The following is a 114,746-nucleotide window of genomic DNA, read 5'->3' on the forward strand; positions in this document are numbered from 1 at the left end:
AGTCTGCAGTGATTTATCTGTAAGTAGAAATGTGGTTATCACTTTTTATAAACTTCGAAAGCACTGAAGTCCCATTAATTCACATATCAAAAAGGAAGTTATAAAGAGAAAGAAGACACTGACAAACCATATTACGAAGATATACAGTTCTTTATGTTTGACTAGTGACAAATTTCTTCAAAAATAAATGATTTGATTTTATGAGGATATAGTTACATTGTAGCTCAATCTGACTTGCTGTTGAAACAACACTAGTGGTCTGGAAGGAGAAACTCCGGGTGTAGTGAAGGAGAGAAACATTTGGTTGTTTGAGTTCACACATAGAGCTCCTCTGGCAAATATCAGGAGTTTTTCAGGTGTTTTCTTCAAGTGTGAAAGCTCTATTAGTGTCCAAATGCAGGCACTCATGTTAGCTAATATATACAAATAAATCACAAGTATAAAAAAAAAACCTGGGGTTCATTCAGTTAGCGTTCATTTATCATTCAGTGCTCGGACTAAAACATCATAAATACTTAAAAATAGACCAATAATGATTTTTACATCCTGTTTGCACACAGTGAAACTCGCATTTGAGCAGGAAGTGGTTATTCACTGGTCAAGGCAAATTATAAAAAGGGTTAAAGGAAGAATGTGCGACATTTTACACATAAATATATCAGAGATCCAGTCTATCCTGTGTAAATGTGTCTCTGAGTCATGACTGTCTACAATGAGTGAGAAGCTCGAGTCCCGCTGGCTGTGTTGTTGTCAGAGCCGTGTTTACATGGACGGGACGGCCGGCTCCTCCCCTTTTGTATAAAAGCTGTTTTAGTCAAGGACTAGATAGAAGAAGAAGAAAAACATACTCACTGATTATTTGAATAAGAGTTCTTAGATCACTGTCTTTCTGTGTCAATTTACATGCAATGTGAAGGTATGAGCTAACTAAAGAGCACTAACATTAGCATGCTAACACAACAATGCAGGCTGGCCCTTAATGGTGCTTTATTATGGTGAACACACACGAGGGGAGAGGGGTTGGAGTTGTGTCGCTGGAGGAGAGCGGAGGCTTCAGTATGGAGGAGGTTCAGCCAAACAGCAGTTTGTTTTGGTTTCATGCTGGAGCTCAAGGGCGACATCTACTGGATCAAAAAGTCGCACATTCTCCCTTTAAGTAATGCGTGATGTTTTAGAATTTGAGTTCATGTTCAAATAGAGCAAGGAGCAGAAGACAGGCCCAACCCATCAGCAGGCCGAGGTTCTGCAGGACAAACAAGAGGAACGGTCTGTCGGTCTTCACTCGACTCATCTCAGGAAGCTAAAAGAAAAGACAAAACAAAATGATGAACAGTATTGACTAGAATGTTGTACGTTAATGCTGGTGGTTTTTCTGTTTTTTTAATGTCGAGGTATCCCGTTGATGTGGTTGTCTATCTCTCAGTACTTTTGAACTCTCCTCCGCTGTCCATGACAATCTCTCGGTCCTTCTACAGAACTTTTGAAACAGGTCCGCTTTCTACCTTTTCTAAAAATGCTTCATTATTTTATATTACAGACAGATTAGTGCTTTGCAGTATAGACTCCCACAGCTCTATCAGACTTTTTTTCTTACACGATCCCAGGAACACTCGATTGCTCAGCCTGGTGGGAAACCTGAAACTAGTGGCACTTGCATAGTTGGAGGATTCTTATTAATAGTTGAGCTGTACCACAGTATTTCTATGTGCAACCACATCTACAGAGTGCTTGTGTCACTGCTATGTGGTACGAGAACGCTTTGCCTGTCAGACTTATACTAAGTAGATTGTAGGAATAAGTACAGTGGTGTAGCTCTGATTTATTTACTTTTTTCAGAATTATTTTTTTTCCACAAGCGATGAATTATATCCAGACAAATTGTTGGGTTCAGTATTTTCATGGGATTCATTGACAATAAGAGAATAAAGAATATCACCAGTGTAAACCTTAAGAAGCACCACCTTACCATTTCTACCAGCGACAAATATAGAAAAATTCCAGCAGTGACCGCGAAGATCCACTGCTGCACCTCCATCTCTGCGGACACAAACAGTCCGATGTACAGACCCATGAAGGCCGTCAGAGCGCTGAGGAAGTTCATAAGCACAGCAGTCCTCACTGAGAGTCCGGAGCTGAGCAACACTGCGAAGTCCCCTTTGAGACAGTAAGCAGAAAACATAAAGTCAACAGTCGTCAGCAAAGTTTTTCCTGGCCTCGGCCACAACAAACACCAACAGAAAAAAAAAAAAGCCTCCCCATAGTAAGTCCTGTGACCTCTCACCCATCTCATGGGGGATCTCGTGGCACAGGATGGCCACGGTGGTCGCCATGCCAGTCTCTGCTGAAGAGGAGAAGGCCGCTCCCACAACAAGGCCATCAGCAAAGTTATGAAGGCTGTCTCCCACAATTACCATCACAGCCAGCAGAGGAACCCCTTGTCCTGGGAACACAAAGAGAGCCTGTGTCTTTAAAGCCCGTCCTCCGACCGTGACAATTTCTCTGTCATGCCAAGTGACTAATTATTACAAAGACCATCACAATTCAACTGCACCATGAAGCTCATATACTGACCCTGCTTACTCTGATGCGAAGGCCTCCTTGTGTCTGTGCGTTGGGGAGACGTTTCTGCACACTCCAAGTCTTCCACTGATCCCTGCAGCAAACATAATCATTCGACAAATCTGACTTGAGAAAGTAAGAAAGTTTAACAAACGGGACTGGTTTGTAGTTTAAATTGTTCTGGTTTTTTAAATATGTTTTCACTTGTTTGTGCATGATTCCACACGACATGAAGTGCTTTCTGAATGATTCAGTACTTCTCATTCTCCAACATCCTACATGCCCTATTCCTTCACTCCCTCCCACACCTCTCTTCATCTCCTGTTATATAAGAACAGCACAGGTCGAATTTGATCCGAGTGCATTTTCAGTCTGCTTTTTTAAAAACATGGATCTAGTGAATTCATACAATCCTTTATCTACTGAGTATGTGTTCAGATTCCTTCTATAGTGTAGTCATGTTTTTTTTTTTACTGATGTATACATGTGCAAAAATGTGCTGCAATCGAAAGGTGGTTCTCCTGCTGACAGTGCCCCCTAGCAGAGAATGAGTACTGTTTACAACACGTGTGTTAGTGCTTTCTTGTTTCTTGAGCCAAGAGTTTGTGGTTGTGAATCGTCATAGGGTAAAATTTGCAGATTGGTGCCGATGCGGCTTTTTTCCAGACAGTTCTTCCCGCATTTGTCGCTGCAGCTGTGTTAAAAGTCTGAATTAGGTGTTTACCTCATTTGTTAATATCATAGCTTACCCTGAGTTTTGTTTAAACTTGATGATCTTCTGATTGGAAACTCTGCATGATCATGATGGTTATATGAAGCCCCCTCCCACCCTTTTAATTGAACACACTCATAGAAACTCTGGGTTGACTGTTGATATCCAGCTTCGTCTGAGTGTTTAGCGCAATCTCATTTTGTGAAGCCAGATAACCAAAAGACACCCTGGGTGTGTTTAAATGGATTTTTAATAAAGGCCTCTTCTCTTCTTGTTCATGTACAGCTAACAGGAATAATGTCAGGAATCAGGGTTTCCCATAAAAAATGACAAAAAAAAAAAAAAATTAAGTCTGGGTAGCGATGAGACTCACCAGCTGAATAGTGGAGATTGACTTGCCCCTCTGTGACTGACCATTGCATTTAAGCTGTAAGGGAAGGTCCCCAGAATGACCCTGCAAACAACAGAAAGTCACGAGACCAACAATAGGCCAAAGCACAGACGTGTTTATTCATGGTAAACTCTAAAAGTTCAACCTCTGACATGATAAAGACATTCAAACATCAGCCCCTTCCCCTTTACATCCTACAGTTCAAGTATTTACATCCGTATCTGTTGGATTTAAAAGATAATTGTCGAGAAAATGAAAAGTCTTACATGGCCATGAGAAGGAACCAAAAAGGAAAAAATCCTTTCAATTAGGAAAAAGCCGTAGATCCCTGCGATTATTCCAAGAATCCTCCACAGGTACTCTTTCTCTTCTGTAAAGAGTTCATCATCATGACTGTGAGAGTCATGATGGAGGCCAAGGATCTCCAAAGGAGACAAAGAGAGAAACAATTAGACATTAGCTCCAGTCAACAGGGAGTAGCATCTTGTAGTAGATGTAGTGCAATGTAAGTAGCTCTGTGTCCTATACCTGTGGTATGAGGTGTAGGAGTGCGTCTCCTGAGAGGGTACCCACTGCCAGGCCCACAAACAGCTGCAGGATGAGGGTGTAGGTTTCCTGACAGGAGTTGAAGAAGATCAGGCAGATACCGAGCATGGAGCCAACAGTTATGAGCAGGACGGCAGCCGTGCTATAGCCATACTCTGTAGGGAAGAGAAGGCTTTGAGGTTATAACATATAGACTGTATAAATAACAGAGACATCGACCATGGCGTCACCTGTTGGTTGTCAACTGAGTTTTTGAAGCAGAGAACTCAGCTGTCAACATATTGGTTTCCTTGAGCCATAAGTGACAGTATTTGGATTAAGGGTGGCACTAGAGCGGAGGGTTAGTAAAAGACAAAATATTGTCAAAACCATCTGTGCCCTTTGCTTGTTCATAAGATGGCAAAAGATGGTACTGCAGTCCAGATTCAAAACATTGAAGACACCACCCCCTCCTCTCTAGAGTCGATGCTCATGCAGGTTGCCATGTGGTGGACACTGAAGCTTCAGTGTTTAGCCAGCACTGAATCAGTCTGTAAACCTTTCTGTGTTCTAACCTCTCTCCATTTTTCAAAAGCATCTCCAATATTGATCCTAGTTTGAGCACGTTTCTGCTTGTTGAGCTTATTAGAAACATGCAGAGGCTTTTTAGGTCGGGTACAATCACTTCTATCTGAACCACTTCTCTTTCCCGCTTCCATCGCTGCAACACCTGTTGGTTTGACCTGATAACTGGTCTCATATCTGCTAAACCGAGGGGCGTCAAAACGGCCGTGTGTGTGTGGGTGATGCCTTAAAACCGCCTACCTTCTCTGGTCCAAACAAATCCAGAGCATTCAGGACCAGAATCTAAAGTTAGAAGGAGGACATACTGGCTGCTGCATTGTTGTCAGAGAAGCACTTCAACATAGCATGTTTCCTTAATGACTGATCATATAGTAAGCTCACTTTATCAGTTAATTCAGAAGATATCCTACAGATTGCTCCTTTTAAGAAATATGTTATCCATTTAGTTTTGAAACTGTATGCATTTTTGGCCTCAATGCCTAAATTGTGCAAACAGTTAAACCTATTAGACCAAAGAACATGATTATCCTCTAGAAGTCTATTTAGGCTGCTTAGTCACTCAGAATTACAAACAAATTTCTTGAACTTTTTACTGCACCGGTATGTTTGTGTTTTATTGTCTTCATATTTACAAGAACAGCTGATGACCTTAAACGATATTTAATCAAACATTTTTTCTTAATCCAATTAAAAAGGTCACAAAAAAAAGAACCCAGGTTAAATATCTTACTCTCAAAAGGCGTGGGTAGGGCTCCTCGTCTGCTTTGCTCTGCAGACTCACAGGCATTGCCAAGCAACTGCTGAATGATGGCGGGGCAAATCTGTCTGAAGTGCTCTTTGGAAACTGGCGAAGTATGATTCAATTCAAAGATATCCACCAGCTGATTGGCTGAAAAACACACCTGTTAAGATTCAAATATGGAAGACAGAGTTATTAAAAGGTATCGAGCATTAAAGCAGCTGCACGTCAGGCAAAACAATGATGTCATGACTATCAGGGCTGCAAAAACAAATAAGATAGTATTCACTATCAGATCAAATCAAATGCATGCATCATTCCTCACCTCTCCCCAGTCATGGCCTAATTTCGTTTCATGGTTGCAACCATCCAGGAAGTGTCCGGCCCCATTCTGTGAGCTTCCTGCGATGCTCCCCCTCTTCCTGTAATGAGAGTGTGTGCTGTCTCCTCGTCCTATTCCCAGCTGATGAAGCAACTCCTCTAAGTCTTAAGAAAGAAATCACTAGATCACGCTACTGTGCACAAGGTCTGATTCAGCTAAATCAGTCACTGTATGGCAGGGATTTATGACAAATTATGCAGATGAAATTGAAAATTGAACCTGAAAAAATTATACTGACGAGTTCTAAAGATACAAGGGTTGTTGGGGTTTTGCATTTTTATCATGTTTGAGCTATATATCAAACAGATGATTGAAATAAATTGGACTTTTAGTAGCTTTGGAAAGACAGGAGTTAACCTTTGGCAGAAGATGACCACTTGCATACTGACCTATTATCTGCAGGTTAGTGGTGCGATTTAGGGACTGGAAGATGTAGTCTGCAAAGAAGGCAGGAGACGGGAGGTCCTTCGGTCCGAAACAGTGGCCCTGCAGAATATGGCTGATGATTGCTGCCGCCACATTGGGCACAGACGACATACCAGCACCTTCATTTTCTTGCACATTCACGTCTTTAAAGAGGCGAATGGCATCAATACACTGTGGGATCAAAAGGCCAAATTATCACATCCTGTCATGCACCTTTCTTGACAGGAAGGATCTCAGAATAAAATTCCTTACTTGAAAATCATAAGGAGAATCTGCATTGGAGGGGTCATAGTGCTGGTTGATGAGCTGCAGGATGGTTTCTGTTTCACTGGTTGAGAGGAAGCTGTTGTCCTCAGCGGGATGTAGATTGGTGAGAGCCAAGACATAATGCTCGTAGTTTTCAGAAGAGGCGTCAGAGGAATGCAAGAAAGGAGATGCTGCATTTGCTACACAGAGATCTTGCAAGTTGATTATGTAGTACAGCAGTACAATAGAGATCTGCTGGTAGTCCTCCATATTGAGGTAAGCCTTCTGATTGTCCTCTAGCACAGCGAGAGCAATGTCTGGTGTCAAGCACTGTAACAGGAACAAGAACATGCAGGAGGGAGAGGACCATTTTTAGGCAGAAAGTTTCAAAATCCTAGGTCATTCGAGTATTGACATTAGATTAGCATGTGGTGGAAATAAGTCTGGCTACAAATGAGCTTTTTACATGCAGTGTTCTCTGCTCTTGAGAAAAGCAGAAGCTTTGTGTTGCTGTTTGTGGTGAGGACAATTTCAGACACATTAGACCCCCATTCAGAATATATAAGGGTAGGAGAATATTTGAACCACATTTCCTATTAAAGGCTCAGTATGTAAATTCTGCCACCAGGGGACTCTCACTCAAAACAATAACATAACATATTTAATTAATTTGGATATTTTGGTGTTACAATTTTAATAACATTTTACATATTGCACATTTAAAGGAATGTGGACATTTCAGCTAAAAAAGGAAAAACTAATTCTAAAGTTGCTCTCTATACTTATGCAAATCTTGCTTGAAGGTTTGAGAAATACCTAATCCTATCGCCAGTCCACTTGCACAAACATGTAAAGTACCCCTAGCTCTGCTTCGTGCAGTTTATCAGGTCAAACTAGGGGATGTCTAAAGCCACTCAGCATGAATGCCCAATACAGGTCAAGGACTTAAGCCTCCACATTCACTAACATTCCAGTCATAACAAGCTTGAAATAAGCAGGCAGGAATGAAAGGAGACATAATAAGGACTCGATATATTGATGTAAAAGTTATAGCTCAATTTATTATGATACTCCTCTGATCATATAAAGAAAGTTGTAGGCCTTACCTTGTCACAAAAGTCCTGAGAGGTAGCAGTCTGCTCTGCACAGTTCACTGCCCGGAGGAGCTCAGTTATCAGGATACTGGTGTGGTTCCTCAGGAGCTGTGGCTCGTCATCGGCACCCAGGGGCAGATTCAAGGCCCTGAGAGCCTCCTGCATGTACCCCCTCTCCTGCCCTGCCACCTCGTGCACGTTCCCCAGCAGCCAAAGAGGTAGCAGCAGCAACAACAAAGTGGGACCACTGCCCCTGAAGTGCATGGTCACCAAGGCAGTCCGACTCCCTTACGCTCCCAGCACTGGCCGCAGGGTTGAGAAAAACAAGGATATGATGAATAAAAAATATACTTACAATAGAAGTTAGAGAGAAGTTTGAATTAAGGAGGAGAGAGGGCAGAAAGCTTTTACAGAAGCAGAGTAGTGGGAGACGTCTATAAAAGCTACCCCTGATATGCTGGAGTACAGGATGGTTCTGTAGGCACCCCTCAGCTGAACCAGCTCTTACAGTGCCAAATAGTCAGCCAAGCTTGGGCCCCTCGGTCCACAACAAAAGGATTAGTGAGAGAGCACAGGGGCAGGGGGAAGGGGGCATGAAGGGGGAGACTGGAGAGAAAATAATTAGTATTGAGTGAACCAAGGACGAGTGAAAAGGCTATTACCAGCAACTCAGTGGCTGACATAGACAGAGATTCAAATGTAAAACAACACATTTTCTCCTAAAGTGCTGTTCAAAAGCCTCATATGTAACGAAACCTTTTGGGTTTGTAACCCAAATGTGGATAAACCTTTATTGTTCTTCAGCTGTCAGTGTTTAAGTTTGTCTAAATGATGTTGTGGTTTCTTTATTCAACTGTATTACTTGTTCAGGAAGGTGCCTAGTGCATGTGCAGTAGTTTGTTTTGAAAATGAGCCCCTCCCCATCCAATGTAGAAAAGCACCTGGGACATTCACATTAAAGATTTCTTATGCTGTATGATCTCTGAGTCATGAAAGATCAAAAAACACTGAGCAAAACATGCCAAAGTGTTCTGGCAACTTTCCACCATACGCCCACGCTGTGCACCGTGCAGGGCAAACAGACCGATCAATGAGAGGAGACAAGATGCAGCCAAGCCTGAGACAAACCAGATATGAAAAAAAAAGATGCTTACTGTTCTCCACTCTGCTTCTCTCAGCTGCTGCACCTAGGTTTGTTTCCCTCCTCCAGTTGGAACAACAGAAGGTCCAGGGCTTGTTTGGGGAGAATTATCAGGAATTGGTGCCGTTGTTAAAACCCTCTTACGAGAAGTAAGTGTTGAGTCAGCAGCTGAGGATTAGTTGCGACAGCCTTGAAGGTCTGCCTCATTTTCAACATTAGGTGACGGGGGTAGCCAGACGCTGGCAGGTGGTATTTAATAAGCTGTGGCCAGAAATTAAAATGTATTTGAAATTCAGAATTAATCATTTCTAAATTGTAAATAAATCACCAGACAATCCATTGATAGTTTGCATTCTGTCATTGGGTTAATTCCTACCAATTCTTTACTCAAAACATTTTAAAAAGTATTTTGTTCACCATTTCGATTTCATTCTAATATTCCAACTAAGATAGTATATGTGCCTCTATCAGCAATAAAGAACACTTTAAAAACATTCCCAGTTTCATGTAGCATCATCATCAAATGGAAATATGAATCTGAGTAAATATACTGAAGACATCCCAATCTGCCTCAGCTGTTTATTAGCATGTTAACACCAAGCTAGTAGTGTGCTAACCTTATAAGTTAAGATAGTCCATCCGTTATCTTTTCCACTTTTCCTGCTCTGGGTCACAGGGAACCCACGCATGCAGGAGAACATGCCACAGAGAGGCTCCTGTCCAACGGGGATTTGTACTAGAACAACAGCGCTAACCACTGTTAAGATAGTGAACAAATGAAACAGTATGCCTGCCAAATATCAAAACTAAGATAAAGAAGAGGCCAAGTCAGGTCAGTTTTTTCCCATTTATTTAATGAGTATCTATTCACAATTCTGTAAGCATGAAAAAAGTTAATGAACAGCCCTCGTAGAATGCTCACAAAACAATAACCCAGTTGAGAAATGTCTTGCTTACTTGCATTGATAAAACATCTCAAGCTTGATCTTAAACATTCTCCAAAGAAGAACCTGATTGGTTGCGATAATCAAAATCTGTACACATTTCACAAATGAAATAATAATCTTATTGAAACTGTTATAGATTACACTTTCATGTCCCTAATTAATTTCGTTCAATGCCAGTGCTTGTATGGAAAAGTATTTGAATTGAAAGACAGTAGAGGGTTTTATTGAAATTAAGTTCTCAGTGACGTGATCAAAAATAAAGTAGAAAACCAAGAAACAGTCACTAATCACTTGTGGATTTTAGAGTCACTGCCTTTGTTCCCACGTTGTCTATGCTTGCTCATTCTGCTCTATATTTGCCACGAGACCCTTAGTGTCTACAGGGGCTCGGATTGGATTGGTGAAGTATAATTTATTGTCGAAGGTGCTTTCTCCCAAGACAGGGGTGGGTATCCGTTTGCGGAAAAGAAGGAAGGCACCAAGCCCAACTACGGCTATTACAACTAGTATGACAGCCACAGTGATGCCTGCAGACCCGTGTGAGGCTTCTTTCACGACATGAGCTACGGAAGCAAAAGAGAAAAATATTGTTAGTTACATTACTCAGTTTTGTAGCATCATACTGATATATATCCCATGTTAAATAACTTACCAACAGATGGTGGCTTTTCTGTTGGGGGAATAACTGAAAGAAATTGATCAAAAGCTTAAAGTTAGAGGCTGATGAGTTAATTTAAAGGTGCATGACACAAATAGAAAAAAAAACATACCTTTGGCCCTTTTGCAGATGCAAGGTTTACTTCTGTAGCATCTGTTTGTATTCCACTGTCCACTGTCAGAGAGGATCTCCACACATGTGTCTGACTGCTGCTTTTCGTTCATCCAGTTTGTGTAGTCCACAACATTGTTATCGAACCACCTCCACTCACCTTGACCAAGGAAAAGGAAATGACAGTAGAGCTATAACGGGATGTTTATGGATCTTAAGTAAGCCTGAGACTTCTTTAATGCTGAGATTTAAAGGTCATATATAATACTTCTTTTCAACCAGTTTGAATAAGTATCAGAGCTGGACTTTTCTCATAACTGTGGTGTTTGTAGAAAGACTAGGGACACATATACAGTGTTGTGGTAAAGTGTATTTTGCATAATATGTGACCTTTAAAATTAAATGTTTGAATTGTAAGAACTCTCAACTTTTGTAAAGATGTTGTCAAGTACTGTATGTAGTTAAGTGAGGCTGCAACTCTAACTACAGTAAGCTGAGCTCACCTTCATGAGTCTTGTAGAGGCCGATCCAGAAGGACTTGACACTGTCCTGTAGAAGGTTTAGGTTCCGCTGTAGGAACAGAGCCTCCTGAGGGTCCTCAATACTTACCAGAGCAGCCTCTGATTAACAAAGCCACAATAAAGCACTGTGAGGATTTTATACAGACAGATTATATTTTAGTGGTGGAAATTCTTCATATATACCATTTTTCAGACATTCGACTGAGGCCGAGGGCCAACTGCCATCGAAATAGCTGAGGAAGGCGTAACAGTGGCCTCTGAAAGGTATCCAGGCTGTTCGTCCTTGTGGTTCTGGACATTTGCCGGGTAGTTGTGGGGGCTCAGTGGGTGCTATGTCTAAAAATGAGACAGGAGATGTCATTGATTATCAAGAGTTTTAATGTAGGTATGGTACTAGTAAAAGTCAAACAACTTTATGACAACCTAACTAATCACTGTATAGATGGCAGGAGAACTAATAGAAAGATTTTCTGACCTGGTGACCTCTTGCAAATCGAATAGTAAGTATTGGTACACGCTGAAGTCTTCCATTTTCCGTCCACATCAATATACACACAAGCATAGTTGTTTTTGGGCTCGTCTATGCCCCATCTGGTATATGACAGGAGCCAGTTATCAACCCACTTGAACCGCCCATTGGTCTGTGGAAAGAAAGTAAGCTGTCACGTTCATTCCTCAAAGTTCTTCATCCAAACTTTTAAAATCCTGTTTGAGTTGATGCTATGTATTAAGAGGTAAGCCCTTTACCACATTGTTGTTGAGGCCAATCCACACAGGCTCTTTGAGCTTGGAAATATGCAATGTGATGTATGCCTGAGTTACGGGGTTTAGGATACTGGCGAGATCTGCATCGTCTGCTTGGCACTGCCTCCTCGCCTCGTCCCATCTCATCTTCTGGGCCACCACTTTATATGAGTCATTGCCCAGTTTGTAGAAAGCCTTTGGTAACACAGTCGTGGCGTGGACTGCAATCTGAGAATCTTTTGTTGACAAAAAAACACCAGTTGTAACTGACATGGGTCACCAGGTAGAATTTACTCAATGCTTCAGGATGAGTTCTGTTAGTGTCACTCATGCTAATGTAGCCTTGCTGAAATTTAACTCACCAACATTTCGTTTACAGATGAAGCCAAGTTTTGAGTAACACTCCTCGACCTTCCAATGCCCAGTTTCTTTGGAGGCACTGCCCATCATTATCACACAGTCAAACACCTTAAAACCAGAGAAGGTCGGCTGCATTAGTTCCATCAGTCCAGAGGATCCTCGTAAATCAACATAGATTCACTGATTTCTGTCGTTTCAACTCTTGGAGAAATTAATAGTGGATGATTGAAAGTATTCTAATAGAGAAGTAAATTGCTCGGATGACAAAAATAGCCGTGCTGCAACAATGATATTTTATTTGCTTTTCTGTCAGTATTGGATAGTTTGGATCGCTCTTTTGATCATTAACAACTAATGTAACAAAGGGCTACAACGAGTCTCTCAAGCTTATGTGTAAAATGGGAGCTATAATAGTGCATCTGGTTGAGTTACATTTCCTTCTAAATCAGCCCCCTCCCGCCAAAATGCATGAATGCATATTAGAGGTGTCTCACTTGGCTTCCTGAAAAATGTTCCCCATGCAACGTCACAGCTTGAAAGCAGCTACACCTGAGACAGCTTTTTTAATCTTAACCACGCATTGTTTATTCTATTCCTTTAAGGGGAATAGAGGATATAGAAGTTAAAGCTGAAATAACCTCATCCATTGATTCATAACGTCCATGCGGCGTTCTCGTAGGATGCCCTTTTGCCCAGTTTGTGTATGAAATGCCTTTGCCGTCCGTCCACACAAAGTGCATCTCCCAGTTGACATCATTCATGCCGATCCACATATCTTCATTGTATCTCAGCATCTGTGTTGTTAGGAATGCTAGAGAGGACGAGAAAAATTAACTTCAACTTCACACAATCGTGGTTTGTAGACAGTGAAAGGTCAATGAATAGTACAAAAAATTTAAAATACCAACAAAGGTAAGTGTCTTTTAAATATTAGCAACACTTGTAAAAAGTTACCTTGCTCGTTCTCATTTAGAACTGAAGCCAGATTTCCACCCTGGTTTAAGCAGTACGCCCGAGCATCCTGCCAATTCTTCTTGTCATTTCCAACAACTATTTTGTAGCACTGTGTGAACCAAGATGAATTTGCAGCGTGTTTTAAATTAACTTTAAGGACAGTTTCAGCATTGTTATTTAGTATTCTGTGTTGTTCACATTTACTTTACCTTCCCTCGGAAAGATGTCCACTCTGGGGCACATCCTCCCTTTGGAGCCATGGTCGGGGCTACTGTTGTATTAATAAAACTACTGCTTCTTTTGCAAATGGAGGGCAGCTCCAAACCACAGTTAATATCATTCCAGTACCCTGCATTAGAGAGTCGTCAGAAAGATAAAACAGGTTATAAAAAGAAATTCATCACTAATTTGTTCCCCAATCATTTGAAGTGTGTCAGTGTTGGACTTACCCATTCCCTTGTAAATTGTCACACAGTTTTCATCATTATTAGCAAAGTTAGGCTCATTCTTTTCCCAGGCTGTGTATGTTACAGGTGTGCCATCCAGCCAGCTACAAATGGAAAAAAAAGCATATAGAATCAGAATTAGAAGAAAACATTTGACAACGTCTGTATTTGTGTACTCTGATGTGTTACCTTTATAGGTACACATATTATGTAAAATACACTTCTCCATGTTTCTCTGACACCAATATGTGTCCCTAGTCTGTCGTCAAACCCCACAGTTATTAGAAAGAACCACCCTCTCTGTCTTTTGCCTGCTTCACTTTTCAGAAAATGTGTGCTCAAACAGGCCGTTTGGAGATTTTCCCTTCATGACATCACAAAGGGCAGTAACCCCTCCCACAGCTAGGTGTTTGTTCTGCCCTCTGAGTCTGCCTTCTCACCGTAAACAATATGACATGGAGCGAGAAAGACCAAGCCACCCGAAGCCCTTCCAGAGAGGGGGCGTGGTCAGACACATCTTATTTACATTTAAAGGTACAGACACAGAAACAGCCTGTTCTGAGCAGGGCTGAAATAGAGGGGTTTATAGGCATGATCAAATACAGGATCAGAGTGGATTTAGAACCAGAAACTTCACAGACATGTTTTGGGGAGCTTTGAGACTTATTTAAACTTGCTGAAAAGAAGGATAATATGTGACCTCTAATAGACAGTAGACTATTATGGGAGGTCAATGAAAAGAAGGTAGTTTACAGAGAATTGTGCCAAAACGATATGCTTTGATTTACCTAAATGACTTATCCAGGTTTACTGTCATGCCAATGTAGTACTGACTCCATGAACCTTTGATAATCTGTTGGAACATAAGTACAATAGTGACATAACATTCAAATTAGGAATATGCCAACATCGATGCTTTGTTTTCGTTAAAAAGTACTCATAACATCTTGCCTTTTTCCAAAGGTACTTCCTCTCACTCTCCCCGGTGATAACTGCCAGTTCACCAAAGTTTTTTTTGCAGAAGGCTCTGGCAGTTTCCATGTTCAGTTCTTCGTTGTTGATGAAGTACTGTGTGTCATTGTTTATGAGCCAGCCATCTTCGGTGGTGTTCCAAACTGTAAAGGGAGGTAAACCTGTCATCAGATGTCCCACAGATACACAGAAGAGTTATGATGATAATAAATAAATCTGAGCGGTTGAAAATATTTGGGTCGCAAATTTTCATGAACAAGTTGGTGTTGGGTCCTTCAGCTAGTCCAGTTGAAAACTACTGATCTAATCCATATTTGATTGAAAGTAGCACAAAGAAAAGCAAATGACAGACCAGCATTGTCAACCTTAGAGATAAGTGCTTACCTGTTTCAACAACCGTCGGCTCAGGTTTGGGAGTCACACCTGAAAGTACAACAACCACAAAGAAAATGTGTCACACATTGGGCAAAGCTCTAATTTCACATCACAAAGCTACTTTGGACACTCGGCTTTATGGAACAGAAGCTCCATAATGAGACTGGTGGATGTTACCTTTTTTAATCTGGCATAGCCAATTATTGTAGCCCTCACAAATGCGATCATTCCAGTAGCGTCCATAGTACATAAAGACCTCTGCACAGTGTTCGTTGTCATTGTGGTTGTTTGGTTCCCCATAGGCCCAGTTCTCGTAGCTGGACTAGCTCACAGTTTTGGGAATATGAAACATAATTAGTCCAGGGTTGAAAATGAACGCGAGTTAAGCTTTTATAAAAAAAACAATGTAGTAGTACATACAGCTGATCCATCACTCCAGACAAAACCTTCATTGGTACCAAGGCTGAAGCCAATCCAGGCTGGGTCAGATAAACGAAACCTTCACAACAGTAGCAAGCACAAGCAGTAATTAAGGCATTAAGTAAAGTAATACTTAATGAGGTAAAAACAAACAAACAGTGAAGCCAACATACGGAGCGTTGTCCAGGTCTTCCTCGCTGTGTACGCTCATCAGGTTTCCTCCAATGGCCTTGCAGAAGTCTTCTGCCTCATGCCAAGTCTTCTTTAGGCTGTCTATCTTTTTGTAAAGCTTTTGATGGAAAAAAACAGTGTGAGTACCCATTTAATGCTCCTAGAACTACATTGCTTTCACAGAGTTTATAACCTACACCTACTTTATAACACACGCTCCTGTCAGGAACAGGGGTCCACCCGGGCTCACAGCTCAGGGCTGGGGTGGTGGGTGGAACTGTTGTCACCAGTACACCTTCTGCTGGTTTCTTGCAGATATACTTCTCCTTGTTGTTGCAGCTGACAACATCCCATAAGCCAGCAAAAAATCCAGTTGTCATAGCAACACATCCTTTATGTCTGTCTGTTTGTAAATAGACCAAAAGATGTGAGAAGAATATCCATGAACTGGTCAAACATGCTAAAGATTGGCAAGGAATTTGTTAAGGTCAATGAAGAGAAGAAAAGATCATCTAAAACAATAAATTACAAATACTCAACAGCCAATAATAGTAAATGCTTCAAGGGCATGGTGGTGCCTCCAACGAAATGCTACCTTACTCTGCAAAAAGCTTTGTCGTTTATGTAAACAAAATAAAGACTATGTAAACTATTACATTACAAACAGCTGCACTCATGAAAGATATATAACTTGTAACATCAGCCTGTTTTAAAATGGCTTAAAAGCACTGAACCTGTACCTGGCATGCCAACGTTGAAATGAGTGAAAGACACTTTTCTTCTGGTGGTCCACTTGAACGTGTGTATGTCCTCTGTGTTAGAAAGACCTGTCCAAAAGTACTTCTCTGGTCTCAAACCCACCAAACTAACCAAGAAGGCATTCTCATATCTGCATGAGAAAGTAAACAGCAGAGAGATGAGAAATTCTTTCACAAAATTGTTTTTTAAACAATGTTCTCGGCAACATGGCTTTTGATTTGATTTGGGTGAAATGGGGAAAAAAAGCTGCACATAAAATCCTACCTGTCAGGTACATCCACTAGGTAAGAGCCAGTCTCTGAGCATGCCTGCTTTGCCTCTTCAAAAGCTTTTGCCTCCAATCCAATGTTGTAACAAAAAGAGCCAAACCTGATCGAACCCTTAAAAAGAAAAACACACACTGTACATGAGACTCTGATAAAGGCGTTATTGTTTACATACACTCAGTATTTGAAGTAAGTTACACCACTTACACGTTTGCATCCTGGGTTTACTTCCTCATGGACACCCCCAGCTGGTTCAGTTGACGCCTTCATCTTACAGATGTAGCCATAAGTCTTCTCACACACTTGGTCAGCCCACCTGCCAGCCTTTATAAGCCACAAACGAGAAGTTGAGAACAGCACATTGTGTGCAGCAAACACATTGTACACATTGCTTTTGCATTTGGATAGTTATTAGTGTTACCTTTCCTTTCATGAGAACACAGTCTTCGTGGTGGTTGGTGGCATGAGACGGCTCACCAGCCAGCCACTGAGTGAAGGTGACATGTGAGCGATCGGACCATTCAAACAGCAGCTGGTTCATCTGATCATTCAGGCCAATCCAGAGCTCGTCTGTGGGCACTGAGAGTTTTAAATGCAAAGGATAAACTGTTAATTTGTGTCCAACAATAGGAAGCTATTGTTAGCATCACTTTAGCTTATTTTACCTTATTGACTGGAAACATTGGGAAGCAGCTAGCCTGGCTCTTTCCAAAGGTAATCAAATTCCCAACCCACTTCTAATAAGCTTAGTTATAAACACTGGATATCCCATAAGCTTCAGCCATACATAATGTTCTACAAGCTCAGCCCCTCATGGACTCACCCAGCTGGTTACAATACGTACATACAGATGTACATTTTGGCAGTAGTTACTTAGCACATTCCAAGATGTTGTACTATTACTTAAAAATGAGAAACAGTTAAATCAGAGTGTTTAACCTTAGTCATGACATATTGCTCACTTACAGTATCCTGATTGAGATATTATGAAGCTCTGCTCTTCTATATTGTGTATGCTGGCCAGATCTCCTCCCTCTTTGTGACATGCAGCCAACGCGTCTTTCCACATCTTTTTACTCCTCTCCAGGTGGTAACAGTTTCCCGCATAGGGAACCCAGCGACTGGGACAGAAGCTTGGCTGGTGCTTGGCTGTGGATAAAACCAAAAGTCGGGAGAAAAAGTATGTTCTTAACTCAGAATAATCCCCTTGCTAATGAAGTAGATGATTTGTAGAAACAAGTGTGTTTTACCTAGGACTGGAGGCAGACTTGTAGAGTTTCCTTTACTACAAATGTAACCAAGTTTCTTGGTGCACGCCATGCTCTCCCATTTTGAGGCTTTTCCAGCATTTAGTGTCGCACAGGAAAGCCCCGGCTCGGATGAGGGATGACCTATTTGACACATTGCTCTTCTTATTATTTATTTTTAATTTAAGAATGCTTAATCATGAGAACATGTATACAATTAAAATAAAGTTTCTCTGATTGTGTATGTAATTGGCGGTAAAATTCAGATCATTCAATAAGTCTTTATGTTTTTAATCATCCATCCAGTCACCTAAAGAATGAGCAAAATATACACTAATGCTTTGCTCCTGTCGTGGTATATATCTTGTCTTTACTGACCTGGGCCCCAGTTTAAATATCTGAATGGGTTTCCGTTGCTCCACTGCCATCCGTTTTCATAATCCAAGCTGTTCAATCCAATCCACAGAGCAGTTCCCAAAGAACTTGTCAACCCTGTTTCAACCAATGCAGTTAAAGTCAATGAAAGCTCGATGATGTATATTATTGTGGGTAAGTGAGACACACAGCTGACATTGTACCTGAAATATACGACTGTTCGTGTAGTTCTACAATGCTGAGGAGGTCGGCTCCCTGCTGCTGGCAGCTCTTCCTGGCCTGATGCCAGGTCAACACAGACATTGGGTTCCTCTGATACTGAACCCCGGTGACTGGGTCAGTGTCCCAGCCTGATGAGGCTGCATATAGAGCAACAAGGTACAAAACATTTTTAAAAAGAAGCCCATTGAATTAATCTCGTTTACAGATCAAAAAGTGAAGAACAACATTTTTTAGGATCAAATAAAAATCTGTATCTGGATAAAAGAGAGAGAGTGAGATCAGTGGTGTAGTTCAGGGTACACACAGGTTTACAGAGTATACCCACTTCTAAATCCCCTCTGATTCACACCATCGATTGATTGACAATATTCAGTAGTATGCTGCAACTTTTCTCCTGGGATGGTGAAGGGTTGACCCCTCCAACTCCGTCTCTAATTGGCACGTATACACTGACTAAATATGCAAGAGTAGTCTTGCATGTCACTGTTTATAACAGAGGCCGTTTATACTCTACTGGACGGGAAACATTTGGGGTGAAAATGAAGAGTAAACCCGATTCTTCAGGCACCACTACACCTCAGAGCGAGACACTTTATTAATCCTAAAAGGGCAAGACATCCAGTAGCAGCTTACAGGACACATGACATGAAACATCTGTCACATCTTACAACACTTGTGCAAAAATAAAAGGCTTCCTGTGTCATGCAGCTGCACATCTTTGACTGTGGATGTAGTTCAAATTTAACATGAGTCTGAGCAAACTTTAAGGTGTAATTGGTGTTTTGTGATATTATTAAGTAGAGTGTGTCCCTATATAGGACTGGGTTGGGAAACTTACTGAACTAGGGTAAAGATCATTTAGCTTCCTTTTTGTCCCTTTCCTGCTCTAGATTTAGAGCTCTAGTTTTAGAGCAGGGTCAGGGGAAAGACAGACCTTTAAGAGGAGGGACACTAGGACAGTGCTGTGTTTACAGCTCAGGAGAGGAAGTGGTGGTGTTGCTCTGTTAGTGAAGAGATAATTCTGCATGGTGTGTTGATGCTGATAGTTATAAAGTAGATATGAAATGGTCTGCACATTTCCCGCACTTACCTTTGGTGGGACAGAAGCCCCATTTCTTCTCTTTATCGTAATCTGTCTCTGTCGCACACCACAGCAGTCCGTCTGAGCGGCCGTCCTTTGTGCATTCAGCATACCACTTCTCCAAAAACTTAAATGGAAACTTGCACGGGCCTCCAAAGCCATTGCCCGCTATTGTGAAAACCTCTGAGGAGACACAGATAATGACATTTAAAAGCACACTGTTGCGTAAACTATTGTATACCTTTAGATATTAGCCCAGGTGGAAAGTACCCAAAATTAAGTAGTGAGGGTAGTCCACTCACATTTGGCTAAATACCAATATACAAATGGATAGAGTTAAAACCATCAGATTCATCATTTCACTAATTTGCTGCCCAGCTGTTCGTAGTGTAGCATTTCCTGAAGCCTGAATGATTGTGTATTTGTTTGATTGAGCTCATTTACTGACAGGACTACTTTTACATTGAAGCACTTATTCCTCAGTTTAGTGTTGTAGTCAAGACCACACAAACCAAGACCATGACATACCCGAGACCAGAAAGCTCCGAGACCAAGACATTTACGGATTGAGACCAAGCCAAAACCAAGGCAGGGCAAGACCAAGACAATACCAAAACCATAAATATCAGTGAAAAATCATCAGCTTGGGCGTAGCTGGTGCGTCACTCATTTAGACCGTAACACGTTGGTTGCAGTGGTGGATGGAAGTAGCTTGTCAGTGGTGGTCAGTGGAGACCAAGACAAAACCGACTAAAAATGCTTTCAAATCGGAGACGAGACTAAGACCTTCAAAAAGTGGTCTAAAGACCGGTCTTTAGACCAAGACTGATTTTGAGTACTACCACACTGACTCAGTGTAAACACTATCACACTTTGTGGTTCAAGGATATTCTCCAAATGCTGTAATATTTTAATGACTTCATTTCAACAGACCGTTATCTGATGGTTAACAAAAATAGCTCGGAAGAACTTGAATAGGAGGATTTAACTTAGCATCACTAAATGATCAGTTGTGGACCAACACCTTCTCAGTTGGTAACTGATGTGAATGTTAAAGAAGCCCTAAAAGGACATGCATCCATACTTTTTATTTTACTCCATTTATGTCGTTATCTCAAGATTTAAAAAAAAAAAAAACAGTTTTTCCCGAGATTACTAGTTAATGTCAGTAATTTTTTTGAGCTCTTGAGAAATGAACTCATGATCATGAGAAATTGTATCTCGAGACAACGTAAATATGTAGAGATCTTGAGAAAACAACCAGTATGACTCAGTATGTTATCACTGGGAAATTGAGTTGTGTGGTTGCATGACAAGATTTGCATTGAAAACTCTTATTGCAAGGCTCCCTGAAAAAAAACATCCAACCTTTCTGGTTAAGTTCAGCTCATTTCAGTAAAAGTGGTTTGGTCCGCACAACTCTTACCTTGAAATCCCTTTGAGCAAAGGTCACCTTGAGTGCCAAATATCCTCCAGCGGCTCCAGAGCCCCGAACCTTTGTAGATCATTACGCTCCTCTCGTTGCGGTTTCCCCAGTTCAGATGCAGGTCCTGGCCTTTAAGGCCAAAGAGGGTCTCATTCTTGCACTGCCAATGTTGAAGGATATTACTCTCATCACATTCATAGAGAGCCACCTTCACCCAGTCTTTAATCTCTGTAGCCCCCAGACAGAGCTTGAGAGACAAACTGAGGATGCGTGATTCAGAGGACCAACGAAACTGCTGCTCTTTGGCTCGAGGATCACACATGGCCACTGTTACTGAGCTGGCACTCTCCACCCGTATGCACTTGTTGTGATTCTCATTGAAGATCAGGAAGGAGCCACTGTCTAAAACAGAGGAGAAGAGAGAGTTTCAACAGACAATTTCTAGAGAATTAACAATCCAGTAACTCCAATAAGTTAATAAAAACAGAAAAAGAAGTGAGGGATACATACCTATGTCGGCAGTGATGCAGAGGACTTGCAGGAGACAGAGGAAAAAGGCAAAGTTTGAACAGGGTAACATTATCCTCAGTGTGTAGTTAGCACTCAACAGTGGATGAGGCTGTGGGAGAGTTTTTCAGAAGGGGTCTGGTGTGTGCTGAGGTGTGTTACATAGAGCAGTAGTGACATTGGTGCTCTTCCCCCCCCTTTGGTCACATTGATGGATATCCTGTCACATGGGTAACTTAGGTTTAGTCGAATGACAGCAATTTCCATGAGCTTCCATAGAATTCCTGGCAGAGTAGCACAGGAACTATAAAGAGAGCAATTTAATCTCACGTTAACACAAGAGTCACCGATAGAATCTGTAAACCTACCTGCCACTGTTTTTCAGGCTGCTTTTACTAAAGGCATGAAAGAAACTGAATGAGGATTTATTTTATTTGTTTATCCAAGTTGGGTTTGATATACTGCTTGTATCAAAGTAATTTTTTATTGTATTATAAATAGTACTTTAGTCTGAGCTGATTCTGTGCCAGGGTGATGAACCCAGAAAAAGCGGCTTCAGATTAAGCAAGACTGGCTTCGGATGAGTTTCAGGCATAAGACGATTCAGGAGAATCACATGTGATCAGGAATGTGTTCATTTTTACTGCGCCAGAATAAATACAGATTAAATGCAGTGTGCAGCACTTTGCTGATGTGAAGGGTTTTCCTGGGATAGAAGCCCCCAGGAGGTCTGAGAGGCTTAGGGTTATGAGTGCAGAGATGGTACAAGTCAGTAGAAAGAGAGGACAGGAGGAAATCCTGTTTCCTATTGGAGGAAGTGCATGGAGATCTGTCCAGTTTGGCCTCCTACTGCAAGGATAACCAACAACACTGCAAAGACAATGCTGAATTAAGAATAAGTACAAGTTCAATATATTCTAATTAAAATACTGTATTTTGCCTGCTGACTTTGATGCATCTGATTACTGGGTATGAGAGCCATCAAGCTGTTGCTACTGGATTGGGCTGCTTCTCTAAGTTGGTATATCTTCAACCAGGAATGGGTCCTTTCTGACCCCTGTGCCATAGAGGCTGATGTTGCAGAGACTTGCAGAGAAATCCTGGGACTAATCCAGTTATTACTGGGACCTGATTGACCCTGATTGGTTCAACTATTCAGCAGAGGCATCCAAACTGTAGGAGCAAGAGGTTCAGTTTCTGAAGAAGCAGAGACGATCTTTCGACGGTTTTGATGGACTGCCTGAAACGCTGCTCCTGCTGTATTTCATCAATCAATCATAAAGCACCAATTCATAACAGATGTTATCTGGAGATGCTTTACAAAAGAGCAGGCTACTCATTGTTATGTTACATTGTTATGCCGCTCGCGTTGTACCATCTGCTTAAACTCTCGGAGCTGCTTGGACACTGTTTGTATTTGGTCATCAGATGGGACTGAATAAAACATGGAAGTAGTTTTAGTTGCATCACCCAATGGTTTCTGAAGAGATTTTATGAAGCCTAAAGATGGCAGTCCTCGTAGTGGAAACGCTATCCTATCAACCTTTGATCAATTTAGTAACAGACAAAGAGATCTTTGTCTAACCCAATGGGTACCACTTGGTCTGTTATCTATCATCACATCCATCATCATCTGATTATGAATATTCAATTACATCACATACACATTTTGACATCAACAGTGCTGCAAAAGAAAAGTTACCACCTTGGGATTTTTCTTATTTTTGTAGCATTTTTGTCCCCTGAAAATGATCTTTGAAAGTAAGAGTACCTAATGTTTGAGAGGCTTTTGTATTGCATCAGATGTGCTGGTGTGATGATTTTGTGTCTTCTAGCTGTCATTGTGCTTGTTGTCAGGAACATGTATGACTGTGGGAAGAAATGTGATGACACTGTTTGTGCAGAAAATGGTCAGGAAACCTTTTCCCCTGAGAGAGATCAAAAAAAGGGAAGAATTCCAGAGAAAGGGATTTGAAAGGAGGTAAAAAAAACGTACACTCAGCATGCACTTTCAGTTCCTTTCACTTTATTCTCCATACAGAGTAATTTACATTTGTGAAACTTAAAACATGTAACTGAATGTTTTTTGGTTATATGTTAAAATGTACAAATCACACTTTGAGAATATAACTTAGCAAAATGAAAAAAAACCAATATCAACAACATGAAATTATGCTTTTAAACATTCACTGCACTTTTGGATGGCAGACGATAATCTGCCATGAAATTTCAGGTGATGGTACGTTTCTCAAACTGCCATATTTGGCCAAGATTAGGGGTTAAAAAAAGGTTTGTTCAAACATAAAGGCAAATAATGACAACATACAACAGCATTCGACACATAATGGTCTTCATGGGAAAACATTGCTTAAGAGCTCCCTTTTGGCCTATGAAAGTAAAATTCATATCTTGGTTTGGTTGCAAAAATGTATGGGGTGGCTTTGGCTCAGTTGTTAGAGTTGGTTGTCTCTCAACTGGAAGGTTGGAGGTTCAATCCCCAGCTCCTGCATGTCCGATGTGTCCTCGGGCAAGACACTTAACCCTGAATTATTCCTACTGCTTCATCGGTGAAGCATATTAGGGATAATTGGAATCCCCAATAATATTTGCGTCCTAGTTTAAAGTTAATCGAAAAAGGCTTTTTGGCATGGTAGATGTTTTTGAAGATATTCTCAAAAGGCTTCTTTGATTGGATGAACCATCTTTAAGAACTTCCGTCTAGTCCAGTTGCATTTACATTTGAACTAAGAACAACCCCTAGCCAGTTTCAAATCAGATATTCAATAATGCACCAACGAAATGTAAGGGTTTGGCTTAGCTTTAATTTACAACAAGCTTGTTCATAAACCTCACTAGAGTTTCTCTTGGTTCCACCGAATCGTACCTAATGCATGTTTTTGTTGTTGCACTGTCTTTACTGGAAGCTTTGGTCTCAGAAGAACATCCTCTCTGTGTTGAAGACCCTCAGCTTGGTCATGAAGTTGAAATAGACAAAAGCGAGGAAAACCAACAGGTTCTTCATAAGGTAAAGGAGCGGTGTGACAAAGCCGAAGAAGGCAATGAGGCCAACGCGCACGAAGAAGAAGGGTAAGTCCTGCACGGCCACTCCTAGTGAGGATAGCAGGGGGCTGTGGGGCATGACCACCACACGCAGACAAGACAGGTAGCTGAAGATATAGATTGGGAACACCCAGCCTGAGTAGTAGACCAGGGGATCTCCTGCCACCCTCACCATCTCCACTGTGTCCATCCAGAACATAAAGCTGTCCACAAAAACGTCTGCTCGAGCGTCACTGGCACATAGGAATCTCAGCGGACCTGTGTAGGTATATGGAGATACACGGCATGCAGTGGTGCTTGCTGATCGTGAGCTCAATCCAGCGATGCTAAAAGGTCTCCCAGGATTACCAGGTATCCCTGGGACAGTCCCGTTGGTCTCTGGACGAGCGCCTCCTCCATTTTGGTTCCGGTCGTTGTGCTGGCTTGCTCCCTGGGATAAAGGAGTTGGCACAACCTGCTCAGGCACAGCTGGCCCTGGCCCTGGATTGATGGGTGTCACTGCTGTAACCTGCTCTACATGTGTGAGGACAGTGGAGGGGATTTCAGCGTCTCTCTCCATGCCATTAGCTGAGAAGAGAAAAGACGATTTTCAAAACAGCAGTCTGATCAAACAACGGCAAATTTAGAATCTAATTTGTTCCTGTTTTCATATGGTTTAGTCAAGAACTACAACATCAAGTCAATAATTCATATCATTATTATAAGTAAAGTGTCCTGATTTGGAGATTTGAAAAAATGGTCGCCCTACTGTGCAGCCACTCTGGACCGTCTAAGAGAGGCCTGGCAATGAGATCTGGGAGTGGAAATCATAGAAAACGACATGAACTTTTCTACATATTACACAGACTATACCTACCAAACTGAATCTGTGAAATACTTTTCTCACTGCAACTTCATCCTGTGATAGGTGTGGATATGGACCGGCTTCATTAGCACACATGTTCAGGACCTGTACGAGCGTTGTTACTTACTAGATTTAGATATTAAAGATGTGAGTTTCTATCACCAGATCCAGTGTAGCTAAGCCAAAATGTCATTGGACAGCTAGTGTTAAAAAAACAGTTTTCCACCACATAAACAAGGATTCCCTCAAACCAAAGCAGCGCCTCCCCTTTAGAAGAAAACATTACTGAAGTTTTGCTCATTCAGCAGCGTGTTTCCAGAAGTGTCCAGGACATTTCCTGCTTATATCCTTAGTGGAACAAATATGTTGTACTTGCTAAGACAAAGCAAAAGGATCTGAAGTTCAAGTTTGGGTTTCTAAATTAGTTTGGTTTCGTCATTTGAAGAACTATTTACAGCATGCGTTGCCTCCAAGCTTCAATAATTCAAAGCTAGGGTTATTGTCCCTATAGAAGTTGGCAGAGGAATGATGTGCTCACCCTGGCCGGTCAGTCTACAGTAACGTATCCTCTCCACAACATCAATACAGATGAGAGAGAAGAGGACTAGTGATACAGGGAGCTCCTTGAATGTGTCATTTTTCATGTTGTTGTTTATCTGAACCTAGGAAAAGAACCAGAAAAAAACATAATTCAACAAAAGTATAATTTGTCCACTTCAAATCAGTAAAGAACCTGTCAGTTGACCGGTACAGAATTTGATGTCTTCACCAGGGATTTAAGTTTTATGACCTTCTCATGTACTGACGCTGCGGGCCGAATCACTTGCAGCTAAGATATTTGCCTGAGTCAGGACTTCAAACCAACAGGACACAGAACAAAGCAGACAAGCTGGTCATCTAAGCAGAATTTACAGCTCTTATGTAAAAGACACTAGATAAGCAAGGGCCTAAAGGTCAAAGACTTGGGCTCTAGAAAGGGCCACATAAAACAGCAAATGGGTCCTGGGCTGCAGCCAGCGAGGAAGTGAAAATGCGCCTCATGGACAGATGATTCGACAAGGGCAGCTTTGACAGGAAGAGGTTCCAAGCTGCTTATCAGTAGCTCCTTATCCAAAAGGCTCCCCTGAGAACCAAAAGGTTCCTCACAAATCATCACCTTTACTGCACTCACAGATGGCTCAAACTGAGATGCTACCAACTTCTATTGTTGTTTTGAATATTTAGTTTATGGATTTGCTTTTGAAATTTCCTTTGATTAAATACTCAAGCATTTAGAATACTACAATCCCAGTGAACTATCAGGACACGCTGTGAGACTGTGTCCTATTTGAGTTTTCTGACAGCTAGCGACCTAGCTTGACGCACCCCCTGACGCCTTGTGTCTATTTTCATTCCTGTCGCTTGTGTTGACATGGACGATGAAAGGAAGGAGGGAGCTCGACAAGGTAATGGCAGTGTCCAACATTAAAACTATTCTTTAAAATTAGCTTTTCTCACAGAGCTTGTTGTTAGTGGAGATAGTGGTGCATTAATGATATCCACATCCTTGATTGAAAAGAGCTTTGACTTGTTTGAACAGGAGAGAAAAACTTTATTCCCCTCATCGTGAGTCATTTATTGATTGATACAAAGCACCACACTTCCGTTTGTCCATTTTCAATATAAAAGCACTAGATGTCGTACGGTTTGCAATGGGGACCTGGAATTCACAAAGCAAAGAAGTAAATATTTAACAGATGCGATGTGGACATCGAGTGTCCGATGCTGCGCGGTGCAATGCGACATGATATAACATATTGTAAGGGGCTTTGGTACAAATATGTCACCATAGACGTCAAAGTTAATCATAGTAGACATTATTTGGTGTACTTCAACAAATTAAACAAGAAGTAAACAATCCACAACATGCTGTACCTCAGAGCTGGCGATGAGAAAGGCAAAGCAGGGTAATGTGGACAGGATCACATAAACGAGGGCCACAGGCCTCCTGATACAAAGACAAAGGAAGGGAAAGACAAAAAGTAAGGAAGGAAGACAACAGCAGTTGCAGGACTTGCTAACTCAGGACATTCACCAGCCAAGTGCAGTTCAAACCAGATAGAGGCCTGCTTAGACTCAACTAGCTGGTCAGGTGTCAGGTCAGTGCAGCACTGGGACCTCCAATGCTGACAACACAGTGGCAGACCTTCAGTCCTGGCTCCGGAGGCCCCTGACGTCAGGACAAAGGCAGAGGAAACTCACCACTTCTTCCTCCCAATGAGGAACTTTTTCTTCATGAAGACCATGTACTTCAAGGGCACCCAGACCAGCAGAGCAGTGGAGGTGACATACGCAATGGAGGAGGCCACGATTAACCAATAGGCCGTGCTTCCATCGCCAGGCGGCTGCACCGAGGTTTTGACCTTGGCTACGATGACGGCAAACCTCTGCATGACGACGAAGAGTGGTACACACAGGCCTGCAAACTGCAACACCTCGCACAGGGCGAACTTCAGCGTCCTCCCCGTTCCCATGCTGAGAGCAGCTGAAAAAAAGAAAAAGAAGGGAGGGAGACAGGGGCTGTTGTCGCAGTGAGGCGACCCCTGTCCCTCTGAGGGCTGGTCAGGCCTCAGACCAGTGCATTGTCTGCCTCCACTAGCATTTTCCACACACCACAGCCCTGCTCTCTGGTCACCCAACTGCTTACACTGCACTAGGCATTGTATACCTTGGTGTGACGGTGATGTGTTACTCTCTGCACAGGATACAAACACAGGCTGTCTTAGTCTGCATCTTGAAGGAAATATGTACTGCAGGCATCTCATTGGGCTGATTTAGCCTCAAACCATACTTGAATCAATGCATCTAAAGTATGTGTAGCTCTGCATTAGTTATACCCTGTACTTGAGCTTTTTTCAAAATCAGCAAACAAACGCGGACTTGATTACACCCAAAGGAAAAGCAACATCCAAGCTCCTGTAGCTGTTCACATGATGCCACAGAAAGCATTGTCATGTCACATTTATACTGCCATCTAGTGGCAAAATGTGATACCAATAAAATATCTTAAACTGCATGGTCATGTAACACAGGAATACTAGGATCATACTCTGACCCAGTTGTGCAACAACTCTCACCTGAATCAGAATGGAACAGATTTGTCAATTTAATCTTCTGCTATCAAGGACTTACCTCCCCATTTTTGATTTTATGTTGGTTATAAGCAACATTAGGTATAGGTACAAACTAATCCAGATATGAACCTTTCAATATATCCAATGACTCGGAATAATCATGGCATTAACAGGACTGCAGATTACAGTCTATGCTACTAGGTGTCTGATCAGACTTAAGATGTACTTCCCGACGTTGTTTCCTCCTCTCTAGATCCTTGCTTGTGTCATACTCTGATGTTAGTCCCTTTGGATAAAAGTGTCTGCTATTGTAATTTCCAAGATATAAACCAACTGATTGCCAAAATCCCATCAGTTCTCTCTTTACGGAACAGTACAGATTTGAATGTGTCATTTCCCTTTTTTTCCAGGAACCTTCAATGACTACGACTCTTTCTTTTGTCTTCCTAAACGAGAGCGACATCTACACTCCAGACATTAAGGACAGTATATTTCTGTCTAGACTCTTGGTGATATTGACTTTTAGGATATAAGACATAGGACTGTATTGTATAAGGACAGAGTTGAGTCCTGTCTTGTGACTTTTAGAAGACTTACACACAAAGTGGATGGTAAACCATGTTATAATGTAGCCACCCTAAACCTGGCTGCCTACATCATAACCGTCCTACTTTAGGTTACTTGGGTGACATATCAAGTCCACTGAAAGCGCTGCATTTAATTTATTTATTGACATTGCATTTTTGGACTAGAGCATCTTTCAGACGCATCAGAAACACAAATGAAAACAGGCCATGCTGTCAAAGAAATAGCCGTCTTAAGATTTATCATAAATAAACTTCTGATCCGTCCAGAAAAGGCAGATTTTAAAATTCAGTTAAACATAAAAAATACAATAAAAACAGCTATTCAGAAACTGTTTGAGTCTTCCCGTCACTACTCGACTTCAGATTGACAAATCCACTCTTAAGTTACTGTTTATAACTGAATATTAGCTTTAAAATGGATTTAAGCTTTAGTAGCTTACCACACTCGATCACAGTAGAGTGCTACTCCATGTCCCGGGACAAAGACTCGTTCCCTCTCCATCCCGCAGAATCAGAGCGACTGAAGGGCAGGGGGGGTCGTTTCGTTGAGTAGGAGTGTCTGCTCCACCTGACTCACTGACCCTTTACCTGTCATCTAATTCGATTTCTTTCGTCCTGAACATGTTTGGGTTTGCTTGAATTTCCCCTCGTCAGAAGACTAGAAAAGAACTATACAGGCTCAAGTCCTTTTACCTTTTACCATTTGAAAAATACTTTACAAAGATACTTCATTAGATACTGCACAAAAATAGCATATTAGCTTGTAAGCCAGTTACAGAACCACTCGCATCCATTATCTATACTGCTTTTTCCGATCGGGGTCACTGGAGCTGATCCCAGCAGTCATTGGGGAGAGGCAAGACGCAGGGTACACACTGGACTGGTTGCAAATCAATCACAGAGACAGACAACCAGTCACACCTACAGGAAATTTAGAGTCACCAGTTAACCTAACGAGCATGTTTTAGGACAGTGGGAGGAAGTCGGAGTACCCGGAGAGAACCCATGTATGCACGGGGAGAACATGCAAACTCCACACAGAGAGGCTCCTGTCCGACAGGGAATTGAACCATGAACCGTGAGGCCACAGTGATAACCACTGCACCACTGTAAAATCGGAATGAGTCCAAAGATTGGGCCTTGCGGATGTCTGATGGGAGGCTGTTCCAGAGGGTGCGGACTGTGACACTAAAGGCCTTGTTGTCTCCACAGGCGCGGATCCTGGTGTGTGGTATGGACAGCAGGCCACTTTAATAAATAAAAGCAAAACCATTCAAAGTGGAAACAAAGCAAAGGGTTTAGGGCAACATTTTTTTTATTATTATTTTTGAATCTTCACTGCTTATATGAAAGCTTTGTGTACAAAAGGGTTAATGCAAAGAGGTAGGGGGGTTCTGTTAGTCCTTGATGTGCTGTAGAACTGGGTTCAGTATCCTGGCTGCTATACTAAAGTAAAAACACAATGTATGGCACACTGCCTAAAGGCTTTAAAATGTAAAGCCTATGGCAAACACTCAAATCTAAGCTTGAAGGAACTATATCTGGTCATCTCTTGTAACAATCCTAATAAATAATCATTTGGGGAAAAAAGAAGACAAACTGTTAAATCTACGGAGTTCCTGAAGTCCCAAAACGTTGAAAAAAATAATCTTGTGCGGTAATAACCTAATTTGTGCTTGCAAGATCAATGTTGTTACTTTTTGTGACGTCATTGGCTCCTTATAAATCAATGCAGAAGAAGTAGAAAGTGTCACGCAACTGTGTAAAATGCTTAGATGGTGTGCAGTTCTTCAGTATGTGTTTAGTTTCACTCCACTGTTGCTGGTGTGGTGGGAGAACAAGTGGGAATCACAAGCTGCTTCATAACAGACTGGCTCAGATCACTCCCTGACCCACCGGCAGGCCACGCACTTGTCGCAGCCACTAGTCCCGCGAGAGAGGGGGAACCGGGGGCGGTTAGATGGATGGATGACCCTGCTGCTTCCCCTCCCTAACAGCCCCAGCTGTCAACTCCTTTCCTGACTTCCCCACCCTGCCCCCGGTACCATGGCGTCCAGCGAGGAGGACGGCACGGTTGAGGAGAAGGAAACCAACAACAAGAAGAGAACCAAGAGCGCCCTCGCCACCGCATGGCTCACTTTCTACAACATCGCCATGACCGCAGGGTACGTGCGTAATACCTATTAATACGAAAGCCTAGAAGTTTGCCGCTCCCTAAAAAACTGTAAGCGTGTGTTGCTGTTTATAGGACTGTGTGTCAAGTCGAAAGTGCCTGTTCAGCTCGCTCAATTCACTGCTTCCCCGGACACTGGTGGTGGAAACACACTTGTGTTTAATGAATTAGTAGAAACAAACCTAGAAATGCAAGCGGGCTTCATGTGAGCGATTGAAAATGAATGAATGGCGTTTGTTTAAAGTGACAGGCTGGCGCTGCAGCCGTGTCCAAATAGGGCTGACTGCACGGTGTCAGCGTCAAGGCCCACAGTGCCACCGACAGTTGCAGTGATAAGTATAGCCGGAGTGCGCTGACACTGGAGCTCAGGACACTGAAATGCTCAATGGGCAGATTTTTGAACAACAACAACATAACGTTTGTGAAGTGCCAAACGAGCGCGTCATTATCAGACGACTTTGTTTATTGGCTCAATTGGCAAAAAAATAAAGATGGAACTCAATAGTTTGTGTTTACTTTAGCCTTTTACTTCTGCAAGGGTGAGGGTTATAAAAGTTGCAGACACTATGTGTAGAAGAACTCTAACAGGAGTGAGAGTCATGTATTCCAAATAGGCTACTTTAAATATATAAGCTTCAAACTAGATATGCACTGATCCACTTTTTTCAGTTCCGATCTGATTGCCATACTGATTCTGATATCTTTATCATCATAATTAAGTGTTGTTGTTGTTGTTGTTGGTATTATGTGTACACAAAGCTGTAGCAAACCCAGCATTGCATTTCTTATTCAAAGATCAAAATAATATTAATAATAAATACAAATTAGTCTAAATAAATGTAGCCTAATCTGAGCTTTGTTCTGGCTTCACATACAAACAGGAAGAAGCAACAAACTGTCAGCTTTTCAAATTAAAAGTTTTAAAATGAAGTACAAATGAGTTGTACCTTGGATCATATAGAAGGAGCTGCTCCATCCCGTCAGAGCGTCGTCATGGAGACGATTTGTGGACACTTCTTACAGTTCAATCAGTGCATCTTCAAAGGGAGGCTGTGCGAGCTGAGAATGTTTAAAGCACCCAACCATCCTTCTTGATCGGTGACGAGGATTGGCGCCGTCAGTCCGATATCCATAAATCACGCCAATATCGCAGCCGATATACCGATTTAAGATCGGATCTGTCCCAGCTCTGCTTCAGACTATACTTAGAGTACAAAAGGTAAAAGTACTCATGATGCAAGGCTCAGTTGAGTTAGCAAAGGTATCTCGCCTCCTCTCCATTCTTCCAAATCAGCCTACGCTACATCATCATGAGTATGTAAACTGTATTTCAGTTGTTTCTCATTTTTAAATTTGTACTCTAGTGGCAATTATTTGAAGCAATTTCAATTTTTCATCAAGTTGAATGTTTTCAAATGTGGGAAATTTCTGCTTGTCTATGAGAATGTGAACTCAATATATTTGTGCTTCAGTCTATTTGTTGTTGAAAGAGGACATCTTTAATCCATCACAGAACATACTGGGCAATTGGTGTATTTTTTAAAGATAAACAATGGATGGGTAAAACAATTAGCAGATGAATGTTATGATCCTATTAGCCACAGGCTGATATCCAATCCAGTGTCGTACCCTTTAAGTTGTTAATACCATTGATCCTGTCAGCGGCTCTGTGAGATAATCTTTCATGGCTGGAGTCTGTTGTAAATGAGTCTCTTCCTGTTCAGTTTCACTTCTGTGTGTTGCTGATTCAGGATCAGAAAGGATGTTAGTCGGTGACATGCCAAGTTAATTTCAAGTTTCAGGTTCTCTGTTGGAGAGGGGGGGGGGGGGGGGTTGTATTAGAAATCATCCTCCTAGCAGTCTTTACCTTACATTTTTTGGATGCTAAGTAAAGTTAAATGCTAGATGTAAAATAACAGATTTAACAGCTTTCTGCACTTGTGGTTGAGAAGGAATGACTCCCGTTAAATATTCATTGTTGTCATAATATAATGTAAACACACTTTGATTAAGAAGCTCTTCAAGCAGTGATGGAGAAATGGGTTCTGTTTTGGTGTGAGGTGGGCTCCTCATCATGTTCCCACTGCAGAAATATTCTGGTTACTGACACATATTGTTAGATTCACGCACACAGACAGTCGTATGAGTCCACCTGTTCATCATGTTTTATCACCATCATTAAATATTGAATATCACGTCCACTTTAAAAATAACCTCCATTGTGGTTTATGCTACATCCTGGATGTTTAGTGTTCTGCACAAATATCTGGCTCTTAAGTCTCCTAACTGAGGCGATCATTTACACATATGTGGGTATCTGATACAGGGTTTTAAGACTAGTTGGTAGAGTCGGTCGTCTCTTAACTGGAAGGTCGGGGTTCGATCCCCAGCTCCTGTAGTTACAGTACATGTCTGATGTGTCCTTTGGCAAGACACTTAACCCCAAATTGCTCCCTCTGCTTCATCAGAGGTGTATGTGTGAAGACTAGAAAATAATCCATTTATCATTTATCAAAGATGTCTATTAGGGATTAATGTATTTGAGTTTTTCAATCATGATGTTTATACCAAGGACCAATCAAATATACCAATGTTTAATTGGTACAACTGGTTTGTAAATTCAGATTCAGAGACTTTATTAATCCCAGAGTGACACTTCGGTCTCACAGCCTGCTGAGTTATTAAAAGAAGTCAAGACAATAGAAAGAAAACAAAAGAAATCAAATGTTGATGTATAGTAGTTTTTTTTAAATGAACAAGCATTTTGCAGGTCAGAAAATTAACTGATGCATGTGCAGAGCTGAATATAAGTAAAGAGAAACACAAAAACTATAGACACACTCTTGGACCTTCCACCATAAATGACCTGTTATTTTTTTTTTACCATCATTATCTTGTTATTCTATAACTGTATAAGAACAAATCCCATTGCATGAAATGTTAATTCAGAGGTAATTTTACCATTATATTTATTTTTCTTAATTTTTATGTCACCTGTTTTTATTTTCTGCAGGTGGATGGTTTTGGCCATGGCGATGATGCGCTTCTACATCCAGAAAGGCACACACAAAGGTCTGTACAGAAGTATAGCAAGGACACTCAAGTTTTTCCAGACCGTTGCATTAGTTGAGGTAAGAGTTTTTTTTATACACTATCTTAAAGGTCAAATATTCTCCTCCACTTCAACCAGTTTAAATAAGTCTTAGAGCTCCTCAAAACATGTCTGTGAAGTTTCTTGTTCTAAATCCACTCTGATCCTGTATTTGATCATGACTATAAACCCCTCTATTTCAGCCCTGCTCAGAACAGGCTGTTTCTGTGTCTGTACCTTTAAATGTAAATGAGCTGTGTCTGACCACGCCCCCTCTCTGGAAGGGCTTTTGTCGGCTTGGGCTTTCTCGCTCCATGTCCTATTGTTTACGGTGAGAAGGCAGACTCAGGGCAGAACAAACACCTAGCTGTGGGAGGGTCACCCACCTGGGGGAGGGGCTACTGCCCTTTGTGATGTCATGAAGGGAAAATCTCCAAACGGCCTGTTTGAGCACACATTTTCTGAAAAGTGGAGCAGGTAAAATATGGAGAGGATGGACTTTTCTCATCATTGGGGGGTTTATAGACAGACTAGAGACACATATTAGTGTTAGAAAAACATGGAGAAGTTTATTTTTCATAATATGCAAGAGTTTTAGAGTTCAAAACTAAGGAAAAGGACTGCTTATAGTCTATGTATGTCTTAGTATAGATGTGAGAATTTGACCCTTCTCATCTTTTTCTCTAACAGGTGGGACATTGTGCCATCGGTATGTAATGTTTTTTGTTTATAGCCAATGGTTAATGTTAAAAATGCAAACACATGCCCACCTCTGCAGCCTTGAACTGATGTTCTTTTTCTCCCCTCCTGATGTGCTTCAGGAATCGTGAGGACTTCTGTGATTGTAACCGGGGTTCAAGTGTGTTCAAGGATTTTCATGGTTTGGTTCGTCACCAACAGCATCAGACCGGTGACTATCACAGCACACACACACACACACACACACACACACACACACACTCCGATGCTGCAAATGTCAGTGTCAATTTGTTGCTTTGGAACTGAAAGAACCCCTGTGCTTCTTCATGTTAATTTTGTGAACAAACACACCTGCTAGAGTTAGCACTTGTCGTTTGATACGTGTAAACACTTTCTCTGTGTGATCGCTGTATGTTCCAACCTAAATGAAGATCCAGAACGAAGAGAGCGTAATCCTATTCCTGGTCGTGTGGACGATGACAGAGATTACCAGATATTCCTACTACACATTCAACCTGCTCAACCACCTGCCGTACTTCATCAAATGGGCCAGGTGGAGATGCCGTCACACTTTGTCAGGGATGAGCTTGACTTGTCATTAACGTGTCAGACATTGTGTCTGTGCATGTTTGGTGTGACCTGGAGATTTCACCTCTGGCATGCTTTCCCGTCACAGACCTAGAGCGGCTTTACGTGAGGAAGTAGTGCAGCCGTGTGTGTGTGTGTGTGTGTGTGTGTGTGTGTGTGTGTGTGTGTGTGTGTGTGTGTGTGTGTGTGTGTGTGTGTGTGTGTGTGTGTGTGTGTGTGTGTGTGTGTGTGTGTGTGTGTGTGTGTGTGTGTGTGTGTGTGTGTGTGTGTGTGTGTGTGTGTGTGTGTGTGTGTGTATTTATTATCGCCTGGCTCACACAGAGAGGAGGAGCATGTGTGTGTTTATTGATTAGCACCTCATTAGCCATTCTCTGTCTGTGGTGGGCTAACTAACTGCTCATACTGTGCTCTGACTATACTGATGATGCAGAACAAAAGTCAAACATTTAGAGCGTTTCAACATGTTTTAGCTGTATTTTAATCTTCCAGAAACATTGCATTACTCTATTGTGTATGTTAAAATCTTTAAAAGCATCGCTCAAATTCAAAAATATCAGCCTGAATACAACATTTAAAATACTCTCAGTTTGAATCACCGAAATGTGATGATGCTCAACAAATGTATCTAGTGCAAAGTGACATAACGCCCGCCTTCTACTGTATGAAGACTACTTTATGACGTGGCGGTCTGCCTCTGGGTGTCTGTGCTGAAATAGGAGTCGTTTAGAGGAACGTCAGCTGTACACATTGGTAGCTGTCCTACACATAGGCTTGGCATCTCACAGCCCTGAGAGTGGCTGTCTCGCCTCAGAGTACCCAGGTTTACATGTTGCATCAGCCCATTTACAAGAGGAGACGCTCTATCTCAGGGTTCATGCAGGCGGAGGCCCACCAGCCAAATTTTAATTTTGCTACTACCTCGGTGTCACGTTTAGCCTTGTGCCAATGACTCTTTTGTTTGGGTGTTGATCCTCATGTACCGAACGCGTCTCTCCTCCCTGCCCCCCACCCTTCACATCTTCCTTCAAGCATGGAGGAGACGCCAGGCCCCCAGGAGAGGGGCTCATGTTCAGCTGCTCCCGTTTTTTAAGACCATCTGTTTTGGTCATGGAATGTTTTCCCTCACATCCGCTTGGAAGCTCCCCCCGAGCCTCTGCTGTGGTCTCGACTAAATGCAGGACCTCTGTAGCCCTGAGTCATGTCATGTATCAAACGTGAGACACTGTGTGGTGTCACAAAGGGAGGCAGGCCGTCTCACGCGTAGGTGAAGTGACGGGGAAGTTGGAGAAGGAAGCAGAGAGGATGACACAGAGCTGCCTTGGATTGCACTTAAGTGCTGAGTAATCTGTCACTGCAGGAATCAACGACTAAGCTCAGCGATAGTCAGAATTTCTCTCACTCTGCAGAATTCCTCGCTACGACAACGCCCAAATCAAATCATTATTTCCAAAATAAAGCATGCATTGTTTGTCAAACTCATCCTGTGTGATCCCCAACCACTTCCTGTTTCTGTAGTTAAGTAAGTGTCCTAACCTTCCATCTAGCAGAAGGTCCATACTGTATTTCAAAATAAAAGCATTGTTGAATTCAAACGGCAAGTAAAGTACTCTCAGCTTAAGACAGTACAAAAGTTAAAAATAAAAACAACTTTTATTTCCAAATATAGAAAGAATGGAATGTAATTAATCATGATTAAGTATTAGAATATAGTAACTGATTGCAATTGAAAATGTTAATCATTTGACAGCCTTAGTGTGCATGCAAGTGCTTTACCATCTCCAGGAGTGTTCTCTGCTGAAGGGGTGTGGTATGTGTATATCTCTGCGAGTGTTAAATCTCCTCCCTCTTTGTTCTTCCCAGGTACAACCTCTTCATCGTCTTGTACCCTGTGGGAGTCGTTGGAGAACTGCTGACCATTTATGCTGCTCTGCCGTTCGTACGCAGATCTGGAATGTACTCCACGAGGCTCCCCAACATATATAATGTCTCCTTCGACTACTACTACTGCCTCATCATTGTCATGTTGTCCTACATCCCACGTAAGGAGCCTTTTTTTTTTTTACACTGCTCTTACTTTATCAGGATACAATGCTTAAGAGTATGAAAGAAAGTTGGAGCCTACCTCTAGTGGTCATCTAAGGAACCGCAGTGAAATTTCAGCTCAGGAGGATGCTGCTTGGAAAAATCTGCCTACACATTTAATTTTTAGTGTGGGTTTATATATTTCTTTAATTGAATGTTTTTATTAGAATGATTTTTATTGACTCAGCATAGGTAAGAGCGTTAGGACATGACATTTTTATTTTTCTCTAAGGCCTTAAAATGTCTCAAGCAGGGTGGTTTTCAAATTTGGATTGTCTGTACGAGATTTTCATGTGATCTTTAAGTCATGAAGTTTGTACGAGTCTTTTGTAAAATAATGATTTGGTTGAAGTGTTGTTGTTTTTTTACTTTCTTCCTCAGTGTTTCCTCAGCTCTACTTCCACATGCTGCGGCAGAGGAGAAGGGTGCTTCATGGGGAGGTCATCGTGGAGAAGGATGACTAGAAAAAGCCGCCACATCATGCCTTCCTTTGAGCCAGCCTGCCTCAGAATCACCCCTCAACTCCCCCCCCCCCCCCTCCCCCTCCCCCTCCACATCATCTCCTCCTTGGTCCTTAGCACCATCAGCTTTTACATTCTTTACTGCACTGGACCGGAAAACGCCGTGCAGATGAAAACCTGTCTGACAAGAGCTGTATCACTTGTGATAACATGGAAGAAAGGCGTTCATCAGTACTGTGAGAAAAAAAAAATACATACATGTAGGATTGATTCCTATCTGGGCGGTAATATTGGAGACATGTTTACAGTCCCATTGTTGCTGTGGAGCTTGAAACAGAAGCTCGACATTGTGTCTCAGTTCAGAGACCCTGTGTCTTTATTTTTTTTCACCCAACAAGCTTAACGCACCTTGTTGCTGCTCACACCTGTCTGAGGGAGAATAAGGCAAATGAGAGGCTTCCTGGGAAATGTAACATGGGAAGGAAGATTGTAAGTTGTGTCTCTGTAAGTGTCCCCACTTTACCCCCCCCAAATTAACACAATTGGCATTATTATTATAATATGTGAAGAGTATTCCACCACAGTGATTTTACACAGTGCAATTGTAAAAAAAAAAAAAAAAACATGGTTTCATAAGATCAAATATTCATAGTCTAGTATCATAGCTCAACAATAAATCTACATTTAGACATTATGCTGCTTCTTTTGTGTATGTTTGTTTTACCTTCTGTGTAAATGATGCAATGTGAAATGAGCGGCTAAATCAATTACTTAAAGATAATTTATTCACATACTGTCGAGCAAGCACAGCTCAAACTTAACTCTGTTGTCTGCTCGGCTCATCTGCATTCTTCTATGTTGCTTTGATGTTTACTGTGTCAAATTAATTTACAAGAGTGCATCTTACACTAAATTGAGTTCAAAACTAGCAGGTTTTTCTCTGTAGAAAATTCAGATTTTCTTTTTTTAAGCGCTCATCCTTCAGCCTGTTTTGTCTGTTTTTTAACATAAAGACTGTCATGTCCATGTTGATTTAAAAACAAAAAAAAGTTGTTAGTCCCCCCCCACTAAAGGTGCTATTGTGAGATCTTTTCAATCTTCTGTGCAGCTGAAGCAGTGACTGACTTTCCTAAAGTCGGAAAACAGGATGTGAAATGATTGAGAGGAAAGGTTAAGGTTAACGGACTGCATATCCCATGGTTAGCAAAGAAAATCTACATTTCTTATAATCTGTGTTAGAGGAGAGAGAACTCAAGTTATTGTTAAATCAAGAACAAAACAATTGAAATGTGAAAATACCTGTTTGTGAAAAATCAATAAACTAAATTGTACAATCCTTGGAGATTTCTGTGATAACAATAAAGAGAATTAAAGGTCCAATATTAGGGCTTTCACACTTGCAGAAAACACCGGAAAAACTCCCCTTCCATATTTCTCCCAGCAAGTCAGAGTGAGCTGATGTCAGAGGGCAGCAGGATATAATCAGGAGAATTCAGCTCTGGCCAATGAGAGGCGGAGTGATGTTTATATACTGTGACTGCTGCACGGTGTCTGCATGCGACCACTATGACCTCCGTTCAGGTTATTAAACGGCTTCATAATGTTTTCTGTTTGTCAGTATGTTGTTCTCCGGTCTTCTGTTGATAGCGTGATTCCGTTGAACTACACAGCATTGATATGAAGGCAAATGTTAGAGAGGAGGCGGGCGGAGGGAGAGAGCTCTCTTCAATGTTTGGAATTTGGACTGCAGTACCAATTTTAGACGCTAGGGGGCAGAGTTACATTGATACTACATCTGTGTATCTGGCTCTGCTTACAATGCAAAAACAATCCAACAAATACAAACGCCGTGCAGGTTTTACAGATTTATTTGTGTTTCCTTCACCTCTTCACTGTTTTTTTAAACTAAAGTGTTTGTTCTTCACAGGAAACAGTACCTGAGAGCCGAAACTGGCACATTTAATATTTGTAGGTAGGATCCAAAGATTTATATAAAACATACCAGCATCTATAAGAGTGAGAAATTAATCTTATAATCCCTTAATACTGCATCATACAGGGAGTATTGAACTGTCATTGTGCAGTCTTGAACTAGAAGTCAAGATGGTTGTGACAGTCTTCTGCATGTAAGTGTAAATAATATGTTTCTAAAGGTATACATGGAAATGCCATATAGACATTCATGAGGTTACATAACGGGTTCCTCATCAAAGATAGCACATCAGTGACAGTATGCGTTTAGCGCATCGATTTACACCTCTCCGTTTTAAGACACATTTTTATTGAAGCACTAAGGCAAGTCCACTTGGCTTCATAGAATGAATAACTTGCATAATGAAATATACATTCAGATATTCAGTTGAACATGGAATACAGAAATATAAATGTTCTTCAAATAACCATAAAGATATTCAGATTTATATAAATCGATGATTTGGTACTTTAAGACGTCCTTCTCTGCTTGCCCTGTTGTATTGCACTTGCTGGTAAAGTCAAACTTGGTTCACTTTGGAGGAGAAAGGCATCTCTTTAGCATTGGAGAGATGTCTGCTGCAGCCCTGGGCTCGTTTCAGGATTGTCCCTTTCTCTCTCTCCGTATGGACTCTCCATGTGCTGTGTCAGTGGACCAGTGCCACATGGGGGAAGTCTAGCTGCTCACTGCAAGCTCCCTTTCGAGACGTCGCTACGATCCAGGCGATCTTGCTGCAGAAAAAAAACAAACATAATGACAATTTATTATCAGAGGAAAAGTGTGATGATGCTTGTTGGGCAGGGATGAAAAACAGATAGACAAAAAAATCAGACGTACAGGTCTCCATGTCCTTCTCACAGATGTAGCTTATGAGATCTTCACAGAAGAAATCGTTCCATAACCCTTCATGGATGAGCCCTGCACAGTCTTCTCCCATCTCATGACCGTGGCCCCAGTTGTCAGGCTGACCGGGTTTCCACTTTCTGCAAGCAAACAACAGGGGGCGTTCACACATCAGATTTACTAAACTTTTTAGAGCCTAGAAAAAATCCACAGCAGTGTGAATGAAAAAACTGCAACAGGAATTCTATGCATTTTTCACATTCATGTATACAGTAATCATGCATCTCTGGGATTAACTAGGTTTCTCCCAGTGTTTAGAAATGTAATAATTACCTCCTTAATGTTTATTATTTTTATTTTTGTAAGCTTTAATGTTTGTCTAATTGTGGTTTTCTTGTGTACCCTTACAGACAAATGGAAAGGTGTAATCCTCCTAAAACAAATGAAGGATTGTGGAATGTGAAGGTACTTGTTTTATTAGATTGTGGAGAAGGACCAGAGTTTTTCATGCAGGTCAAAGTAATGAAAAAATATTTTTTTGTCCCTGCGTGATGATTTGGTCTCATTGTCAGTAACTGAAAGCTTAAAGGAAAGCAGTATCTCGCTCGTCTCTGAAACTAAATACCAATCCTAGAAACAGCACCTACATAATGATAAAAGCTTTTTCTGATTTGATACTGACGTGAAAACAGGTTCAGTCCCGTCCAGCCAGCGCCAAGCGTTCTCCTCGTCCCTGTCGGTCAAACCCATCCAGAAATAACCTTTTCCAAACGTCTGCTTCTTCAGCCATTTCTGAGGTCACACGAGGACAAATTACAGAGCAGTCACAACCTTTCCTTCCACCTCATAATGGTTTTCATGTATGTCCTTGTTCAAGTGCAATGAAGTCATTATTTTCTAGTTACCTGTTCCTCTATATCGTTTATGATCAACAACGATGCAGCTGTTGATTCACAAGTTGCCTTTGCATCGTCAAAACTGTGCAGGTCTTTGGAGAAAAAGTAGCATTTGTCTCTGTAGTTTACCCAATCAGTGGGGCAGCCTGTGAAACATGAAGAGAATTAACAACCTTTGCAAAAACAACAACAGCGTATGTCACAAATGTTTTGAAATCTAAATCTACCCTCCTGTTAGTACCTCAGGATATTTCATGAAGGTTTAAGATATGTGACAGAAACTAAGACTTAGACTTCATGAGTGAAGTTGTACCTGGGGCCCATAACGTCGGAGCTACTGCCTCGTCCTGCAGAGACACAGGTCCCAATGGTACTAAAGGAACCTGAATTGGGATTCCTGGTTGTCCTGGTGGTCCTGCTGGCCCTGCTGGCCCAGGAGGCCCCACTGGTCCTGGCAGTCCCCTTGGTCCCTGCTCCCCAGCAGGTCCCATAGAGCCTCTGATACCTGGTGGGCCCTGTAACCCCTGAGGACCTGATTGTCCGTCTCTTCCAGGCAGACCGGCGGTACCTGGCTCTCCTTTAGTTCCTGGAGGTCCGGCCCTCCCTCCTGACCCCCGTGAGCCCTTTGAACCAGGGTTTCCAGGTACGCCCGGAAGGCCTTTCAGCCCTGGTAGACCTGGTGGTCCCGGGACACCCTGCTCTCCTCGGGGTCCTCGTATCCCAGGAGAACCCTTTTCTCCTTTTTCTCCTTTTTGCCCAGGCTGACCAGATGACCCCTGAGGACCTTTGTCCCCTCTTGGACCTCTGGGTCCAGGGGGACCTGAGAAAAGAAAAACTTACTGTGAGCGAGTGAAAAAAGATTATTGGTAGTTTTTAAACACATTTTGCAGCATTTTTGGAGAAGAGATTTCACTCTGTAGTTGAGATTTGGACGAGAAGATTGAGAAAACCTGCTGATGGCTGTGGCTTTATATTGACTGTACAGACATTGGGTTGTTGTAACAAACCTCTAATTAATAACTTTTTAAGTATTCGAGAGGTGTATTTCCCACAAATCTCTCACCCTGTAAGATGGTGAAGTTGGTTATAAGTTGTGAGTGTTTGCTGTCCACCAGCTTCATCTCCTCCATGACAATAGAGAGGTTGGTGACCTCCTTGTCCAAACGTGCTGCCAGCTCTTCCTGCTGGGTCCTCAGACCGGCTGCGTCTGTCCTGGCATCTGTCATGGTGTTGTTGAGGTTCAGCAGGATGTCTGAGTGACGGCCCACGGTCTCGGAACAAGTGCGTAGCCCGTTCAGGTTGAGGTTGATGGCACCCAGGAGCTGCGTGGTGAAACTGATGTTGCCAGTCACTTGATCCATACTCTGCTCAGTCTCGTCCAGCCGCACCTCCAGCCGGTCAAACTTGGTGGACGTGATGTTCCTGAAGTCCCTCTGCTGGTCTAAAATCTCCCTCAAGGTCTGGTCTTGAGCTTCAGCCAGGCTGCTGGTGTTCTGCAGCTGGTTGGCCATAACAGTGAGCTGTGAACCAACCTCATCCAGGCTGTCGTTATTGGCCTTTGCGAGTGCTGAGACATTGCTGGCCATAACCTGCAGGTTTTCCACTTTACTGCGCAGCCAGTCAGCATCAGCTCGAGCTTGTCTGGCCGTCTGCTCGATGCTCTGAAAGTCATTGCGCATTTTCTGGATAGCCTGACTGGTGCCGTCCACTGAGCGCTGCAGAACAGCGATGAGGACTCTCTGCTGGGCCTGCGTGAAGTTTAGACTGCTGATGCTTAGAAGGGTCTGGTCCTGAAGTTTCACCTGCTGCTGGAGTTCTCTCTGCATCCTGGCTGTGTCATCCTGCAGACCCTCAATGATGTTGCCGTAAGACTGCAGGGTGCCATTTACGGAGTGCAAGGTGGCTGTGTTGTTTTCCAGCAGTCCCTGAATGGAGCCCTGGCCGTTCTGGATGTCTGAGTCAATGTTCTGCAGCTGACTCAGCTTAACTTGATCGCTGTGGATGCGTTCCTCCACCGCAGACAGCTGCCTCTGGAGACTCCAGATGTTGTTCTTGAAAGCCTGGATCTCGGTGGTGGTATTCTCTGACTTCTCCCCGGCTTGATCATCTGAAAGGGAAAATTTGTTCAATGCATTGCCAAAATGTTTCAGCCTCTCGCTGTAGATTTGCTTTCATTTAAACCCAGATAAGTGGAACTTACCCAGCTTTTTCAAGTCAGTCTCAACAGCAATTATCTTTCCTCCATAGTTTGCAATACCTTCGGACACACTGTCGACTTTTTGTACAACTGAAGGAAAAACAGAACAGGTAGGACAAAGGTTAGCATCACTGTCTCCTCACAGGATCCTGTCTTTATTACCAGACCAGAATTGCCTGAAAGCACAGACATCATATATAAAAGGGATCAGAGAGGAAACCAATAAAAATTACGGACAGACACTAAACGAGATGTGTCTACATATCTTGTAGGCATGTAATAATGCTGGACTCCATTAGTGTAATCTCTCAGGATAGGACAGAATTAGAGTGTGACTGAGGTGGAGAGACAGGTGGAGATAAAAAATGACATTTGGATTTGGAGTGCAATTTAATTTAGGGTCAAAGACAAAAAAAGGAAGGGATTGCAAAAGACCAACTGAGGGAGGAAGAAACTTTGATTCAGCAGGGATGGAGTGGGTGGTCAACGGCACAGTCTGCGGTTGGAGGTGCACGGGGAGACACTGGTGAGGGCCCTAGGGGACAGGAAGTGACCTAGGGGGGTCTTCAGTAAACAGGCGGATCAAAGACAGCCCAGAGGAGACAGACACTGTGGCAGGGAGGCTCTTCACGCCCCCACAGGCGACACCAGCGTTCATTTCCTCTGGAATGTGTCTGGGATTCCGGGGGAATCAGCCCACTTCCACCACCAGCCTCGCCAGGGGGAAACGTCCTTTAACTAGGAACTCCATGGGCTCCTCTGCTGGGAATCTGCATCCCAGCTGTTTGCTGCAACAGTTAAAACAACAGGTCGATGACCTCCAGAGGTTAAATCACCAGAAAGAGGAACTGGTTTAAGTCCATCAATCTGTCCAAATGAGGACACCAGCCTTTGATTTAGCGCCAGATACAGCACAAACCAAGCCTGCATTTTGCAGCAATAGCAAAAAGGATTGTCACAATACAAGATTTCTAACATTCGTTTTGATTACAGTAAAAATCAAAGAGTCCTTGGCACCCAGTATTGAGTAATCTCTTACTTTTACTTTCCCAAAAATATGTGGAAACCCATGCTCCCTGTCTAAATTGCACAAAAACGATTTGGAAAGTATCAGTACCCAACATTGCCAACATATTGGTGCAATTTAGAATATGGATGATTTTGATTGTCTTTACCTTCTAATACTATCAATCATTAACAAAACGGACTTGTCATGGTTTTAAAACACTTGATATCAACAACCTTAAATGCTAGCCACAATTAACTCACCTATAAGGCAAACATTTTTGGATTTATGCTTATTTGATGTCGTGCAGAACATAGACTGACACCTCACTGCTGTCCGTCCATTCAGTACGACAATACCACCAGTCCCCAGTTTACACGGCTTAGCATAAGACTGGAAACATCTTGTCTCACACTGTCCAAGGGTTGAAACAATTCAACCTGCAGGGGCCCTTTCCAAAAAAACACAGTTCAGTATGGAGTGCGGACCCTTCAGTAGGGGGTTTCAGAAGACTGAACCCTCGAGGTCATTCAGCTGGCATCTTTTGGGTACACCTCAGTAATTCTAAAGCCCACAAACCCAACCCAATGGACTATATCTCTGCTGGGAGAAGCAGAGAGCAGCTTTATATCTCTATATGCTAAGATAAGCTAACTGTCTTGTAGCTTTCTATATACCTCAGATACAATAGAGGGGGACTACTCTTCATAACTTCAGATTAATCCTATTTCCCAAAATTCCAAACAATTCCTACAAAGCCAAAGACAATTTTCTCTAGTGTCTCAACTGCATATTGAAAAGATCTGTTGCTGTTACGGAAAGAACTGTCCCCGGGGTTATTGACAGTGAAATGTTTGGGAAACTTCAATTTGGAAAATGAATGTTATTCATATGGTAAAACCTTTTGTTCGTTCCTTTTCTTCACCCTGTTTGACATTCAAGAAACCCAACCCTAACCACAACACATACTCGTCTTCTGACTTGTCTTATGGAAGTGATAAAGACATTTAAAAACAGATGAACTGTGTTATTCACGGTTATTGGAGAAAATCCTCCGTTGGACAGGAAATGTTCCACAAATCGAAATAACTGGGACAATCTTTTAGACATGGAACATTTATTTTAGCACAACACAAAGTCCAAATCATCTGCACATTGTCTCTGTCACTGACACTTACACGGTCACTCGCCCTGAAACTGAAACTAACACTCACTAACATACACACATGCTCTTTCACTGTAGCGGCCTCCAGAGAGACTCTTTGCATCACACCGTGGCAACATGAACCATAAAACATGCAGGGCTGCAGAGGAAAGCGTTCCTTTGGCAGAAACCTTCTAGGTTTTCCAAATGTTGTTAAAGTGAGCTATTTTTTTGTACCCAGTTTGAACACTTTCCAGCTCTTGTGTGGGCGGTTCTTGAAACTTCCAGGATTGTGTTGTAAAATCCAACTTCCCATTCATATAAAATCAGAAAATAGTAGAAATGTTAGAAAATCAGCAGAGTGTAAAAACCCCTGTTGGAACAGATGAGATCTGATAAACCCGTGAGTGTTTAGGGGGAAATGTATCCAATCAGAATACCATAGACAAAAGTGGGACCACTGGTTGGTCAATGTGGGGGCTCAGAGGGGAAATGTTATACATACAAGAAGGGGGCAAGCCCTGATGAAGACCTCTATGGTGGAAACATGTTGGCTTGTTTAAGGATTTGATCATAATAATAAAGGCCTTTTAAGTTTCTCATTGTACATCTTTCATGCTTAGAGTCCCTGGTTTGGAGTCCAGCGCTTTAATGACAATGTTTACCTTTGTACAGAGGGCGATTCCAGAGTCTGTTGGGGCCATAGGCAAAAATAATTTGGGGGGCCTCCAACCAGCGTTCATCACCATCATGTTTTCCAGAGTACCGGCAATTACTCCTCTTCCTTCCTGTTTCTTTATTTCTTGTCTATGGACGGACATTTTAGGCCACCGCTTTGGTTTAAGTTTGTGAGCCCTCAGGAGCCTCCTACTGGTCTGGGGCCCCAAGCAGTTGCTAGCCTTGCCTGTCAACAAGCAGCGTCTCTGCCTCTATATCAACGCTACATGTTATTTGACGTAGCCACGTTATCAAGTAAGGAGCGGAGTAGAACACGCTGGCAAGCAGAAAACAATAAGAAGCAGCTTCATTATGTGCACAAGGATTGCACCAGTTGCTCACTCGCTGGTTATGTGATATAAAGTCATCACCCTTTCCAGCTAGCGGTGAATTTTCCCTGACATTTCCCTTTGATTTCACATATAACCTCAAGCCACTTCATGCAGACTTTTCACAAAGGGGCAGAAAGTATGAGTTAGAAATAGAGTTCAGAAAATTTGGGAGATTTGTTAATATAGCAAGAGAGTGTTTCTTACTTATGTGATGAAAATACTCAAATATTAAACTGCATCATCATTACAGAAGCACATGTAGAGGAGACACATAATGTCAACAAACTGAGTACCAATGTCAGATAGCATGTATCTTAAGATGGTTAATAACATCAGCCATGATGGTGATCGTACAGACAATGTGAGGCACTGTGTGAGTAAAAACAGAACAAGACTGTGTTGGATTGCATTAATTTACTGTTATTTGTCTAAAGCTGATCTCATCTGACTAAATTTACTTGATTTATCTGAAATGTTTCCGTTCAAAGCGCCTGCTGAGCTTTTTTGGTTCATTTCTCAAACCAGTTTTTCCGCAATAATAAAAATAAATTCATAAAGGGCGTGAGGAAAAAAACATAAGTCATATCCTTTTCCATTTGCTTTTCTTACTGTCTTTGAGGAAAATGAATGGGATTTAAATCCTCAAGAGAGTGACCTCATGATGCTTTTGGTCGCGTCTATCAAGTCAGCAGACTACAGGGGAGAAGACGGGGGGAGGTCACTGAATCCCTGCCAAACGTCTCTGGTTAAACTGCATCAAAACAAAGGAGCCACATGAAGGCTGTTTCTGTGGGTCAGCGATGGAGGACAGAGAGGAGCACACATGTTAAGTGCATAGAGCACTCCGGGTCTCACTACATAACCATCTGGAGCTGGGAGTGTGTTTAGGCTGAGCTGTGGTTCCCCTGACAGAGGAGCGCTCCGGTGCCAGTAAAAACCCAATTTCAGAGGGTTCTGCTGGAGCTGTGCTGAGTTCACTCGCTGCTCATCTGGCATCAATTAGGCCTGCATGAAAACATGAAGCATGGGCCGACTGAGCTCAGAGTGAGGGGGACATCTTTGTTCACGTATACTCGAGACACACAGATAACCTCTGAGCGACTCAAACAACTTAAAAAGCAAGAGGGGACGTCAAGGTCGCATGTTGGAGTGTTTAGCACAATTATCTCAGGAACATTCAGAGTTCAGTTCTGCGAAAGACGTCGAGTCCGTTTCCCGACCTGGAACATGTTGAAAAAAAGCAAACCAGGAAGTTCAGCTTCACAAAGCCTGAGGACCCTCTATGGGGGTGTGAGCACTTTAGGAGTGTTGGTAAAATAAACTGAGAGAAGGCTGTGGGGCGGAGGGACTATGTTGAAACTCAAAAAAAAACAAAAAAAAACTAATTTGCATGGAAAGTTTACAGAAGAAATAACTTGCCAAAATCATTCCATGCAAATCCAAAGTTCAAATCCACTCCAGGGTTGCTGAACTTGAACTACCATTGTGCATCTGCACACCTCCACATTGCATGTTTACACTCGATAGAAATGAACATTATTGATTAATTTAACATACTGGGTTAGCTAATCTGGTGCTGATGAGCTGAGGGATGATTTTTAAAACGTGCTCATCCTTATTGGGTTTATTTACCAGCCTTTTTCTTGGTAGTAATTTTGTGTTTTTTTCATGAGTCAACCAGTGGATATTACACAAACAAGATGCACGTTAATAAATGAGCTTTAGAAGTGCAGGTAGATGCACTTTGTAAGACAGAGTCTGTGTATCTGATCCCCCTGTGTTTGAACTTTGCACTAAGCTTAGCTAACTGGCTGCATCATTTCTACCTTAGCGATCAATCTCTAAAATTAAACTCTCTAAACTGACCTTTAATCTGCATTAAGGAGTTTCATTTTGGGTGAAAATCTTCTTCTTTAAGGTGAGGCGATTCTCAAACATTTTCCATTACTGATCTTATATAATCCATGTCAAGCCTGCTCCCTGTGTTGATGAAGCTCTCTCTCTAACAGACAGACTCTCATCAAACAGAAATGTTCTCATTTCCTTGCGTCCTTCCTTTTGGATATCCACTCTCTCAAATCAGTTTGAGCACAACTTTTGTACACAAAAACCTCCAAACTGCATCATTGAAGTCTTTTTTTTTCTTTTTTTTTCAGAAAAGCGTGTAATCTGGGCCCCAAAGACGGTTACCCATCATGCCACATTGACAGTAAAGTGCATGCTGTATTTACCTTTATATCCGAGCACGGCGACAGCGATGGTGAGGAGAGTACACAGCACGTAAAGCAGAGCTATGGAGGTCTTCAGCGCCCATTCATTCTTACACTTGGTGCACTGGGTGGCCTCCTGGATCCCTGTTTTAAAAAGAATACAATATCAGTCAGAACATGTCGCTGCATATTGTACATTTTTCTCCAGCTGAAAGGTCTTAAAAGGACATGTTGGTAGAATTTGGTGTTATCTAGGGACTCTCCACGTCCAGGAGTTCCACATCTGGACAAACAGGCCTGGAGTCAACATTAAAGAGTCGTGCAGTTCCCTCAGGGCCCGGGTAGTGAAGGGGCAGGGGACACAAAAACAATCCCCCCCACAGACTTGTTTACACTCAGTGACATGCTTATTTTCCTGAACTCAGCTTTCACTCAGCAAACTTCCTCCTCTTTATCCTTCATTCCTCTCTCGTGTGTACAAAGATTCCAAAAACACAAGACTCACTAAAAGTCAAGGAGGTATAATGTACTTTAGTGCAATAACTCATGCTGCCTCTTTTTATATCTGCACATTTTAGTTCTTCTTTTACCGAGTCAGTTGACTCTGGAGTCGGACTAAAAGGCCTCAGCAAGTGGGGACACTTATGTTATATGTTTTTTCCAAGGATATCTTGCATGACAGATGAGTGGCGAGATCCTCAGCGCTGACGGGAACACAGCTGCGTTTCATTTTCAATTCAGGAAGTGTGTGTGTGGAAAGGTTGGATTGGGAGGGGAGGGAAGGGGGGGGGGTTTGGTTTTTCATGCACCTGGAATGAGGCTTACTTCACATTCGCTATATGGAGAAACAACTCTTATTCAACAGGGCGACACAAAGAGTGCAATACACGACTATCCCAATCAGAAAGTCGGTAAATCACATGACTGTCGTTCATCAACCTGTAAAGAGTTTAGACCATTCCGTGCCAAAGACTTCACCACACATCCACTTCAAGTGCTTTTTAAACGATGAGGTAACACTTTGATAAATTAGAACGGCAGCTCTGATGGTCTTGTCGAGGTCTCAGTGGGAGATTTGATGCCAAAGTTAACAAACGACTCGCTCTTATTGGTGTGAAGGGATCGTTAATGACCACTGACTGTTAGAGCTCCGTTAAACACCACGTCCAGTTGGAAGGGAGGTCTCCTCGGCTAGTCGGTGGGAAAGATGGATTTAATATAAGAGCACAGGCAAGTGCTGCAAAAAAACATTTAATGTAACACTTAAAAGGTTTTAATAATATGGCCAATATGGCCGACCGATCATCGCTCCCATTTTTGTTCTGTTTTTGGTATCAACCAACTCAGGAGGGAAACATGAGGCTTTAAGCTGCTAAACGTCCCTATATTCTCACCAGCTGGTTGCTAACTTTCTCCACCTGGTGTCTGGTGCTGAACAGGTCATGTACAGAGGGATTTAAGGGCTTTTTCACAGAAGACACTTCTTTAAGATGACTTCTTTGGGAAAAATAATAATAATGTGATGCTCCAACTAAAGGCATAACCATCATTTCTCGGGCTAAACAAACTGTCCACTACTTAACTTTTAGACCTAAGAAATCTGTAAAAAAAAAAAATGCATGTGTTGAACATGTGTTCCCAGGAATGACAATGTAGAAGTCAATACGTTTCATCACAGCCTCACAGAAAGCAAGATATCTTTTTATAAGTCATCAGGTGGGAAAACATTATATTTAACAGAGATGGAAAGAAAGAGTCAATATGAGGATAAAAAAATATGTGGGATCAGAAGAACAAAATCCCTATGGATTGATGCACACCTGAAAATGACCTCAGCATTAAGAAGGTGGAGATGGTTATCCTCCAGTCCACATCATGCAAAGAGCCTCACCGGGCTCCTTAACGCACATGTCTGAAAGAGATTTGTCTTTAAAAGCTCGGCCCGAGCTCTGGCTGCGGAGAAGGTGACTTCACACAAAGTGGCTCACACAGCTGTGCATTAGACATCAGGACCGAAGCCTTCCCTGTAAGCGGACAGGTGCACTCTGGGAGTACAGCCACGATAATTGATTGCACGTCTGAATCATTCATAACTGCACACATGTTTGAAGTGCCACCTCACCGCATGCTTCCACAATAAAGCAAACACATCAGTTCATCAGCTCACAGTAATCAAAGCACTGCAGCTCAAATCGGCTGATGCAATCCAAACACGCCACCAGTGTTTACAAATCTACTGCGCTGTAGTTACACCAAAACACTCTGTAAGACATGAAATATGACACGGACTAACGGCTTTTCCATTTCAGTGCACACTTGACTGATGAGCTTCAGATGCACGGGGGAAGAAAGTGGAGAATTTTTGCGTTGGCTGTCAAACATGGAGGACACCTGGCATAACACGAAACACATGGCGGACGACTCGACAACAAAGGAGAGAGTTCAGTTTCACAGCTCCTCTTTGAGCACGCAGGGAGAACAGACATGAACTGGAGCAGCTGTGATCTCTTCAACAGCCCGAGTGTCGACACACCACTGGGCTGCTGAAGGCTCGATCGGGGGTCACGACCTGCTTGCTGTTCAATTCCCAGTGGGTCACTTCCTGGATGAAGAGGACAGATAAGGAGAAGAGACAGATGCTGGACTGCTGAGCAAGGCTTGAAGATATTATTGGGGTTTTTTTTACATAATGGTCCTGTCTCTTCAATATTATGCTTTTAGACGTCTAAATATATCGGTGCATCATCAGCGTAAGTGGTGATAAGAGTAAACTTCACTAAAAGTGAGTAACCACATACCTGAGACTTCTGGTTTTATCCAGGCTAAACTTGGTTCACAAGTAGGGTTAGTCAGCATTTCAATGACTACAATTTGATGTCCAGCAGGTCCTTATTATGCACCGAGACGTAAACATTGAAATTATGTTGAAGGCATGGTTGATTGGAGGTTGTAAAGATTTTGATCCGGCCAGCTCCTGCAATTATTTTGGGTAGGGAGTTTAAAAAAAACAGACGGACTTCTTTTTTTGGCTTTGGCTTTTTAAACCACACTGTTGCACATGTATGCTTTAACTCAGGCTGTTTTCTCGTCAGCAGGAACAGACGCTAAACTCTGGGCATCACATACCCATGTAAAATGGGTAATATATTAGAGAATCAAAAAGGTTTTTACTCCAAATTTGAGATGATTATAAAACCAAAAATCCTCTTGAAGTATCACAGAATCACCTAGAAGAAGACATTTCTGCAAATTCCTTTGCTGACATGCAAAAGGTTTAACACTGACATAGTTTCAATAAATATTCAAAATGATGAATAAGAGAACTGGACGCAGGCTGTGGAAACACTGACCTCCTTGTTCACAGTTTAACATCAGAGACTCAGTTTCCTTTAGTTTGGCTGAATCAGACACTGATTCGTCATCTTTCCCTGTCGCCTGCACAGTCAGACACAGTCGAATCCAATCAACCACAACCGCAGGAACAACCTTCGGCCAGGCTGCTCGGACCACAAAACTTTTACTGCTCGGCAAAACAAAAGGGATGCTCGAAAGACAAAGACCCCAAAGGAAAATCTACAGGGCACTGGGGTTTTTTAGAAATGTGAATGGGTTCTTTTGTCATTGTGTGTTTTGACAGGATAAAGTTACCCATTGTTCCTGCAAAACCTCAATGATGAGAATATATCCGGAGAGTGTCCACCTTAATGAAATTTGTCTCCAAGCTTGTGTCTCTCATCGGCCTTATTTCTTAGAACAAAGGACTACACCAACATCGTCTTTTTTAAATCTCACCATAACCATTCATTCTCCCCTGACAGGCAAAAACTATGTCCACAGTATTGCACATTGATACACGGGCCCAGCTCATTAAAAACAATGTTTATTTACTGTAAATAGCAGCGGGGACGCTATAGTAACGGATGAGAACACAAAGCTGTGAGCTGAGGTCACACAAACTGTGATCTGGATCCCTGCCTTGCCTAACACTCACTCAACCCCTTTCCAGGAACCGGAGAGCGGAGTCCTCCAGGAGGGCAATCAGAGAAGCATGCCGGGCACGAAAACACAAAGAGAGGAGAGAAAGAGGAATCAGAAGTAGACCACGAAAGCTGTGGTTTATGAAAAGGTATCAGAACAGGAAAACAATACGTCAACGGGTGTTCAAAATCAAACAGAGCGAAAAAAGAAAGAGATTTGGAAATAGGTTAGGTCTGGTGAAAGATCATGATTTACAGAGAATAGGTACATAAGTTGAGCTTATGGAAACACTTTGATCTGTGGTGATTCTAGAGTCTTTTGGGGCCCTGGGCAAAAATCTATTGGGGGCGCCTCCAACCCGCATTCATCACCATTTTGTCTGCCAGCCAACGCTTACTCCTCTTCCTCTGTTTTCTCTCCTATAGAAGGATACTTCCTCTTTTGTGACTTGTATTGACAAACTTTGGTTTCCACATCAAAACTGCATCAAAGAGAGAGAGAGAGAGAGAGAGAGAGAGCGAGAGAGAGAGAGAGAGGGAGAGAGAGAGCGAGAGAGACAGAGAGAGAGAGAGAGAGAGAGAGAGAGCGAGCGAGCGAGAGAGAGAGAGAGAGAGAGAGCGAGAGAGGGAGAGCGAGAGAGACAGAGAGAGAGAGAGAGAGAGCGAGAGAGAGAGAGAGAGAGAGAGAGAGGGAGAGAGACAGAGAGACAGAGAGAGAGAGAGAGAGAGAGAGAGAGCGAGCGAGCGAGAGAGAGAGAGAGAGAGAGAGAGCGAGAGAGCGAGCGAGCGAGAGAGAGAGAGAGAGAGAGAGAGAGAGAGAGAGCGAGAGAGAGAGAGAGAGAGAGAGAGAGAGCGAGAGAGAGAGAGAGAGAGAGGGAGAGAGAGAGAGAGCGAGAGAGACAGAGAGAGAGAGAGAGAGAGAGCGAGCGAGCGAGAGAGAGAGAGAGAGAGAGAGAGTCCATGTAGGGGTTAAGGTGGAGGTCAATGGGTCAAACAGACACATTTCAACAAGCACTGGAGTTTGTGTTTCGTAGCTGAGCCTGGACTTGAATCTATTCTTTACTTGGATATCATGACTAGTTTACATAACATCAATTGCATAAAGCACAAAGATATTTTACCCACTAAGATCTTTCACTTAACCAAACCAATAAGTGTTGTGCCTAAAGCAGATGAAATCGGAACATTTCACATAATTAACCTCATTTGACGTGTATGCCTTTTGCTGTTTTCCCCTGAGCTCTTTAATGGTCTTGTTTTTCATTTTTGGAGTCATTTCGTCCAAGCTATTCTCTCATTGATGGATGAGGATTTGAGGCTTTGTTGCAGCAAAGAGAACAATAAGGGGAATTAAGGGCACAGTGTGATGATGATGTACTTGAGCCAAAGAGTTAAATAAAGGTCACATTTCTTCATCCAAAAGACGGTTATCCCAACATCTTTTCTGGTTGTGAAAATGTCCAGAAAAAGCCCAGGGGGCTCTCAATAAATACTACAATAACAAAAGATGACCTCGAGGCTATAGCGGGGAATCATGGGAGTTCTCTCTGCTCCTCCCCCCCACCATAATTTACATGACGTTTTTTTTATCAAAGCAGCACATACAGCAACAGTTACGGCAGCTTTCAGAAGCTTCCTCATGTAGCGGTCTTTGACGTAACATCCGGTGTTTCCACGGCGACGACGTACATTCTGTCTGTCATGGCGGCCGCCTCGACAAGACGCGTCCGTTACAACTTTAAAATGACGGATTTCTCTGGCTTTGATAACTGTTGAAAATAGCAAAGATCTCTTCTGTTTGCGTTCACATAAACAGCTCCTCCTGGAACTATCAGGAACTTTTCAGGAGTTTTTCTACAAGCGTGAGAGCCTCAGTAGATTCAGTCTGTGTCATAACCAGTCAAAACTTCTCACAGTATGTTTAAAGGGAGAACATGCTGAGCACGATCCAAAGCTCAGAGCTGCTCTATCGCTGTGGAGGTCCTGGCTGCATTCATTGTTGCTCCACCTAATAACTGAGTTTTTAACAGCTCGGAGAATTGACTCCATCTCATGGCGTGCCCACTGCGCTCACTTCCAGGCTTTACCTGCCAATGACGCAAGCAGAGGAAGTGCAGAAGAAGGGCCAAGGGGTTCTGAGTTCATGGGATGGCTCAGGGGGCCCTGCTGGAAACCGACACCATCTCGGCTCCGTGTGTGGCCTTATTTAGGCTCCATCTTTTTTATTACATGTGATGGAAACCATACGCCTCCATCGCATGACACAGGCGGGCGCACGGTGCTCGTGGTTTTAAGTGAATGAAGGAGGTGTGAGAGGAGGAGTGAAGACAGGCAGGACAAGCGCCAAATACTCAGTCGCAACGAGGGTGAATCTAGCGGAAAGAAATGAAAGGTGAGAAAAACGAGCGCGGGAGGGGAAGAAAAATGATATGAAGTTCAGGGAGGTGGAGCGGAAGCAGTGACGGACGAGCTCTTCAGAGCCGCCAGCAAGCCGTGTCACGACGAACGCAGCGGGCCAAGAACCTCCGAGGGTCTGTGACACGGGCCAAGGTCGTCCACGTCAAAATGGGAATGAGAGAAGAAAAGCGGGGGCCATTTTTGACAGGAAATCTTTGGCTGAGCTGTTGCACGTCCAACTAAAAAGGCATTGTCAAATTATGAGGCAACCAAGATTGCAGCGTCCAGCAGCTCTCCCAGGCTCCGACTGTCTGCCGCCTCGCCGTGGGGGAGGCGAGGGCGGAACTTTTCTTTCCACATAAACAACTGATTGGTGTGTCACATCTCCTCTGATGCAGTGACAGGTTTATGAGCTGCATTAGAATGCGAATTAGAGAAACAATACTTTTTTAAAATTTATTAGTTGTGTTTGGGCAGCCAGTCTTGTTGTAATGTCAAATTTGACAGGATTCTGAGCATCGCTTTTTATTGGAAGACAATCATTTTCCTGCTGGAAAAAACACACTGACAAAAAAAAAAAAACCATCTCAAATGAACAAGTCGGGGCCGCCTGTAGCCTAGTGGTTAGTGCGCGCATGTAAAGAGCTGTAGTCCTCCAGGCGGGCAGCCCGGGTTTGGGTAGTAAATGTGTTTCAGTTGCTCGTTAACACATTGGATTTACAGTGAGAAGCATGCACGAGCAGCCACCTTGTTTTAGCTGTTTTGGGTCTCCACCACTATTGGAAGTAGCTGGCTTTTTAGTAAATCCTCCACAATGCTCATAAATAAGGAACCTGGACATAAGGCCCCCCGAGACTGGATCAGTCGGCCATGACCAAAACAATAAGCTGAAAGACGCTAGAAGTCCATGCAGAGCTAAAAGATCTTCATTCACACACACACAGAGCAGACGAACTGCCCACTTCTCATCCTACCATAATGACATCTCACCAACTCGTATTAAAGGTCGACAAATAAACATTTCAAAATGGTTTTCAGATGAGCTGCGGCAGGACAGGCACGCAGGCGGCGGCATCCGCAGCTTCACCCGACATGCAGCCCGGCCCCCCCCCCCATCATCCCAGAGGCCCTGCTTGACTCTGCACAGGCTCAGGGCTCGTTGTAGTTACACAAACAGGTCGTCTTTCCAGAAAACTACATCAACAATGGAGTGGGGAGCGGGAATGGACTTACTCAGCTGAGGGATTTGGGGCCCACGGAGCAACTTGGGTTTTAGTTACAAAGCAAAACATTGGAGCTGAAGCACCCCAAAGACGTGTAGCGCTATAGGTTTGTGCGCTTCTTTTCTGTGTGTGTGTGTGTGTGTGTGTGTGTGTGTGTGTGTGTGTATGTGTGTGTTTGTGGCCCACTGGTTAATGACCATCACATTAGCATCCAGAATTTGATAGCTGCCTACCCTCAACTTTGAAGGAAATAGAAAACCATCAGCAAAAGAGAAAAAGTGAGTTCAAAGTGAGAATGAGCGACGGCAGGACAAGAAAAACAAAAAGTAAAAACTGAATCCATTGAAAACAAGTTCAAAGGCTGTTTGTCTGCCGTCAGCTGCTGTCAACTACAAGAAATGATCAGATAGATGGTGCTGCACTTCACAATAAATCTAATTTAGTTGTATTTAATCGTATTATTTCAAAATGAACATAAAAAAAACCAGAAAAGCTCAAATTCTCTAATTCTCTTTCCAGAGCTTCCCCACAGTTTTGGTTCTTGGCTCCACGATCTTGGTCTCGGTCTCCAAAGCCTCATCTGATCGATGTCAACACTCCGAGGTCAGGACTCCCACACTGACGGTTTCAGATGCCACTCAAAATGTGAACACCAGTGCAAAGACCCCCAGGGCTGGCAGAGCCCGGGTAAGTACGTCAAAGGAAAACAAACAGATAGAGGTCGACAGTCGGAGAAAACCAGAAATCAAATAAATAGGATGACGTTTCTCTCTGATGAGCAGCTGGGATAATAAAACAGAAAATGTTAGTCAAGGCATTGAAATCTGCCTCTCTCTGTGTTGTTACAGGATCGCCTTTTGATTCTACCTCCTACAGCCATGAACCGCACTCTGGTTGTGGTAAAAAGAGACGGTGTACTTCTGCACGCAAGTATACGCGACTTAATGTTGAGTTTAATCGCACAGCTGAAGAGAGACAGGAAATGTTGGGAGGAGAGAGACGGGGATGGCATGCAGCAAAGGGACGAGGTCGGATTCAAACCCAGGGCTAGTGTTGTAGTCAAGACCACAGTAACCAAGACTGAGACATACCCGAGACCAGGGTGCTCAGAGACCGAGGCAAGACCAAGACCAAGGCAGGGTGAGATAAAGACCAAGACCGTAAATATTTAAAAAATCATCATCTTGTGTGCAGCGCATTTAGACCGTTACACCAGGAAGGTTGCAGCTGCAGCCAGGGGAACATTTTTGCATTATCAATGAATTGAAGTTATTCGTTCTTATAGAAAGGTGCGTTTTCCTTCTTAACACAGTAAAGACGATGAAAAATAGCCAATCAGTGTTGGTCTTGATTTAAAATCCGAGACCGAGACAAGACTGGGTAAAGACGCTTTAGAGACCAAGACCTTCAAATTGTGCCGATCTCAAGTACTACAACACAACCCAGGACCTCTACGATGAGGACTAATAGCCCGTTTACATGGGGCATGCAGCATAACCGACAGGCCATCCAGCGCCCCGGTATGTTGACATTTTTAGTTTTATCGATCTAGATTGTATTTCAAGCCCAGGCTACCGTTAGAGTTCATGTCCTGCTGAAACAAGTGTCTGTAATGTACTGAACTACATATCCTGCTCTGCTGAGATGGTGCAGGATAACAACCAGAAGCACATTAAAGAGCTGTGCGGAGGCCGTTCCAACATCAGCCGAACTCATCAATACGTTTAGCCACATCCGACGCTGACTCGGCTGTGTGGACATGCAGAGGACAGAGCTACACTGAAGGATTTCTTTCTGACTTGTTGGTTTCTGCTGTGGTGTCACGTGTGGGTAATGGCGGTATACCATTATGGTCATTGTGGAGAGAGGCACGTTGTGATTAAAGGGTTACTTGTAATAAGACGCTCTATCATTTACCAGCAGCTCAGAGAGAACATGGAGTGCTGTAAAATGTAAAAACCCACTGTGGTCTGATTGCTTTCAGGTTTGTAAAAGGACTTGAAGATTTCTGCATGTAGGCCATATATGTTTCTATGACGGTGAGGACGGCCTGCTGCTACATTTTGAAAGAGTATGCAGCGCTGAGAAAGTCGGAGCCTCAGAATGGAAACTAAGAAATGACGATCCCTCGGGTGATTTGCTTGGCATTATAATTCATATTGAAGAATGAAAGCCAACCACATGCTGAGAAAAAATCAGCGAGACCAACAAAAAAAAAAATGCAAAAGGGAACAGGTTTAAAGGCGAATGAGCCGCTCTCTGAGGTGGGTAACAATGGAAATGTCTTCTGTTATGCAGCGTCACGGGTATTCGAGTTCCTTCTGGGTGGCCCGCCACGTCTGCGGTCGGATGCGGAGGTGTGGTCTGACAGTTTGAAAGACAACAAGCGTCTTCCCTTCACCGCTGGTCGAGAAGAAGAAGAAGAAGAGGAAGAAGAGGACGTTTTTCTGGCAAAATCTGCTCACACAGACTTTCTCCAGACGCCAGTGAAACGCTCGTCTGTACGTCAGAGCAGCCGAGATGAAGCATCGACAGGCAGGAGGATCTGTCTGAGAATTAAACAGAGGCAATACCACTCACTGAAGGCTGTAATCAACACCAATTGCATTAAAAGACTCTACTGTTTGTGTTGGCTTATTTAGACTGAGGTTCGGGAGGGGATACTCCTCTCTGCTGAAACGGTGTCATCAGGGACCAGAGTGATTATTTCATTTCTCCAAACTGTAAGTTCTGATGACAAAGAAAACTTCTGATCAAACTGCTACTTTGCAGCTTTTCCTGCAATCTGTGCTTCATGCTGAATCAGACTGCTGAATGTGGCTGAAGCATTTTCTCATCCCGTGTTTCATTCTGTCAATAAGCAAAACTATTTATTCTACGCCCAGATACAAAACAAAACCTTCAGAAGATACATTTGAATGCAAGGAAACATAAAGTTTGGTATGATTATGCTTGCATTTCATTCATATTTACATCCCACATCTATTTCTGTAAAGACTCAGAAGTAACTACAGGAATCTCAAAAATGGCATAAAATGTGTTCAACATAAGATTTTGTACTCTGAGTACGCTCTACACAAACTATTGTTGATTTGATCAGTGTGAACACAAATGTACTGTGCTCATAGCGGACTCAGGTACTGTGCCAGAGTCCGCTTTAAGAGGTGGTCTCGGTCCGCGAGAGATGTAAACGCAAGTGTGCTCAAACGAGGAAGTGGACCGCCATGTGATGTAATTCGCATACTGCCACCTGCTGTATGGGACTGTGTACAAATACAAAGTGTACTCTGTTGGGGAACGTTGTTGCTAATGTGAACGCAGACCAGCGGGGGCAGACGGGACTCTTCTTCCATACATGGCAAGCTGGAAGCACTCGATACATGGAGCCTCTGAATAAAGACACAAACTCTACAGGTTCTGCGATGTTTTTACTCAAAGTGGAACAACCTAATCCAATCGGGAGTGTGATTTATGGAAGAACAACGGAAATATTCTGTAGCTTATCCATTCAGTAATGTGTTAATTAAACATATGCATGCATGAAAAGCTTTGTGCAGAGCCGGGAAAGGTGCCACAAAATGAATTCTGCACGCAGTCTTAGCCTCACGTGGAAAATGTGATAGTCATTATGAATCTGACAGAGTTTTGGAGCTGAGCTCTGTTCCTCTACGCTTCAACTCCCCTCTGCAAACCAGGAAGCAGTAGGTTGATCTTGGCAACCGTCAGTCTTATTTTTTCCCTCTTTCATTAGCATGTTGGACTGTAAAAAAAAAAAATGGATTTAAGAGTTTTATGACTTACCCTAAAAGAGGAAAAGTTAGAATTCCCAAATTCATTGTTAAAGAATGCCCCTGTGTTCTGAAAGCTTTCAGTGACTTACAAACATGAAGGTCTTCAGTTTGTATTACTATAGTGTGATGTTGTGTGTTAATGTATGGCACACACACACACACACACACACACACACACACACACACACACACACACACACACACACATGTCGGAATATAAATGTCAAATCTAATGTTCCCTGCAGAACAAAGAGCTGCAGCATGCCAAATCTAACACAAGCGTTTTCTCTGGAGGAGTAAAATGACCACAGGTGAATCAGAGCACCTTCTGCTTTTCTTTAATTTAATTTCCAATCAATGACTCAGACCCCCCCTGTTTAAACAATCCCTTAAAGGCACTTACAATGGGGCCACATATACTGAACTCCAGTAACACTCCCCTGACATCTGCATGTGGGTCACATCAAGGACACCACGACTGTTACAGTGTGTGAGAGCAGCATGGGGACGGCGACGGGCTCTGCTGCTTTCCCTCACTCTTTCAGGCTAGTCAGGAAAGTCACTGACACTTGGATGATCTCAAGCCAGATTGAAAATAGCAGCTAACGACCAGCACATGTGTTTCTCTGGCACAAAGCATCGCCGTAAGACGCCTGCTCTTTGCATCTATTGCCCGGAGTCATGTTACTTCTGTTTTATTCGGTCTAATGTAGACGTAACAGCGAGAGAAAGAGGAAGGTGGGGGTGGAAAAACGTGGACAGAAGTTTACAGAATCTCTCAAACAGTGATGTTTAAACCAAAGAAAACAGAGCTGGGGTTTCCACTACCTGTATTTCAGTCATCTACCTAAGTGGGTTATCTACTTATTTTACATGTCTCAGTTGTTGTTTTGATAAAGTTTGATAAATCTATATAAAACAGAAAGACATGAAAAACCTGTTTGATTCATAGATTTGGGAAAGTGAATGTGCAAGTTCTGCAGAGCTCTTGCATGCATAGGACAAAAACTAAGTTTTTTACAGTTTGTCAAATATGTCAAAATATATACACGAATAATGTAAATTATTATGAGAATTGGCTTTTCACTTAAATCTAAAATCATGTATTTTTAGGCCCCTAAACCCCTCCTGACATTGACACTGTAAAAAGTCTGTATAGCCATTTTCACATATGCACTCCGGATAATATCTAGGTATTTACAGGAGGACTTCTCCGGAGATTCTCCCGACCTAGCCGTTCACATATGCTCCTCACAGCGGGGGACTATTCCTGTCAGAGGGGAGGGGCCGCGGGGGATTTCCCGACGTAAGACGTAAATAAACAACACGGAAGTAGCGGCCGGAGCAACAGAGTCCGCTACACGACGCTATAATGAGAATATTTGCCTTTATATCAACGCTATGTGTAATCCAATGGAATGACAACATCCACGAAAGAGAGGAGAGCAACATACTGACGAACAGAAAACTTAATGCAGCCGTTTAATTACGTGAACATGGTCGCGGGCAGACACTTTAGCCGGTCACTGTATATAAACGTCATTCTCTTTCCATTGGCTCAAATTTAAAATCTCCGGAGTATATTCAGCCGCGTTCAGACATCAGCTCACTCGGATATTCTGCGGACAAAATACGAGGGGTCTGGCCAGATAAACTCCGGGTAAAGTTTGCGCGAAAAATGCGGCTGTTTGCGTTCACACATAGCCTAAAGAACCTCCGGGTAGCCAAATCTCCAGAGTTTTTCAGGAGATTTTCCGTATGTGTGAAAAGGGTTTATGGTGAAGGCGTTAGCAAAATGTAGCTCAAGTGCACATCAACCAGGCATGGATCAAATTTAGTAACCATTTAGAGTTGCATTTCTCTTCATCTTGAACAAACAGGCCTAATATTCAGTCTCATTTTAGTTCTGTTTTGATCTTTTTCACACATTTAAAATAAAATCTGAGCAGCTAAAGGCTTCGCTATGGCTGCATATTTTTGCTTTAAAGGTAGCAAAATGTTTAAAACCTCTGAAGCAACTGCAGAATAAAGTGCTGCAAGTTATTTATTTTACATTACACCGAGTAATTTGACTCTGTGTGACCTTGATCATTGAAGTTTAAGCATAAAGAGACTGCCTATTTACAGACTGACCCATGCCTGTGTTGTGGTATACAAAAAATGCACTCACAGAAAATGATGTAAAATCTTAATTTACAAGTTATTGCTGTAAAGTTGAAACAACATTTCTGGGTTAAATTTATCCTCAAGCATCAGAGAGCATGCGTGTTAATGCCCTTTACTTCTTTCCTTCTACTGCGTCCTTCTTCCAAGATAAGTTGAAATGCAAAGAAAAAGAATAATGGGTTCATAAAGTTCCCGTGTGATCTGCTGCCATTTCTCCGTTCGGCTGCTTTCCTTCACTTTCAGACGTCTCTGTGGGATTCCACGCTGACAGGGTTGAATTATAGCGGAGATAAGAAGTTTGTCTAAATATCTGAGAGCAGAGTCTGAAACACTGCAGCTCAAAACAGATCATTTAAAAAAAAAAAAAACTAAATATGTGAGTGTAGAGAAAAGGTGTGCAGCTTGTGGTTGAGTTGAACAGTTCCAGCTGGATCTTATCATAAAACCTCCTTTTCTTTATCGCCCACCATCAAACACATCTCCTCACAAAGAGCTCCTCTCATGCTCCTACATACCCATCCATACACGTCCTGTTCGTCTCCAACAGCCGGCTGCGTCTCCTCCACCTTCTCCCACTTCCTTTTCACTCCCTTCCCCGTCTCCTGGAATAAAATACCCTCCTGCCCAGCGCCCCCCTGCTCTTTAAGCTCATCCTGCATATTGGTGTTATCTCTCCTCCTCTGTGTCTGGGAGTGTGAGGTTCTCCTTAAAACCAGATACGAGTAAATCCCTCATCCCTGGTCTGTACATCATCTGTGTTTATATCGTCCAGGCTTTGGTTTTTACAGCCTGCTCTAAGATATTTACGTGAACTTTCCTCTCCCTGTACAGAGATAATGAGACGTGAGCCTGACATGAGAAACTGAGACGTGGAGCCGGTTTTCTGTGAGAAACTGGCTAATGTCTGACTTCAAATTTTGAATCACATTTCTGGGTACCTCGTCGAAATTATATTTCTAGTGTTGGCCATTTTGTTTTCTTTTTGCAGAAAAACTCCCCTGGGATGGTAAACGGTAATAGTTATTTTCTAATCTTCTGACTACTCAAGGTGCTTTTTACACCGCAAGTCACACCTTATAAATTCACACACTGATGGTAGAAGCTGCTGTGTAAAGTGATCATCAGAAGTAACTAATCCATTCACACACATTCACACACTGTGTGGAGCAACTTGGGGTTAAGTGTCTTTGCCCAAGGAAACATCGGACATGTGGCTGCAGGAGCTGGGGATCGAACCCCTGACCTTCCAGTTGAGAGAAAACGCTACAAACTGAGCCACGGCCGCCCCAGACTTTGGGATGAATTTGATTGGATCATTAGCTTCAACAAAGCTTTTGAATTGAGAGTGCAGGATGAGTTATCAGACATTTGAAACCATTTACAGGAAGAGGAAATACGTTTTCTTTTATGTACAAATACTCAGATATAACCTAAAAAAATGTAAACACTAAATGGAAGTAATTAGTCAACAAGCACCAGGTTCTTGCAAAAACATCTACCAACAGGTGTTAAGAGTAGAAAATAATGTAGTTCATCCATGGAACACAGCTAAGTTAACTTTACTTTTTATATCTTGGGATTGTATGTTATTACAGCGTAGCTTTGGAAGTTAATGATTTCCCCAGAGATTATGAATAAAACACAAGACAACAGTGATGTCTACTCCAGAAGCCAACTTTTACTTCCTTATATTTACCAGACGAGCTTAGAAGTCAAAGACAAAGCTGTTTTACTGCAGGTCTGCTCCCTCTTAGCAGGTGACTTCAGTAAGTGTTTTTCCATCTCTGTCTGCTGTCTACAGGTGTTTCACCTGCTGTGTCTGTCTGTTTCTACTGAAGCTCATTTTAACAGAGGTCACTTAACTCAACCCGACTCTAACTGCTTTAAGTCCTTGGGAGCAGCCGAATCAAGCTAGGCCTTTTAAAGAAGCAATCAGTAAGATATCTACTGAATGAAATGATAAAGTGACCTCACTATATGATCAGATATTAAGGAAACATGTTGAAGTGCTTCTCTGACAACAATGCAGCAGCCAGTATGTCCTCCTTCTAAGTTCAGATTCTGGTCCTGAATGCTCTGGATTTGTTTGGACCAGAGAAGGTAGGCTGTTTTAAGGCTCCCCTACACGGCCGTTTTGGACGCCCCCTCGGTTTGCCAGATATGAGACCAGTTATCAGGTCAGGAGAGAGGTTAGAATGCAGAAAGGTTTACAGACTGATGCAGAGCTGGCTAAACACTGAAGCTTCAGTGTCCACCACATGGCAACCTGCGTGAGCATCGACTAGAGAAGAGGGGACGGCGGGGGGAGACAGCTCTCCACAATGTTTTGAATTTGGACTGCAGTACCCGTTTTAGACACTAGGTGTCAGAGTTACATATTGCTCCTTTAAGTCTATATGGTAACATTTAAAGCTAAAATGTGCATCCAACTTATATAGCCTATAGAAATCTGAGTTGTGTATTAAAGTCCAATAATCATACCATTTGTCGGTCATTAAAGTTGTTATGACAGGATGCAATGTGATTAAATGGAAATAAGAGTAATGATCTTTGAGAACCACATGAAAGAAAATGTCGACATTAGAAAGAAAGAGAGCAGGAAAGTCAATACAGAGTAGAAAAATATCTCCCACGCTGAAAAAGTATCTCCATGAATGATCCATTCTGGCTGTCAAGTCTCAAGGCTAAAGGAAATTCTTTGACAGCGGTTTTGCAGACGGAGAAGAACCCCTTTCTACACTCAGCTAAAGGATTAAGTGATCAAAACCTACAAAGCAATTGTAGGAAAGAACTTTGAGGCAATATTTGAGAAACCACAACACAAAACTGTCGAAAAGGCCAAGAACCCACAGCAAAGTGCAAAAAAATCCCCATCAGACATTGGGAATAACACGCTGTAAAGTATCACATGACAGCGAGTATTAAATGTGTCAGGGTCTGGATAGTCATGTCAGTGTAACCATGTTTGATTCCATGTTAACCAGGATGGATGAGGTGGTGGTTGAGGTGTCATTGTGTCCACAGCTGAAGGTGGTTGAGAAGCCCGGGGAATGCTCTCTGCCCAGAGAAACCCAACCGACCGAACCGAGGCCCGTCTGTGCTGACACAGCTGGTCCCAGGCACAGACAGCCCAACACCATGCTCGGCTCCAGGAATGTTCTGGGGCTCGTTGGAGAAACCATAACAAGTGCAGGAAATAGATTAGTGCACTCTGGGTTCCACACCCGCCGCAAAGCTCCTGAGTCCTGCCACACTGAACCCACATGTGTGGGAACAGAAGACTCAGCAGCAGAGGGAGTAAGACCCCGATCCAGACATGGGTGTAGATCCCAAGAGGACCGGTTCTACGGAGCAATCAAGGCTCTGTTATTTCATGGACTGGACCTGACTCCAACATGCAGACCAAAATGCAAATCCAGTAAAAAAACTTGCAAAGCCTAACGGAGAGTATTAAATCCAAAAAACATTTTCATGGACTACAATGCCTCTTACATTCAAACTCCCGGTTTCATATTCTTTTATGTTCATTTAGAAAATCAAAGTCAATCCAGACCCCATTGACATGTGTTTGTAACCACTACATCATAAATTAAGATAGAAGAAAGGCCACCGTCTATCTTCATTTCATGTTTGACTTGCTAGCTAACATACTATCATGCCTAAAACAAATTATTCCTTTGAGCAAGCGGAATAATGTCCCTTCTTGTTCTTTTGAACTGAGAAGCAATTGACATAATGACACTAATCAATCAAAAGCATACCTGTCAAAGTCAGAAAACTCCATCACTGTGTCAGACTTTAAAGATCCCATATTCTGCCCTTTTTGGGGTTCGTATATTTCATCTATGTACCTACTTTTGTACGTTCACAATAGCTAAAGTCAGAAAAAAGTGTCTGTTTTCATGTACTGCTCCTCCTTGCTCCCTCTCCGCTCTGAGTCCGTCAGCTACGCTCTGCTGAGCCCCCACTGTTAGACACCACGTGGGCCAAGTCTGCTCTGATTGGTCTGCCGATCCGCTCTGTCGTTATTGGTCAGTTGCTCAGCACGCTTCTCGGAAATGTCCCGCCTCTTTTACCATATTGGGAACGCAGCCACTGGCTCCGTCCGAGGGTAGCATAAACAAAAACGGGCGTGCAACATGAGCTGAGGGCTTGCCACAACAAGCCAATGGACTTAGATCAGTGATCTCACACTGACAATGACGTCGGACTGACACATTTTTATCGAGGGGGGCTAGAACCGAGCGTTACATGCGGCTAATGCTACAGCTAACAGGAGGATGTAGGAGAAGCCGCGTTTCCGCGGACTTTGAATTTTTTCACATAGATGTGCCTAAACATGCACAGGACACTTGGAAAACACACTAAAGAGCATATAAAACCAGAAAAAGCAGAATATGGGATCTTTAATGCTAACACTGATGTGGTGCCACCGGCTTTTTGCGAACATTAGCCGACATTTTCTGCTGGAAGTGAGCTCTTGATTTTCATAGCTCATCGTGTCCCTGAACCTGTGTGCTTTAGCTGTGAGCTGTCTACATGTACAGAGAAGGGGATCCAAACTTATAAAAGCATGCAGGATCAAATGGACAGAGTAGCTTAAGTCGCTTTTGATTCAGGTCGACTGAAGCTATGCGGTTGAGAAACACTTTACTGAATAAATGACACCAAGTTAAGTACGTTAATCAATTTTTTCCAGTTAATCTCATTTGTAATTGCACAAACTTTCCAGCTAATGACCCCCAAAATAACGGTGCCAGGGACTGGGGACCCCCACTTTCCCTGGAGGTGCAAAGCATGCAAAGTATTTCAGGCAAGAAGTAGGCATAAAGAGGAAGTGGCATCTACAGCAAGAGTCATACAGTACATGATGATTTGACTTTTTGGACTCTTGTTTGTTGAAGTTCACCAGATATGAATCTAACGCTACACCTGATATGATCACCTGATCATGGAGAACATTTCATTTTTCTAACTGAGGTTTTGTAGATGTGTGCAGGACTTCATTTCCACCTGTATTTCTCTTCTTTAATAAAGACCTGCCTCAAGGTTTATATAACGTTTTTTTATGACAGGAGGATTTTTGGTTTGAATCCGGCAAATCATGACTGCCAATTCTCCGATTATAATACCTGCTCTAAAGAGGTTGTACGAGTCCAGTGAAAGTTGGGGTAGATTTCTGTTTTTATTCTAACAGCCTTCTTATGTCAACCCCCCACTGAAGAAAAAATACGATTGAACCTTGAGCACTGTGGAAGCTATTTCAGCCTGGCTTCAACCTGGCAGGAAGAGGGATGGGATTACCATATGAACTCACTCGGTGATGTGTGTGTGTGTGTGTGTGTGTGTGTGCTCTGCATTTCCAGGTATATACAAACCAGTGGAAAAATGTGTAAGTGTATCTTTGTAAATAAACATGATGTATGCCGTCCTGAAGTGTTTCTGTAAAATGAAGAATCACAAACAATCCTTATAAAATTAAGTTAGCTTGTGCGTTCGTGTTTCCCCATTGTGCTGTTTTTTTATGTGTCTTTTTTGCAAGTCAGCAAAAAAAGGAAACAAACGCCCCAAAGGTGCTTTTAAAGGTATTTCAACAACATGCTCCCTACAGTATGTGTTTCAGACACACATATTGATTTCACACAGTTGTTCCTGATGTCAGTCTGTTCTCGTGGATGAATTAAAGCCGAAGCAGTGAAGGCACAGAACGAAAAGCGTTGCCAGATTGGGATGAGTGCATCAACTCTTGGAAGTGAAGCAGTCGGAGATGAGTCCCGTAAACATTCTTCCCGGAACATGAAGGCAGCTATCAGACCATATGGTTTTTCATTGCTCCTTATCTTTCCTTACTCGTTTTTTAAAGAGAAAACTTAGAAGCACAAGAAAAAAACCTCAAACCTCTTCATTGTCTCTGAGAACTTCAGTTAATGCTCTAAAGCACGCTGAAAAAGACCAAAGTATTTCTGCAGGCTTAAGCAAATTAACTACAACCCGTGTAATCTTTACAATGCTGGGGTCCATTTTCCAGTGAGGTATGGAAAACAACTTTCAGCTGCTTCAAACTACTTTAGACTTTTCTGTCAGCACTTACCTCCTCTCTTTGTCATGAGTGCACAATCAAAATGTTTTTTTTTGACCAGAGAAGATAGTCGGTTTTAACGGCCGTTTTGGACGCCCCTCGGTTTGCCAGATATGAGACCAGTTATCAGGTCAAACCAACAGGTGTTGCAGCGATGGAAGCAGGCGAGAGAACTGGTTCAGATAGAAGTGATTGTACCCGACCTAAAAAGCCTCTGCATGTTTCTAACAAGCTCCACGGGCAGAAACGTGCTCAAACTAGGATCAATATTGGAGATGCTTTTGAAAAATAGCATCTCCAATAAACGCAGAAAGGTTTACAGACCGATGCAGAGCTGGCTAAACACTGAAGCGCCATAGTTGGGCTTCAAAACCGCTAGCCCTCTACAGGAAATGAAATGAGTTCCATTCTCTCTCAGAGTCAACATCTTCCTAGGAAATACAGACATTTTAGAAAATGGTCAGCAGCGTGCAAAATACTGTAGGTGAAATATGTACGTGAATAAAAAAGCAAAGCAACTGGAATTCGTCTTCTTTTTTTAAATTCCAGATGTTCACTTCTTCTAACCAGCAGGATTGTGAAGTACGTGTTCCCTGTTCCTGTTTAAAATCATCCTCTTCTGAGCTCAGCTTTGACTTATGTCAACAGTTTAAAAAGTCTCCTCACTCTCCTAGGAGACTGCAATGAATTACAGCAAAACATGCAGAGAGGAAATAACTGCTTGGGTCCCCCTGAGTACTGACATTACAGCGCTAATAGTGGAAGAATGAGCATTTGTGATAGTTTGCATGAATACTGCTCTATTTCAAAACAAAGCCTCTGGAGCACAGAGAGACGGCCCCTCGGAGCCGGCCCCTCCAAACAGCTGCCGTGTCCCTGAGAGGGTCGACAGCACTCAGCTCGGAGTTCAGCAGCGCTCGCTTCCCCGATGTCAAGAGTTCATTTGAATTAAGTGTGCTGGATTTGGCTCCTCTCCCTCTCTAATCAAATCCATGAGCGGGACTCACATGCGCTCACAGAGAAAGACAAACAGGATGCCTCTACTCGGATGACTCGAATCAAAGAGATTGTGTTTTAACCCAGTTGGACGTCGTCTCTTCTTGTTCTTTGTAGCCTTGCATCTCGCACACTCGTGGGACTCATGCCGAACTTTATTTGAATGAGTAATCCTGCAGCGATACCAAGAGAAACAGAGAAACAACAAGAGAAACAACAAGAGAAACAGAGTCTCCTGATCCCAAATCAAAGATAAATCAAGTGGAGCACGCGCTCCGTCTCTAAGGAGATAAGTAATGATGTGTTTCAGTGTGTGTCACACTGTTTGCTCTTTGTGTTTCCTTCTTCATCCAAACATACACTTGATGGAAATCTTACTGTTGAGAAGAAAAACCCGACAGCAGCACTTGGGAGGGGTACTCAGAGAAACTGATCTCCATTAGTGATGGTGCATCATTACGCTCATCCACTGTCCCGTGTTTTTTACGGTATCTTCCTGGAGCCCACCCAATTGTGTCTTTGAAAAGCAAAACCCCTCCCAGAAGTTGCACTAAAAGGTGACTGTCCTACACTTTGGAAAACTTTTTTTTAACATTTAAAAAAAAAAAAAAGGATTTATTTTACATATTTAAAATACATTTAAAATCATCGTTGTTAGACTAGCAGTTCAATGCTGCTCGCTGCCTTCAATGCGACATATTGCTCATTCACCAGGTAATCATTCATCTCATTATGCGGGACGCAAGGCAAGTGATGCACAGAGCGGGACACCTGGCCGCCCTGTTGGAGGTCAAAATTTTAAATGTGGGTGACGACGCTTTTGAGCATTTTAATTCCCATCACTCTTGTCTTCTTCTTCTTGTTCACTATCAATGCAAAACTCTGGGAAACTTTCTGAAAATGTTGAAGAAAAAACGTTTTCTTGTTTTAAGCTACACAACAATAGCGCATGAGTACAGTATCTCAGCAAACCAAATACACATGAAGCCCCTTCTGCTTGTGTTAACCCACAACAGACAGAAATATGTAGAGGACAGTTTTAGTTAGAGTGACTCCTCATTTTTGAGGTTCGATGGCATGTTTGTGTGAGTCAGGGTGTTTAAGTGACTTAAATGAAGCGGATAAAAGGGAGAAGAAGCATCTTTAAACGTTTTGATCTGGTGAGTTATGTCAGCCATCATCGGGCTTGTGGTGAGCTGGACCTCACAGACTGACAGCCACATTTATGTAAACCCAAACTGTGCAGAACCGTCAGTGACAGAGCCAAACATCAAGTCAGATGGGGCTCTGCTACGGCGTGCTGTTTGTCCTGACATGAAAAACACATCTCTGGTGTTAACTGGGACTCCCAATTAGACGAACATGCTCTTAGAGAGCGGCTCATTCAAAGGAGGTACCACCAGAGGAGAGACAGAGAGTCAAGCCCACACACTTAGGAGCTTTTATTCAGAACAGTTCACTCCTAAAAACAGTAAAAGTTTTACGATCCAAGCCCCAAGTGTGCCTGCTTTTCCCCTGTGAAGAAAAAGTAAACTCTTTCCACTCACCGAACCTCTTGTATCCAAAAGACTGTACTTCCTCCTCGTCTGCAAAGTCGTCTGTGTGACATAAAAGAAACATGATATAAGTAAGCTATACAATGTAACTGTGTGTGTGTGTGTGTGTGTGTGTGTGTGTGCGTCTTAAGAAGTTGGTCAGAATCCACATACAAAATAAAACAGAAAGCAACTAAACAGGGCCGAGATTTCTTTCTTAATATTCCCCTTGTATACTGATGTCTGTTTTATCAGAGTGGAGGTTGGAGATGGTGGAGTGTGTGTGTGTGTGTGTGTGTGTGTGTGTGTGTGTGTGTGTGTGTAGATATGAGGTCCAGAGAACTGTAAAAGCCACAGGCTGCGGTTTCTCTGGGTTGTTGACAGTAAACTCTAATTACACTCTGCTGCACCACACTGAAGACTGGAGCTGAGCTCACAGAGGAGCATCACTGCTAATGGTAAACAGATGGGACTGACGGGGCAGGCAGGGAGGGATGAGCAGTGTGTTTTGGAAGGGTGGGGGGGTCAGAAGGGGGTTAGACTAGATGAGGAGACACAGATACTGGATGAATACGTTATTTTATCGCAGTTTCTCCAGCTAATGGTCAAATATCACAGTTTCACATCATGGTAGTAGTGGCCATACTTTGATTGAAGATGCTGCTAGTTGAGTTGAAACACAAAGCATTTGAAGAAAAGTCTGAAAACTACTTGCAACACAAGCTATCTTCATTGGTAATAATCGATCTTGCAGGTTGTATTTAATTTCTTGTTTAAAACAGATAGTTCTGGTTTCTTAAATATCACAAACCCAACACGTTAAAAGCTGTCTCTTCTTTGTGAACACATCAACCACTCTTTTGTGTCCTTTAATGGGATGCTTACTAAGTGGTTGAAGTACAGTAAAGAATCAACTCCCGAAGTATTTCAAAACTTCTGCACCGCAGTACCGTAACGTCATCCAGATGTGGAACGCGCACAACAAAGAAACGCGCACAGAGTGAGTGAAATGTGTAAACAGAGTCCCTTGAGTTTGGACTAAATAAATAAAACACATAGATATCAGTGTCACGTTGAGACGGCATACCTTTCATGGCGTTTTATAACTCGTTGAGGACAGTACTAGAAGAGATGAGGGCTGCTGTCACTTGCTGCGCATCTCAACATCCAGCGCGAAGGAGTAAAGTTGCTCCACCGTGAACGACACTTTCAGATGAAATGATAACATTTAAAAGTGTGTCTTCATGTTGAATCTGAAGTTTAAAATCCCATCGTCTCTGTCCTGTCTTCTCGCTTCTCCTCAGATAAGTTTTATTTGCAGGAGTTGGTGTGATGTTCAGCCTCGTCCTGATGAGCTGCGCTGCAGGAGGAAGGAGTTCAGCCTCTTACTACCAGCGTCAAGTTGCACAGAGGAGAGCGACACTTCCGGTTTCGCCTTCAGAGTAAAATGCATTTGAGGCGCAACAATGTCGAGTAATCACAGGCAGTTTTCACTACTTTAACTGTTACCTGCAGGAATAATTTAACCTTTTTGAATTCGCCTTTTGCCTGGTGTTAAATGGGACGGCTGATGGCTGATGTTTAGCTCAATATGGGAATGCAACAAGAAGCCTAACTTAGCAGAAAAACCACAGCATGTCTTGTCTTGTCTTGTCTTTTTTTTTGCTAAGTCCATAAATAGTTCTCTTTCGCTAATTTTTTGGGCCTAAAATCAACAAAATATGAAAGGTTCACTAGTGTGTGTCAACTATAGACATCAATGTGTTCAAATTACTTTTTAAAACTCAAAGAAAATGGGCACATGAATGTGTGTGAAATGGCATGTTGGCTGGCTGTTTCCCTGTTTCAATTACTTATAGGCTACTAATCTGAACTGAATACTGTGTAATTTGCTCCTGTTTACCAAACATAACAATGTCAGCTCGTTTAAAGATAGTGAATAAAATCAGTGACCAAATGTTAAAATAATAATAATAATAATAATAAATAATAATAATAAAAAAGTAAAAATCAAAAATCAAATCAAATCAAATCAAATCAAATCAAATCAAATCAAATCAAATCAAATCAAATAATAAAAAATAAAAAAAAAAATCGGTTTTTGCTCTTACTTTGAAGGCTGTTTTCCCTGTTTCCGGTTTTCCTTACATGCCTTTCTAGCTTTTTTTTTTGTTAAACTTCCTCTGCACACAACCACTGTCCCCACTCAGGGTTTTGAGGTATCTCCAGGGAGGGAGAGGAGGTGCGGGACGTCGTGCGGAGCTGCAGTAATCCAGCCGGAGATGAGATTAAGTTACAGGGGGGTTGATGGCAATCTCGTCCCCGGGTGGAAATCTGGTACCCATTACAGATCATTTCAAAGGTTTTTGGGGAGGTGGAGCGACACACTGAAACGGCGACACACACTTTCATTGTAGTTCCTGTGTTTTTCTTTTCTTTTCTGCAGCCTCACATTCCATTTCATTCAAGGATGAAAACATTGCTTTCATAAAAATTCCTTTTCGGACCATTTGGCCTTAGTGGGTTAATCATTTGGCTTGGGTTATTTTATCAGCTGTTTTATCACAACATTCCTAAGGTGCTATTTACAATTGTGCATATTTAAAGAATAATTAAAATAACATTCTGTCAGCACATCAAAATTATTACATACATGTGATAAAATAAAAGTTAACATAAAAAAATGACATATCCAGACACAGACATTCCTGCTCACGCTTTGTGAGCCTTTAAATAAATCCACATTTCATAAACTTCATGAATATCTTTTTTTTTTGGCATTTTTAGTTCATTTTCTTTCACAAAGAGCTCCTTCCGTACTTGTTCACAAGATGTCATACATTTGCAATATTATTTTTGTTTCACAAATAGGCCTTAATGGCGGCCAAGAATGGGCACAATCTATCAAAATAAAACTGTAGGGTCACCAGCAGCCCCGTCTCTTGAACTCTTCCAGGTGCCGTGATAATTCCAACGTTTCCTGTGTCGATTATCTCCGCGGCCTGCAGATGCACACCACTGATCAAAGGACTAAAAGAGCCGCATCCAACTTCAAAAAGATGGCGGCACAGCCCCTCGTGTCCTCGCAGTACGAGTTAGTGTCACTGCCTGGGTTACATTGCACTGACGTGTTTACACTTCTCAAGAATTGATTTACAGCAAGAAGACGCAGATAACACAAACTGTCTCCGCTCTACAGTCCTCTGCGCTTCAAGAAACACGACACACACATCAAACTGAGCTCTGTTTTTCTTCTGTCTTTGGATAACTGAGCTGTCAAGCCGGGGCTCAGTGTTAATAGCTGGAGTTTGACCCACTCCAGCCCAGCACATATTAGACCAGCCTGAGATGATAAAGCGACTAATTACCTGTTTTCCTAAAGGCTTGAAAACTGTTATTTTACTGTCGGCTATAATTGGAGCAGCAGGCTGGTATTATGGCTCAGATAGGGATCGTGGCGAGCTGATAAAAAGCAGCTGAGGGTCAGGTATCTTGCAGGCCTGCTCCTGCTGGTGCTGATTCAGAGGTTGGGACCTCATTTGCCGGGTCAAGGCTTTCAGCGCTGGGCTCAGATTAACTGAGAGCACACAGGAATTCCACATTTACCACGCTGCTGCCATGTTTAGATATCAGGATAAGAACAAGGCAGATTGTTTTATGCAGCAGGAGAGAGTCGCTGGAGGAAGGAAAGACAGGAAGCAGGACGGCTGTTTCTTGTAGTGCGCTGACACAGTGTGATAGATGTTTTGGATAATGCTAAGAACTCACTGGATACTCTGAAGTAAATATTGGTAAAATGAGTTCAAGATGATCTTCAAGTTTTCTGCTGGCATCTGAACATTTGATCTAGATTTAAGGAGGATAATTTGTTGTATTGCAGGGTCCTTAAATCTATAAACAACTCGACAGAAGGGTTGCAAAAGCTTACTTTTTAACCACTTGGTGACAGGAGATACAAGTACAAAATTGTCATTTTTCCCAAAATGAAATCAAAGATCCAATTTCTACAATTCAACAATTCATTAATCAGACGCTTTTATCCAAAGCGACGTACATCGAGGGGTTACAAGCAAGCATCTAGAGTGGAAACAATGTCAGTAAGTGGATGAAAGAGCTGGGTCTTTAGCTTTTTCTTAAAGGTGCACAGGGACTCTGCAGGTCAAATGGAGTTTGGTAGTTCGTTCCACCACTGGGGGGCGACAGAGGAGAAGAGTCTAGCCAGAGACTTGGGCCCTAATGTGAAGGTTGGATCAGATGGCTTCCATTGGCCTCGTCCACAGAGGTTTTCCTCCTCTCCTAATTGATTTCACAACTAAAACAAGTTTCAAAAACCTGCTGATGGACTTTTTACGCCTAATGAAGATGAAATGAAACCAATAGCTGAGTAGAATGTAAAGCAAACACAACATGATTTGACACACTCTTTTCCTATTGAATGTTTTTACGCAGCCGATATACATGCGTACTCTTACATGCATTCCTTCTGCTCTAATTCTGGCCCGCGGCGCAGAGCTTAAGTCTGAAACCATGCCAGTGTGTGCCAGCTCTCTGCAGGGGGTCAGGCTTACCGTCAGTCTGATGCAGATTAAAGCAGAAAGTCTGACCTGAGGAGGCCGCTGGAGTATGTTGATGCTGTTATCCATTTAAATGAATGAGGTTTCATTTTTATAGATATAGGATAATTATTCTTTTAATAAGCATTTCACCTTCTGTGTTTATTGCATCTGCCATGTGAGGGCCACGTGAGGAGAGGACATTGAACGCACCAAAACATACCACTTGATTCATTTCAGTTCAGATATTAAAATATTTGTGCAATGCAGGGTTACATTTCAAGTGATGACATTGTTTTGATTAAACTTCATAATGGGGATATTCTTTAAACAGTGCATCAAAAGCTGCAAGAAACAGCCTAACAGGTATTTAGTCTATTTAGTCCCACTTTTGTTTATTAATAGAAACGTTTCATAAATAGCACCCTGGTTGTTTGTGTAAGGCTCGATGCCAACACACTAATAGGATCTGTGCTCGTATAGATCATTTGAAATAGGACAATCCTTTGAGGAAGCAGACGGCCTCATCTCTCAAACAGCAACCAGGTGCTCGTGTCTGCAGTCGGATGTTTTCATCGCTTTCAAGGTAAATATTTGGAACTCCATTAAACTATTCTAGAAATCCTTCTCAGGGTCAGACTCCGAGGTTAGCACCAGATATAAAGTTGTTATTTTTCTGAAATATTTGTAGTATTTAGTTCAAGTTTTTTTCAGACACATTGAACGGACATTCTTACTTTGTATTTTCAGTTCAACTTTTAAGCATGCAGAGGAAATTAAAGTATAACATCTATTCAGGTTAATTTACAGTTAATGCTGACTTTGATTTGTGAAATAATTTGGTGCATAACTTTATATATATATTATTGATTGATGTGTAATGGGTTTTATACCCGTTTCCTAATGTGCAGATGTTCACCATCCTAAAGTTCACTCCAATTTTCATCCTGAGGAAACATTAAACTTTTTTTTTGTTTTTGCTTTACTTACAAAAAATATACAATTGAACTGTCTTAAAGTTATTTTTTCCTGGTATGAAATATTGATAACAGTCAGAGAGATTAGTTCACTGCAGAAGCTTTGGTGGATTTAGATCTATTTTCATAACCATGTTCATTTAGTGTCTGATTGTTATGGGTTTACATGCTTATATTTAATTTTAACTGTATTTAAGTTGAATATGTTTGAGAAATGGCTCCACCTTGTGGCAGCTGATTTGTCTGGTTGATAAATCAGAGCGTTTTTTTTGCTGGGGTAAGTTGTTGTATCATGTTCATGTGCAGGATCTGTCCTTTATAATCGACCTAAGACAGGATGAGGCGGCTGCTTGTACAGATTCTCTGCGTCTCTCAGGTCCTGCTCTGTGCTGCTGACTCTCCTCCACTGAACGAGGACACGCTGAGAGGTGAGGCCTTTGAAATGATTGTTGTGCTTGCATGCTTCTTTTTTTTTACATACTTTACTAATCTCTGAGGGTTACACTCTGTTACTGAGAGGCATACTTCTCACAGCAGGAGTGTGGCGGGGCGGGGCGGCTGTGGCTCAGGTGGTAGAGTCGGTTGTCTCCAAACCGGGGGGGGTGTTTGATTCCGAGCTCCTGCAGCAACATGTCCGATTTGTCCTAAAGGCAAGACACTCAAACCCAATTTGCTCCCGCTGCCTCGTCAGCTTTGAATAGTCAGAAGACTAGAAAATAACTGTGCAAGCTCATGTCCAGTTCCCAGTCTCTTTACACACAGGGCCCTGAAATACACACATGCACAAACAGGACACGTGGACATGAGCATGCCAGAGCTGGGGTTGGGGTTCAGTGCTTTGCTCAAGGGCGGGCCAGCAGTACTCAGGAAGTGCCCTGCCACCCCTCCAGCTACCAGACAAACTTCAACAAGGCTCCAGGACTTGAACAGGCGGTGACGTCTGGTCCCTCTGGTTCCCACCCAAGTCCCGACAGAGCTGAGCTCCTGCCACCCCCATAAAACATTTATATGAACTCGTTATATTTTTTTTTTCTATATATGTTGCAGGTTTAATGACTGTGTGTGTTTGGTCGGTGTTTGTAGAGCTGTCTGCAGCAGGAGAGCGTTTCGTCGATGAGGAAATAAAGCGAGCCGTCCTCGGGGTGAAGCAGGTGAAGGAGCTGATGGAGGAAAAAGAGGAGAAGTACACACATTTTATGGACGCCCTGAGACAGAGCAGTGACAAGAAGAGGGTACGAATCTGTGATTTACCACATGAATAACACCTCCAAAGGCAGGCTGGTGTAAACAGAAAGACTCGTCACAGAAATCAACCATCTGCAAAGAAGTTACATGCCAAACTTTGGGCAAAATTACGATTTATTTTTGGCCTCATAAATGCAAAAATTGGAAACGAGAGACCTCAAAGCAGACAGCGATGAATGCATGTGTGGGAGTAAAGCTAGTTTAGGGAGTCTGGGTGTATTTTTAAAGCAGTTGGGATAAATTAACTGTCTGTAGATTAATGCTGTGTGCCATGCTCATTAAGGTTATGTATCTGAGACAGGCCTTTCTGTGTCGGGGGTTCTTTCAGGGGGCGACGCAGCTAGCCCGAGAAACCGAGCAGAAACTTGAGGAGGCTGAGAGGCAATGTCAAGATTTAACCAAATCGTCCTTCGAGGAATGCCGGCCGTGTCTTGAAGTTGCTTGTAAGGACTTTTATACCTCTACATGTCGCCGCGGCTTCACCTCCTTCTCGTTTAAGGTTAGAAAATCTCATGAGCTTCAGAAAAAGGACTGATTTGTGAATCTGAAGATCCAGGAAGGCTATAGTTTGTTTGTTTAATTCTTTCTGCAGTTGGAGGAGTTTTTCAAGACGCTCGCCGCCCAGCTGGAAAATACAGATCGTTATTATTATCAAAATGAGGAGAATGTGGGTCACGCAAACTTGGCCGAGAACTACCAGGTCACAGGAGATGAAGCCGATCTTCAGCAGATGGATGCGTCCTTCGGCCAACTTCTTTCAAGAACCAACTTCCTGTTCAACCAGAGCGTCACTGTGGTGGAAAAGATGCAACAGGTGTTCAGCGAATCCTTCCTGCTGGCATTCACCGCAGAGCTCCACCCCGCTCCTCTGTCATCCACGCAGGGTGGCTCGAGTCTTGGCTTCTTCAGGACTCTGGGTCTGGATCACCTCGTTGATTCGGTGTATGACTTTGGGAGGAATGTGATGGGGGAAATCAGCTCCTCGGTGGCTGATGTTTTTGAAGATGTTCAAGGAGAGGAGGAGAACTCTCAGCAACCGAACAGAGGTATCTAATGTCGTCTTGTTTTCGTTTCCCTTCCAACGTAAGACAGAACACATCTTACTGTGTGTTTATTTACACAGAACCAGGATTCCTTCCTGCTTTGGAACAGTTACAGAGCCGACACCTGTGCAGACGTCTCCGCAGACAAACATCAGAGTGCCTGCAGCTCCGAAGTTGGTGTGTGACGTGTAAGGAATATCTGTTCAAAGGTAAATGATTGCCATGAAATGTGTTTTTATTATAGGAATTACAAGTTCAATGTCTATTTAGCAGCTTGTCCCACAGAATCACTGAACTACAAACTGTACAGATATGCAAACATGTTCCTATCTGGACCTTTAAGGGACTTTCTGACTCAGATAAGCTCCACGAGCAGAAACGTGCTCAAACTAGGATCAATATTGGAGATGCTTTTGAAAAATGGAGAGAGGTTAGAACGCAGAAAGGTTTACAGACCGATGCAGAGCTGGATAAACACTGAAGCTTCAGCGTCCACAGCATGGCGACCTGCATGAGCATCGACTCTAGAGAGGAGGGGGCGGGGGGAGACAGCTCTCTACAATGTTTTGAGTTTAGACTGCAGTACCAATTTTAAACACTAGGTGTCAGCGTTACATATTGCTCCTTTAAATGTTAAGATTTTGAGATATTTCTACACTCATACAAAACAGGGAACATCAAATTCATAACATTTAAGAAAATGAAGCCAGAATACGTTTTGCTTTTTTGCTCCTTTACCGACTCAAACTGTTATTTAATATATGACCCACTGATATCCTGATGTGAACTTCTCCCATGCACATGGTCATATCTGTCCACAGAGTGTCCCATCGTCCAGCAGCTGCACTCTGAGGTGGAGGAGATGCACTTACTTCTGAACGCCTCCCGTGAGCAGTTCGACGACCGGCTGCAGCTGGTGCGCAGGCACACGGTGGACACGCAGACATGGCTCAGCAACATGGAGGACAAGTACCGCTGGGTCAGCCGCCTGTCAGACAGCACAGAGGGCCCACACAACATCTTCAGTGTCATCACAGTAAGCTTGGAGTAATGTTGGATTTGTCGCACTTTATCTAGTACGACTCGTGGTGTTTCATTTGGGATGTTCTGAACAGTAATGTTACAAATTGTTCATTCAATGACGTCAAATTAACAAATTTAACTCAATGCATGTTCAGACTACATTTGTGACATTTTTTTTGTCAATCCTTGCTCTTTGTAATCTTCTCTGCAGTGGGATAAATAAAGGTTTATCTTCTCTTCTCTGAATCTGAATGTACAGGTGAATCAACAGCAGCAGATGAAGACCATCAGACCTAAAGCTGACAGCAGTGTGACTGTAACTATCCTGGACTCGGCCCCGTTAACTGTCTCAGTCCCAGCAGACCTGGAGGTGGATGATCCTGCTTTTATCCAGTACGCAGCTCAGGAGGCTTTGACGCTCCATAAACGACAGATACGAGGTATTGATCACGGCGGGATGACGGCTTCGTTAATTATTGTGTCCCTCAGCATCATCTTGCAGAGCTCCAAACTGAAATGAAGATGGATGAGCTATTATGAATTTAAGATCACGTGTAACCCCTGGGGGCGCAGTCGTTAGTGCTCTGAGGTTCCTGGTTTGAATCCCCGTCTGACAGGAGCCTCTCTGTGTGGAGTCTGCATGCTCCCCCCGTGCATGCGTGGGTTCTCTCCGGGTGCTCCGGCTTCCTCCCACAGTCCAAAGACATGCTCGTTAGCTTAATTAGTAACTCTAAATTGTCTGTAGATGTGAATGTGAGTGTGGCTGGTTGTCTGTCTCTATATGTCAGCCCTGTGATTGGCTGGTGACCAGTCCAGGTTGTACCCCACCTCTCGCCCAATGACAGCTGGGATCAGCTCAAGACCCCCGCGACCCCCAAACCAAAACAGCTGTAAAGAAAATGGATGTGTGTAATCCCTATTATCATTAACTGGATACAAATGCTTCTATTGTTGTTATTTGAAGCCATGATCATTTTTAGGTTTTCTCTTCAAATAGCATAACTTTCATTTTATTTATTTTAAACTTTTTGTGTGTTTCCTTTTCACACAGGGACAGAGTGAAGTGGACATCCCAGCATCAAATGCAGTGTGATCTACAGATGATCATCCAAAAATAAGCCAAAGTACCATTTGTTTTTAGCTTACCTCTGCAAAACTTGAAAATGCGTCATATACACATGTTCACCTTTACATGCAACACCTAGATCTTTTTTATTCATGTATATGTATATTCTAGTTGTTTTTAAACCTCTGTGCAATAAAGCTGCAGTATGTGTTCTCTGCCTCGGGCCAGTCTTTGGATTTTAACCCTTTGAAGGTGGGCGTTTACATTGAATGGGTCTCTGTTGTTTTTAAAGTGATTGGTCAAACACTTTGAATATCTGAAAAGCTGCACTATTAATCACTCTTAACACCTTATCTGAAGCTCTGTATTTATAAAGACTTTGAAACTGAGAAGTTTTTTTTAACAGTTTGTTCAGGACAAGTTATTAATGCAAAACTCGTGAAACTTTCCACAATCAGTTTAAGTATTAAATTGCATTTTACTGCAGCACTAACCTCGTTTAAATCACATGTGTAATAAAATTTTAGTTTAAAATATATATATAAATATATAACAAGTTTCTGGTTAATTATAAAATACATATAATTCATTATTAGATTTATTATTTATTTATTTAAGTTGATATGATACACATCCTGGTGCTCACTACACACCAGTAGGTGGCGGTAATGCACCAATTCGTTGTTTGTCAACCGCCAATAAAACAACCGAAGAAGAAGAAAATAGCGCGCGTGACATCATCACCACGAATATTACCCGGGAAATAAGCCACTAGTGACAACAACCTGCAACACGACAGCACGTTTGTTCCGTCCTTCGTGAAAACTTTCTTTACTTTCTAAATCGTGAAAATGCCGGTGACTTCGGACGTGCTCACCGAGGAGCTGCACAGAGAGGCTGCAGGTGAAGTGGAGGACCAGAGCAAGGCGGCTGCAGCGGAGCAGACGACGACGAAGAAGAAGAAGAACTTCGGTGTTTTGTGTGATGAACGCGGGTACCTGGATCAGATCGAGTACATCCTGCAGCACGGCCGCAGAAAGGGGGACCGGACCGGGACAGGAGTCCTGTCTGTGTTCGGTGCACAGGCCAGATACAGTCTGCGAGGTTTGCATTCAATTACTGCTGATTTTTATAAAGATGATTTAGCAAACAAGTGGTGCAAGAGGCATTCAGGTACTTACACTATAGTACGAAATAATACTACTGAAGTGTCTGCTTTAAAATGTGAAAATAATCCAAAGTAAACTCTTTATAAATGTAATCTACTGACCAAATGCACCATCTGCTGTTTATACATAGAACATGTATAAATGCATCAATGCAAAAGAGTTGATGGTACACCCAGTGCTGATCAGGCCAAACACACTTTGAAAGAATGTCATATAACCTGTTTGTTTTTAGACCAGTTTCCTTTGCTGACGACCAAGAGAGTGTTTTGGAGAGGAATCCTAGAAGAGCTGCTGTGGTTCATCAAGGTAAAGACGAAAAGAAAGTTTTATTGTCCCATCTATGACGACATAAGGGACGTAACCTCTTAGAGAAATTGTCATACAAATCTCAGAAGTTTGTTTATTTTGTGTGCACGTTTTGATGGACTGGCATTTCCTTTCCAAGTTGGCACATCCCCTGAAGTTTCGTGCCGATGTCTGATCCTTTCCCGTTTTGTGTTTGTGGTGTGACAAGGGGTCGACAAACGCCAAGGAGCTCTCAGAGAAAGGGGTGAAGATTTGGGATGCCAACGGCTCCCGGGACTTCCTCGACAACCTCGGGTTCACAGAGAGGGAGGCGGGCGACCTGGGTCCTGTGTATGGATTCCAGTGGAGGCACTTCGGTGCAGAGTACACGAACATGCACGCAGGTACAGCATGTCAAGTGTTAATATTTACAATCTCACTTTCCATTTTTTAATAAAACATCTTATCTAAATTTGCACAAACTGTACGGGTTTTATTTTGTTGATAACTCACCTGTTTGGATTTTATGAAGGTTAAAGAGCCCATATTCTGCCCTTTTTGGGGTTTGTATATTTAATCTATGTACCTACTTTTGTATGTTTACGTTCAATAGCTAAAGTCTGAAAAAAGTCTGTTTTCATGTACTGCTCCTCCTTGCTCCCTCTACGCTCTGAGTCCGTCAGCTACGCTCTGTTGAGCCCACACTGTTAGACCCCACGTGGGCCAAGTCTGCTCTGATTGGTCTGCCGATCCGCTCTGTCGTTATTGGTCAGTTGCTCAGCACGCTTCTCGGAAATTTCAACATGAGCTGCTGGGCTTGCCACAACGAGCCAACGGGCTTAGATCAGTGATCTCACACTGACAATGACGTCGCACTCACAAATTTTATTGAGGGGGGCTAGAACTGAGCGTTACATGCGGCTAATGCTACAGCTAACAGGAGGAGGTAGGAGAAGCCACGTTTCCGCAGACTTTGAATTTTTGCACATAGATGTGCCTAAACATGCACAGGACACTTGGAGAACACACTAAAGAGCATATAAAACCAGAAAAAGCAGAATATGGGACCTTTAAGAGCATGTAGACCGCCATCGACGGGACTCTGTGTTCTACTCTTGTTAAAACATTTGGTAAGAGAAGCTACACCGACCCAGCAGAGTAACGTTCCCCTTCACTTCCTTCAACAGATTACACGGGACAAGGTGTCGACCAGCTGCAGAACGTGATCGACACGATCAAAAAGAACCCCGAGGACAGACGCATCATCATGTGCGCCTGGAACCCCAAAGGTGAAGCGTGAAACCCACTTCAGCTAAACTCCTCTAGAGCTCTTGTTTTAATCCACGTCCTCTCGCTGCAGACCTCCCCTCCATGGCGCTGCCCCCCTGCCACGCCCTCTGCCAGTTCTACGTGTGTGACGGCGAGCTGTCCTGTCAGCTGTACCAGCGCTCGGGTGACATGGGCCTCGGCGTGCCGTTCAACGTCGCCAGCTACGCACTTCTCACCTACATGATCGCACACATCACCGGGCTGAAGGTGAGAGCTCTTAATCAGTGCTTCATTTCAAACGTGTTGATGCGCTCCTAATCCACTCACACGTGATGGAATTATTTTATTTTTTCTCGTCCCTGCAGCCGGGCGACTTCGTTCACACTCTAGGAGACGCTCACGTCTACGTCAATCACATTGAACCTCTGAAGATACAGGTGAGTTTGCTCAAGGTCGTTTTTTTTTCTTTATTTGAAAAACATTCAGTGCACACGTGCTCATCCGTCTGACATTCCAGCTTCAGCGGGAGATCCGGCCGTTCCCCGCGCTGAAGATCCTGAGGCAAGTGGAGCGCATCGACGACTTCCGTGCAGAGGACTTTGAGATCTGCGACTACAACCCCCACCCCTCCATTAAGATGCAGATGGCTGTGTGAGAATGTAATTGTGATGAGGTATGAAAAGGCCGTGTGTAGGCGATGAGGGCGCTTTAGAAAAATACATTTTCACATCTTTAAATAAGACTTTATAGTGTTTGTCCTCCAGTCCCATTTACACCATCCATGTGTTTTTAAAAGTTCATTCAAACCACAGAAGAATGCTGTCTGTTACTTCTAGTACTCACACTCTAAAGGAGAAATATGTAACTCTGACACCTAATGTTTGAAATGGGTACTGCAGTCTAAACTCAAACCCCCGCCCCCTCCTCTCTAGAGTTGATGCTCACGCAGGTTGCCATGTGGTGGACACTGAAGCTTCAGTGTTTATCCAGCTCTGCATCAGTCTGTAAACCTTTCTGTGTTCTAACCTCTCTCCATTTTTCAAAAGCATCTCCAATATTGATCCTAGTTTGAGCACGTTTCTGCTCGTGGAGCTTTTTAGAAACATGCAGAGGCTTTTTAGGTCGGGTACAATCACTTCTATCTGAACCACTTCTCTTGCCCGCTTCCATCGCTGCAACACCTGTTGACCTGATAACTGCTCTCATATCTGGCAAACTGAGGGGCGTCCAAAACAGCTGTGTTGGGGTGCCTTAAAACCGCCTACCTTCTCTGGTCCAAACAAATCCAGAGCGTTCAGGACCAGAATCTAAAGTTAGAAGGAGGACATACTGGCTGCTGCATTGTTGTCAGAGAAGCACTTCAACACAGCATGTTTCTTTAATATCTGATCATATAGTAAGCTCACTTTATCATTTCATTCAGTAGATATCTTACAGATTACGTTCTTATTTATAATACAAAAATGATCTTGACTTCTTTAAGGATTTCTGTCGTAAATCTTCTGATGTATTATTGGCTCTATTCACCTGAGGACGAACTTTTGGGATGGTCGACAAACCGCTGGTTAGATGTGTTTCCATTTTTCGATTTTGAAGATCTAATTTGTAAATAAAGAATTTACCTTTGTCTTCTTGATTCTTGGAGCAGAATCCTTCCAGTACAAAAGTTAACGTAAAGAGTTTCAGGAATGAGCGTTTACTGGTTCAGTGTTCACATATGTTTTCAGTCTGTAGATCTTACCACCCATTTTAAGAGGTTTCCAAGTTTTGTTTTCCAACGTCCTGCAGTATGTTAAGCTTCACAACTTCAGGGTCAAATCAGTACGCTTTGCACCCCGACAGAAGGGTACCAAAACAGTAGGACGGTACGGATCTGCCCTTTTTGGTACTACTCTCAACTTTTGACACCTTTTGGAAACGCCAAAAAAAGTGAACCATACCAAACTGAACTGGACCGCTTAGGGCTCTTGAGAGCTGCCTCTGTTTGTCAAAAGGTGCAGCAGGCTAGTTAAAGGGACTGGGCCTTAAAATGTGCTTTTATTTGAAGTTTTACAGTAAGATGTTTAAAGATAAATTCCTCATTTGTTCAGAAGCTGCTTCCAAACATCTCCTTCGGGGTACTCGTGTCTCTGCACTGAAGACTCCAACATCTCACAAGAATATCCCGGATCCTGAGGACATGAAGAATCAAAGTGACTCAAACCGGTGAAATAACATGTGGAAATGTCACTTTTTTTTTTTAGAGTTATGCTGAGATGTACTTCGTCTTACCTTGGGGGGCACATAGTGGGCGTCATGTATCACCACAGGGCTGGTGAAGTGCTCGTGCAAGTGGTCAACATATTCACACATTCTGAAGGAGGGAAAAAAAAAAAGTAAGAATAATAAATGGTTTTAATTTTAAAAAAGTCAATCACAGAGAGTCAGGAGCCCCTGCTCTTACCGGCCGCTGAGACTAGCCGACACACCGATGAAGTCGAACAGAATGAGATGCTGGACGAGCTCGCAGAGGCCGACTCCTCCGCTGTGAGGACAAACGGGCACTAAGGGAGAAGACAGAGAAAGTTTATTTCAAGCCCTAGTTTTATAGAAAAGGTTAAAACGCACTTATTCTCCTCATTTTTAATATTTACCCTGGAACTTGTGGGCCATGAGCAGCACAGCCAGGTTCTCGTTGACACTCCCCACCCGGCAGCTGTCTATTTGGACAAACTGCAGAGCCGAGGCCTGGAGGAACTGCTTAAACATCACCCTGTTGTGACACTGCAGAGGAAACAGTTACCCGACTGAAAGCCAGAATATTATCAGACCGATCTTTTGTGCGACAGTTAAAATAAACTAGAGTCCAGACCTGCTCTCCTGTTGCCACCCCGATCCCGAGAGGAGCCAAAGCCTGCAACAAATCAAACATGTTTTAGCAGTCACAAAGTGTGGATGGAGTTCTGAACGACAGTCAGTATGGACAAAGAGACACACGTCTATGAGAGAGAAAACAAACACAAAGTGACTCAAACAAACTACAAAGATGTTTAAATAGACGACGGAGACGGAGAGATGCAGCAAGAGTTACACAACACAACCATGGAGACGCTCAAATCGGCAACAAAGACAAAAATAATGAGAAACAAATTAGACACAGAAACATGCAACTCAAGTCCAAAGAGACACAAACCAACCCAAAAGAAACCACGCAGGACAATTTCAGAGACTTTAATACAGACTCTAAAATGACATACAATAGGGGCAATGGTAGCCTAGTCACATGGGGCGCGCGCACTAGCCTAGTGGTTAGTGTGCGCGCCCCATGTACGGAGGCTGTAGTCCTCTAAGCAGGCTGCCCGAGCTTCAAATCTGACCTATGGCTACTTTCTGGCATGTCATTCCTTACTCTCTCTCTCTCTCTCTCTCTTTAATTTCTGACTATCTGCTTACCAATCTCTAACAAAAGGCATAAAAAGTAAAAAAAAAAAATAAAGCTTAAAATAGCCACAAGGTGGAACAAATAACAGTAAGGTTTTACAAACTACTACAAAGCACGAGTATAGGGACCAGGCTAAATAAACTCATTTATCTCTCCTACCTGTGAGATGGCTGCGTGACCCAGGATGTCATCAGGCGACGTGGGCTCCTCGATCCAAAGAGGTTTGAACTGGGCCAGGCTGGACACCCAGCTGATGGCCTCGGCCACGTCCCACCTCTGGTTGGCGTCGATCATCTGTCGCAGGAAAAAAAAAAATCATTCTTTAGTATTCGGTTGTTTAAATAATTGGGAGTAAAAATGGCGGAGGCCTCACCAAGGTGTTGTCGGGTCCAATCATTTCCCGTATGAGGCGGCACCTGCGGATGTCGTCCTCCAGATCTGCTCCGACTTTCACTTTGAATTTGGTCCAGCCGCTTCTGAGAGCATCCGTGCAGAGCTGCAGGAAAAAAAACGAAATGTGTCTGATTGATGTTTTCTATTTCAGAAGGGGTCAAGACTGGTTTAAAAGTGAAGCCAACGAGGAATCAATTTCAACCTGTAATCTTTCTAATGGCCAGCAGGGGGAGACTCCACTTTTCTGATACCAGCGAGGAAAGTGTCTGGAGTCTACCTCGAAACAACATGATGTTAAATTTATAATAAATGGTCCCTCGGCTACTTTAAATTGGCAGGTTGCTTCCATCAGAATCAGAGATACTTCTTTGACTTCTTCAATACAATCTATGAGCTCAAACATAGGATTGATATTTCACAGCGGCACAGACCTGTCTGAGCTGCTGGTCTGAATATCCGAGCCAGGCACAGGAAGTGGTGTAGGCAGGGTAACCCTCCCGCAGCATTTGATCCTCTGGCAGGCAAAAGAAGGAGTCCAATTTAATCAGCACTCGAGGAGGAGGAGGAGGAGGACGGTTTAATGGAGCAGACATGGAGCGTAGGGAGCCATTATGGAGGCTAAAAGCACTCCTGTTGATTTCTAAAGAGGCTATTTCTTTCTGGATAATCCCATTCAGACATGTAATTAATGGCTCTTTGGAGTGTTCTCACCTCTCAGCTGCTTGCCCTCCTGCGCTTTCATGAGTATGTCTGAAAAAGAGGAATACACTTAGAAAAAAAAAATGGGGATTCATGTCTTCAAATTGGACTCTATCGGTTTTCACACATGCACTAAACCTGCACGTTTCCTGCATGTGACGGATAAATCAGAGGAAGAACAGAGGAAGCTTCCCACTGTGAGGGACACCCCGGTATGTTGTTAAGTAGTAAGTAGTACTTTCCTGACATTTACTCGACATGTTCAGGAGTGCACGTGTGAAAACGTCTCGTTATCCGTCATCAGCAGGTCTCACCGAGAGCCTCCTTCTCCGTGAGCACGTCTGTGATGTATCTGAAGTCGATGCAGGAGACCATCTGCTTGGGATCCTGAATCGACAGACGCAAGGTGTTTTGTTTCACCTTCGCGATCACACACTGGACATAAATCAAAAGATCTGCATCTTCGGTGACTCACCATGTCGACAAGCAGCTTCCACAGCGGCTACAGGGGAACGACAGGAAAACAGCTTGTGAGTCATGAAGAGGGAAACTAGTGAAAGAAATTGTGTTGTGTTTTTTTTTTTTTTTTTTTTAAATCAAAAAGCAGCAACAAATAGTCCCACCTTGGACTCCGCTCGCGCCCACAGGTCCCACACAGCGTTGAGGACGGCAGCGGTGGCCAGCTGGATCACTCCTTTCTCCGGGCCCAACTTCAGGTTCAGAAAAAAAAGTCACTCTCCATTTTTGAGTTTACTAAAAAAAAAAAAAAAAAAAATCGTATCACTCCAGAAAAAAAAAAAAAAAAAGTCCATTCTGTTTTTATTTGATTCCAAAGCGCTTCATCTGCATTCACTTCACAAAAATAAAACATGCAAGAGTCTTTCATGATCTTCTCACCCATCTCATCTGACTGTCACTGGTCAGGAGGCGGTAAAATCCACGGAAATCACTCACAATCTCCTGCAGGGATTTCCCAACAACCAGTCCGGACAGAGCCTTCACAGCACAAACCACTGCAGGAAACAACAACACAAACCCCTTAAAAAGGTCAACAAAGCTCCAAACATTTTTATTTTTACAAACTAAACAGCTCTCCCTTACTGTTACAGTCTAAATGGACCTAAATGAAAATATTATTGTTGTAATAATTAAACACAACCACAGGATGGCGGTGTGCGGTTCAACTTTGCACATAGAGAGCAGATGAGAGGAAGAAGCGTTGCCTTCACGTACAGTCAGAATCATGGGAACTTTCCAACACAGATGTTAATGAAGCATTCTATGAAGTTGTAAATTTATCATTGTGTATTTTTTTAGAATGTATTATCTTTGTTATTTCCCCCACTTGTCTCCAAGAACTATTAGCAACCGGCTCTATCCTTAAACTGTTTATTTACGAAATTATGAATACAACAATCAATGTGAAAACGTGGGGTCTAACTGTATTCATCTCACCTATCTCGGTGCCTTTTCCACAGGTGAAGGTGAGGCCGAAACCTTTCAGTCCGCTGTCCGTGTCGATGACCACATATGCAGCTGAATAATCCGGGTCTGTGTGCTGTAGTGTCGGGGGAAACTGCAGTGTGAGGACGGGTCTCCAACTTTTGTTAGGCTAATGTTACACTTTCAAACTCAGTGCACGATTTCAGATGACTGCTGAAATCTTCCTTACCATTGCGTCGGAGCCGTGTTGCTCCAAAGAAGTGGGGAATCTCACATCCCGGACCGTCACATTCACGATCCCGTGTTGCATTTTGGCACAATTTGTCATGTGAGTGGAGCTTGTTTCTTACTGTAGGCCTAAGTCAAGTTTCTGTGCAGTTTGACCCCGCCCACTTCATTTTGTCACTGGTCAAAGAATCCACTGGGGCATGCAACACTAACACATCTAATGTATCCAGCAGATGAGCCTCATGTAAAGCCCTTTATGTTGGATTTCCTAAAAATAAAAATAAAAAGCGAATTCAAAGTAGATATCTTCTGGTCTACAAAGCATTAAATGGTATGACCTGCTCACTGTCTACAGCCCAATCAGATCCCTCAGATCAGCAGGTGTGGGTCTTCTGGATTTACCTGAGGTCAAAGCTGAATCAGGTGAAGGTGCAAGGTCATGTGGAACAAACTGCCTGCTGACCTGACGTCTGTAGAAACGTAATATTGCTTTTCTCTAGTGCTAGTTTGTCTTTTTATGTGTGTGTGTGTGTGTGTGTGTGTGTGTGTGTGTGTGTGTGTGTGTGTGTGTGTGTGTGTGTGTGTGTGTGTGTGTGTGTGTGTGTGTGTGTGTGTGTGTGTGTGTGTGTGTGTGTACAGTGCATGGTCCTGGGTGTGAGCTGTCATAGGAACAGATGTTTGTGTTTTAAGGGAGGGTGCAGGGTCCTTTAATAAATGTATGTTGGATTTAAAATGTGTGTTTGAATCTATTTGTTCATTTTTTAATGATAGCATGTTTTGTGTTTGTTTACTTCTGTCTGCTGTAAAGGTAAAGCACATTGAGTTTACATCTGTATAAAATGTGCTGCATAGATAAAAAAAAAAAACGAGTTTATGTAGCCCCACAAAACGATACGTGTAAAATCACGTCTTTTATTGTACAAACTCCCCGATCAGGACTCAACCCACTTCTTCCCACCCAAATATAATTTGCAGTTTTGCTCATTTTTGTTCATAATCTTTTCAAAATGAGGATTTCTATATTACACAAAGCCCTTCTTTACAAGTTCGGGCATGAATTTGCATCGTAACACTGTCCCAAATTAGTCCACACACAATGCAAAGGTAAAAATCACTGTAAAAAACGGGCGATCATTGCAGTACAAATAGTCTTCGCAGAGATGCATGAACACAAAAGAGTGCTTTTAAAGTCTGTTGTTTTTTTCCTTCGGTGGATTTGTTCATGATTTCCACTCAGAGAAAGAACTCTGACAGCCAGTCAAGTCGTCCTGCATCCTCGGCTGGCAGACGTTTCCTTAGGTGTCGTTGTGGTTTGGCAAAGAGCCACACGTCCACGAGTTTCATCACTCTTTAACTCACTGACACATCAACCACAGCGTCTTTATGTAAGCATGTGTCAGAACGGGTGATCACAGTGAGATTACACAACCCGGGCCAGTGTGGTACAGAAAGAATTATGGCTTTGTTATAAGAAGACTTAAAAAGAGATTTCTGGAGGATGATGGAGAGTCGTAACAATCGTCAACTGGAGCTATAAATCCATGTCTGAGTGATATGAATCAAATGTTAGAGCAAAGGAACATAGAAAAAAAAATATACAGTCAAAGATGAGGAAGGCATTAAAAACCATGTCACAGTCCTTTCATCCATTTGCAAAAACACAAGAACTGCACTGTAGCGGGATGTGAGTAAAGTCAAGCTGTGTGGGATTTTCTGTTAAATAATCACCGTTAAATGGACCGTTAGTCCCCTGAGAGCTTCTCCCCATTAGTCTAATATATTATCTCTCTTCATAATTAATTGCATTAATGCATAATTTACCAATCCACCACAAAAGAAAGCAATTTGGAAGGCAAATGTAGTGTGAGATCACCACATGAAACCCCAACAAAAGCCCAACATTTGGGACTCGATGATGGGTTTTTTTTCTAATGCGAGGGATTATCACAGCTTATTTCACAGCGACATACTGTGTTCACCACAAAGAGTCCCACATGTGGGGTGTTTACAATGGATTTAAAAATGAAGAAACAGTCGTTATCGTGCATGGTGGTAAAACCCATTGGTCAGACGTGTGGTACCATGAATGAAAAACAAAAAGATGAAATGATGGCGGACGATGAGAGCCAAAAATATGTGGTTGAGCAAGTAGTGGTTTAGTCTAGTTTCTGATCAAGTGAATAATTAAGAGCTCTTGTTTTTCCTTCTTTCAATAACCGCGTCCACTTCCAGGCGTCCAGGCAGGCTATAGGTTCTCTCCGGGTTGGTACTGTGGCTCTGTGGCGGTGAAGTAATCCTCCAGGAAGGACTGGAGGTACTCGAACGTCGGCCTCTCGTCGGCCTCCTTCTTCCAGCACAGCTTCATCATCTCGTGCAGGGACTCGGGGCAGCCCTGGGGGCAGGGCATGCGATAGCCTCGCTCAACCTGCTCCAGTACCTCTCGGTTCACCATCCCTGAAGAGGAGACAGGAAGGCACAGAGGTGAGTCAGAGATTTAAAATCATTTAAAAATGTTATTTAAAGGAAGAATGAGCGACTTTTTGATCCAGTAGATGTCGCCCTTGTAATATTTATGTGTGAAATGTCAAACATTCTTCCTCTTAAGGAGTTTGATTGGATCAAAAAAAGGTAAAAAAAAATAAATCCAAGGGGCTCATGTGTTTGTTTTTCTTCAACTTAACTTTTCAAAACATGACTGTCTCAACAGACTCTGACCAAGTGTCTGATCCTATAGTCAGAGATTATTTTTTTCAGCAGGCCTCAGATAAGATTATTTATCTAACTGAGAGGCTAAAACGAGGAATGTATTTTTTTTTTGTTGCTTTATACACGCTGAGAAAAGTTTAAAAGAGAAGATTGATGATTGTGATCACGCTGTGATTTGAAGTTACAGGAGAAGATTGATGCTAACGTCAAACCTGAACACTAAATTTGAAGCTACAGCAAGAAAATGTTTAGTTTAGATTAGGATTTGATACGATTAGGTTAGGTCGATCTGCAGAGTCCCTCTGCACCTTTAAGTAAAAGCTAAAGACCCAGCTCTTTCATGAATACCTACTAACTTAATGATGATGGTCTCCATATTATTGATGATGATGATGGTAATGACGATGGTTTTTGTTTGATAACGATGACTTATAAGATGGTTTCTATACTGATTAGAGCTCTCAAGAACTGCCGTCAATGTTGTGCTTTGCCTCTGGTCACTTCCTGTCAGCACCTGTGTGTCCAATCAGACTCAAAGCTGATCGTTTGCTCTTACTGACATTGTTCCCTTTTTTCTAGATTCTTGCTTGTGTTGTTCTTACTCTCTGATGTATGTCGCTTTGGATAAAAGCGTCTGCTAAGTGAATTGTAGAATTGTAGGGTGACCATCCGTCTCGATTTGACCGGCACCGTCCAATTTTCAAGCTCCTCGCCCAAAGTCCCCACAAATATCTATGAAACACTTAGTATGTCCCGGTTTTGAACAGTCCCTGTCCTGGCTCTAACCGCTATGCTACGTACGATACGATAAGATGGGATATGATACAATACATTTCATTGTTCCATTGGGGAAACCGGTCTTAGAATCAGGTGCTGAACCCAAACAGCGTGAAGCACAAAGACAGGGAACAGGTGAAAATCTGGCCCTTTTGAACTTAAGCTTTTCGACCTTCAGGTAGCTCTAGAGCTCTCCAACAGCTCATTTATATCTTGTGTTCATCTGTACAGAAATGGATGTTCAAGTAGTCCCTACATGTTGCCTGGCAACCTTGTGACTCTGGACAGTCGCTGCATCTGGCCAAAGATGATAGTGTTGAAAATGATCAACTGCAGAACAACAACAACTTCGAAGAAAATGTTGTAGAAGCTGTCCTACTGTTTTTAGTGCTCATGCGATGCTAAGCTAATGAGCTTCAAACTTTAGCTTGCCCCCCCCACCCACTTTGTAAAGCGTCCTTGGGTTTCATGAAAGGCGCTATATAAATCTAAGTTATTATTATTATTACTATTATTATTAGCTAGGGTATGAAGGTAAATGTTTAAACTCTTCAGTGAGGATAAGTGTTAAACTATTCATGAAACCTGTTGCCAAAAGTAGTATTTGAAATGTTTCTTCTTGCAAAGTTGATTTCCCTCTTAGGCTTTATAAATCTGATGAAAAGTGGAGCTGTGTGAAGGTGTTTCTGAGCCCTGCAGGCGCCGCTCCCCAGGGCAGTGTCAGTCTGGCAGATGGTTATAAACAAGAGTGGTGTTCAATCTCCTGCTCGCCCTCCACCAGATGGTCTCATCTAATCTCAAATGTGTGTATGTGTTAAGGTTATGAGTGTGTGTGTGTGTGGGGCTGTCACTGTTCCCCCTGCAGAGGCATAAACAAACCAGCACAGACAATATCAGACAGCGTCACGTCATCCTCTGTCATTAATGAGCATGCCAGCTTGACGCCTTTCCGACAGACTGAAAGCTGATAACTCCTGCTGTGATTTACCACTCCTCTGACCCCTCTAATATCTGTTGTTCTGTGCGTCCGTTGTTAGGATCACTTACCCGGGTAGGGCACTCTGCCTTTGGTGACAAGCTCGGTGAGTAAGATCCCAAAGGACCAGACGTCTGACTTGATGGTGAAGCGGCCGTAGAGAGCGGCCTCGGGGGCCGTCCATTTAATGGGGAATTTGGCTCCTGGAAGTCATGCAGAGCAGAGAGGGGGGTTAGGTGAGGTAAGGCCACTAGAGGGCGCAGCAGCGTTACTAAAATAGCCATTGTAACGAGGATTAAGACATTTTTAGGCTGTAGCATTTCGCATGCTAACATTTGCGCCATGAATGTGAATAGTGAAAATGAACACATCTTTTCTCTGAAGTGATTTGTACAATGTTGTCAAGAGCTATTTCATGAGTAGATTTTCGAAGGCTTGCTCCTTCATTCAACAATTTTAAGGGCTTTTGGCTCAACGTATGGGTTCACGTTTGCACAAATAGCGGTGCCTTCCATTGTGTTCTGAAAAACACGAGTTAAATGAAGCTAAAATGACCCATCTTGTTTTTACTTGTTTCGGGAGAAGGCGGTGAGATGAACTCTCCCAGCGTGTTAAAAATGCAACTAATCAGAGTGAACAGGAGCATCTGCTTTCCACCATTATCTTAATTCACCATGAAAGAAGACAGCAGGGAGTCAACCTTGCTGCGAGGTCACTGCTCCATCTTTCACCAGTGACTCAGCTGTGTGAAGTGTGTGTGTGTGTGTGTGTGTGTGTGTGTGTGTGCCCACCTTGTCTGGCTGTGTACTCATTGTCCTCTATCAACCTGGCCAAACCAAAGTCAGCGATCTTGCACACCAGGTTGTCGGCCACAAGAATATTGGCAGCACGCAGGTCCCTGTGGATGTAGTTCATCCTCTCGATAAAAGCCATGCCGTCTGCAATCTAAGAAATAAAAATACAAATAAATACATTGACAGCGTCTCATGAGGGCGGCTTCCGCAAATAATTTTTAGCCTCTCAGAACATCAAGCCCCTCTGACAGACATAGAAGAGAAGACAAATAACAAAAAGAACAGAAGTATGCCAAATCTGGGAGAGGACGTTATGTTAACCTGAGGCTAAAAATACAAATTCAAAATCTGAGGCTTAAAATAACACCGCGAGCTTAACAGCATGACTCACTGACACAAATTCTGCACTCGCAAAACAAACAAAAAAAACCACTTCTTGAGGTCGTATGTTTTTGTGAATTGCACTTTGTGTCTCCGTCTGTAACTTTGGGTTTTTGCAGCGGAGGTCTCCCTTAGATTTTAGCAGTGCGGCTTGCCTGAACAACTATTCGAGCGAAGGCTTGGTTCAGACATCGTTTTCCAATATGGTGACCGACGTCGATGGGCTTCACAACACATTTTCAGAAATCAGCGGGTAGCTACTTACATTTTTTTTTCATGCAAATCTGTGGAGGAGACATAAAACAAACCCCTGGTATATTCTTATTTCCTCACCTGTGCAGCCATGTCCACCAACAATGGGAGCTTCAGAAACTTTCCATCACCCTCTTTGAGGAAGTCGAGCAGGCTTCCTGTAAAAGCAGTGAGATATCATAAATGCAGAGCGGCCATGATATAATGTGGGAGCAATAAATGATACCGCCTGCATACTAATGTCCTCCTATATGAGATGTTAAATATTTCAATTAAGCCCTCCACCTTTTCCGTATCTTGTTGGGAATAATAAATTAAGCTCAGTATTGAATTGGTTATGCCTTCCATATTGATTTTTTTCTCATTTGGTGCCTATTAGAGGATGTATACTTCTGCAATAGGAGCAGAGTAATGGTCGAAATTACTCAATCAAATCACAATGCACAGCGGATCAACAAACTGTAGGCATTTAGACACAGGGGCATACGTCTTAGAGTTAGCGTTTACACACACAAATATCTAACTACTCATAAAAACCTGGAAAACAACGCATTGCAGATGAAGCTATGAAACCTTCCCTGCTAAACTACTGCAGTTTTCAATTAAACATCTCGGTTTCAGACCTCCGGGAAACCACAAGGGATTCTCAAGGACCTTCAATCTGTGCAGCACATTAATTAAAACATCCATAACATTTGCATTTTTTTCCTTTAAGGGAATCATCGTGCGTATAGCTGACATCAGTGCGGTGCTGAAAAACCGAAGCCGCTTGATCAATCCTGTCTGCAGTGTGAGACTTTGTGAGGCCTCATGAGAGTAACAGGGAACAGCTTCAGTCTTGATATTCTCCAGGGCTGGAAGCTCTCTGAAAATGTGTTTACCTGCTAATCCAATATGCCTGTTTGGAAAAGTATGTTTCCCTGTATCCGCGTGTACCTTTAGCCATGTACTCTGTGACGATATAAATGGGCTCCTCGGACACCACAGCATAAAGAGGCACCAGTTTGTCGTGCCTCAGCTTCTTCATGATCTGAGCCTCTTGCAGGAAGGCCTCTGGGGACATGGTGCCCGGCTTCAGCGTCTTTATGGCCACCTTTGTGGTGCCGTTCCACGTGCCTGCAAAAGAAAGAACACAGGGGGGTGGTTGAGAGAAAAAGCCCACAGGCCGAAAGGGTAATCAGTGTTGTTAATGGGGTGTGAGCGGGACAATATCATTAATTAGGGCTTGTAATTGCTCAGACGTGTGCTGTCATGCATGCACTCCTTGCAGAAAGGATGAGCGGATATGAGTTTGGCGTCGAGAAAGGAGCAAATTATTTTGACCATCTCTGGGGATGTGCAACAAACAGAGGAAGCAACTGCAGGATGTGGATAATTCCCAAGTTTGGGCCGAAAATAGACACAATAACTGTAAGCTTTAGAGTGTTTGTGTGTTTTTGATTTAAGCAAATTATGTTGTATTTCTTAAAAAAACTAAAATCTGTACTGATCCTGCGTTTGTGTTCACATCAGGATAATTACAACTGAATAACAAACAAATGCATGACGCCAGGAAGAAACTGTTTCCAGACATTTTCATTCGTCTTTCTCTTACCCATCCAGACCTCTCCAAAGCAGCCTTGGCCCAGTTTGAGCTCCAGTCGCAGGGACTCTCGAGGAATCTCCCAGGCGTCTTTAGCCAGCCCTTGGGTCTGAGGCTTGACCGTGGGACAAACGGTGGTCAGCCGGTGGCAGAGCCCGTCAGCGTGTTCTGTGATGAAGCGAGCAAAGAGATCAAAAAGGTAACATTACACCCAGCGGTGTCACACACACACACACACACACACACACACACACACACACACACACACACCAGCAGCATGAGCCTTTGAACTGGCAGGATACGGCGTTTTAAAGCCGGTCGGTTTCATGCATCGCTTCATTTCATTTGATGTGGATGAAATCAAACTCTTACACCAACTGTGATGAAATATAAATGAGATGAAGTGGCTTTTAACGCACTAAAACCCTCTGCAGTCAGACTGAAGGCAAGTGTGATGACAGAGATTCGACCTGGAGCATAACCACTCCATCAATTGTTAACTAAATGAAATGCTTCTCATCTCCCTTGGTAACACTTTAACATTCACTCAGAGGCAAATGTTCCTCTGCTGTCACACTGCATACCTGTGTAGTGTTTGACAAGCTTCTGCAATGTATCGAACTGTGCTCGCGTGGTGATGTAGTATCCCCCGCTGTCCAGCTTGCGGATCTTGTAGTGCTTCACGTTGTCTCCTTTGGCATCATCCCAGTCCCGTATGGAGAGAGAGTAAGCACCTGGAGGAAGCAAGAGAAAGGTGTCATCATCCTCCTGCAGAGAGGGAGACCCCCCCCGTTGATGCAAAACTTGCACATTTTGGGCCACTGCTTTGGTTTAAGTTTGTGAGCCCTCAGGGTTCCCCTTCTGGTCTGGGGCACCAAGCAGTAACCTGCCTTGACTTTTGCCAAGCAGCAGAACTATGCTCATTCATACAAGACAACAAGGTTTGTTATCAAATAGAGGTCTTGAGATAAAGAGGATTTAATAAGTAGAGTTCTGCCTCCATTCAAGTCTTAAGGCTCTCCGGATGCTTGTAGACCAGCTCGTCCAAGCAGACTATGATCAGGACCTTTAGTTAAGGAGACTCCTCAAACTTCACTTTGTACAGTATGTGTAAGAAATCTTCACCTTTAGTAGTTTCACTTTCTCGCACCAGGAACGTTCCTCGATTGTTCCCTGGATTCAGCAGCAGCCTCTCAGCGTCTTTGCGTCCCATCTTACCAAAGTACCACCTATTGAGAGAAACATCATCAGAAACCAGACAAACTTAAGATTTAAGTGCTGTCAGAAGATCTTAGTGAACACTATTAAAAGCTTAACAAGATGTCGTTGCTTAGATTAGAACATCAAAATGACATTAAGAAGCTTCCTCTGCATTGTTGCAAGCCACCTGAGGTGAGATCATGGAAGCATTAATAGTCTCCTGGAGGAGTCGCTGTAGATGGAACGGTGATACTACAACAAGCAGCGGACACTAAGCCTTACTCTTCAGCCTGGATGGAGTCTGCAGGGGCCACATAATTGCTCGGGATGTAACCTTTCCTCCCCGTGTTGATGGAGCGAGCCTCCCACCAGTCTCCCTCTCTGCAGGAGGATGATGACACCAGAGAGGTTACAAAACGGACTTCATTAATTAACAGTTCAACGTTTCCTTCATTAACATCATAGACTAAATATTAATGGATGAAGCCTGAGTGACGGCAAACATCTGTTCCTGCAGGGGGCGCTGGAGTCCCATCGATGGCGGTCTCCGTGCTGGAAATGCTGTCTCAGCCTAACTTTCAGTCGACCTAACGACAGGCTGAGAGCTGGAGCTGAGGCGGGTTTTAAGCCTCTTTATAAACTGTAACATCGCGCCCGCCTGTCAATCAGGTCAGCGACACCTCTTATTGTGAATAATTCTTATCCTTCATCAAATCAAAACAGACGAGTTATCAAAAAATTCAACCCCCGTACAGTGTGTGCAGATAGAAACATGAGCTAACGAGGCCTTTTTAATTGTTTGAACCAGGCTGTAAACATGTTAATGTCTGCTGTAAAAACAGGCTTTTTTGAATGGGTGTGTATGTGACTTTCTGTGCTTCTGCAGCCAGCCTCTAGTGGACACAAATGGAGCTGCAGGATTTTGCACTTCAGCATCAGCTTCATTTTTCAACACCGGAGTTTGCTGCTTGATTAATACCTAAAAAATGTTGCTTGTAGTGCCGATGGTAGAATCAGTATTCCCATAAAACATAAACCAAAGGACACTGAAAAAAAAACCTTCCAGTCACTACTAACATGTCCTGCTATGACTGATACTCGGGTTAAAACAGGTGAATGATGGTTAACAGTGAATCATTCAGGGGCTGGAGTTGTAAAAATTGTCCTCACACTATCTGCATGTTGCCTTGCATGTTGTTTTTTTAATCATCTTTGTGTACGTTTTTTCATCTGCTTTCATTCAAACCTGCAGATTTGATACAAAAATGATTCAACTGTCTTTGAAATGCGAGGCGTGACGGATAACCAGCATCACAATGGGGACTGAATGAGACAAATCTACTTAGCATTACAATGCTGTAACCTCAGGCGACATTTCTATGCCACGGCTGGAATTAAATAAAAGAGAACTCACACATCCAGCAGCAGGAATAAAAAAAGCACTCAAATTCCATTCATAGATACAAAAACGAGGCACAGGTGCAGTTTGGAATTGAAACATGAAATGAAACGTATCCTAAAGAAGTGGGCCTAAAGACAGAAGGAGAAACTAGGACCATGCTTACGTGTTGTTGATGATTTGGAAGCGATCTCCTTTTTTAAATGAAAGATCATCTGATGTTCTAGCTTCATAGTCGTACAAGGCCACGAAGAAAGTGACGCCACCTACAAACACAAAAACAGATTCACAGGTTGTGAATAAATACCTGATTAGCTTATGAACATCAACAAGGTTTTTGTAATTAAAGTAGATAAATGTGTCTCGCCAAGGTCCATGACCTCATACTGGATGGATCTTCTCTAGCTTATAGATCTGCAGTATGAGTGCTTCCCCTGCATGGGAATGTGATAATGACTAGACTTTCTAATGGGACACATTGAGACACAAAACAAACGAAAGTCAACATATGTATTAAGCAGTTTTGAAAACAATCCTCATCCCAACTGTCGTCTCATCACCGTATCACTCAAATATGATGCAAAATCCACTTCATGTGTGTCTCTAGTTTGTCTACAAACCCAACAATGATGAGTAATGTCCACCCTCTCCATCTTTTCCCTGCTCAAACAGGCCGTTTGGAGATTTTCCCTTCATGACATCACAAAGGGCAGTAACCCCTCCCCCAGGTGGGTGACACTCCCACAGCTCGGTGTTTGTTCTGCCCTCTGAGTCTGCCTTCTCACCGTAAACAATAGGACATGGAGCGAGAAAGCACGAGACACTCAAGCCCTTCCAGAGAGGGGGCGTGGTCAGGCACAGCTCATTTACATTTAAAGGTACAGACACAGAAACAGCCTGTTCTGAGCAGGACTGAAATAGAGGGGTTTACAGTCATGATCAAATACAGGATCAGAGTGGATTTAGAACAAGACTCTTCACAGACATGATTTTGGGAGCTCTGAGAGTTATTTAAAATGGTTGAAAAGAAGTACAAGATGTGACCTTTAAATGTGTTCATAAAGAGCTCAGGTTAAGAAGACATCGTTTATTAAACTATCCCCTAATTTAAACCATCTTTCCATCTCAGCACCTAGTAAGATAAAGTGACTGCAGCCACACTGCAGACAACATTCATATACCAACCACTGACACCTAACACCTCCAACAGTAATCCCATTACCTCCTGCAGGAATGAAGCAAACACCATGGCATCGCCACCTTCACCTCCTCCTGAGAGCAGATAATCTAACATGAAGGAGGATTACAACACAGATCCCACCTAAACAATCCCCTGCCTGGTGTGCTCTCTCAGGATATCTGTAAACTGCTCGGGCACATTTAGGATGATCGCAGCTGATAGTAAGGCCGGTGTTAAGTCTAACAATAAAGTTACATTGTACTTTATGTTTTCACTTTTCAGGGATTTCAAATACTCAGACACTCTCGATAGTTGGCTCACACACCAGGAATGGGAAGAAATCTCAATCGACCCTCCAAACAAACTCCTTGGTTGAAATCAAAACATTTCCTTAATCACAAAAATAACTGATCTATTGCTCTCATCGCCCTGTGATTGACCGACCCCACCTCTCGCCCAATGACAGCTGGAATCAGATACAGCCTCTTTCTAAAAGAACCAATAACTTCAATTCATTCAAAATTAGACTTTTACCCCGTCACATGGGGTACACGCCCGCTGCACACAAGATGTTGGTTTCTCAAGAGATATTTCTGGTCTTGGTCTTGATCTCTAAATGTCCTGGTCTTGTCTGGATCTCGGAGCACTCTGGTCTCGGGTATGTCTTGGGTCTCGGTTAGTGTGGTCTTGACTACAACACCATCTGCTACAAGTCAAGTCTTTACATCTTGATTTAAATATCTTTAAAATAATGGTCCAAATTGTTTAAATTGAATACAGCGTTATGTAAATACTCGGGCAGAAGCACGCAGATTAAATAATTCAAAGATTTTGAGTCATAAGAAGTGTAACGTAGGGAGAAATAATCCAGCAGTGAAAAACCCCCAAAGGCATGAATTAATCATCGGGTTCAGCTGTGAAGCAAATTGGCTTAAACATGTATTCAAAACACAACACTCTGCACGCCGGCCATTATCAGCACTGTGATGTCATTCTAGGATGGGAACGCCACTCACTGGAGACGGCACCAGAGAAAGAGTTGGACACGGGGCCGGAGAAAGAGGACGACGCCCCTCCAAAGGGAGTAATGGCAGACGAGGAGCCTCCAAACGGCGTGAGGGTGTGGTTGAAGCTTGCACCCCCGGAGCCCGATGAAGAGGAGGTAGGCGGATTCTGCTGGAGCTGGGTGGGATCAGGTCCGTAGTGGCCGACGTGAGGCGTGGTGGCGATGGCGTTCGGGTCCGATCCCGTGGAGTTTTCCTGCCGATACTTCATTGTCGTGCCTTTGTCCTCTTTGCTCTTTATGCAGCCCATCGTCTCACCCTGCTGGACGGACACACAACACACAGCGTCAGTTCACTGCAGGCATATTGGAAACGACAGCACCACATTCTCGAGTCGCCTTGATGATACATAAATTAAGTGGAGAGCAGGGAGGAGCGGGATTAACAGTTGCAACATGAGGCCTGTAGCAACATGAGTTATGAAATGAAAATTTAATGACCTCCTGATATTAACATGTGAATCATTTTGTTGTTGTTGTTGTTGCAAACGCTAACACCATAAGCCATGTAAGTGGGACATATGGGCAAGTATTTAATCCGCTTTGAATCCCTCGCTACACAAGTTGGACGTTTAGATTATTCTATGCATGCGTGTTGTAATTTAGACAAGCACGAGACAGAGGGATAAAATGGTGATTATGACTTTTTATTGTTGCGATCCATTACATACCATTGTTTTCCCCAAAAGAGATTAAAATGAATTAAAGAGAGGATAACGAGAGCTCTAAGCAGCATTAGTGCTGTGTTGTATTTTCATGCCTTGTTTGATACGATTCAAACCTCTCTCTCATAGGCCCTCAGCCCGTGGAGGAATTACCCAGAAACCCCATGGGGTCGTTGGGTTCAGGGGTCAGAGCCTCCCTATGACGTAGCTTTGAATCTTTCTTGTTTGACACTTAATCAAGGGTTAAAGAAAATGAACACAAAGAGACTAAAAAGCCAGACGGCTGTGGCTAAGTGGTAGAATCGGTCATCTCTTAACCGGAAGGTCGGGGGTTCGATCCCCAGCTTCTGCAGCCACATGTCCAATGTGTCAATGGGCAAAACACTCAATCCCAAATTGCTCCCGCTGCTTCGATGGTGTATGAATGTGTATGAATGGGATTAGATACTTCTGATGGACCCTTCACATAGCAGCCTCTACCATCAGTGTGTGAATGTGTAGGTGTGACCAGCAGTGTAAAAGCGCTTTTAGTGGTCAGAAGACAAGAAAAGAAATATACAAGCTCAAGTCCATTTAAAAATGGAAAAATTACACAAAACGAGTTGACATACGAAACTAGAAAAATGCAAAATGACCAAAAACAGATTAAAAACATTCACAAAAACGGCAAAAAAAGACAATCAGCGTGACCACAAAGAGTCTAAAATATAACAAAAAAGATACACAAGGGAACTACAGAGCACAAAACAAGTAAAAAGGGATGCAATATGACCACAAATGAATGCAAAATGACCACACAGCGACGCCAAATGAATGTGAAAATCACATGAAATCATATGAAATCACGCAGAATTACAACACAACACTCAAAACACATACAAAGAGACAACCATTGTGACATTCAAAACAACAATAAAGAGATAAAAATGAATTTTAAGGGACACAATGATCAAGAAAAAAGATCGTAAAGATACCAAATGCTGTAGCAAAGAGCCTAAATACCCAATATGACTCAAAACAACCATAAAGAGAATCCTTAAAGACACCAAAGAACTGCAATGAAACACAAAATGACCACACAAACTCTTGAGTCTTTTTCTGTTGTCTGAGTCAAACAGTTCAAACTGCAAAATATGAAGACAGCAGTTGCGCTGTAGCTGTCTTGGTAGGAGGGGTGGTGGGTAGGGGGGGCTTCATGTGTGTGTACCCAGGTTCCTGTTGTGTCATAATCTGTCCATGACTCGGCCTGACCACACTGCAGAATCCAAAACATCAATGTGTAGTCATACCTCCTCTAACACAATTTGGATGGAGTCACTCTGAGGCATTCTTCAGTGAGGCGAAGGTCTGGAAAATGTGGAGACAATCAGACATGCTCGTAAAGACGTCTGAGCTCGGGGAGATCAGAACCCTTTCACTTGCCAAGAACAACAGCCGCTCCAGGACTTGAACTTGCTTAATTGGTGCTGACACATTACAAGACGGTAAAACAATGGAGGATTGAAGTGAAACCGGAGCGTTTGCAGACCCTACCAACACGTTACTTAGCGGCACTGTGGCTCGGTTGGTGACGGGAGGAGAGACGAGGGCAGCGGTTCACTGAACAACAGGGTCGCAATCATGCATCCATGAAGCTGAAGAGAATCTGCCGAGGCTGTAATGCACCTTTTCACTGGATCTCAAACAGTGGCCTTGATTTTTTTCAGAGGTGGGAGGGATTTTTTTTTTTCGCCCTCATTGAAGAAGGAGGAGCGTGATCGAGGGTTCATCGAGTTCTTCAGCTGAACTGCCAAGGAAATCAACTAAATGGGGACGACCACAGAAGCCTTCCAAAGATTCAGAACACTTTGTTCAAATCAAAAAACGTGAAACTCTTTAAACTACAAGCTTGTGCCGAGCACTGGTCGCCCTCTACGCATCCGTTTAATGAGTGCTCAAGTCAAATGAAACAGATTTCTTAAAAATGTCTTCAAAGGATTATCCCAATAAATCTATTCTCAGATGTTAGATCTAGAGCCAATATGTTGGGAATGTTTGGCAAGAAAAACAGGCTTTTTCCAACCTTTTCCCCATCCCCAAGAATCCAACCCGTATCATGGAAAGCAAAAGGCTTCACTCAGCAGCTCGCTCCACTCTGGTGGGCTTGTGTTTCCTCATCAGGCAGACAAGAGTCTGGCCCGTTGGCTCAGCAGTGAACTCACCACGCTGTAAAACACTGGACAGGGTCCCAGAAATATTTGCACTTTCGAGAGAGGATGTATTTTCTTTTTCAAAAATGAGACATCAGCTGTTTCCTAGAAAGTGACATCACCTTCCCAAACGTATAACTGCTGAAAATATGGAAATTTTGAAACAGAATACAAGTCCTTAAGCATCAGAATGAAACTCTACATTAGTGTTTTCATTTACATTCATACCTTACAACAGGTGTTGAAATCAGTACTATATTTCAGACGTTAAAGTGCCAACTATGAGCTGCAGCTTCACGGCTTATGAACAACTTTTGCTGAATACAGTTCTTCATTTCATTTCCTTTGTTTCCTTCTCAGACTCTGTTGACTGTCTAATAAACATACCAATAAAAAAAAACTACTGGTAAAGAACTTTTCTCTGCTTTTAGCCGTGTTGGTGCCTTTTGTCTCCCTCGGTCTTGTGTTCCCCTAAAATATCAGAAATATCTCCAAAATGATCGGATGGATACAAGTTAAATTTGAAATCAATATTTATGGTTCCTACATAAAAATGTCAAATTAGCTATCCTTGTTTCCTTGACAACCTTTGGATGAGTTGAAGATCAATCAGAAATGCTAACATGCTAAACTTACTGGCTGATTAGTACTTGAAAAGAGGCGGAGTGCTCATAAAAAATGGGCTGGGTGCTTTCTGCTAACTCTCTCTCCTCATTGAAAACAAAAAGACGGGCCCTTACTAATGTTAGCCTTTAGCTCAAATCACTGCTGAGCCCTAATACTACAAACGTGGAACAAGGCTACTTTAACCATCATTAGAAGAAGAATACCTTTAGAGTTCTTTGGTTTCTTTTTAAAGTCAGTAAGCTGTGCTGTAGGGAAGACTACATTATCAATCAACTGAAGGATTGCAAAAAGAGATTGAAGCTGTAATATATATACACACACTCCAAGTGGAGAGAGAAGGATGTACCACCTGTTTCTGGAACATGTAAGCAGAGAGCCACGTGAAATATATGGTCGACTATCTTTATCAGGAGATGACCTAAATCTGCAAAACACACAAAAAGCATCTTTATATCAACCACATTCAATCCCATCAAGGCTAAGTAGAGCACTGCCAACAAAAAACAGTGTGTCAGATAAAAGTGCCATTAGTGGTTGTGTGGGTTTAGAGAAAGTGATTGAGATGGAGTTCAAAGGAGAAACAGCAGGTTGGTAGAATGAGGGAGGGGGCAACCAGGCAGACAGTGCCAGCTCCCACAGCTTGAACTAGGAGGATTACACGGTTAGAGGATTTACCATAGGAGGATATTAAGAGAAAACTAAAAAAAAGGAGTGACCAAAAGCACACATATAGTCCGACTGCACAGGGTCGTCTTGGCCTTTATAGACAGTCAATATTGTGTGTGAAAAGCAGCAACCAAGAGTTGTTTCATTACTGAGAGGGATTTCTGGAGGCGGACTCATATCAATCAAACAGCTCTAGACTGTACTTTGTTATATCACATTGGGAGGCAAAACATCCATCGACTTATAAACAAGCACTTGGGTACATTGGCAAATAAAAATGTCCTTTTAACGGGCAGAAACCTCCTGTAGGACCAAACTCAAAGCCATATGCCGATACTGGATAGGCCAAGAAAATGGAATAGAGGGAGAAAGAGTCGGAGGGAAGGACGGAGACAAACATACTGAGGGTCATTTGATCTTAAAGACTTACTAGAGCACCCTGACATTAGGGAACAGCAATATTAACTGTAAAAGTAATGAATGCACATGCTTCACAGGTCTGAGACAGAATGGGCCTGATTTGTGTTAAGTTACTGTTCTTAGCATTTTGTTTTGAGTTGGAGTTGAAAACCAATGATCATGATCAAATATTTATTTTCTCTGGTGCTGGTCAGATATTCAGGTCTTTTTGTCCTTAAGGCATGCTTTGAGTTTAGTTAACTGGTTGGTTTCCTCTGGCTTCATTGATAAGAATAGTTAAGTATCATCTGCATAACAATGAATATTCAGCGAGTGTTTTGATATTTTGTTAGCATATTTGCGCCAAACCGTAGGGCTCATCAGAAAACCTTAGCATGCTAGCAAAATATAAAGATGGTGAGAAATGGTTGTACTTCAAATTTGAGTTATTTGAAAGATGAAGTTAAGTAAAGTGATTGGTTTCCTCCGCTTCATTGATAATAATATTTCAGTATCAGCCGCATAACAATGAACACTCAGAAAGTGTTTTAAAACTTTGTTCATACATTTGAGCCAACCCGTAGGGCTCATCATGCTAGCAAATTACGAAGATGGTGAGAAATGGTTGTACTTCAAATATGACTTATTTGGAAGATGAAGGACACATCAACCCATATTTAACTCCCAGATTTCTTCGAGGTGCTGGACGCCTGGATGGTGCCATTGTTAGAGAACATGGACTCTTGATTGTATGATGCTGACCATCTTTGCCTATGACACGACCCGTTAGCCAGCCATTCTATGATGAACCTATACTCCCCAAAGTGAGGCCCGTCTTAGGTTAAGTCAGAAATAATGCACTAAAATGACGCGTCTTGGAGCAGGAAGTTTGCACTGAGATTTGGGGGGATCTTAAATGTCAAACCCTAACTGAACTTCGAATCAAAGTCTGTTCAGTTCAACACAAGATAAAGCATGAGCATGAGCAGCAGAGCCATGAGACCACAAGGAAAATCTGCTGCACTGTTAATAATAGAAACTAATTCTTATTGCTGACAACATCCCACTGCCCTCAGGATGATAACATGACCTACAACAGCACATTGCATGCAAACACACACCAGTGAGAGCCAGCTGGAAACAATGAGGGAGGAAGGTGAAGAGTTTAAAGGAGGAGCGTTATCATACACACACTAAATACAAACACATGTGTGTGTTTACTGAAGATGTTTCCTCTATCTGATTGGAAAGGCGTGGTCCTATTGTCCTAGCTCTTCTTCATTTGACAGATTGAGACAGAAAATGAGGGCAAAGTAAGCTTGATTGTTCTCTCGGCGTTAATCAAAGCCGTGTGATTAAAAGCAGACGGCAAAACAATTCTTCTTTCAGCCGACATGACCGTGAAATCTTCAAAACAAAGACGTGTACTCATGTATTTGTAAGACGTAATCAGTACAAGCAACAGCTCTGTCTTTTTCAAGAAATACGAATGAAGACATAACCCCCGCCCCCCCCCCCCGCCCTGAATGTGGGTATCTGAAACCAGTTATATACTTTTAATCTGGTGTTCATGTGCAGCTGAACCAAAAGTCAACAACAGGTTTTTCACTTCAAGTATGTTTAGGTATCGGTTCATAACTTTTGTTACAAAACAGACAAGACAACCTCGACCTAAACAACGATCTTTTCCACATCTGTTACCGCTTCTCTCCAGCAGTCAAATAAATTCACATTTTGGGAGTCTTTGACATATTCTGACTTTTTTTTTTTTTTAGAACATCTTGGCCAAAACTCTTTCCCCGCAGGAGGATATTCAAAACACAAAGTCGAACAGGACGTATACTAAACCAAAACTACATGTGCTAGTCGATGTCTGAGGAGGCTCCAGATGTTAACCCCGATGGGACTGAGTCAAACACGGACATCAGAGGATCCTTTCAGTGACCTTTGACCCTGCTTGTTTCCACCAGCATCCCACATAGTTTCCATACTGAGAGGCTTTGAAAGAGCTCTGCACACTACACCTAAATCAGACAGCTGCCAGGAATCGGCTTCCATCACCAGCTGTGGTAGAAAAACATTAATTCCAGCTTTTCAAACTTGAAGCTATGAAATCAAAACTTTACATATTCTTCTGTTACAGTGATAACACCAACCTGAACTGCTCTTATCAATGACCTTCCTACGCTTTTCTTCCCCCCGCCGCTCGGCGCCAGAGTGTGAGAATTCCACACAGGCTTCACAAAAATGCTGATAAGACTGAGAAAAAGCACAACGCGCACTCACTGGTATCTGGACGTTTGGGCACATGAAGAAGACACGGATCACAATTTTTGAAGACTGAGATGACATGCAGGGGAGAAATCCCGGGTTTACAGTCCTCATGGTCAGAAACAAAAAAAGCTGGCATGAGCTTAAGTATGCTTTCCTACAATTTTTTTTTACAACTCATCCATTTTGATTTTATAAAGGATAAGCGTTATCCACAATAAGGCGCGTAGCTGACCTGACTGACAGGCGGGCGTGATGTAACGGTTTGTCAAGAGGCTTAAAACCCGCCTCAGCTCCAGCTCCTGTTGTTAGGTTGACTGAAGGTTAGGGTATAAGACAGCATTTCCAGCACGACGATAGCCATCGATGGGCTTCCAAAGCCAGCTGCAGGAACTGGTGGTTGACGTCCATCAGGCTTCGTCCATTAACATTTACAGTCTATGATATAACACACAACGATGAAGAGAACTAGTCCATGCATTTGATACTTCTAGCAAGGATTACTACATCACATGCTGCCTTAACAAGCATGCAAAATTATGTATCAGGACATTTACAAGAACTAGGAAAAGGTCTACCATATTTGCTTCTCTTCACTGGCTCCTTGTAAGAAGTTAAATATTTAAAATCCAACCTACAAAGCTCTAAATGGCCAAAAAAACATCTTAAAAAGCTTACTCTCTAGATAGAACATCAAGCAAACTGAATGCAGGCCCGCTTGTGGTGCCCAAAGTCTTCACATTTTTTATACATTATAGAAGAAACAACAACATATTTTGCTTCTGAGTGAAACCCTTCCCTGCGTCTCATTGGACAGCTGTTAGCGGCTGACGCTGCAGCCACAGGCGCAGACGAGGAGGATCTCTGGAGCATTACTCGGCTTCAGATCAGCAACAGATGCTGCCTGCCCAACATCCACCACATTCCTCTGATGCCAAAGAGTTAAAAGCGGGTCTGGGGAAATGTCATGTGATGCTATACGGGTGTGAAGCCTCACAGCTTCGAGAGAAACATCAATAAATGGTTCATAATGAGATTTACTCTGCGCCGGGTGTAGAGCGCTGTTGCAGGCGCGCTCAGAGTAAACTGATCCTGCAGCTTGCAACAGTCTGAGGGCAAGAGACGACTTGTAAAGAGTTTGATTTGAGAAATATTAAACGCAGTCGGCCTGCAAATGAGTAATCAGTATGTCTGAGTGGAGAGACCGGAGAGCGCTCGACTTTTCCTGCTCGGGAAAAATATCAGCCTCATTCTTTTCAAGACCTCTTTGTAGTGTTCATGTGAGATTTTAAGCTGCCAGAGAACAGACATCACACATTTCTCTCAGATAACAGGTCTCTTGAGAATACCTGAATCCTGGCACCTGAGTCGAGGATAACTGCGAGCTATTTTGGGAATCCGAGTGTCTACAATCAGCCGTATGTCAGCACACAACAGGGCCGCTTGCTTGAACTGTCAACATCTAATGCAGAGTCTATGAAAGCCAGTCTGGATCGGGCTGCGTTCCCTGGAAGAGTATACTCACTACAGTGTGATTATTAAAGAAGATATTGATTCAGCTGTACTGAAACACACCGCATAGATAGACACTTAAGTTTCTCATTTAGGCACAGACACCTTATCATTTATTACATGATGTAGAAAAAAGTCATCTTATTTGCTCATGAAACCTGTTTTATTTCTTCAGGTTTCAGGTCAATAAGTGGGAGGAGCCTTCCTCACTTTCTAGAGAAAGTAGCGCCTGTAACATCTCTTTGTATAAGTGACCAGCTAATCAGTAACATCTGTAGTGAGTGAAATGATAAAGTGACCTTACTATATGATCAGACATTAAGGAAACATGTTATGTTGAAGTGCTTCTCTGACAACAATGCAGCAGCCAGTATGTCCTCCTTCTAACTTTAGATTCTGCTCCTGAATGCTCTGGATTTGTTTGGACCAGAGAAGGTAGGCGGTTTTAAGGCGACCCTCCACACGGCCGTTTTGGACACCCCTCGGTTTGCCAGATATGAGACCAGTTATCAGGTCACGACAGCTCTTCACAATGTTTTTGAATTAGGACTGCAGTACCCATTTTATACACTAAGTGCAAAAAAAACCAAACATGAGGCCAATAACCATATCCAAAGAAGTAGTGCTTCTCTTCTCAGCCTATTTTTAAGACTTATCAAATGTAAATTATTTGCATCAAATCAGCGCAACAATCTTCCTGAAGGCTAAAAAAGCAGAAAATCTGATTCTGTGATCTGGCTTTGATGAAACATCGTCTGCTCGTCACAGATTAAATGTCATAGAACCTTCAACATAATCCCAGGCACCAGATTGGTGTCCGCTTGATACTGACCTCATTAAACTGTTAAGGGATCTGCAATTACATCAAAATAATTTTGTCAACATCATTTTATAAAACATTGTGACCGACGGAAAAACCTTTTCCAGATGTTACATCAAATTAAAAGAAGCAGATCGAGTTGTGAGTTACAGCAGTTTATATGTCTGTGATTAAAATTGCCTTCTGGCAGCAGATAACCTGAGTCAGGTTGAAAACTAAATGTGTCCTGAAAAAAGACCATTAAGTAAATTAACAGGAACTTTAATGTTCCTTTGGGTGCAAAAACTTCATATAAGAACTCGTTAGGCACAGTGACTTCCTCAGGTTCCCTCAGGTAAGAGAGCTTGGGTTTACTTCAGAGTAGTCCAGCACACACCAGAATCTGAACAATCCTGGTGTGGATTGTGGTGGGGAAGTGGTCTGTTCCTGGTCTAGCTGCACCCAGTATTAGCTGTAGCTGTATCCTTTGAATGAATGTTGTGCCTGACGATGTGTTTACCTCGACTGTCAAACTTAATGAGGACAATTCATCAGAAACAGCCCAACCTGAGGAAGTCACAGAAAACTGTCACTCAGCTGTTAATTAGTGAGTTTGTAATCAGTGTATAAAGTGACAGCATCACTATGAACCTGAACCAACTCCTCCTCCTCCTCCTCTTCATTCCCCCCCCCTGACAGTGATCTGACAATAATCTGAATCAGCATGAATCAAACACTGCTGGGTTAGTTATTAGAAAATGATGAGGTGGCACTTTTTTCTCTCATGTGTGGCGTTATATTCAAACAAGAAGTAGCACACATCTTCTTCTACGATAGAGAGGTTAAAACAGATCAGCAGCAGGATGACTTTATCAAAATGCATTAGAATTTCTTCATAGTAGTTTTAACTTCCAACCTCTAGCTTTACTGCTATAATTACTGCATTACAAATAAAACACCTTTCCAGATGTTAAACCATCTCAAGTCAACCAATAGGCTAAGAGCAGGATATCTAAATGGTTGTTATAATGTTAAATATCAGGGATGTAGTGACCTTGCCCTACTTTAAATCTGCAATCTGATATGCCTGCTCTAATATTCCTGTGGGATTTCAAGCACATGATGTGTGTTAACTGATTGTTCACCTATTAACAATGAGCTGGTGGTTAATACACAGCTGCGGCTTTAAGGAGGGTAATAACCCACAGGCAGGTAAATGCATGGTAATAAGACAGGTTTATTCCTTTGTTGGTGACAGGTCAGACTGGCGAGCAGCTGCTTTTCGGCCCATCCTTATCTAATCCTGCACAGCTCTGACAAAAGACCCGTTTCATTTTTTTTTTTATTATTTTTTTTTTTTTTTACCTTCTCAAATCCGCGTTCTTCTGCGATTTCTCCCGTTTTCTTCACCTCCCCTCGTGAAATCCGGAAATAGAAAAATCCCGAGTTATTCCAACCGGGACCGAGCCTCCTTCATTCTCACTTCATCCATCAAACTGTGTTTTTTTTGTTTTTTGTTTTCTTTTTTAGTGCTGAAGTTAAATCAAAGCAGCACAAGTGTTGCAGGCTGTGCGGATGGCGGAGGCGGCGGAGCAGACATAGAAACCAGCAGCAGCATGACAGCGGAGAGGAGAGGAGGAAAAGTGAGATCCTGAAGTGTCCCAGCCCTTTGTCGCTTCTTCACTTCCTACTACTAAACTTACATCAACCCCCACACAACAACATGGCCGACCCTGCCTCTCTGCCTGCCTGCCTGCCTGCCTGCCTGCCTGTCTGTCTGTCTGCCTGCGGGACTGGATCCACACAGCTGGAGACACAGATCCGTCCGGCGTGCAGCTGATCCCGGAGCAGCTGGGAGGGAGGAGACGACCACAGAAGAAAAAGAAGAAGAAGAGCCGGCTGGATAAAGAAGATTATAAAGGGGATACATAAGCTGGAGAGGAGGAAGAAGAGCGGAGTGGAGGAGGGTTTCATGTGTAGGGGAGAAAAAGAGGTCTCAAAGAATACTCAATTTGTACCATTTTCAATCACAAGATGTACAGATCTCTGACTCCCCCTGCTGGTTGTGCGGCGATACTGCAGTTTCACATTTGCAACTCGGAGAAAAAAATTATGCTGGAGTGTAAACAGAGAAGTACCAAAACTCCTGTGAGGAATATTCAACTGGTTATGAAATATTCTTGAGTTTGATATTAATTCCTATTTATGAAGCAAAAAGGGAAGGAAACCATCAGAGACAACATTATCAACATTATCAAAACTCACCTCTTTAAACAAGCTTTTAATGTATGATTGTGATGTATTTTCTATTTTCTGTAGTTTACCTTTATTGTTGTTATCTTTATGATTTGTGTGTAATGTTAGTCTGTCCTTACTGTGCTGTTCTTTATGTTTTAACTATTGTAAAGTGTCTTTGAGTTTTTAAAAGCGCTTATAAATAAAATGAATTAGTATTATTATTATTATTATTAATAATAATAACATTGACTAATTTGTAGATTTTATTAGTTGTAACTCCTGCCAAAGATTAGGTGTCAGACGAGCATCACATTTTTTTCCGCAGCAAATATTCGAGGTGAGTTAAACAGTTGACTGTCTCAAGAAAACATGATGGGATTTGTGGCCTGCACATGTATAGGACAAATCAGTAAAGGGAGAAGTTCAAGCTGCAACCTCAACCTTAAAAATAACAGCCAAAAACTGCAGTTCCTCTAGTGTCCACTTGAGGCTGGTTCCGAATGCCACACAAGTCACATACACAGGTTTTAAAAGCCGATTTTTACAGCAGAAATAAAAATGTTTACAGCCTCGTACACAAAACAACTTCAGTCGTAACCTCTCATTTCTTTTTGGGCACAGACCATCTGGGAGTTATTTAAAAAAAAAAAAAAATGTGCCTTTTGATTAGATGAAGGATAAGAGATCTGCATAATTAGGGTTAATATGATTTTGA

At 42.6% G+C, this 114,746-nt stretch overlaps 9 protein-coding genes across 14 annotated transcripts; 3 read left to right on the forward strand and 6 right to left on the reverse strand.

The window, feature by feature from the left end:
- Nucleotides 1-979: 979 nt before the first annotated feature.
- On the reverse strand, nucleotides 980-8,889 carry LOC132994391 (zinc transporter ZIP12-like). Of its 4 annotated transcripts, none has more exons than XM_061064713.1 (13): nucleotides 8,814-8,889; nucleotides 7,672-7,961; nucleotides 6,572-6,895; nucleotides 6,283-6,490; nucleotides 5,837-5,997; nucleotides 5,503-5,674; nucleotides 4,191-4,363; nucleotides 3,929-4,084; nucleotides 3,645-3,725; nucleotides 2,572-2,653; nucleotides 2,282-2,440; nucleotides 1,967-2,154; nucleotides 980-1,300 (listed from the first exon to the last, which is right to left on the reverse strand). In XM_061064713.1, exons 2-13 carry the CDS (start codon nucleotides 7,921-7,923, stop codon nucleotides 1,172-1,174), a joined length of 2,085 nt encoding a protein of 694 aa, XP_060920696.1. In that variant the 5' UTR covers nucleotides 7,924-7,961; nucleotides 8,814-8,889; the 3' UTR covers nucleotides 980-1,171. The 4 variants fall into 4 exon arrangements, with proteins under 4 accessions (XP_060920696.1, XP_060920697.1, XP_060920698.1 ...); XM_061064714.1 differs by lacking the exon at nucleotides 8,814-8,889 and adding an exon at nucleotides 8,107-8,153; XM_061064715.1 differs by lacking the exon at nucleotides 8,814-8,889 and having other exon boundaries at nucleotides 2,581-2,653; nucleotides 7,672-8,171.
- Nucleotides 8,890-9,633: 744 nt separating this feature from the next.
- Nucleotides 9,634-21,525, reverse strand: mrc1a (mannose receptor, C type 1a). Its single transcript, XM_061064422.1, has 30 exons — nucleotides 21,366-21,525; nucleotides 20,856-21,257; nucleotides 19,439-19,612; nucleotides 18,330-18,485; nucleotides 18,130-18,243; nucleotides 17,755-17,895; nucleotides 17,471-17,653; nucleotides 16,926-17,083; nucleotides 16,712-16,828; nucleotides 16,503-16,618; nucleotides 16,220-16,368; nucleotides 15,683-15,882; nucleotides 15,482-15,597; nucleotides 15,309-15,387; nucleotides 15,066-15,210; nucleotides 14,898-14,936; nucleotides 14,493-14,656; nucleotides 14,330-14,394; nucleotides 13,545-13,645; nucleotides 13,305-13,444; nucleotides 13,096-13,204; nucleotides 12,780-12,952; nucleotides 12,144-12,249; nucleotides 11,785-12,017; nucleotides 11,513-11,678; nucleotides 11,221-11,373; nucleotides 11,020-11,136; nucleotides 10,518-10,676; nucleotides 10,400-10,432; nucleotides 9,634-10,310 (listed from the first exon to the last, which is right to left on the reverse strand). Exons 1-30 carry the CDS (start codon nucleotides 21,433-21,435, stop codon nucleotides 10,078-10,080), a joined length of 4,311 nt encoding a protein of 1,436 aa, XP_060920405.1. The 5' UTR covers nucleotides 21,436-21,525; the 3' UTR covers nucleotides 9,634-10,077.
- A 1,852-nt stretch (nucleotides 21,526-23,377) lies between these two features.
- On the reverse strand, nucleotides 23,378-29,459 carry LOC132994461 (transmembrane protein 236-like). Of its 2 annotated transcripts, XM_061064825.1 has the most exons (5): nucleotides 29,407-29,459; nucleotides 27,508-27,790; nucleotides 27,181-27,253; nucleotides 25,805-25,928; nucleotides 23,378-24,989 (listed from the first exon to the last, which is right to left on the reverse strand). In XM_061064825.1, the coding sequence occupies exons 2-5, from the start codon at nucleotides 27,777-27,779 to the stop codon at nucleotides 24,295-24,297; spliced, it is 1,164 nt and encodes a 387-aa protein (XP_060920808.1). In that variant the 5' UTR covers nucleotides 27,780-27,790; nucleotides 29,407-29,459; the 3' UTR covers nucleotides 23,378-24,294. The 2 variants fall into 2 exon arrangements, with proteins under 2 accessions (XP_060920808.1, XP_060920807.1); XM_061064824.1 differs by lacking the exon at nucleotides 29,407-29,459 and having other exon boundaries at nucleotides 27,508-28,890.
- Nucleotides 29,460-30,866: 1,407 nt separating this feature from the next.
- Nucleotides 30,867-39,396, forward strand: hacd1 (3-hydroxyacyl-CoA dehydratase 1). Its single transcript, XM_061064661.1, has 7 exons — nucleotides 30,867-31,131; nucleotides 34,153-34,270; nucleotides 34,921-34,939; nucleotides 35,052-35,140; nucleotides 35,361-35,482; nucleotides 37,378-37,556; nucleotides 37,981-39,396. The coding sequence occupies exons 1-7, from the start codon at nucleotides 31,013-31,015 to the stop codon at nucleotides 38,061-38,063; spliced, it is 729 nt and encodes a 242-aa protein (XP_060920644.1). The 5' UTR covers nucleotides 30,867-31,012; the 3' UTR covers nucleotides 38,064-39,396.
- Nucleotides 39,397-39,912: 516 nt separating this feature from the next.
- Nucleotides 39,913-72,917, reverse strand: LOC132993975 (collectin-12-like). The gene is made up of 10 exons (XM_061064010.1): nucleotides 72,629-72,917; nucleotides 71,554-71,604; nucleotides 49,399-49,521; nucleotides 43,972-44,058; nucleotides 42,835-43,878; nucleotides 42,085-42,591; nucleotides 41,781-41,917; nucleotides 41,558-41,667; nucleotides 40,870-41,015; nucleotides 39,913-40,763 (listed from the first exon to the last, which is right to left on the reverse strand). Exons 1-10 carry the CDS (start codon nucleotides 72,633-72,635, stop codon nucleotides 40,744-40,746), a joined length of 2,232 nt encoding a protein of 743 aa, XP_060919993.1. The 5' UTR covers nucleotides 72,636-72,917; the 3' UTR covers nucleotides 39,913-40,743.
- A 3,681-nt stretch (nucleotides 72,918-76,598) lies between these two features.
- Nucleotides 76,599-81,730, forward strand: LOC132994188 (clusterin-like protein 1). The gene is made up of 9 exons (XM_061064383.1): nucleotides 76,599-76,680; nucleotides 77,378-77,499; nucleotides 78,155-78,303; nucleotides 78,645-78,815; nucleotides 78,909-79,362; nucleotides 79,440-79,568; nucleotides 80,181-80,395; nucleotides 80,642-80,822; nucleotides 81,434-81,730. Exons 2-9 carry the CDS (start codon nucleotides 77,409-77,411, stop codon nucleotides 81,442-81,444), a joined length of 1,401 nt encoding a protein of 466 aa, XP_060920366.1. The 5' UTR covers nucleotides 76,599-76,680; nucleotides 77,378-77,408; the 3' UTR covers nucleotides 81,445-81,730.
- Nucleotides 81,731-82,274: 544 nt separating this feature from the next.
- tyms (thymidylate synthetase) lies at nucleotides 82,275-85,797 on the forward strand. The gene is made up of 7 exons (XM_061064012.1): nucleotides 82,275-82,552; nucleotides 82,850-82,923; nucleotides 83,132-83,306; nucleotides 84,090-84,191; nucleotides 84,263-84,438; nucleotides 84,537-84,608; nucleotides 84,689-85,797. Exons 1-7 carry the CDS (start codon nucleotides 82,300-82,302, stop codon nucleotides 84,824-84,826), a joined length of 990 nt encoding a protein of 329 aa, XP_060919995.1. The 5' UTR covers nucleotides 82,275-82,299; the 3' UTR covers nucleotides 84,827-85,797.
- Nucleotides 85,798-86,189: 392 nt separating this feature from the next.
- On the reverse strand, nucleotides 86,190-90,731 carry enosf1 (enolase superfamily member 1). Its single transcript, XM_061064011.1, has 15 exons — nucleotides 90,357-90,731; nucleotides 90,140-90,242; nucleotides 89,582-89,697; nucleotides 89,308-89,394; nucleotides 89,160-89,186; nucleotides 88,999-89,071; nucleotides 88,697-88,735; nucleotides 88,417-88,499; nucleotides 87,966-88,088; nucleotides 87,752-87,886; nucleotides 87,023-87,064; nucleotides 86,805-86,934; nucleotides 86,615-86,714; nucleotides 86,443-86,524; nucleotides 86,190-86,342 (listed from the first exon to the last, which is right to left on the reverse strand). The coding sequence occupies exons 1-15, from the start codon at nucleotides 90,453-90,455 to the stop codon at nucleotides 86,250-86,252; spliced, it is 1,332 nt and encodes a 443-aa protein (XP_060919994.1). The 5' UTR covers nucleotides 90,456-90,731; the 3' UTR covers nucleotides 86,190-86,249.
- A 522-nt stretch (nucleotides 90,732-91,253) lies between these two features.
- Nucleotides 91,254-113,797, reverse strand: LOC132994101 (tyrosine-protein kinase yes-like). Of its 2 annotated transcripts, none has more exons than XM_061064259.1 (12): nucleotides 113,159-113,797; nucleotides 102,619-102,925; nucleotides 100,589-100,688; nucleotides 99,306-99,404; nucleotides 98,949-99,052; nucleotides 98,408-98,557; nucleotides 97,836-97,991; nucleotides 97,178-97,357; nucleotides 96,323-96,399; nucleotides 95,606-95,759; nucleotides 94,886-95,017; nucleotides 91,254-92,809 (listed from the first exon to the last, which is right to left on the reverse strand). In XM_061064259.1, exons 2-12 carry the CDS (start codon nucleotides 102,914-102,916, stop codon nucleotides 92,601-92,603), a joined length of 1,659 nt encoding a protein of 552 aa, XP_060920242.1. In that variant the 5' UTR covers nucleotides 102,917-102,925; nucleotides 113,159-113,797; the 3' UTR covers nucleotides 91,254-92,600. The 2 variants fall into 2 exon arrangements, with proteins under 2 accessions (XP_060920242.1, XP_060920241.1); XM_061064258.1 differs by having other exon boundaries at nucleotides 102,619-102,928.
- Nucleotides 113,798-114,746: the final 949 nt, after the last annotated feature.

Source organism: Labrus mixtus, chromosome 19, assembly GCF_963584025.1.
Source record: "Labrus mixtus chromosome 19, fLabMix1.1, whole genome shotgun sequence".
In the NCBI taxonomy this organism is placed as follows: Eukaryota; Metazoa; Chordata; class Actinopteri; order Labriformes; family Labridae; genus Labrus; species Labrus mixtus.

Coding starts and splice junctions, on each gene's coding strand:
- LOC132994391 (XM_061064713.1), bottom strand. CDS start 7,923: ATGCACTTCAGGGGCAGTGGTCCCACTTTGTTGTTGCTGCTGCTACCT. Junction 6,491..6,571: donor ATTCTCCTTATGATTTTCAA/GTAAGGAATTTT, acceptor TTGATCCCACAG/TGTATTGATGCCATTCGCCT. Junction 5,675..5,836: donor TAGGCCATGACTGGGGAGAG/GTGAGGAATGAT, acceptor GAATCTTAACAG/GTGTGTTTTTCAGCCAATCA.
- mrc1a (XM_061064422.1), bottom strand. CDS start 21,435: ATGTTACCCTGTTCAAACTTTGCCTTTTTCCTCTGTCTCCTGCAAGTC. Junction 17,654..17,754: donor AAGTCTGCCTCCAGTCCTAG/GTAAAACACACT, acceptor TTTTATCCACAG/CCAAGCACCAGCCAAGCTTC. Junction 15,883..16,219: donor TTTCAACGTTGGCATGCCAG/GTACAGGTTCAG, acceptor ATTTACAAACAG/ACAGACATAAAGGATGTGTT.
- LOC132994461 (XM_061064824.1), bottom strand. CDS start 28,070: ATGAGATGCCTGCAGTACATATTTCCTTCAAGATGCAGACTAAGACAG. Junction 27,254..27,507: donor CTCATTGGGAGGAAGAAGTG/GTGAGTTTCCTC, acceptor TCTTTGTATCAG/GAGGCCTGTGGCCCTCGTTT. Junction 25,929..27,180: donor TTCTCATCGCCAGCTCTGAG/GTACAGCATGTT, acceptor TTCTTTTCCTAG/GTTCAGATAAACAACAACAT.
- hacd1 (XM_061064661.1), top strand. CDS start 31,013: ATGGCGTCCAGCGAGGAGGACGGCACGGTTGAGGAGAAGGAAACCAAC. Junction 31,132..34,152: donor AACATCGCCATGACCGCAGG/GTACGTGCGTAA, acceptor TATTTTCTGCAG/GTGGATGGTTTTGGCCATGG. Junction 35,483..37,377: donor TACTTCATCAAATGGGCCAG/GTGGAGATGCCG, acceptor TGTTCTTCCCAG/GTACAACCTCTTCATCGTCT.
- LOC132993975 (XM_061064010.1), bottom strand. Junction 49,522..71,553: donor TTTTGGATACAAGAGGTTCG/GTGAGTGGAAAG, acceptor TTTTTAAAACAG/GGATCCAGGAGGCCACCCAG. Junction 42,592..42,834: donor CAACTTCACCATCTTACAGG/GTGAGAGATTTG, acceptor TTCTTTTCTCAG/GTCCCCCTGGACCCAGAGGT.
- LOC132994188 (XM_061064383.1), top strand. CDS start 77,409: ATGAGGCGGCTGCTTGTACAGATTCTCTGCGTCTCTCAGGTCCTGCTC. Junction 78,816..78,908: donor TCACCTCCTTCTCGTTTAAG/GTTAGAAAATCT, acceptor TTCTTTCTGCAG/TTGGAGGAGTTTTTCAAGAC. Junction 79,363..79,439: donor CTCTCAGCAACCGAACAGAG/GTATCTAATGTC, acceptor TTATTTACACAG/AACCAGGATTCCTTCCTGCT.
- tyms (XM_061064012.1), top strand. CDS start 82,300: ATGCCGGTGACTTCGGACGTGCTCACCGAGGAGCTGCACAGAGAGGCT. Junction 84,439..84,536: donor CACACATCACCGGGCTGAAG/GTGAGAGCTCTT, acceptor TCGTCCCTGCAG/CCGGGCGACTTCGTTCACAC. Junction 84,609..84,688: donor TTGAACCTCTGAAGATACAG/GTGAGTTTGCTC, acceptor CTGACATTCCAG/CTTCAGCGGGAGATCCGGCC.
- enosf1 (XM_061064011.1), bottom strand. CDS start 90,455: ATGACAAATTGTGCCAAAATGCAACACGGGATCGTGAATGTGACGGTC. Junction 88,089..88,416: donor CAGACCAGCAGCTCAGACAG/GTCTGTGCCGCT, acceptor TTTTTCCTGCAG/CTCTGCACGGATGCTCTCAG. Junction 86,525..86,614: donor TCGGCTAGTCTCAGCGGCCG/GTAAGAGCAGGG, acceptor TCCCTCCTTCAG/AATGTGTGAATATGTTGACC.
- LOC132994101 (XM_061064259.1), bottom strand. CDS start 102,916: ATGGGCTGCATAAAGAGCAAAGAGGACAAAGGCACGACAATGAAGTAT. Junction 96,400..97,177: donor CACAGAGTACATGGCTAAAG/GTACACGCGGAT, acceptor CTGCTTTTACAG/GAAGCCTGCTCGACTTCCTC. Junction 92,810..94,885: donor AGGCAGAGTGCCCTACCCGG/GTAAGTGATCCT, acceptor TCTCCTCTTCAG/GGATGGTGAACCGAGAGGTA.